The sequence below is a fragment of the Falco biarmicus genome, chromosome Z (assembly GCF_023638135.1).
Source record: "Falco biarmicus isolate bFalBia1 chromosome Z, bFalBia1.pri, whole genome shotgun sequence".
In the NCBI taxonomy this organism is placed as follows: domain Eukaryota; kingdom Metazoa; phylum Chordata; class Aves; order Falconiformes; family Falconidae; genus Falco; species Falco biarmicus.
Window position 1 is genome coordinate 61,312,681 of NC_079311.1, and position 144,179 is coordinate 61,456,859.

General features: G+C 40.6%; 1 protein-coding gene and 2 long non-coding RNA genes across 6 annotated transcripts; 1 reads left to right on the forward strand and 2 right to left on the reverse strand.

Annotated features, from left to right (window-relative positions):
• Window positions 1–29,162: 29,162 nt before the first annotated feature.
• On the reverse strand, window positions 29,163–53,935 carry LOC130142369 (uncharacterized). The gene is made up of 6 exons (XR_008819373.1): window positions 52,142–53,935; window positions 47,394–47,487; window positions 46,419–46,620; window positions 35,528–36,035; window positions 31,504–32,041; window positions 29,163–29,537 (listed from the first exon to the last, which is right to left on the reverse strand). It is a non-coding gene; the product is annotated as an uncharacterized LOC130142369 (long non-coding RNA).
• On the forward strand, window positions 47,494–57,729 carry LOC130142370 (uncharacterized). The gene is made up of 2 exons (XR_008819374.1): window positions 47,494–47,878; window positions 55,396–57,729. It is a non-coding gene; the product is annotated as an uncharacterized LOC130142370 (long non-coding RNA).
• PIK3R1 (phosphoinositide-3-kinase regulatory subunit 1) lies at window positions 56,958–118,174 on the reverse strand. 4 transcript variants are annotated; one of them, XM_056324126.1, is made up of 16 exons: window positions 118,023–118,174; window positions 112,703–113,462; window positions 84,600–84,692; window positions 82,812–82,886; window positions 79,805–79,936; window positions 78,727–78,919; window positions 78,447–78,526; window positions 68,082–68,184; window positions 67,303–67,401; window positions 66,999–67,179; window positions 66,398–66,523; window positions 65,191–65,333; window positions 64,737–64,913; window positions 64,558–64,626; window positions 62,035–62,205; window positions 56,958–61,577 (listed from the first exon to the last, which is right to left on the reverse strand). In XM_056324126.1, the coding sequence occupies exons 2-16, from the start codon at window positions 113,034–113,036 to the stop codon at window positions 61,388–61,390; spliced, it is 2,166 nt and encodes a 721-aa protein (XP_056180101.1). In that variant the 5' UTR covers window positions 113,037–113,462; window positions 118,023–118,174; the 3' UTR covers window positions 56,958–61,387. The 4 variants fall into 4 exon arrangements, with proteins under 4 accessions (XP_056180101.1, XP_056180104.1, XP_056180103.1 ...); XM_056324129.1 differs by lacking the exons at window positions 78,447–78,526; window positions 78,727–78,919; window positions 79,805–79,936; ... (2 more) ...; window positions 112,703–113,462; window positions 118,023–118,174 and adding an exon at window positions 72,093–72,216; XM_056324128.1 differs by lacking the exons at window positions 78,447–78,526; window positions 78,727–78,919; window positions 79,805–79,936; ... (2 more) ...; window positions 112,703–113,462; window positions 118,023–118,174 and adding an exon at window positions 71,723–72,072.
• Window positions 118,175–144,179: the final 26,005 nt, after the last annotated feature.

The following is a 144,179-nucleotide window of genomic DNA, read 5'->3' on the forward strand; positions in this document are numbered from 1 at the left end:
ACTGAAGTCCTGGCTGCCTTCATATCCTCAATGCCAAGGAATTCCATAAGAGTGAAGTGCAAAATTTAAAAAGAACAAGAAGGAGCAAATCAGACAGAAATCTGCAGCCCTTAACTGTTCCTAAGGTTATCTTTTGTAAAAATTAATAAATAAAACAGAGACAACCCCCTTCCAACCCACAACATGACACTCGGTTCTCTGGGCAGAGCAGGGGCAGACAGCCAAAGTGCAGCTTGTGCACTTTTCTGAAAGCACTTTGGAAAATAAATCCCTGTTTTGAGCTGAAGGAGCAAAATTGGACTCTTATTCTCAAAAGTAAAGTCCCTAGCATCAGCTGCAAGAGGTCTCCCCCAGATTCAAATGAAACAAGGTTTTTGCAAGTAAAAATTCTGAAGTCTCAAATAAATATAGGATTTCAGGAAAGAATTCAGTAACAAATAGTTCATAGGAATGTAAAGCTATAAATGGACCAACAGTTTTCTGATACCACACTTATTTAATTACAAAATGCAGAAGTGCAATAAAAGGCACAATTTGAATGTTAGCCCACATGGCACAATGTGCTTAAGATGACACCATGTTTGTAAACAGAACATTAGGTAGATCAGCACAGTACAAAGCAATTCAATTAGGGACAGCATGACCTTTAACTGCTTATGTTCAAAAGCAGCAGAAGGAACCTCACCTATAATGACCATTTAGCTATGTGTACTTTGTTGCTGTTTTCTAGCATTATCTAAATGAACATATTTTTTCTATATTGAAGATAAATTTGGAGGTCTGTAGCCTTTCAGCAGGGAAATTTCCCTTCCTCAGCTCAATGTTCTGAGTATTGTCAATGAGGTCATACATATGTTCTCAGTAATATAATGGTAGCTTCAGTTTAACCATCAAGATATTGATTTCACCCTTGGGAAACTACCAAGCTGGGCATCATTAAAATAGTATTTGCCACTTTGCAGTGATTGTACTAGAGAACAGCATTCCTGCCTTACTGTCCTTCCCATGGTGAAAGTTGTGTGTTAAGCGGTGCCTGCTGCAGGTCACAACAGCGTTGCATGCACTACCTCACCTTAGTATATTTGCAGTCAAAATTACAGCCTAGACCATGTTGTGGTTTCTTCCAGAAACAAAGGAAAAAGTAATTAAAAAAACCTACTGACTTTAAGAAAAACAGCTATCATTTATACATTATAACTAATGAGTACCATGTAATCAAGACCTTAGTTTTATCTCTTTTCTGTATGATAAAGTGCTATCACTTCTTCATATCGTGCTAGTAAATTGGGTCAATAATGACTCAGAAAATGCCACCTGCACTTCCTGCCAAGCACCTCAGTTATACTACCAGTCCTTTAACTGGAAATACAATTTTCCAGCTAGGCTTTCTTTTCAAAAAAAAGTTATTGTTCTTGCATTAGAATACCTTGTACTTGCTTTGTTTTAAAATGTAATGGTTGGCACATACAGTATGTGGTTCTGAATAATATCCTCCAGGTTAACAAATACAGCCAAGCGTGTAGTGCCAGAAAATGGTTTGTTGAGGGCAGGGGCCTGCTTTAGTTAACATGGGAGAAAGGCACCTCGCTGCGCAGCTCTAGTCTTCAGGTACAGCTGCTTGACTCTAGAGCAGCTCTCCATGCCGTGAGTGAGACAGCGAGAGGAATTTAGGTAGAGGATTTATTTACAGGAAAGTAAGGAGCAGGGATGGGAAGTGGTCCTGGGGAGGGTCTGTGGTAAGTGACACATTCAGTCAGGCTATGCTGACTACCTGGATTTCTGGGAATTTAAGCAAGTGCCTGGTTAATAATGCCTGGCTATTAGCCTAAATTAAGTAGTTAAGGAGTACACCCCAGCTGCACCCACAGATGTGGTGGGGGTCAATGAGTGCCCCTGGTCCCAGCACGAATGCAGCTGTGTCAGGGGGAAACCATGAACTCACTGGGTGGACTCACCAGAGAGCCTGAAAGGAAACATCTCTGTCCTCCTGGAAATCCCCAGCGGAACATGGTGCAGGGAAGGGGGGGGGGGGCGGGGGGGGGGGGGGAGGCAGGAGGGGAGCAGTGCTTCTGCTCTCTCCAGGACAAGGTGATCATATATGTACATTGTCTTGGGGTCATTGTTAAAAGGAATATTTCCATCCCACTCCACATGCAAGTATGTTCAAAGCAGGAATAACTAATTTTTTTTTTTTTTTTCTAGTTAAGGCACTTCTAGCTTGCGAGGGACTGGAAACTTGATTTTCAAGGTGGATGAAGGGTACTAAAGAAGGCACTTCACTAGGGGTTCCTCTGGACCTTGGTCCCTCCAGCCCTGCTGTGACTATTACCCATCCAGCATATTTATTTGCTCCTGAGCTTTGTCTTGTGAACCGGGTAATTCCTCCCAAGAGGAAGCCTAGAACTGGTGGATGGGGACTTCACTCCAGGACCTATTCCACAGAGCCAGCGAGGGTGTGGGCTGTGCAAGGGTTCACTGCTCAGTCCACCAGTCTCTCAACATTATCTACATAAGTCTTGAGCTCCCACATATACCGTGCATGCATGACATACTGCTGCTTTCCTGAGACACAAACACCATGCTCATGGGTTGTCAAGGCTCTGTCCCTAAATGTATCTGTCTTATTTTGAATTGGTGCACTAAGAACAACTAGCATGTTTCAGGGGCACAGAGGGGCAAGCTGGGGCTGAAGACATCAAAGGCATTCCAGATGCCCTCTAGACTCCATCAGCCACACAGTTCTGACCGGATGGCATGGCAGCTTGGCACAAAAAGATACAACCACTGTGCTGAGTTGTGGCAGCTTGCAATTCAGAAATCAAATCCAGCCTTTTCCAAGGCCAGAGATGCCACCAAAAGGTCTGGTGAAACTTCATATCAATGTGCAAGACAGGACTGAGACTTTGGTGAGGAGGTCTTCATTGACCCACCTCTGCTTTACCATGTTCAGCACCCCTCTGGTCTGGGACTGGGGCTCTGTCTTGAGCCCAGTAAACCAGGAACCCCAGCTGCCATCTCCGTGTCCTCAGGTCTTAATGCTAAGTAAGCGGAACCAGAGGAAGTGCCACGTCACCACTGGCTATTCATCCCTCATGAGCCTGAGGAGATGGTGCTCCAGGGGGAGACCAAAGCTCTGGGACCAGGAGAGAGCTGACACTAGGTGTGTCAGTCTCAGGGGTTATTCGTTGCTAGGGCAGTTACACGTGCACGGGTGGCAGGAGGCACTTGCCTCCTGTCCAAGAGGCAGATCCATGGATGGTCCTTGTGACAGAGCTTGTGACAGACACTTTGCACTCTCCTACTGTAGCCCACTGGTTGGAACATGGATGTGGAACTTATCAGCAGCTCCTCCCCAAAAATGGGCAATCCTGACTGTGCAACGTGGACCATGTGGGTGCACGGACTCTGCAGAGTGGCATTGCAAACACCTATTACTTGTGTGACCACAATGGATTTTTTCCAGTCCTTAAATCAATAGCTCCATTAGGTCTGACACCTTTTCTATGGAAGTGGCTATGATGAAGTGTGGTGATGTGGCTCCAAGGGGGCTCCCAGTTCCTAGCTAGGCACCTTAGAGGTGGCCTTCCATTTTTCTAGATTTTGCATCCTGGGGTGGCAAAATCACACGGTTAGTCCCAACAGTGACAGACAATGATGTCCATAACCCCAAACTTTCCCCATGCAAGGGAAGGACTGCCATAGGTTACAACTGAAAATAAGGTTGTTTAGCAAGTGGGGCTGTGTTGGGGAAAGCTGAAATTAAGTGTGGTGTGCAGATCTAGGAACCAGAGTTGCACCTATCTGGTGGTACCCCTCACCCAAGCCTGCCCCATCTCAGCTGGGCTCCCCCAGGCTGAGGCCATCCCAGTGAAGGGCTTCTGCCATCATGTGCGAAGAATTTGTGGGTGCAAGTGGGGCGGGAACAGTCTGAGGGTCAGATTTGCTAGGCAGTAACGATGAAGGTGTGTTGCCTTGTTTTGGCGTGCTCTGTTGTGGCCCTGTGCAGAATGCAGCACAGACAATGAGGAGCGAAGCTGAAGGAGCAGCTGGTGAATGAATATGAATGGCCCTGGGACTGGGACTATGACAAGGTTTGTTCTGACTTTTGCTGCAGTCAGTCTGCTCCAGGGGTGCTGATCATGAAAAGCATGAGCATGAGTCATCCCTCACCAGCTGATCGGAGGCCCCAGGCTCCCTTCATGGATCATAAAGGCTGCATAGACACAGCCTAAATGTCTTTGTAAGCATCAGAACTCAACTGTCAGGCATCACTATTACTCACAACTTGTCTTTTGACAGGGTCAGTTCTTCTGAATCTGATTTCCCAATAAAAGCTTCTATATCTGTGCATTTGTTTTGCTGGTGGGTAGACATCCAAATGATAGTGCTGTCCAGGGAGAAACTCATGACTAAGTCTTACTGGAATTCACAAAATTTAAATCCTCCTACCGCCACTTTGAAGCTCTTTGTCCCATGCCTACCCTGAGCCTACTGAATGAAAAGGACATAAGGAAAGGGTCACCATATCACCTACTTTCATCTGCTGCTGAGCACCGCCTCAGCAAAACCCAAGAGCAGGGTGTGCTCACAGCTGGAGTGCCCTGGGGTCCAGGCTGGAGCACCCATCACAGTCATCACCTGTAGCTGGCTAGGTCGGTTGCTACCCAGACAAATATCCTCATCCCGGGATACTTTGAAAGAAAGGGTTTGCCGTCAAGATCTTGGCTTGTCCCCTTGCAAGACAGGAATGACACTTTCTCGACAAGAGTTATTTGAAAGAAGAGTTTAGACTGCTAAGATCAGGACAGTGTTAATGAGTTAATAAATCATCAATTTCCCCTGAAAATCTTTAATCAAAAGCCTCTCCTTGCCAACTCTACTGTAGATCAACATCAGAACAATACTGTAAAATAACCCCTCCAAATTCATGTTTCTCCATTAAATATGGGTCTGACCGGTTCCCATTTTGTAACAGAAATACACACCAAGACTGCTCTAGATAGCATCTATTTGATTTATATCAGTCTGAACTGCTCTTTAAATCGGGGGAAAGGCCATGTTTTGTAGCATCGTTACAGGCAGGTAAAAGGGGAGGAGAGGCAGGGAGGAGAGGCAGGAGGTAGCTAAAAATGGCCTGCAGATTTACCATACTAAAAATACTGGAAGTGGCATTCTCATCTTCTGGATTCACTGGAGCAGAAGGGAAAGTCTCGGGGGCTAGCAGTTTGAGTGAAAAGGAATGAAGACTGTGGATTTTTTAACAAAGGGTTCCTTATTTCATCTGTTAATTAATAATTGATGTTACCTAGGTGTTAATAAAAGCAAACAAAAGACAAAACAGCTTTGTGAGGCTGATTTGAAATCCTGTCACTCCCACCTGTTCATACTGAGCTTTTTTTGCCTTACATAATCTCCCTTACCATTTCCTTCGCTCTTCACTCATCCTGGTCTCCCTAGTCTGCAGGGGTTTTTAGCCTGTATTTCCGATGAAAAAGAAATAGAAGATCCTAGGGGAAGGGACAGTCTTTTGCTATTCATTAGAGAAGACCCTTGCTCGGTTAGTGGGATGCAGATCTAGAAGCAGGATGTGTAGCCACTGCCAGTGGCAATGACATGAAGGGTAAGAAGAGCTGCCCTTGCCTCTGGGCTGGGGGTCTCTGTGTGGTGCTGTGCACCACTGCCATGTCTGTACTGCTGCAAGTGCCCACAGCAGATGCTATCACAAGGTCAGCCTCTCCTCACTGAGGTCTCTGTAAGTGCTGGCGTCACCTTGTCTTCGAGATGTTGTCTTTTGTTCTTACTTTACAGACACAGGTCTGAGCAGCTGTATCTGAGCCCTCACAGGGAGGGGTCTCACATGCGGGGGCTTCATAAAAACGTCCCTGCAATCTAAAGCAAAAGAAATGTTGCTATTCTCACTCCTACTCCTTCTCACTGTCAAAAGTCAGGCCTGTTGACAGGCAAAGGCAAGTGTAAATGACATAAACTTGTTAATTATTCGTTTGTTCACTTTTACTTTTGTTGGAAATACTTTTATAGTACTACATTTTTACTCTCAATAATGTTTGATGCCAAATCTGATATGGACCTATGGTATGACTTACGTAATTCATACTTCAACTTTATTCAGATAATGACATTAGTATTTCTCCTCTTCATTGCAACAGAATGTATTATACTTACATTTTCAAATGCTTAAATGGACTTCCACTTCTCCCTTGAAAACCTGTTTAAAGTGAGGTTAGAGCTTTTGCTAGGACATTAACTTTCAATCTAAACCTGCATCTAGGACAAACCACGTCCTTTTCAAGCTGAACATTAATTAGCTCCTCTCTTTCCAGGTACACTCAACCTGGAATCTTCTTGGTCTCCGGCAGTGAAAAAATGCCGAGTGAATAAAACTGTGTCTGAGATGGGTCTCATACCCAGCTCTTCAATGGTTAAGTAAAGGTAGCTCTTAAGTCATGCTGACTTCATCCCTTCAGGGTTTTTCCATCCCCTCAGACACGTGGTACACTCTGTCTTTCCTTTTTCTGATGCAATGCAGCCTTCATTATTGAAACACTCCAATGCCGATTTACTAATTAGCCTTTATTACCAGAATTGGTCTGACCTTATCTACCTTCAGTACTGTTCTTCCTGGCTCTGTTCCTCCAGAGCATTCTCATCTATTCCCATGTACAATGTACATTCAGGAGCTTGTCTGGGTTATGAGTCAGAAGATAAACCCGTCTCCCAGTCTGCAGCTGTAGTTGAAAGGCTCCTGAGGTTTAGCTGTAATCTCCAATATTCTTTACAGTAATTGTTATTTTCTTTACAGGGTAGATTGAGGTATCAATATCTAAAAGCAGTAGAGGTATCGTAATTTGCCTGGCATTTTTAATCCAGACTATTGACTACAGGAAAAATTACAGGCATAGAAGTGCATGTGCTGATTATCACAATGGTTTTTCCTCTGTTAAGCAGAGGGGAAGTGCCAAGAGTCTCCATCATAAGATGAACAGTCTCCAGAGGCTGGGTAAGATTTGTTCCATCAGGTACTTCTTGCTCTGACAAAGATGATGGAGGATGATGGGAAGCTGTTGTCCTACCTTCTCCTTCTTGAGCGGCTGTGCCAACAGTGCCATGGCATAAATAATCAAAATAACATGAGCTTAAACAAAACAGAAACCAACTTAGAAAACTTCTCAGTTGGAGTAGGCAGTTGCACACCGCAGTCTCCCACAAACGAGCCTATCTGCTCGTTTTTTTTGTCTCCTCTGTCCAGCCTTCGGTAGCGTGTAGGAAGCCTGCTCAAGCGGGCTGGTTCACAAGAAACCAGCAAGATTACACCAGATTACAATCAAATTTAGCTGAAAGGCTAAAGCTGAAAGGACTGTTGTCAGAAGCTACGGAGTTCAGCCCAACAATAAAATGGATGCTATCACAGAGTTGTGTGTGGAGTACATGAAAGATACTGGTACTTGGGGTTTCATACTGGCAAAAGAGCTGAAGTATTTCTGAAAGGCTCTGTTGAGTTGCTGATTCCATAGAACTTGTCTCATTCCTTGAGACTTCTGAACCTGCTGCCTTCAGTGGAGCAGCAGCACCCTACAACAAGCTCTTCAAGCCCTAAGCACCAGGAATTATATCTTGTTAAATAGCTGTTCATATCCTGCACCTTAGGAATGTCACACCACACATGCATGGCAGTGTGGCAGCCTTAACATTTTGCTACCCAGATGAAACGTAGGAGGAATTCCCTGTGTTACATGAATGTGACTACATCACTCTAACCATAACATGATTTGTACTGGTTTTTTTTATTATGTTTAACATATTTTTAAGCACCATGCATAGCACTTCTAGCAGAACACTGTGGATGGATAAATGTGTTGTGTAATATTGTTTCCCGCATTTGTAACATTGTACAGACAGCTGGTACATGGACTATACTGTAGGCAAAAAGGCAAAACTGTTACCTTGTGAAACACTGTTAAATTATTGACAGTGTAGAACTGCCCATTTATGACCAGGTTGGAGCATATTGTAGTTTTTGGAATAACACTTGCAATTTTCCCTGTAGATTTTGTCCTAAGAGAAGATGGTGCAGTCATTATTCATTCTCTTGATAAAGCTATAGCAATTTGGCACTTAGTCCCTCAGTTGAGGGAGAAGAAGGGGACTGTGGTCTTTATTCAGGCACAGCCATTTTTCAAGAAAATACAGCTGACAATGACAGAGGACTTCCCAATAGAGTACACAAATCAGGGACAGAAAAAGACAAAAAACCACCAAACTGCTCCCAACAGTGCAAGCAACCCTCCTCAAAGGAAGAAAATGGTTGTTGTGGTAACGGCCAATTTCCTGATCCCAAGCAGATGCTCTTGAAAAGGGATGAATTTACCAGTTCTTTTGGCAAAGCTATTTTCTTTTGACTGTGCTGGAACAACTAGAAGATTGCAAGAGGCTGGTTAAAAAAGAAAGTAAAATTAAGGGCTAGCTATAATATTAGTTAGCATGGTGGGAAAGGCCTTCACCTGCATCAGCAGCATCCAGCAGTGGCAGACTAGGAGGCTCCATCCAAAATCCTAGACATGCCCAAAAAGGGTACTCAGCTCCCCAGAGACATAAAACAATCTTTTCAGTGTGAGTACTGACAAAAGAGACTGATCAAATCACAATGCATGCAGAAGGACTGACTAAAGCAAGGAGCAGCTCATAAAAGCTAAAGCAGTTTGGGCTGGATTCATAATCAGGATGAAAAGCAATGGCATTTGAAGGAAAATAACCCAAGGAGCCACGTAACTCCAGCAAGACTAACAGTCTTTGGCAAGGCTAATGGCAATCTTCCTTTCGAAGACAGAGGAAAATTGGGATAGGCAAAGGGGCTGCTGCCAGAAAATGTGGTTGTATAAACAGGGAAAACATGCCCAAATACAGAGGAGACAAACTACAGAGAAAATACTTTGAATGTCATGATGAAAAAAGTGTACAAACAAGGGACTCAAAGGAGCAAAATCACAGAAACAAGCAGGCATCCAGAGTGAATACTTGCACATACACGCGCTCAGCACAGCACAAAACAGCAAAGGAAACCACCAACCACAAAACATAAAAATGAACAGAAGATATCTGTAAAGCTATCAGATGCTAGAGAAGGGCTGAAGCCATGAAAAACTAGAAGACAAAGGCCAAACAGACACTGGGACATGTCTCTGTATTTGTGTCACAAAGGAACCCTGAGCCTTTTGCAAGGAAATAAAGTGAAATTGCAGCAAAAGAAAGCAAATTAAAATCATGTGATGGCACACTCACAAAACCAGGAACACAGTGTAACTTCTTAAAAGCAGGGTACAGGAAAGGAGGAAGGCTGGATTTCAGGTAGAGAGCAAAGAGAACAAGGCCCCTGCTTTTATTAAAATATATGACCCTAACAACACTGAAGCCAGAAGAAATGTTCCTCCCATAGACAAACAGCAAACTGAAGGCATAGCAGGAGCAACTAAATCTTCTGTTCCATCAAGGCAGCCAGAGGGCTACTAAATTACCATTACATATTTTTTTTTGATGGACCAGGATGTCTTCTGGATTTGTTACATGTGCTAATAGATAAAACAGTTCGGCTATTATAGGAGCTGAGTCCCAGAAAATCAATTCCATTACAAGAGCAGAACAACTACCAATAGGAGCCACAAAGAGAATGGAAAAGGAGATCGTATTGTCACAGAAGCCAGGAGCTGGGTGAGTAACATACTTGCTTAAAACCAGGCAAGATATTTGCCAGAGACCCTTAGTACTTAAAGCACTAAAAAGAGCTCAACATCAAAGACCCGCATAAGGAGAAGTATAAAGTGACTTGACATCAGCAAAACATGTTAGCAAACAGTGCCAACAACAGATATTAATAAATGTCATCAGAGCTACTTCACCTTATTTGGGTTGTCATCAAGTTGATAGAAATAGCAAAGAATGACATTTGAGGTAAAAAATAAGGGCAAGACTTTCAGTGTTACCAGAAAGATGTACAAACAAGATTCTTAGGAAATTGCATCATAGTGGATGATGTTCTGGTGGCACAGATACGATGATAGCTTGGGGAAGGCTGCCGCAAATCATGCAGAAAGCCCCACTGTCTTCTGGAACTGTCTGGGGATGCAGGACTGCAGTTGGAAGTGCTGTCACATGCAGGAGTCCCCTGACCATGAAAGATCTGCCACCTGGCCTTAGGAAGGCAGGAGTAATAAAACACACATACACACTAAAGGGATTCAGTCAGTTTACAGACTATTAGCGTTAGTAAACCAGCTACACTTTCCCCTCCCGCCCCTGAACCTTTAGATGTAAGTAGACTTTCATGATTGCTGTGACACAAATGTACTATATGGCTATTGCAACACGGCATCGCTATCCCATAGCTCAGAGACTGCCTACTCATCCCAAGATATTGGGATGTATACAGAAAGATGTGACAGAGGCTGCAGAAATGGCAGTAGGTGGCTTCTGTTTTGAAGGCCACATTGAAACAGGGACTTGCAGGACCGGTACATGTGAAAAGTACATAAGAAATACATCCAGCATGTCCAAGGGACACCTTCAAAAAGAAAGCAATCTTGAATTACTAGGTAGCTTTTTAAAAAGCCTTTACTGTCAGCTTCTGGAAGCTTTCGTCACATGCTACTGGTATTGCATAGATGGCATTTAAATGCACACTTCAGGAGATTGAGATGTACCTGGCTGGCTTCTTTTCCAAAGTGACATTGTAACACGAAGCATGACAGTTCACCAAAAACATGACATCATCAACTTCAAAGAAATACAGGCAACTGAATGACACAGAACACACCAATCAAGGTAGTTAGGAGGCATTTTCAAGGCAGAGGTTAGAAATAGTTTGAGGATGAGCTATATCATACAACAAATTGCAAGTGTTCAGGCCAGTCTTTCTGTCGGGGGCATAAACAATCAGAGTGAAGCATGATCTGACTCCAGTGACTGGTGAAATGGGATGATTGGACCATGACAGCATCAGCAAAAGTTTTCGCCAGGACACATTTGAACTTTTCTGGAAGAAAATTTGGGAGAGCAGAGATGCCATAGACAGCTGACCATAAGACCTTGTGGTCACTTCTGATATGTGTGGGAAGATTCAAAGGCAATTAAAATAAAAGACTTTCCTAAGAGATCTGGCAGCATTGCAAGTGTAGAATATTTCACTGCAATCATCAAGTGTGCTTCCAATAAAAACTGCTGCTCAGACTCCTAGGACCAGAGACATGGACAATGTAGTCACAGCAACCGTAATGCAAGGAAGATGCAGCAGGCCTTCAGTCTCATGGTGTGGTTTCACAGGGGAATCCAGGTTACACAAAGCTTCATTGTAGTTACCTGTGTCTGGGAGGTCAGTTGTATCAGATCACCACTAGTGGAAGAGGGCTAGAAATGTTTTTTTCATGCCCAGCAGAGAGTTTTGTGATTACCATGATCTGCCACTTCTGCAGCAAAATTTACTGAATGCATTTGATGTTCATTGTGAAAACCATAGGAGAGAAACACGTGTAAAAGAGGGAATTTGTAATCCAAAGATAGGGCTCCTATTCTTGACTGTGGTGGATGCAGCGTTCAAGTTCTTTACCCAACAATGTGGAAGGATTTTTAGCTGTATGTATGTATGTAATGTATGCTGTATGTATGTAGCTAAAAAGCTCCATATTGCAGGAGAATATCTTTAACCAGAAACATAGTCTATGCTGAGATTACTTGGTTTTTCTCCTAAGTTTCTTTTCCTTAATTCTCCCTATTTCTGTGGGTTTTTGGCAGGGGGAAATGAGAGGAGGAAACAAGAATCTTTGTTAAGGATAGGCTGCAGAAAATCAATGGGAGCAGTGTCCATGGGTGAGTGGCAGGCCATATGATATTCCCTCAAGCACTCTTTCATCCTTGAATACTTCAGCTCAGGGGATATCTTGACTTAGATGTGCCTCTGCTTATTTGCTTTTTTTTCTGGATACTTGTACAGTGTCCCCTTGAGCCCCCGTTAACCTTCAGTAGTTACCGCTTTGTCATGCTCTTATTTTATGCTTGTACACTGAGCACAACCAGCTGCCTTAAGCTTTTGCTTGATTGCTCTGTGTGGGGAGTTATAAAACAGCCTCTTCAGTAAAGAAAATCCTTGAAGTGGCACAACGCTCATGGTCTGTAGCTACATAAATTTATAGAAAAGTCCTTCTTGAAGACAAGAAAAATAAAACACTCTAATTTTTCATTTTATCAGATCATTATACCAGCAGCATCACTTCCAATTTAGGTCCTATCCCCACTAAAGATACTTTTAAAACTTTATCTACAGAACAGAAGCATACATTCAACAGGATGTATAATTAAGTGACATTAATATCTTCCTTATGAACTTCTTCATCATTTTTCTCCTGGACGTGAGCTTCACACAGCATTTTTCTGAGAAGTTCTGAACACTAGCTGATGGGGAAGCATCTGCACCGACCACCACTCATCATCCATAAACATATAAAGCTCCTTCCTAAATCTGCCTATAGGAAGCTCTAATATCTCCTTCAGTTATATCCAGAGTGGGTCTGGGCTGAGCACGTCCAGCTGGCAGGGCATGCTCTTCTCCACGCTGCCCAACTTGCCACCACTTGTGCCTCTTCTCCCAGGAAAGGCTTGGGGACAAGGTTTTGACCAGAAGAGAGATAGGCCTGACATTAAGAGTTAAAAAGCCAGAACTGGCTGCCATTGCAGACAAGTGGTGTTGATCTCAGTTCATGACACAGAGATATTAATAACTAGACAGGGGCAGATTTTTTTTCCTCAACCTGTGGGAATTTTTAAGCTTTCAGTATTTTTCTGTATCTCACGTCAAGGCAGAAAACGGAAACACTGAAAGCCAAGCCAGATCCTTTCCTGCTCCTTCACTCTGGATCCTCTTCAAAGTGTCTTTCAATTTCAAATGTATTTTCCCTTTCTTCTATTTTTGTCTTTGGGAAGAAGTCATAGATCATCTCTGACCTGCTCTCCCTCTGCCACTGCCCTCCAGAAGGCACCCACTTGGCAGTAAGTGCCCACACTTCTGGCTGTGCCCTCTTACCACCTCTCTGTGAACAGCGGGGCCGAGCTGGTGTAGAGGTCCTCAGCACTCTCCTAGAACTGCTGCTATAGCACCTACCCAACATAACATAGTAAATGGTTAATATTTTTAATCTAAAAATTACTTAAGTGAGACGTTTCAAATGAGAAAAGTCTTTTCCAAACACTTCAAGGCATGAAGTTCTTCCACTGCATCTATTGCTATGGTCATTAAGTTTAGGTAAAGCTCTGTTTTAATGGCTGGCTGCCTCCCAGGTAAATTTCAGTGAAATACCAGGACCTACATTTATAAGAGAGAAACAGGAGCTGAGCTTTTGCACCCTACAGCACAACTGACTCTAGAGGGAACTGGCCTCATTTTCCAAAGCTCTAGTAGGACTCTAGTAGGTCCAAATGAGGCTCAGCACTTTTGAAAGTAAAACCTTGTTATTCAGGGACTCAAGCATAGATCCGGATCTAGCTTCAAACACAAATGTTTGTGTTCAGTGTTTCCCTAGGACAGAGTAAATCCTGTCACCTACAGACACCTACATGTACAGCCTTCACCAAGATGGCAATTGAAATAGCTAGGCTAGTATTGATTTTCATTGGATTGTGGCTATGTTGTGTAGGGATCTGTGCTGCTGTAAGCTGCTTTTCAGAGCACCTTTTGGATTTTTCTGGGTTCTGCTATGCCTGTCCTCTGTATTTATCTCTTTTCTTGACTTTCCTTGATTATTTTTCCAGTTGATTTGTTTAATTTTGAATCAACTTCATTTAATTTCATAATGCTCAGCATCTACTCAAGAAAAAGGGGCAAAACCGTTTCTTCTTGTTTTACTTCCATCACCAAAGCAGTGAGTATAGTGATGTCTGTTGTGGGCTTATACCTGATCTAGTAAAGCAAGATAATGTGTCCCACACAAAGAGGCAGAGCAATTTTATTCAAAAAATATGTGTCAAGCTTAACAGCTCCTGACATACCCTCTTTTTGCTCATAACTTTAATGCCAAATTGTATATACATCTGCAATGAATACAAATACCTGACATCAATAAGGGATCTCATACCAACCAGGTGCAGGTGTGCATAAGTTAGCTGTGGTCAAATGGCATTCCCTTAATGAGTTGCCTTCCTTCTTCTTGCCCTTACAGTCCTTTGCATTTGAAGCAGATTGTAAGGGACCCCTTTTCCACAGAGATAGCCAACATGTCTTTGTCTTGAGTGCTTTTGTGCACGGTTACAACTACCCTGACTTTGTATTGCTGTGACATCTACAAACCTTGGTCAAGGCTCACCATACTGCTGTTCCTGGTCCAGATAAGCATAGTAACTCCACAGTGCCATACCTTATATCTTTCCTCTCATTATGTTTCTTTTAATGACAGGACACAGCAGGCTGGGCCATTCAGTCCAGTTAAGATGCCTAGGCTGTCCCTTCTCTTGTCCCAGCAATGGCATCAGTAATAGTCAGTTAATGTTGTTATTTGCAGGAGCTGGTAGTCTTTGTTTGTGCAGTGGGAACTACAGCACCAAGCAGGGAGCAACCATAGAGTAAAGGCAGTTCCCCCTTTGGGAGACTGCAGCATAGCAGAGAGAGGAGGGTTTGGGCAGATGGGAGAGTACAGAAAAGCAATAGGAGGGCACTGGCTACATTAATAGAGTATTCATGCCCACAACAGCACACAGGCAGTCTAACAGTGTCAGGTTGCCCAGTGCCTGACTACACAAAAATCAAGCAGCAGGTAGAGCAGACCAGAAGTCTGCTTAAATCCCTCTTTACAGATGCAGAGATGGGAGCAGCTGAGCAGGACTGGTATCCAGGGATGTGCTGAGCTCCCTGAGGCCCCAGGCACCTTGTCATCATGAACCCTGCTCAAAAAATATACAGAGAAAATAACCACAGTCCTAAAAAGTCTTCTGGCCTCCTGAGTGTGCAGCTACCAGGCATGGCCACTGCCCTAGAAAATTTTGTCAGTGACATCAGAAATAGCAGTTCCAAAAGAGACCTGATTCATTGACATTTGTTCTGTGAAATTTCACACTGATGCAATTTCAGGTAAATGAACACAGATGGAATCAACCTACTTCCACTTCAGGTAAATAGCATTTATTTATTTCCAGTGCCCACAAAGCAGAATGACCCTGCTTTTTTGTTTAGCCCTGCAATGACAGGCCCCATCAGTTGATCCAGAAGCAAGCAGTGATTTTTACAAATCAACATGGATAAGTTTTCAAGCCAGCTCCATTTCTGCAAGAATTCTAGCAGACTGAAACTGCAACATGTAATAGGCAAAAGGGGTGACAGCAAAGTAAAAAAGACAGTAACTGGAGACTCAGTAAAAACCTGTTAGACACAAAAGAGCTTTGTGTAGTGTTTCTGGTGCCTTGGCTTGGTGCTGTGTCTTAGCAGACAGCAGGGGAAAGGGCTTAGCCATGCATCCCTGGCTCTGGCCCAGATCAGCCCTTGATGTGAAGAAATCCCTGGAAGAATCTGTAGAGGAACAATGGCACAGGCATGGCAGTGGGGGCCCCTTGCCAGACCTGATGCTGTGGCGGCTCCCAGCAGGGACACACAATACAAGTACCATAGATATACAACATGCTGTTTCACTAGAGCGACGGGATGGGGCCAAGACAGATTAACACTCCTTCAGCATCACTCCACACTCTTCCAGCTCCTCCACTGCCTTCAGGATGGATGGTATTAGAATTCAGTGTTAGGGTACTGTGCATCTCCTGGCAATGTTGGGCTGTTACCACTTCAAACACAAAAGGGAGCTCCAGTGTTAGCAAGCAAGGCTGCTGGGCTGACTGCAGCAGTGCACACTTTCATCTCTCAGCTCAGCCTTCAGCAGAGTTTTAATTTATTTGCTCAGAACTATTTATATACCATTTTTAAACCTCATACATACAAGGTTTCAGGAATTTAACATGTTTTAAACCACTTCCACCTCCCCTTTTCATTCTGGTGTTGAAAGAACAGATACCTCGTATGCATTATTGAACACTGAAGATCGAGACAGAATTGAAAAACAGACAAGCTAAAGCTAAACAAAATATACTGGGCTGTGTATCTGTTATGCTCTTGGTCAGCTCAGAAAGACCTAACCAAAATTGCCCCATAATACCCAACTTGTGCTATGTACCATTGACAAATCAGAACCTAAGGAAGATCTTTGGCAATGTTTTGTCAGCAGATAAGCTGGCTAAATGTTAACCTTTTTTTGCAATCCCTAATCAGAGGTTTCCATTCATACGACTGCTGTGTACTCTGAACCTTGAGTTAATGTGTCTATGTTTACAGGAAAGCTTTGGTCACATCGCTTTGGGGCTCTGCAGACATTAAAATGTGACCTCCTGCTGCCAGCTCAGGAGGCAACCTGCTGCTGCCTCTGCTTAGGTCACGTTAGTTAACAAGTTCATGTCAGGTCCCGTGTTTATCTTGTTAAACATGACTTGTGGTTTCCAAATGAAGCACACCATCCTGAAAGTAGACTTTTACAGACAGAGAAAGCACCATGATTTGGAAATTCACATTAGATGGACAAAAATATTTCCAAATCCCTGTACTGGAGTGAAGCAAACTTGAAAGAGATTGCTTGCCTGGGAAAGCAAACTCTGCCCATAGAACACCTGCAAGCCCACAAGAGTCTTTTTCCATGAAAAAAATCAAAGAGAAAACTAGAAATTTTGGGGTTTCTGAATATAATATATCAGTGTGGTCTATTTTTAAAATGTAAATGAGAGAGAAATATTAGCTCAGTGCTGTAATTCATCAGTACCAAGTATTAAAAAAAGGAATAGAAGATGCATAATAGCAGCAGAAATGTTAGATTTGCACAGTGCAGGTTGAAATTTCATTTTGGTAATTCAGGATTGTTTTGTGATTTCTCAGTAGTGCAGAGCTGATGCAGTTAAACTGGTTGCAGGCCAGATGCAGAGTGCTAGGGTAAAATGTTCTTGCAGAGCAGTTCGGTGGCTCCCTGGTCTGACATGAAGCCCGTTCAGCAGAGGGAGGTGAGGAAGACCGGAGGATCTGAAGAGGAAAAAGCAGCTCGTAATATTCTCTGTCTGTTCTGGCCTACCTGGATTGTGGGAGTGCTTTGTGGGCAGTGCTGGGCCAGTGTCCTGTGCACAACAGAGCCATGTTCCCTCTTTCCCTCAAAAATTCTGCAGCTCCAGGACTTGCTGAGCTGCAGCAATAACATGGGGCAAGTCTTACACTCAGTATCCTGGGTATTGGGGCTCTGACCCTCTGTGTTTAAGTGTGCTGCTGCAGACTTAGCCTGTCTCTTCTGTGTCCTGACAACCTAGTTTTGAAATGCTTTTCCTGAAGTTGTGCTTAGACATTTTATTTTCCAGACAAGAAATATAGTTAGGTCACAATTCAGTAAACCATCCCTTTCCCACACAACACTTCATCACAGACTTAACTGTAACTTTAGCACTGACCTGAAGGAGATGTGGGAACATACTCAGTTTGCTGTCCACGCTAAAATATTTTCCTGAGCAAGGACTGGCAAAAGGATCAATCCTGAGCTGAACTGGGGCCTTGCCAGATTTTATTTTTTAGAGCCCAGCTGGTTTTTCCTGGGTTTTAGCTTAAAAAAACCCAAACAACAGCATTGCAAGAATTTATTTTACAACATGAAAAAAGTTCTATTTTTTATACTCTGCCATAACTCAATAACAATTGAAGGGATAAAGCTTACTAAAATAATTTATTTCTAGTCAGAAAGCAGAGATGAACATTTTAAGCTCAAAAAGTGAATGTTTTTCTGACTCACAAAAGGTGAGAGCTCAGGGCGATAACTGAGACTGCCTTGTGGTCTTACTGCAGCCTTCATGCAAAAGTTCCTGGGTAAATTAGTTGTTCTTACATGCAATCTATGGCAGTAAACCTTTTGTAGAGGTCCTTACAGTACTGCAAATCAGTTCTGTGAATGTAAGATCATCAACACAGGGATTATATTTATTCTTCCAGTTGTACAGCTCCAGGCGTGCTCTGACATTAAACCACAAAGGGACAATAGCACAGTACAGGATCAAACAGCCCCACCTTAAAAATGCGACACCAGTGATTACATTAGCTTTGGATTTGGGCACAGATAAAGATACGTTTTCTGGTTGCCTTACAGCTGTGGCCAGGATGAGCTCTCCAACAGCTCTCAGTAACCACAGCTCTTGCCTGAGGATCTAAATTTTAGACTCATGCAATGAAAAGCAGTAATGCAGAAACCTCCCCTCTCTCTCCACATGCTTCATGTGTGCACCATGCCATTGAGGCACAGTGTTTGCTGCATGTTGGTAATAAGCTGATTCTGTGTGGACCTGTTTCAGGTATGAATCATGATGGAACAAACTCAGCCCTGTGGGGTGCAGGAGGGAGCAGAGCCTTGGAGCAGAGTCTGCTGCTGCCCTGCTCAGCTGCCTTTCTGGCCCTAACATGCCACCTCTGCTGAGATTTTTCCCAGATGTACTGTAGTCCTTCAGTGTCCCCCCTCCTGTCATGGCCCTACTAAAACTAGCTCTCTCCTGAGCATTCTTCCCATCTGGACCTCTAGGAAGCCTTCCTTCAGCCTGTATCATCTCACCAAGGTGGGCCGGCTTCTCTCTGGGGTCTTTCTGTGCTCATTTAAGAGAGTGGGAAAATAATTTCCTGTTAAGAAATGATATACAGCTTTACTTGTAAATCCCCTGTGAATCACTACCCTCATGAACAGATTTATTTTACCATGTTTGATGTCAGATACAATCTAAATTATATTTACATGTGTCCTAGGCTTCTGCTGTGCAAAGGATTTCCAACATACTGAAACAAAGCCTGATAACTGCTTAGGACTAAGCAGTATTATCTGATTTTTTTTTTTAGTGTCTCAGGAATAGTAATCATACATTACTTTGCAGTAAAGCCATTATATAGTGACCCATCTGTGGAAGATTTCCCATGAACCTAGTGGTGAAGGGACAACCTGGTTTAGCTGCCTATCACTTCCACATGAAGCAGAAAAGCATGACTACATTGCCCAAAACTGCCTTTCCAAGAAGGCTGGTGAAAAGGAGAAGCCTGTGGATGGAGGCTGGTTTGTCTGAAAAACATTTAGTATGTATAAGCTGCAACCTTATAAATATCTGTAACTGTTTAGATTTACCCCTGTGGTCACTGAGGGATAGCAGAAGCATATCGTGTCATGTGCAATTACAGACTTCATCCCTCTCCACGTGGGAGGAGGCAGAACAGCTTTCATTAAACATCTTTTTATCCCAGACTAAGAACTGTACACAACTGATCAATAAACTGGAAAAGAAAATATATCTTTTATTTGAATTAATGAAAACTCAAACTCAAGTATCAGCACAAAGGGTCAGACTGTTATGTTCTTAGGGGCAGAGAACAGCACTAAATGCAGTTTGGTGGAAGAAAATAGCAGATGCAAAGGAGCTAACGGGTTAGCCAGTGTCAGTAAAGTACCACAGACAAAGTCACAAGAAAAAGAAAGAGAGAAAGAAGGACAAGTGAAAGGGAGAAGTCTGATAAAGTACTGCCAAGGTTGTATGGAACTGGGTGGGTTTTCCTCTGCAGAGCTGTGTAAGAAACATTTCCTGATTTTCAGTGCCTTGGTACACTGATCCCCTTCTCTCAACAGATTTTCACAAAGATGTAACTTTTAAGATGAACCTGTCTGAAGCTACACGATATGTTGCTATATGCATTTGTTATATGCATGCATGTTATATACAGCTATAAAGTGTACACTACAGAGTATATAATACATGTTATCTGCTTTACAGTAGCCAGAATGAGCTCTAGAAAAACAGCAGTGTTGCTTTCAGACTTCCAATCAGCTGGCCAAGCCAATAAAAGGTAATGAATTTCTTCATGCCCTTGCAGCATGGGCAGGTTGACTTACCTCTGACTTGTGCCTCCTGCATGGTAACCATTGGTGATGATGTAAAGAGCCGCATTGTGAGCTGTTCTTTGAGTTGGCTGTACTTCCAGGTGATCACAAGATTTTGGTTGGTTTGTTTCAGGGAGTATTTTTTGTTTTGCAATTTCTTTCTTTTGACTTGTAGGTATGATTTATAGCTTGCTTTGTTTTTATGCAAGAGCAATTATTCATTTCCTTTCTGCATGAAAACTTTTCACCTTCTCTTTTGTGGCTGCTTTCCTCTTCAGGATTGCTGTTTCAGATTAAAGAGGTCCTAGCAATAACAGTTAAAACTGTCAGTTGCTGTCAGCAGTTAGAAGACACGGGACACTAGGGGTAGATGCAAGCTGCAGTGCTGATGGGGGAAAATTGCTGAATAAACCAGCCAAGATCCCCTACTTGCTGCTATGTGAGCCAGACACCCATACAGGGGCAGTGAGGACTGTCTGGTTTATCCCTCCCTGGATGTGTATCTTCCCATGGAGAAAGCCTTAGAGAGATTATTTGCAGGACTTGATATGCCTTCATCTGTTTGAGGAGGTGTTCTCTTAAACCAGAAGAAGATGTTAACACAGGCCCTCAGTACACAAAGTAAATGATACTAATCTCCTCTGTGCTTATTTTACACCAAACCGGCTGCCTTCATTTTGTATGTCGAGGACGACATGCTCCTTTCCTACACAGCTCAGTATGCACTGCCAGCAAGTGCCAGCATTGCCCCTGAAGGCGACCGATTCCTCGAGAAGTTTTTTGAAACCGAGTCCCACAAGCTTCCTTCTTTGCCACAAAGTATAAAGTCTGGTTTATCTTCATGACCACGCACAACTGCCTCTAACACAATTAACCTCCTAGCAGGCAGCCCCAGCTTTTAACTGTGTAGCCGTATCTGAAGTGTGAGCCACACTTACAGCTCTGCTGCTGAAAGGTGGGGTTTGAAGGTCAGCGTGTCACCCTGGATTACAGCGTACACAACCCAATACATACTCCTTCCCAAGACAAAGTCCTCAAGCGAAAACAGCCAGCAAGAGACCTAAAAAGATAGATCTGGGACATGCAGTTGAAGCTGAGTTTGTCTCTAATAGGTCCAGAAGCATGCCCTGTGCTTGTAAGCCTAAGGAAAGCATTTATGGACACCAAAGTTTAGGGTGATAGACTTGAGGACTTGGTAAACGTGGCTGGTTAATGGTTAAGTTAATCACAGCCGTGCAGAATTAATCTTCACATTCATGCACTGCAGCTCACTGTTCTGCTGTTTGCACTGCACTTTGCAAAACTTGCATCCACAGTGTTTCTCCATATTAGCAGGAATTTTCCTGTTTCCACGGATGAGGAAATTGCATCACAGAGAGGTCAAATGATTTTCCCTCAGTCATACACAGTTGGAAACAGACCACAGGAACACCTAATCCATCTTCCTGGCTCGAATCTTCAGATGGCTGAAGAAAACGAGTGAAAAACTTTTTCAATAGTAGGTGGTAATTGCTCCACCACAGGGAAGATTGTAAGGCCATTGTGCATGGTGTTTCCAATGACTAAGGACACCATTTAAAGAGGTTAATAAAATGTGAAATCTTTATGGAATGATTTTTCCAGTCTCTGTTCTTGTTGGTGCTGGCATTAGCACTGTGATTCTCTGTGCCTTTCTGGTAACCATGCTATTTTTCTCCCTCTTCTTACTCTAAGGACTTCTCCCACAGGGTTTGTAGATAGATTTTGCTATTTTAGATAAATGAATTTGTGAGGGGTCTTAGAGAATAAATGCAGTGATTAAATCTTATTCCCTATATATGTGCTTCCAGAATCTGCTGTAAGTCAGCATGGTAGTGTGCTAACTCCTGACAAAGACCAAGATTTGACTAATGAAGTTCTTTGATAAACTTTGAGGGAGACTGCAACAGAATATGGTATCATCTTTCTTTCCTTAAGTGCTCAATTTGTTTCAGATTTGAAATAGAGAAGGTGGGGGGAATAAAGAAAAAAATCCCAAACCCATGACCTAAATAAGGAAATAATGAGAAATGGGTAGAGCAAAGAAAGTTTTTAATAATGCAGGGATCCAGTTCTTCAAGTAGAAAGAAATTTAATTGATTTAATAATATTTAAACTAAGAAATCTTCTGTAGGAAACATTTCAGATAATTAATTAATTTTTTTCAAAAAACAAACATGACCAGAGATGTGTGTGATGGAAAGCTGGAAGTATTCAAACACAGGACAGTAAGGGATGCATAGTAGGCTCCTGGTTATTTTCTGGGCCAGTGCTTCCTATCGTGTCCTGGATCCAGCTTCTTTCTAATTCTGTTGCCAGCTGTGCTAGGAGTGAGCATGCTGGGTCAAGGGGGCTATGGAGGTGACAGAAGCAGTCCAGCCTTCAGGGAAGTATCAGCATATGGAATGGCACCAGGGAGCCAGATCACTTTCTGGAGGAAAGCATCACCTCCCAGACAGAGAGGACACAAGGAATGCTGCAGGGACATGTTGGTGTTTTCCTTGGATGAGCTGGCCAGAACTGTGCTAAATGTTTATCTGTGAGGTGATAGATACCTAATTTTCACAGTGAAGAAAGATCGCTTTAGGTCTTGTAAACTGACCTCCTGCCTTTTATTTGATCTTTGGGTTTTCTCTTTTTTCCCCACTCTTAGTTTTCCTCCCCTTCTCTATTATTTCTGAGAGACAGAGAGAGCAGTGCCATTTCAGGTTCCGAAACTCCAGTCTTCGAAACTCATAGCAGCTCCCCTGGACTCCTAAGGGAACAATATTAGGGCAGTTATCTTGTACTCAGTGGAAGCAGATTATGGAGCCAGGTTACAGTCTGGGAAGCTGCAAGCACCTTTCTGGCTTGATGCATACAGCTATGCCTGATTGCTCCCCAAATGCTGTGGAAATCTCCCTGCACACTTAGCTATTCAGATCAGAAGCGGGCAAGGAATGAGAGAATGACAAAAGGATCACTGTTCCTCCTCCTTCCACCACAAAGAGGGGATGTTCATTTCCAGGATGTGTATGTGGTCCAGAGGGTAGACTCACCCTGCAGAAGAGGCCATAGCAAAAGTCATCAAGGCTAATTTGGCTGTGAGAGGTTGCAGTCTGAGAATTCACTGGCATGTGAAGCAACAGTAATGGCCCTTCCATTTCTGGGATGTGCTTTTTTCTTTATGTTTTGTTTTCATTTCTCATTGAGTGTGCTAAGAAGGAAAACATTTGAACATGGCTCAGTTGTAAATAATACCTTTTATTCATACATACACACATGAGCCTTGGTGGTTTCTGCAGTGTAAGAAAAAGAAACTTGGTCAAGGCCCCAAGCTAGTGAAGGCAGTGCAATACCATAGCTTTGTACCATTGGGACAATTGGTGGAAAATGATCAGAAGAAAGTATAATTTTCCTGGAGGAAGGGTTTTCTTTCCTCTTACAACTTCCTGTAGGTTCTTCTAGTCTTGAGACTATAAGGGAAAAGATTTTAAGGAAGCATAAAAGAAATAACTCATTTGTCAAATATAATGCATTTTTTTTGGTAACCACTGTATTCAGGAGCCTTCTTTGCTTGCTGAAATTTTCTTCTGTGTTCAGCTGTTTTGGGGGATGAAGTCTTCTGCATTTCCCTGAACTTTGTGCTTCACCACCCTGTGGCACATCCACTGCATGGTTAGACAGTTAAGAACAGTTGGCACAAGTGGAATAAAAGCCTCTTGTGTCCTGCCATAGGATTGTTTGTGTTTGTCTGCTTCCAGATGTGGGGTATTAAGTGCATTTTGGGGTTGCCATTTGAAGCTAAGCACTCAGCACTTGCAACTTTTCAGCTGAATCTGGTGTTTATCTAAATGCTCAGTCTTTCGCTCAGGCAAAACAGCCTGGAGTACCCAGACAGTCAGCTGAATTGTAGCCTGTTCTGATGCTGCAGGAGCAAACTCCTTTGATGTAGAGGCATGTCATGAGGTTGTTTGCTTATACAGTGTTTGTTACTCAGGTATTTTTTATTATTTCCATTTGGTCTTTGCTCAGAGTTCACCTCCTTCCTGTTGTTTTGGTGTTAATCAAAAGAAATCTCTTTCAGAAGTTTCTTCTTGAATACCTTGAATGATTTCTGAACGGAGTATCAGATCCCATGAGCAAGCACTGATGTTTTTCAATAGACTATAGGTAGATGCTAATGTGTAAGTGTTAATCAAACATGTTGCAATACCATGAGTTAATCACAGGGGCTTGCCTGGTGGTCAAAAGATTTAAAAGAAAAATACTTCTGTGATTATTTCATAATCCCATTAATCAGAATTGCTTTGCAGCCAAGCACAATTTATAGGATCAGTCAAGTCCAAAAATGTTCCCAGGAGATGCCAAGCCCTGGTTTAGAAGAACCAGTGAGCCATCTTCTTCATGGTAGTGTTGACAAACTCTGTCATTAATGGGGCTTGTAGGTATTCTTTATTAGCTATGGCTGGAATGGGTTTGACTTACATGTGGTGACTGATTTCTTGCAGCACTTCTCTGATGCCTAACTCTGTTAATATGCTGAAATCTGGACGAAGGGGAAACATACCCTCTTGTGTGGTTGCTCCCACATGGAAAGGGCTTCTGCAGTGCCAGGGATGCCTGACACATATGTCTGCCAGTCCCTGACACTGCTTTCTGGAGAGACTGGGGAGCTCTGGAGGGCTGACAAGTGGATGTAGAGGTCAGGACAGTCTGGAGCGTGGGAAGGAATTTAGCTGCAGCAAAGGCAGAACTGATACATATCCTTGCCTTTGACACATCCGTGATGGAGGATTTGGGTGATGTCCGAATGTGATAAACTCTCTCATGCTTTCTGCTTCATTTTCCTTTTTCAAGTTTAAACCTGATTTTTTTCTGCAGGAGTATTTTTGGGACAGCTTGAATTCCAGTGATAGCAGTCCTTGCTGGTATTTAGCTATAACTTGTTATCAGCTTTTAGGTGCTCCAAGGAGGGGGCAACATTTGCACAAGGTGCACTTCAGCTGTGAAGCAATGAAGGGGTTTGTAGTAAGCTGAAGGTGGAAGAAGAAGTTAACACACAGAAAAGAAGGGTTACTCTGTTGTTACAAAGAGAGTAGTCTCTATCATAGAATGAATTTACATCCCTTGGTTCATTCTCCATTTAGTTTAAAACGTCCTAAATGTCTTTGTGCTTCTCTTCTTATTGAAAAATATATAAAGAAGAACAGCAAATGATTAAAAGAAGCCTGGTACACTAAATAAACAACACAAAAACAAACAATGACAAAAAAAGGAAAATTTAGCACACTGGATTTTTTTCTGTGATAAACCAAATTAATTCTTTAGTGTGATGCATTAATGTGTAAGGTTCTTAGCTTATCTGTTGTTGGGAGATTTTATTCTTCCTGCCCCAACATTAAGAATACCAGTCCTTCCTGAGCACCCAGAGGAAGAGTTACCTAGGGCGCTTTACTTGTCCTATTCTTAGACTGAAAAGAGTCACGCATAGACCCTGAGAGTTCAATGAAAATTTAACTGGTGGCAGGGCCACACACATTGCAAATAAGATTTGGATCTTACTTAGGCTTGATAGTATCCAAACAGAAAAGCTGAACAAGCACACTGATTGCAGTTAATGGGTTTGTGTTTCTTCTCATAAACCCAGGCTTTAATACACCTTTCACTAAAAAGTGGCTTTCAAAGTAATGTCACTCATCCTCCTGTTCCTGTGCTTTTGTAGCAGTCTCTAGTCAGCTGCAGTAATGCAATAATTCATAGCTCATCTCTCTTGGGCCTGATCAAGCCTTTAGCATATACACTAAAGCTTCTAAAACACAATTCCTCTTGTACTTGGTCCACATGTAGGTAGCCCTTTCCCATATCATCAGAAAGATTAGCTCAGTCCTCCTTGGGAGGATTTGCCTTTGGGCTGTTCATCCTGTGTCTTGTCTCCCTGCCACAGCACTTTGCTTCCTGCAGTGCAGGTGAGTTAAAGGTCATGTAGCTCAGTGACCCAGCGTAACCAGTGCCAAGTACCTCCCCAGTAATCAATATCTGTCAATAAGGTGATGCACCTGTTGCCCTGTGAACAATAAAAGACTTGTTCATTCAGTATCACATATTTTAGACAGAAGACTTATTTAAAATTAATTAAAATGTAATAATTCTGTCACAAATTTCCATTCAGAAAGAGTGGTGTCCTAGGAGACTCGTGGACCCTAGCCAGAGCACATAACGAAGAAGAAAACCAAGACAACATCTTTGATAGGAAAGAGGATGACAAATCACAGAATTCAGTGGAAAGGTGGAGTAGTCTGAATGTTATCAGCAATTCAAAGGTGAAATATCCATAACTCTGAGTTGGAGATTAGAGAACTGCCCCGTTATTACAATGCATCACTACTTTTAAGAAGAGGAACGGTTTGATGAGGAGCTTCCAAGAAAAAATAAATTTACAAGCAAAATATCTCTCTGAAGGACTACAGGTGGCTTGGGCACATGGGTGAGGGTTTAGCATACACTGGGAAGAGGGAAAGATGACTGTTTTACACGAGGTTTAGCAGAGCCTGTGCTGTCGGAGCAGTGTTGAGGAGAGGAATGCAGTAAAACATGTAAAAGAGCCAATAACGACTTCTGTAGGCATGAGGTTTAGAAAACCAACATGAAATAAATATTTAGGTAGGAGAGGCAGTTTCTGGAAGGAAATCCCAGGTTCAGGAGGAGCATAAAAAGCACTGGAGAAAGACATGGCAAAGGCACATCTCCCTCAGCACTGGTACAGCAAGCAGTGAGCAAGTGTAGAGGAGCTCTGCCATGAACCCTGGATAAAGACCATTTTTGGCTCTGTCACCAGCCTGTGTGTGTGACAACAGCCAAATCATTTTACCTTTCCTGTAGTTTTTTTGTTCTTCCCACTATAGAAATGTCTCCTGCTCTGGTTCTAGCACAGGAGGGCCTTAGGTTTTCTGTGGCTTTCAGACACCATGGCAACAAAATATTACCTAACTGTAACAGAAATAATGGAAAGGAGGCTAGATCCATGTACAGGCCTGGAAAAGGAAGGTAATGACACAGAGGGAAAACACAAAATGTCGATAACCTTTACTGGGAAGGAGATGTTCTCATTGGCTTTGAAATCTTTGAGCCTCCTTCTCTTTATCCATCCCTTTTCCTCTTGTCATTCATCTTGTATTGTGCCTTCATTTTTATAGCTATCAGCTGATGTCCAGCAGCTAAAATCTACATGTCATTCCCAACCATAGCTTACACATTGCTACAAACTGCTTATCTAGCCCTGTTTCCATGGAAATGGAAGCTAGCAGCATGACAATAAAATAGGAGAAAATCAAGAGAGCAGTCTAATACCTTTATCTTACTTCTAGTTAGTAGTAGCAACAAGGCAAATCCTTTCTATCTACAGCCATTTCCAGTGATCAAAGTGGTCCAGTGAACTTCAGGATATCAAAGTGCTTTCCAAACTTAACTGTAGTTAGCTGCAAAACATCCCTGAGGTAAACAGTGCTCCCATTTCATAACGGGCAAATAAGCTGCTTAGCCTTGAAGCTCCCTTGTGTTGTGAGTGAGTGGTTTAGGTCACTTAAGGAATCACCATCAAAGGTATTAGCAAAATAATTTTAATATGAACTTATGGAAGTGTGACAACAAAGTTCAGTGACAAGGTTCACTCTAATACTTAGTACATGGATGAAAGATACAAAGGAAAATCAAGTTAGAATTGTGCTAGAAGGATTTATGCAGAGAATAAAGATGCAAAAGGGTAAGGGAGGGCCTCCCATTATGTCGTGAGGTTCAGAGCAGACCCCCTTGCTTTCTAAACACGTGATAGAGCTTAGGTGAGACTAGGTCTGGTCTTAGTCTCAGACTTGGGCAATGGTTTATATCTAACATAGATCACAAGCTTTCAGTAGCATTTAATAATTTTCTAATCTAACATTTACAAAGTAAGTAAATAGGATTGAGTCTTGGAATTTCTCAGCAGGTGAGGGTTGAGCCTCGAGGAGTAAAAGATTTTGGCCCAGGCCCTGTCATCAGCTTTCAGTGATGGTCTTCCAAACTTCACAAACTGAAGAGTTTGCAAGCTCTGAGAGGTGTCCTGCTCAGGAGATGCTGGTCACAGCCCGCTGTGGTCCAGGAGAGTTCAAAGGGTCTCACTTATGACCACTGTTTATAGGGTTATGAGATTATTTGCTTTAGTAATCTGTACATTTCTAACCTGGCCACAATCCAGGTCGGAATTCTCAAAACTCCAGTAGCAATGGTACTGTTCCACTTGCCTGCCTATGACCCAGGCAAGGAATGTTCCAAGGCTGTCAGGGGATGACTGATTCTCTTGTTCATCACCCTGGCCAGGCAACCGGAGTTCCTGGTACAGTCAGTGCTGTTCCCACTGTAGCCATACAAGAGTTCCTGGGGTGGTCAAGGGACACTCAACCACCCAACTCATTGCAAAGAGGCCAAGGCCTAATGGGAATTCCTGAGATCACAGAGCGGCCCAGAGGAGGGGGGAAATGCACCACCACACCTTGCCAGGTACATAGAGTCCTTGTTTGAGACTGTGCCTTTTTGGCACTGCATAGTAGTGTCACATAGCATGTGACATGGCACGACCATGCTAATGTGTTCAGGAACAGACCCCACGGCAGACCATCACATTACTTTCCCCCAAGAACAGTCTTCTTCCTAGGTGTAGAAGGAAATAAAACAGCCTTTCCTGGTTTTCTGGGACTACAGATTCTAATAAAATACATAAAAAATAAGAAAAAGTGAGTGTCTCCCTTTCATTTCCACTTCCATTCTCAGAGAAAAATGAAATCTGTGAAGAGCAAAGCCTTTCAAGCACCTTTAAAACAATTGCCTATACCGTATGTCTGACGTCAGTCCCATTTCCATGGAAACAGAGCAGGAAAAAAAGTGCAGTAGAATGGGGCAGAGGACAGTTATGCAAATGTATGTAATAGTTCTCACTAACAGACTCCAGTTTCAGGTTAGGTGCATTTTAAGCAGGGAAACATAAAATCTGGTAGATATCTGAAGGTGGATATCTCCCCAGTACAAATCTTCACCAGCTAGTCAGATCTCTTCTTTCTTAGCATTCATATCACAATAAACTTTATTGCATTGTTGTCTCTTCAGCTTGGTTGTTGGTGGCACCAAACTTTATCTTGTAGTCCTATGGAAAAAATGTATTAGAACAGTGCAAAGAGTACAAATGAACACCACAGTCTTAAAACAAATCTCAGACACATGGAAAATAAGTCTGTGTATTTGTCTATCCATCCACCTTTGCATTATGTGTGCATTTCTGCACTTCCACTAGGCCATGCACATAGCACTGACTTCACATGCCAGCTGCCATGTGGTTCTCTTTGCTTTCTGGGGTGATACAAGCATTGTAATGAATGATAGTTTTTACTCTGGACAGTACTACAGCTTAATGGGAACACAACAATTTTCCTGTGGGTATTTGTTTTACTTGCCTTCAATGAAAACTTGTATGTGCATGAAGTCTGTGTGAGGCAGCAGGCTTGGGATGCAGGTTCCTGGAGCAGAAGGCTTCCAAACTCCTCCTTTCTTTGATAGACAAATAAGATAAAGTGGCAACAATGGGTTTATACACACTTGTTTATTTTGTGTCACTGACAGAAACGATGACAGAAAATTCCAGCACAATCTGTAATACACAGCTGGAATACTTTAAATGAATCAAACTGACATTTGGAAACAAGGAAGGAAAAGGTTTCCAGAGCTTTTGGTTGTCATTAGGGCATGGAGGTGGTCTTGCATGTGCATAAGGAGACACTTCTGCGTGGATTGACTGTTGCAGAAGTCTGTATGGGCTCAGAAGTTTGCCTATGGACATAATTTTTGGATTAAATCTGTCAGGAAGCTTCCAATGACACCCTCCTAAATGAGGTACACCCTCCAGGAAAGCATTCGGTCTTGTAGAGAAGGAAGAGGGAGATGATGACCGTCAGGGCTTTACACAGTTAAACAGAGCTTGCTCTCAGGGAAGACTTTTTGAGCTAGAAGCCTGTGTGGCTTTAAACAAAAATTTTATAAGATGCTGTAATTCTTCATTACAGCTGCTTCAGAGCTCCTTCAGACTCACCTCTGCTCTCACTATGGACCACTCAGTCAGAAAACAGGAAAAAATATCCTGAAGCCAGTAGCAGCTAGCTACTGAATGCTCTTCTTAAATTCCTGAAGGAGCTCAGGAAAGGACACTGAGGGATTTCAATGTGCAAAGGGGGGTCGCTGAGGTCAAGAGAGGGGCAGAGACTCTCAGGGAAAGAATAACTGTTTAAAGGAGTCCTGCTGGCAGGAGGAGGAGGAGGAGGGAGCAGGTCACCGAGTATATAGTAAGTCTTGCAACATAGTCATTAGGAAAATGCAAATAAAGAGTAAATGAGGGGGAATTGTGGTCTGCTTAGGGATATTCTGGGAGCAGACAAATAGGCTGACTTAATTGGATAAGTTATTAACCATGAATTATTCTTTCCACTTGGATGATTAGGAAGCCTGCTTATTCTTATAGCACGTCTTGTGTTTCCTTACAGATCTCACAGGTAAATGCAGAACTGATTACTTAGGTAAGGCATTTTGATAAAGGAACAAGGAAAACTAGTCAACTTCCCTGCAGAGGCTTCCTGCCCAAAGGCACTTGACACAGATCACATCACACAAAGAAATAGTTCAGGTGTGACTCTGAAACAACCACATGACTTGCACTGAACCTTTATTAGAAACCTTTTTAATTGTTTAAATGTACAGTTAAGAAGTCTGTACCTCATTCTGGCCTGAATAGAGCCAGTTCAATTCTCCTTGAACTTTGCTCAGAAAAGTCCGAGTTTAGACCAAGTAAAGCAGATATACTTTTATCGGGAAAGCTGTTTTGGAAAGGTTGATCTGAACTCTAGAGAGCTGTTAAGTGATGGTGTCCTTCCACACCAGCAAAGGAAAGCAGGAACTGCCTTACTGGATAATTTGTTTATCTTCAGATATTGCATGGAAAGAGAACTGCTGTCCTGTGAGAACCCTACCTTTCTGGTGCTAGGAAACAGTCAAGGCAAGCTTGGTCAGAAAAAAAGGCACAACAGTAAAATTCAGTTCCTCTTTGAACAGTTTGAGAAAGCTTTGCTTTTTGCCCCATCTAACTTTCCAGTAAAGTATGGTCACAGCAAATGTGACAGACTTTTTGCCCGTAAGCCGGGGCACTCAGAGCAGTTTGCTGGTTCTGAGAGAGAAAACGAGGATAAAGCTCTGCTTTCGGTCTGATTACCATGGTCACCTGCTCCGGGCCTGCTAGACCTGCCTGTAACTCTGTGAGCACACAACTCACCCAGAAACACCTCTTAAGATCAGACAGTGCTTGAGGCAATCCACATGGCCTTACAGCCTGCACAGCTCATGCTAGTCCTCCCTCCATTATCACAGCTCTGCTCCAGATGTGATTTGTTTGTTCCTGCAGCCTACATAGAATGGCTCATTCACTATGTAGGTCCCATCACCAACAGTGATAAATTTTGTATTTGCTTACCAGAATATTTTGGGTCTGGTACCAAAGATTCTTGACATATGAGAGATGAGGGTGGGTGATTGATGATAGCTCCTCTGCTTCCCAGCCTCTCCAGCACTTGCTCTATGCCTGTCTTCCTGTTAAACACTTGTTTCATACACCAGGGATTCTTTTCAGGTCAATTGTCCCCCAGCTTCCTTAGGAGGAAGGTGCAGGTGTCCAGGCACTGCAGGGAGGAAGGCTGATGTCCACGCTCAGGAGCTCGCTTCCCACTTAGTCTTGCACAGATGCAATGCTTACCTTCAGATCTGGACTCTGCACTGTTTTAGGGGAATGTGAACTTCTTTGACATGCATGGCTCAGAGCCTGTCCTGCAGGGAAGAGTTGTCCTGCAGGGAAGAGTTGTCCTGCAGTAGGTCCGGTGGGTGCCCAGAGTAAGGTTGCTTCTGGCTCTCTAGGTCACCCTGAATTGTCGTGCCTTACACATGGCTTTGGGAGCCAGGGGCAGGCCTTTTGCTTAGAAGATTCTCAGACCCAAGCTCTGGCTTTCTTCCATGACCTGAAATTTGTATAGGAAAATGGCAAAGAAGGAATACAGTGGAGTGAGGTAAGGTGTATCTGAAGGCATTTTTGGTTGACTCTTTTGCAAACTGTGTGGCTTGTTTTCTGGAAATCCTTTGGGTCTTTTGACAAAGGAGTTACCCACTTACAGAGACAGTCCTGCTCATCCCCGCATTTCAGAAGCAGTTTTTAGAGCTGTCTCTCTTGTCACTGACAGCAGCTCAGTTCTGACCCCTCCACACCACAATACCTCCAGATTTCTGTGGTGCAGTGTGAGGTGGTACTGCTAGGAGATGGCACCAGCAATGCTCCAGGTAAGCGCCACTCAGGAAATCACAGCTAGCAGACACCAGGAAGAATAAGGGTGTGGGGCCATCCATCTCCTTAAAGAGATATAACTGCAGCCTTCTTGCTTTGCGTTTCCTGTTTATGAAGTTAGGAATGTAACCTTGCAGATACATTTCAATTTTGCAAATATTACTTTCTGCTTCCAAACATTCTTCAAGAATCTTATCAGCAATGCTGAATGGTTTTTGCATTGTGCTAAATTGCCAAAACAGCTATTTAGTTGGGCTGTGACTCAAAAGATCTGGCATCTGTTCAGTGCTCTGCTACTAAGTTCATCTGTGGCCATAAGCAGATCCCTTCTTCTGGCTGTAACACAGAGGGGTGAATTATCAGCAAAGTGGGGGCATTTAATTATCTGATGTTTAGCTTGTTCAGGTGAAGGAATTGTCATGGCCACATAACATGTCTAGAAGGAAGGCAGTGAGTGAAGTCTGCCCTGTTTCAGTGTAGCACTGGAGAGCAGAGAAAAGGAAGAAGAAAGTTCCAGCCAGTCCTACAGCTACCTGGAGCCTCTGGATATGTTTTAGCATTTACCAGATCAGGAAGTTTTATCAGGCTAATATTTGAGTTTATACAAAAAAACCTATGCATGCGTGTATGTATTTATATATGTAGTTGTACAGTTATATAGTTGTAATTATAAATGTAGGTTAAAGTTGCATAGATAAAGTTATATAGTTTTTATATATAACTCTACACATACATAACCAGATTATCACACACATTTACAGTAAATATGGGGTTTTTCTGGTTTAAAGAAAGAGTGAAGACCACTCCCAGTGTAACAAGGGTCTCTCCTGAAAAAACACCAAACACAGAATCAGCTCAGGTCTATCTCTCTGCCCTTCTAAACATGGTAGAAATCAATCTATTCAAAAGATAGGGGCGAGACAGCAGATCAACAACATAGTCTTCATTGCCTTAAAAATCTAGGCCAGAAATCAAGCTAAGCATTTTCAAAGATTTCTGTAGTCCTCATACTCTACCACTTGAACAAGCAGAAATAATTTTTTTCAAGTGTCCTTACAGAAAAACTGTTTTATCTATTTGTTTATTTTTTTAAACTTTAATTTTACTGGATTGTTTGCTGTGTTTCTCAGACTTGCATCCCATTTTCTGCCCTTATCCTTTTCCTTGTTGAAAACAAGTTGTAAAATTGTAAAAGAGCCAGGCAGAACTCTGCATAGCCTCAGACTTAGGCTAGTGATACCTTGGATCAGCTCCTTCCTTAGCAGCTTTACTTTGGCCTACAACTAATTTTAAAATTAGGGTTGTCCATCTGGCTGATCAGTGACTGTACCCATCCGGTAAGCTGATTATGTCCAGCTCCCAAATGACTTCAAGTGTTTCCTTTTGTGTCGATGCATGCCTGTGCCCTGAGTCCCTCAACTGTCATTGACTCTATGCATGTGTCCTCAGTCCCTCAACCATTGTTGTATCCAACTGACCAGCCCACAGCATGGCCCCAAAACTGACATCTCAGTTTTGGAAAAACTGGCTGACACAGGACTCACCTTTAAAAGAACAACTCCTCAGTTGTTTTTCAGCCAACAGACAAAAAGGCTCTTGTTCCTTTCCTCCCATCACTGCAAAAGTCCACCAAAAAGTACTACAGAATTTGGGCACATGGAGAAACATCAAGAGAGATTTGGAAACCATGAAGAAAGTGAGAAAATGGCAAAAACACCAACTGTTTATATTATCCACCGTTTAGTTTTGACTCAGAGTGTTTATTCCTTCTCATTAACTTAATTACAGAAGAATTTTGCATTATTATCTACATGGCATATGAAGCTTGCCTGTTCTGAAGAAGAATGTGGACACATTGGTGCTTATCACTCAGGAAGCTTCTCCAAAGTCTTGCTCAGACTCCCTATGAAAGGAATCAGAGCTGTTCCCTAAGCTGTCGAACCCCAGACTGCTAGCAAATCCTGACCAAACATTTTCAGCAGTGGTCACAGGGCTGACAATATATTTAGGGAACATTCTCACTAAATAGAGTTCCAGGACTGTTACTTCTCCACACTACAGAAGATTTTATGGGCAGGACTCCCAAATGTGGCCAAAGATCCAGGACTGACTTCTGCAGACAGACTGATTATGATCTCCAGGTACTCCTGAGCATTATCCTACCAGGGGCTCCAGTCTGACTCTAGTGATATTAGAGAAAATTGAAGGAATTCAGCACTGTGTATATGTAGGATTAGGCCCAAATAAAGTCTTCATTGTCTTTGGGTGGATCAGTTAATTTTGACTGCTTTCAGTCAGGAAAGCTGGGAAACATGTTGCTTTGGAAGAATTTTATAATTTCAAATAGCCTCTCAAAAGTTTACATATACATCAGATTTTTTTTTTTTTCTCAGAATCCATCAGTTTTGTGTAACATTTTTTGGGTGATCAGAGGTTGAGAGTACTTACAGCCATTTTTGACAGGTTCCCATTTCTTGTGACACCTGAGCTGCTGGAACCAGTGCAAAAGGTTCTTTTAAGTCCCACCCAGACCTGAGTTCCCTTCCTTTCCTCTCTCCACTCCACCTCTGTGCCCCCCATTATCAAATACAGTTTAATCTTGCAGGGCTTCTTGCTCAGCAGCCACATTTCCAGAAATAAGAGATAGCCTTTGCAGCCTCCTGACATGACCATTTACTAAACCCCATGTGCTGGCACTGCTGATATTCTAGGAGGTTGCTTACATGATGTGCAGGCACTGGCTTTTGGTCACATCTATACCCTGTTGTAGCAGCCTTTGTGCTCCTTGCCCTGCCTGTTTCTTTCCTTTCCTACTCCTTCACTAGCCTGTCTCAACTCCAGTGAACACTGTCTGTCTAATGGCATAAAACATAACAGTTACAACTATTCACATAAAAGCACAATCTACTGTGGAACAGTATGACCATTGGAAAGCCCATGTGTCATATTTCTTTAGTTCTTTCTACTTTTTAAATTACTTTTGTAAACTTAGAGGGACCAAGATGGCTTTTTTAATCTGGTTTTGCATCTTGTTGATCATAGATGCCTGTGTTCAACAATAACATAATAAGTTATAGCAATGTGGCAATGGTTTTGGACATAGTAGGAAACAACTAGTTAAGCTGTGCCAGCCTGAAATAAGCTTCATATTTTTTGTTAAACTTACCAGTAGTCTCTTATCCAAGTCATTAATTGATCTGAACCATCAGAATAAATGAATTATCAGATCTTGTGCACCTCTCAGTGTTTCAGTAGATGTCCTGTCAACTGCAGAAAATAATTTTTTTCCTGAAGGTATTCAGTTGTATAAATAACATATTAACTCATCAGCATGCAGGCAGGGATAAGGCAAAACATCCATGCAACGCTATTTTTGAAAGTATGTCTTTCTCCCATTCTTCTTGGATGTACCATTAGTCCTGGATCTGACAACTTTTTTTTTTTTTTTTTTATCCAGTCAAAAAAGGAAGAGCAAACAATATTTTTGCATCTCTTCCATGCTCTGAATTACTTTGCTGTAACCCTGGTTCTCCTTTGTACAAGAAACCAGCTGCTCTGATTCTGCTTGTGAACACACATGAAGTTAGGAAAAAATCCAATGATCTTGAGATTCAGTTAAGGCCTCTCCCATTACGTTCTGGAGCTGGAGCCTCTTACTTCTTTAGCTAGGAGTGCTATGGGTGAAAAAATGCAAAATGAAAAACATTTTTTTAATTCTGCGTGTTATTGGGTGGATTTAGGTCCACAATGTTTCATGAAATCAAGAATATGAGATCATATTATATTGATAGAGATTGAGGAAGGGGAGGTAGGCATGGTTTAACTTGGTGAAACACCTTGAAAGGTCATAGTCGGTAGGTGGAATGACACTCAATGGACTCAGCATGCTGTTGAATGTTATTTTTTGCAGTGCAGCCTTAGCTTAAATACACTCTCCCTGCTGCTGTAATCGGTATTGGTTGGCCACGGATTCTTCAAAGGAAATGAAACACTGTTCTCTCCTGAATTTCACGTTTATTAAAAGATTTCATCTTCTCCTGTGCAATGTTTGCATCACAACACAAATCATCAGCTTGCTTTGACCCTGACACCATTTTATAGGCTTAATAATAATAAATCTATGTCCTGAAATAGTTTCTGCAGATTACAGCAATCAATCAAAATTCAGGGAGCCTTAAACCATTAATGTCATCGGCAATGATCCAGCACCCTGGGAATCCATCTAAATCAGCCATTATTACTGAAAATGCTCCTTAAGAGCCTTAAGATAAAGGTAGTATTTGGGAGCATAAATTGCAGTTCTATTTTTATCAGCCATTGAGGGATGATTTTCATAGCAATTTTTTGTATCTGTTTTGAATAAGACAAAGCCAGAAAAATTCTTTCTTTTGCCTCATGCAGCTGTTTTGGTTATTGTAATAGAAAAATAGAAGCCAATACATAGCATTTAGCTTTACTAGAGTGAAACTGAAGTATTTGTTATGTAAAGGAGTTGAGTTTTTGAAGGAAAAGGAAAGAGCTGCCATCACAAGCCCTTACTGCACTTTATGTTGAAATATTTCTAGTTCAAGGCAATGCTCCTGAGAGAAGCTATGCCCACTTTATTGGACTACAGATACCTACAGGTTTGGTAATTTCATACTTTAGAGTTTTGTGATGTGGAGAACAATGCAAGAGTTCAGGACAAAGCAATTTCTTTGCTGATAGATCTACAACTCTTTGTCTTGGGATTTTCTGTAGCCATCCATTAGCAGAGTACCTGAATGCCTATCAGGTAAAATCAATGGCAACAGTGAAATCTTGCAGAACTCAGTTTTTTCTTTTGTGGGTAGAAGTGTTTACTTTCTTGTTTGTGTGTAGATTTTTTAAATTAGTTTTCTTTTTCCTGTTTTAATTGCATTTGTATGTGCTTTTTTAATTTTATTTTTGCTTAGCTGGTTGGGTTGAAGGATGCTGGTGAGACAGAAGGGCCACGTGCTTTGGGGTAGGGCCTTTTGAAAGTGTCTAAACTATGTCCTACTTATTATTGTGCCTAATGTGCTCTGACAGCTTGTTCTCACCCAGCTGTGAGCATACAACACATCTCAAACACATCAATACAGGCTCTGTGATCAGCACTGTCCTGAGCACATCCGTCATGTTACAGAGATCAGAGCTCTGTCACTAGTGGGAATGGATTCAAGATGCCTTTGAAGGCTGGATCTGGCCTCTACATGTCTGCTAGAAGCTGGCTGATCCCCCAACAGCCTATACCTAATAGATAGTTCTGAAGGAGTTCAGCAGTCTCCATCTTAAAAATCGGTATCTTCAGCAGAGATCCAGCCACATAGCTACAAAATATGATCACAAACTTGAAGTTGGAGGAAAAATGTTTACGTTATGTTGCTACAGATAGGAATGTAAATCAGCTAATCATACTGTCCCTACCACAAGGCATCTCTGAAAAAGGAACAATCTTTTTTTCCAGTGGCCTAATTTATCCACTGGTGTAGCTACTGTTCTGTTGTTCATGCCTTGATTTTTCCCCAAAATAAAGCAAACATGAACTGCATGGATGATTTTGAATCTTAATACCTAAAAACCAAAAGAACACAGACAAACCCCTGCCTCAGAAAGCATGTTGTGTGAGACTCGCTTAAAAACATCTTAAATTTTCATCTAATTGAAAAGAAATACATCTACAGACAGCTTTTCAGCCTCCCATTTCACACTGAAAGGTGGAATATGTAAGAGAATAATTTTTTGGTTCCCTACTTTTGAGAAGCACTCTAGCCTCACTTGGTGGCTCCCTGTTTTTGCAAGTGCTGTAATTCTCTGATAAGAGATTAGCTGCTGTTCTGCACTTGAAATATGACATTGGCATTGTTGTCTGATAATGGTTCAAATCAAGCTTCAGGTGTCTAGGGAAAAAGATTTCCCCATCTGACTCATTCCCAATGAGAAATCTCTAAACTTTGTCTGCATCACCACAGAGTTCTATACAATTCTGGTCCCACCAGAAGCCTGCCAATTTCCCTTACTTGAAGCTGAATTACAGCCTGCGGAGTTTATGCAGTAGAGAGAGGCAGATGTAACAGGGAAACAAACAGGTATTGTTCTTTCTCATCTGTTCTGTGAGTTTATAGTAGCATAATTATGAAAATCATAACCTAAGGAGGACTCAGCTAAATCACCTGCTCTTGTTCTCCCCTTAACCTTGTATTTCCTAAAATTATACACTTGACCTTTTACATCTTTCAAATTTGATAGCAGTGTCTTTCAGAAACAGACAGGCAATTGTGACCTCAACAATGTCAAATAATTCTATCTACTATTAGGTTCCAGTCCTTCTCATTTAACTGATTTGCATTCGGGGCTGCAGCTCTCTCTGAGCTAGGTAGTTGTTAATGGGGCCTGCTGCTGTGGTTGGTGATGCAATGAGCTATAAATGCAACCTTTTATTTTAGATTTTTACTATGCAAGTAAAACCAGTTACTGTAAAAGCTGTTTGGGAAAATGGGTGACAAAGCCCATCAATTGAATAATGTGGCCCGTTCTAATGTCTGAAATTTGCTACAGGAATTACAGTTGAAGACCGAGGGTCAGAACCAAAAAAGCCCTGAGGCCCGGCTTTGGAGGTGGAAAACTAGTACTTTAATGGAGTAGAAGAACAAGCAATGAGGTTTTTATTAGGTTATTTTCCTGACAAAAGTTTCCTAGTACTGAACAAAGAACAAGAGAGGAAAAGCACACGAGAAGGAGCCATTTAATTTCTTGGGGTTCATGGAATTTCCATGTCATGATTTTGAGGCTGGTCTAGGTTCCGTCTTATGGCTGCTGCTCACATGGTAGGCAGGACAAATGCAGATTTTGCTGGGTTCTTTCTCTTTTGCCCCTCTGTGTGTCACACTTCTCAGGCTGCATGGGATTGCTTCAAGCTTTGCTCCACAGCTTTAACAAATGGTAGAGAGATCAGTAGGTACAGAGGTTTATGGTGTAGGAATGAGCCATAACAGATCCCCAGACAACACTGAAACCCATGGGCCTGGGCAGTAACAGAGCTCGGGGATGTTCTGGCTAATGACTTAATCCTCAACTGATGACAAACCCAGCTTCTTTCTGTTCTTTCTGTGTTGCGTTTTATCTTCAGCAGAACAAGCAAAGGTTAATGAAATACCTATATTCTCCACACAGGTTTGGAAAGATTGAAATCCCTGGAAGGTCTTGGGAAGAACATTTGGACACTGAACAGCTAATTCTTGACACAGTATCCCTGCTCTCAAAGGAGTGTTATCTGAGAGAAGTGCTAATTTGCGCTGCGTTGTATTTCTATGCAATCTAAACAGGAAGACAGTATTTCAGAACAGGGAAGTCTGGTGTCTGTGGACTCCCTGTACTTATGAGCATTTAGTCTTTTGTTTAACTGTTGACCTTCCAGCTCTGACTGTCTGGTTCTAGAAATGTAAGGGTTTTGATCTGTGAACTTTAATCTTTCACCTAAACTGCAAATTGAGACATTGTTTATCAGCACAGCAAGGGAGGAAAGACCAGCAGGATCACCTGCATGCACAATATGTTATATGGCATAGACAGTCCTTCTGTCCCGCCATCCCAGAGATGTCTAATTCTCTCTTGGTTCTTCCGAGGACCAGCCCAGGCTCTGTCACACTGCACTCCAGTGAAATTACATAAAGAAGATTTGTTGTATCAGTGACAGTGCAGTGCATAAATTAGATCATAACCTTACAAAACTACATCTGGTTTTACAAATACTTACATATATTCAATAAAAAATTCATTGCATTTGGTTAACCATATGCATAAAATGTCTCTAAGAGCTGAGCCTTAATTATTTAATGTGTTTCATCCTGTTCTACATTCTCTTAGATTTATATCATAAAGGAGAAATCAGTGAAAAGCTTGCAATAGTGTGACCTTCCTGGAGATTAATGAAGACGAATTAGTATAGAAAGACCTGATTTAAAATTATGTATGCCTTGCTAAATAAATCAAACATGATCTTTCTGAGTGTGGATTAGTATAATCTTAGCACATTTTGGTTTCCTAATTTCCAAGTTCCACACCCCAGAAGATTTAAAATCATTCTGCTGGTTCAAGCAGCTCATGGGGGGCCCCAGTACTGCTGTCCCAGCACCACTGAGAAATTATGTCAAAAGGCACCCCTTCCTCCAAGCGCAGCACAGCACTCTGCCTAGTGAAGGTTAAGAAGCTCGTCAGGAGCAGCAAGTACCCCCTGTAGGAGCTGGTAGAGATGTGAGGTCTTGAGGGACTCGAAATAAAAAGAGTACAGATCAGAAATGTTACTGGGGGACCCAGACATTATTCCTGCCTACAGGAACTAGGCTTTTCAGATCTGCTACAGCTGCAAGATAAAGCAATCCAGCCCACAAATTGCTAGGCTATGTTGAAGGGAAAAATTGGAAAGTGGGCAAAAAGATAAGTATAGTAATACAAAAATGTACACAGAAAAACTTCTGGAGGCTTTTCTGCTCCTAATCTGAAAACCCAAAAATCTCTTCCCCAGTGAGCTGGTTCTTCCAATACCTGGCTCAATAACTCTTAGTGTTTCCTCACTGGATGAGGACCAGAGAGAAAAAGCAGTATGTGAAGGCAAGCTGTGACTTGGGAGAGAGCAGTACTTACACTGTTGGTTTTATTGAGAGTATAACTTAATGCTCACTGCTTATTGCTTATGAGACTATTTCTGAAGCTAAAGATGGAGGGAAGGATTATTATTTTAATTATCATTCTGCTGAACATCTGAGAGAGGCCTTTAAAAATCTCCAAACTGTTCATGAGGAAGTGTTGGTTCTCCCTGGACTTTCAGATTAAGCAGGCTGTCTGGTGTCTTATGCTCTACAGACCTGAGGGCAGGGGAAATTAGGTACAATAATGAACAGTAGGATTACAGTTCTTTTCCAGAAAAAATAAGTAAGATCTTGCATTAAAAATTTTTAAAATATCTCAGTCTTTTGTTTCTGTGCAGATGTGTGCTGTCATTCTCAAGGGATCAGGGTGGAGTCTGGATGGGAGAAGAGAAAGCTGAAAGTACACACCAGTGTTGCCTGCAAAGGTGTAATGGTCCACAGTCAGTGGGCAGTTAGACTTGTACTTAATCTTAGACTTGTACTTACTTACTTGTACTTAGTCCTTGGACTTCATAGTTCGCAGTTAGACTTGATGTTGTGATGAGGATCAGTGTACCCAAGGCCTAATGAGGCCTACAGAACAGATTGGCCATAACAGAGTAGCAACTTTCATCATCTCTTTTTTTTATCCACATTATTCTTGATATAATGGGAAGCAACCTCAAGGGGTTACAGCTCTGAAATGTCTCATAAAATTTCTTATTTACAGAATTTGAAATGTGAAGATTTTCCTTCTTCAAGAGGAAATGTCAAGTGGAAGCATTGCCTGTATTGTGGGTAAGGAATTCTGAGTGCCGTGAGGAAGCAGAGAGCTGACAACTATACAGGGGAGGGGTTCTGAAAACTGGCTGTGTTTTTGAGTCACTAACTGTACAGCAAACCTGTGCTTGGCCTGACATTATGCACAGCTATTAGCAGAGATATAACAGAGAAATACATCCCATTCAGTGTTTCTTCTTTTAGGGCTTAACAGCTGTTGTGTAACTCGCAGCGGTGATGAATGTCTTTGAATCCCAAGCAGTCAAAAGGATCAGTAGGTGCTCAGCACCTTTCTGCTGTGAGGACTGAGCAAAAGGCTCATTGCAAATCAGGTCCCAGAGCAGTGCAGGTAGGGAAGTGTGTAGCTCTGTCAGTGGGCAAGGGTTAAAAGGTCTGTAACCCCTGATCTGCATCAGCCCAGTCAGGCTCAGAGGCAGTCCTGGGATAATGTTGCAGTTTGGCTTTGTGTAACATCTGGACATGGCTGGACAAGGAGTGTCTGATGGAGTCCCATTCATCCATGGTGGTCCTATGCATGTCAGCTGCAAAACAGCAGTTTTCTGTGCTTTCCGGCACTGCAGCACTGCCAAGTGTGTTGTGCTTCACTGGCTGTGCAAGGATATGGTTCCATTCAAGACTAGAAACCCCCCTGGGAAGAGCAAACTGCAAATAGCTTTTGCACCACACCTATACCACTGCTATGACAATATTCATGACCATTCAGGATTTTCCCTGATTATTTTGCTGGGCAGAAAAAACAAACTGCAGCATAAACTTATCCTTTTATTTTGAAGTCTGTTCCTGCTTCCTCAGAGATCCTGTCTCAGTAGGCTAAAAAGCATCATTTTTCACTCAGGTTATCTCAAGCAATGCAACTCATGCAGATCAAAAACTTCATTAGGCTGCAGGCTAATATGCTCAAAAACTAGTTAGCTGCCTGTATTTGGCCCAGGGGGCAGTCTAGGCTACAATGCATTGAGTAATACCCTTTCAAACGTTGCTTTGCTCTTTATGTAATATAAATAAAGGTGGGAACCCATATGAATATAACTGGATTCCAAAGAGATACATCCATCACTGATATGTATGCAGATAGATACACTTACAGCTTCACTATCTAACTTCTCTAGCAGGTTTTCAGTGGCATTCACAATGGTGAAATGAAAGCCTACACAAAAGCTACTGCATATTGGCGTTACTAAAATCTTTGCAAGTTGCAGCTATGCACTGTATTGGGCTTTTCAATCATCTTAAGTTAAGCTGGCTGCACCTTTTCTGCTCCTAAAGAAGGATCAAAGACCCATGATGAAAGATACTTTTCCTGTATCCCTGACTTGTGGTGAATGAGACTTATCTGACTGAATAGTCAAGCTAAATCAGCATGATAATTCTGTTTTACTTGAGTAAGTTTGTAGAGGAAATGCATTCTCCCATTGTTTCTAATGCACATGGAAACTTGATACAAGTAAATTCAATCAGGGGTTTGCTTCCTGGCTGCTGATTTCAAACCCAGACTAAGAATCAAGCCTCAGCTTTTCCAAGGACTTAGAATCAGTTAAAGAAAAAGATGAAAGCATTGTGGATCACTACTGAGTCATACCCAGGGTATCTAAACACACAGGTGAACTGCCCATCCCAAGCATACAGCATAGTACAGATTTTCTGCCTCCCAAAACCTTCTGGCAGATGACAATGTTTGCTGTCGCAGTGGTTCACTTTCTGTTTGAGGTAAACAGCAACCATAATACATTAATAAAACTAAGAATATATTTCCTACTCCACACTGGAAAAATATCCCATGTGTACAGGGCAGTTTTTAAACCATGCCCCACCAAACACCCTCTCCCATGAGAGCGATTCTTCTGCATCAGCCCTTTGGGGTCAGTTATCTCTGCCCTGCACTGTACACTTGTGCTTGGATGACTTTCTCCGCCACTCAGCCTCCGCTAGCAAATCTTCTTGACTGCTTTCTTTGAAAATCTAACCAAAAAGTACCCAGAGCACTCTCCCAGTACTTCCTATTACTCATAGCTTTAAAATATCTAAGCAGTTTATTTTAAGCCACTCCTTCATCTAATTCCATGTCTCTAATCAAATTATCCCGCTGTTAGCTGTTCTCTCAGTAATCCTCAAGAAATTGTTTCTCAGCTAAGCTGATTTGTAACAAGTCTCCTCCACAAGCTCAATTCTGGGGCCAGAGCTCTTGGTTCCTCCACCCTGACCCTGAGCTTTTAAAGTCTGGAACATTTCCTGTCGGGGTTGTTATGCCTGGACGTAGATGACATGAGGTGATGCCACACTGCTGAAGAGCTCCACAAGCAAAGCCTGTTTCATGTAACTTCAAAGTCCATTTGCAATGGTCCTCAGCTTCATTCTGTGCTCCAGAAATCACTGGAAAAATATCAGCTGAGCTGGGGCAACACACAAGTGGGGATGCAGGTTTTTTTCCACATCAGTGGCAGGCAACAGTTTGCTTCTTTCACAAAATTAAATGAAATATAAATAATATTACTGTTGTTTGGAGGGAGAAAACCCAAGGGGAAGGGAGGCCTGTCTTCTCCTCATTAGAATGGCTAATTGCTAATGAGCTTCTGTCTCTGAGTCAGTTTAAGAACAAAAAAGCGTCTTTTTCACAATGTAGTGGAGCACTCTCACTATGATGCTAATAGGTACTTGGAAGAAGACTTTTTTAAGTGAGATTTCTTGTTAGTGCCAATACAGTATATAAGTAACATCTATTAGGGTATATAAATAATTAAATGGGGTGGGATCTTAAACCTTGTTCTCCTATATCCCCCAGGGAGAAATCTAGCAACTGGACCATCACGTCCCTCCTAACTGTCTATCCTTCACAGGCTCTGGGCCTGTGAATGCTTAATTATTTCTATAGGGAAGAATAAGTCCCCAAAAGAGATTGATATTGATGCAGTTTGGTTGTGATATTGGTTTGCTGAACTTAGTGTGTGGTTGTATCACACTGCTCTTCCAGAAGTGCATTGTCCTTGGTCATTTCTCCCAGACACTGAAAGCGGAAGCTTGGCAATTACAGAGCCTGTGGAAATTGCTTCTGTTAACTTTCAGAGTTTTTTTTTTTTTTGTGTGTGTGTCTAGTTTTTCACTTTTCATTTTGTATGGATTGAGTGTTCTGCCATGCCTTTCCTTGCCACTTCAAAAAAGCTTGTGGCAGAAAGCTAAGAGATAAGGCTTTGCTGAAATGGAGAAAAAGAAGAAATGTGACCAATTGCAATGACAAGCTTGCGCTGCGTAATTTAATACCTACTCAAATGAATTCCTGCTTGCCTAATACACTGTATTAATCAGTGTAGTAGTCAGATGGCCACAAGAAAAGACAGAACAAAAGGAGAAAGAAAGAATCTGAGGCGGGAAGAACACATCCATATTCCCAGGGAGGGATGAATAGACTTTTGGTACACTTATGTTTTAGGTGAATTGTGTCCACTTCTTCCCAGGGCTATCTGGATCAAAAGCAAGCTGATGAGAGTCATCAGTGGGGTTCCCATGAACAGCTTGGTCTGATAGACAAAAACCTTTTGCATAGCCTCCTGCCAATTAACTCCTATTCTCACACAAGGCCAAAAATGAAGTAAAATAGCTGTGAGACTACTGAATGAAACTGAGGAATCAAAGAACAGGACAAAGTTTATCAGACCCATGTTACCTAGTCTCTCCTATGACAGAGCTTCATCTAGTGCTTGGAGTGAGTGAATTCCAGATGTTTCTTCATGTACCAATGAATAGGAGAAACCAGAATGTTTGCCTTGAAAATTATTCAGAATTACATAGTTTTGTACCAGCATGACCCTTCATCTAAAAAGCTGGAGGGAAAAATTGGTTTGTCATTGTCTTAATCTAAAGGAGGTTTTTTTCCTTTGTTTTGGTTTGGGTTTTGTATTCGCAATGTTTGGAAATAGGAGAGTCCATTTTACTAGTACTTGTTCAAGTAATGAAGAGCAACGAGGTACGGAAATGGCAGGAAGGAATACAAATTTAGAAATGCATCACAAGGAAGTACAATGACTGACATGATAATTCAGGGATGACAAGGCTGAATCTGGCACAATCCTAAAGCTTTAGGTTTCCCTCCTTCCACTCCAAGATAAGCCTTCCCCTTATGGCTAAACAATGGGTAATAATGAAATAAAAAAGCTGATTTTATGGGTTGTTTTTTTTTTTGGGGAGAGTTTTCCAGAATGTAAAGGAGGAAACCCCATTTGAGTGACTGGAAATCAAAAGGACTAAACGGTTAGGAAAATATTTCTAACAAAGCAAATGTTATTTTCATGCAGTATGAGTTCTGAATACATGGGCAGGCAATTACCCAATCTATTATAGGCCACTGCATATTGGATGGCAGCTACTGAACTCTTGGCTTCAACATGTTTGTATAGAGCAGTACCTTAATTCTTCTTCCCCTTTCTGTTAATGGGAAGAACAGCAGCTGGGAGGAACATTTGCTGTGGGCAGAGTGTGGACTGCATTAAGGATCAAACATTTAAGCAGAACATTTCAACAGGGATGCAGAACCCATTTAGATTTCAGCTGTGAACATGTTCAATCTTGTTTAAAATTGAGCCTCTTCGACTGCCTCTGCAAAAGCTGAGAAATACTAGAAATTAATCTTGTATTTACCTTTGAAGCAAAAGGTCACAAGAACACAGTAAGAATATCCCCTTATTTGTTTATATTGATAAATACTTAATGTAATTTTAGTATGTGTAGCTATGGTACTGTACACCCCAGAGTCTGAAAGTGGGTCTCACATCTTCTTGTGGAATTGGAATTCTGAATGGATTTTTTTTCCCAAAAATTGTATTAGATCAGTCATGAAATCCTGGAGATTTTAAAAAAAAAAAGAGAAAAGCAATATTCATGAGACACTGGTTTGAAACAAAATTCTGGAAAAAAGCCAAAGCAGAACACCACCCCATATTTCTGAATGTAGACATTTAAATAACTATGTGGAGCTGAACATTGCAGCTGAAGTTATAATGAGCCTAACCCCCAAATCCTTAACAAATTTGGAAACCAGGCCTGAATTATTTCAGCAACTTTTTTTCAGATACTGGATTAGTGCTCCTATAACATCTTGCTTGGTTTATCCTTGCTTCAGTTCTATCTTTCAGTTTATCATTGCAGTCTGAGGGTTTTACTGCCTAGCAGTTGTAGCAACAGTTTTTTGTTCAGCAGTACTGATGGATTTGACTGTCAGGAATTTGTCTGTTCACTCTTTGGTATTCTCAGGTCAAAGAATTATACAGTTCACCTATGTATTATTTATATTCATGTATTTTAAATCAACCACCTGCTAAGTTCATCTGTTGCCCTTGGACCTTATGTTCTGAGAATCACTAACTGAATTTTCTGTTTGTCTTCTCTGTCTTTCAGAAGTGGTTGTGCCTATCACACCATCTCATCAGCCTCTTTCACCAAACTAAAGCACCCTAGTCTAGCATATGTCCTCTCTCATTGAATCTACTCCACACCTTCAACCATCATTGTTGTCCTGCCTGGTACTTTTGCTAGTTTTTTTCATTTGCTTTTCTGGATGAAGGACTGTATGTAGTCTAGGATTTCCAATATCTTTGAAACAGCTGAGTTGCTTACCAATTTATGAACTTATCTTCTTTGGGTCAGGGACTTTCTCACAGATTCAGGTTTGATATGGCAATAGACTGAGATGTGAATTTCCACAGCCAGCCTGAGAAGAAATGGTAGGTATGGGACTTCTGACTGATTGTTCTTATGGTGCAAGCTGGTACTGCGGTAGTCAAAATTACTGACTTGTCCTGTATGCCTGTCTACACACACACACACACACACACACACACACACACACACACAAACACCAAGCAGCTTTATACATGGCACTTTTAGGAGAGGAAATGTACACCTCCCTTTGCCCTTACCACTAACGAAAACCCACTTCCTCCCCTGCCCCTCCCAGCTATCTCCACAATAAAACAGAGACAGAAAAAGTTGAACCTTCCCGATTCAGATGACTGCCACAAGAATATCTTTTCACCAGCTCCTGTGAATTTACTCTCATATCAACTGTTTGTCCCATTCTGAAAGTGACTGCTGATGACCAGGTAAGCCAAGCATTTGATCAGACTGCCAATTTGCCCTCCCTTCTACCAGCTTATTTTTTAGGCAGGGAGGTGAACATGCAGAAGAACACTAAAAAAAGAAATCCCCCGTGTGGGAACAATATTTAAACAAAGTTTGTAGTTCAGATTCAATAAACAAAGAGCTCAAGAAACTCAGGCACCTGTAAGAATAGTCAAACTCTCTCATTGGGAAATACAAGTTCTATTTTCCACTGCAAATAGCATTCAGGTACAGTGGGTACATGCAGTGAGGCACGCAGTGGGAACAGGTTTCTACAACACAAGTACAAAATCACCCCACTGAAACTTGTGGCAGAAAAATTAAATAACACTTATAATTTAAATTATCTCACTTATGAATGCAGTATCATCAGGGCTAGATAAATTATTGAAAAAGATGTCAAATAAATTGCCTATTGGATATGATAGCCATTTTGCTGGTTGAACAGCATTTGAACAGGTGTTCCTCCAATACAGTCCAAAACGGATTATTTGAGTGAAGTTTTAATATGACTCTTCTTCTACTAAACTTTCTTTAATGAATACCCGGGTGTGATTCTATCACCCACTCAGCATTTTTGCACTTTGATACTGCTCCCATGCAAATGATAGGAGAAAGCTTTCTACTTTACTAGAACATGCATGTCTTCAAGACCAGGAGGCCTGACCAGTGACTGCTGTTCAGTCACATTTAAAAATGCTGGTAAAGAAAGCAGAAACCATTTAAAAATATTTTAGCTTAGCAAGTAGGCAGGGCTAATCACTTTAATTTAACAATAAAGACAGTAACCTGAATGGCAGCCAAATCTATCTATAGGGAATGAAGATAATTCTGGGGAGATTCTTGTGCTGGGATTAGATGGAGTCAGTGAACCTAAAGAGATTTTTGGCACACACAGCCCCATCATGCATATTTGTCGTTTTCTAGTTCACATGAATTTGTGCTGGGATTGGAGTAGTCTGGAGGGAAGGGGCTTGAAACAAAGACCCAAGGGTCTTTTCTTGCTTGAAGTTTCCAATCAGTTAACAGTTAGTTACACTGTGATATATTTTTAGAGTCATAAAAGCTTCTGACACATTCATTGGCTTTTTTGTTACTGCTGTGTTCAAATAGTCATGTTTCTGATCCAAAAGACTAGGCACTATTGAGCTTTTCAGTAAAAAGGAGCCAAACCAAAACTGAGGATCTAAAATACCTTTGATTTCTGAGTGGATAAAGTACAGCTATGAAAACACCAGGCCAGCCTGGTTTGTGTGTCATAGTCAGATCTGGCTGGGTTTGGTTTCCTGTTCTGTTTTTAAGTTGTATCTGTTCAAACCAGAAGGTTTGTGATTACATGAGATCGTTTCTTATGGTGGAAAAAGCTCCCAGACTTCGGTCCTTTAGAATCCAAAGCCAGACTCACATTGCAGACCTTGAAATTAGGACTTGAAATGTGACTATTGATCTAAAAGTAGTTCTGATCTAGGTGTCACTTTTTGATCTGTAATACTCAGTAAAGAACCAAGAAATCAAACTACTTACAGAAAACCACACCATCTTTATAACTATATGATTACCTGTCTCAGCCTAAGACTGCTTAATTTTCAAGAAGCTTTAGGCTTCATGCTGTACACATGGAGTAACCACTGAAGCTGGGATGTGAATTCAGTCTTCTCTTGTCTCTGATGAGTGTCCTAATGACTAGGCACTATACAAATTTTTCTTTATCCTAATGAATATTTTTATTTATATGGGGTGAAACAAGCAGTAGTTTAAAGCTAACTCTTTAGTCTTGTGCAAAAAGCATTCACTTAGGATGCCTTATCTCTGACTTCAGCCACTGCTTACCAAAGACTCTCCTAGACCTCTCGTATGCTAAATGTCTATTAACATGTTCACTGTTGGCTAACAGGCTGTATTAGATGGAAAATGGACTCCTGATTTTAATTTTGAACACTGAAAAAGTTCAGCTGAATCCATAACCCTTGTGAGGGGTTCATATCAAACAAGTAAGGTTTTTTTTAATAAGAATTGTCCTTGCAGAACTAGCCTTGATCAACTCCAATATATGCATGCTGAGTCTTACATTCCTAGTCTACTTCAAGGCCCACAACTAGATTAATTTCTAGAAAGGATGGAGAATGACAATATCTTGCTGCTGAGTGGGCCTCACTCTGACACAGGAATGTAGCCTTGGATTATTAAATGCATCAGCACTAACAAATACATCAACCACTTTAAACTGATAAAGATGTTGGGCTCTAAAATTTTGGCCTTAATGATCTGCAGAGCAAAATTAAAAAGATAAGTAAATCTGAGGTTTTAGAAGACTACATGAATAGAACAGATAGACATTAACAATCTTGTCATATTTCTCCATCCTTGATCCTTCTCCTTGCATTCAAGTAGATCTCCCAGGATATTGATCCACTGAAAATGGTTAGCTTAGAAAAATACAGGAAGAAAAGCTTTTTTCCAGGTCCACAGTCCCTCTTTCTCAGTGAGAGCCAGTTCTTAGAGCTCCAGAACCAGGTTTGCTTCTGAAGGTACAGAGGTAAAGGTGTAGAGAGACTTCAGATGTGCAGTATCTGATGGGACTGATACCCATAGGTACCCATTACTTTCTCATGGGGACCATACAGTCAGCTATTTCAGTGTCAGAACTGTACAGAGTATAGCTGACTTTAAATAAAATATCAGAAGAAACCAGCTGCCTAACTTGTGCTGATGCTTTTTGTGATCTAAAAAGCTATGAAGATGACAGCTCAAAGAAGACGTTGATACATGTTGAATTGGGCACGGACTTGCAACAGCCAAGGCCTCCATATGTATTACCAGGTATGGGAGTACTTTCTTTGAGGTTCTGCGAGGCATGTTCCTCAGATGCATCCTGATTTTGTATCAGCTAGCCATCACTTCCCTTGCATCTCCACCGCCAAAGAAAAAAAACAGGTGCATGGGTAGGAGCAGCTTTGGCTTGCTTCAGCTGTTGTTTGGCCCTCTCAGTGGCTGGAATACTAAGATTTGAAGACAGTCAAAAAAACCCCAGTCTTTGTTTTTTGACTGAAGATGAATCCATCAAACTTGATACAGAAATCATAGATACAGCCAAAAAGGATTGGGATGCAGTGATGGAGCTGTGGTAGACTCACTTTCCATGCTCCAGTGTCTTGTCACCTCGAGCAGTCTGTTTCACTCTGTGCAGCGTGGTTACTTCTTTACTGAGATATTGACATGGACTTTTTCAGGATTCTCAAGAGGCTTTTCACCAATTTTATATATTTTCAAGGCATAAATAAATTTTAAAAATGGGGGGAGTGTGGCATTTTGAAATGAAGACTACTAATTGGCACAGCCTTACTAAGAAGCTGAATACATTCTCAGTCAGCTTGTCTGCAGACCTGAGGCCACGTGGCTGGTTGTGTTCAGCTAAGAAATGCCAGGTGAGCCCAAGTGTGCCCGCAGGTATTGTAGTCAGTGTCTGCAGCATAGACATGCCGAGGAAGCATGTGCATTCACATTGCTACAGAGGTTCCAAAAATAAAGGAGGGAAAACTGTTCATTTAATTGACACAGCTAACCACCTTCCCCAGTAAAAACAGCTTTCTTGAACCATCTTAACAGAGGATGTGACACCAAAAGCAAGATTCTTGTGAAAGAAATTCTTACCAAGACTTTACTAGCAATCCCTTTCCCTTCCCCTCTGCTCCCATACTCTAAATATGGGTGTTTTGAGCCAGCATTAGCCAGGACCTGTCACACACAGCTGGCCAGAAGAGTGCACACACCCCCAAGTGACTTGCACTAATGGAAGACAAACTTGGTTCCAGTCTCTGGCTGCACGTTCCTGGAAGCCCATGTGGCCCAGCCAGATAAGAGCATTTTCTCCAGTGGAGAACCATGTATGAGACCTTGCTCATCTGTGCCTGACAAGATTACAGTGGGAAACGGACAGACCATGACAAGATTTCAGTTTTAGTAATGCTGTTATTGGTAACAAGAATCAAGACATTTTGAAACTTCAACATCATTTAATTGTGTGTATTTGTACACCAGTTGGCCATTTGGTATTTTTTTAATCAGTTTGACTTCTCATCCTCTTTGAAACACTCACAGCCCTGCAGAACAGTGATTATGCAAATTCATTAACCTGTTAGGTCTGCCTGTCTTCAACTAGGAGCATTGTTCTTCTGTCTGGAACCCTACAGTGCCTGACATAAAGAGGTGCAATGCTGTGAACCCATTCTAAGGATCTTACTCACATATCCTGAGGACTCCTGGTGCTCATGGGTTGCTTGACAGTCCATGGCTTTCTTGTTTACATTGCCTGTTATCAGTAGAGCAACAGCTGTTTGCATAACAGCTTTCTCTCATCTCAAGTCTCCTGAAGCTTCTCCCCAAAATGTTGTTCTTGCCTTTGACTTGTCACTGCATCTGCTGTAGCCACTGAGGCTATGCAAGGCCAGATCTTCCATTTCACTGGACAGGGAAAATCCCCATGCAGTCTGCAAGCCCTTCTGAGTAAAGCATTCTCCACTGAAAGGTTTGGTTTAACTGGGCTAGTTATGCATATACTCCTGTACCAAAAAATATCGTAGGGCCTGCCACCTTCTTGAATTTTCCGTGTAGTAGATGCATAGGGAATTTCACAAAGCTCTCTTGTTCTGTGGTAGAGCTCAGTGTGACCGGGAGGTAATTTGACTGAAGTCTTTTCTATCTTAGTTTTACTGTCGCAGTATCTGACCCTGTGTTCTTGGCCAGGGATCAGCTGAAAGGAAAGAAAGTCAAGGTCCCTAAGTTTCCTCTGGGTAAGAAAGGAAATACAGGTGTGACTAACAAACTGATCTCACTTGGACAAAACAGCAGCATCTTCTTCATCCATGTCTTCTCAGCTGACCACATGGCTAGTGAGAGACCAAATTATTCCCCAAAAGACAGGTCTGTGACTTTCTCATAACAGGCCATTGAAAGGTACCAGTAAGCCAGGCCTGAGGCAGTGCAAGGTTTTGCCCTGGAGCAGACAAAGCAGCTGACAGTATCCTGGCATTGCTTATCCACATTGCTCTGCATGGAGTCCAGCATTACAGCTCCAAGGAAGATATGGCCCAGCATCTTTTTGAACTTGTTTGCCACCTTTACAATTATTATGAAAGACCGGAATTCTATAAACCAACTGAACTTCCAGCCCCAAATTAATTGCCCCTTATCATTATGACTAAGAGCAGAAGATATCACCACTGGTACTGGAAAGATTAAAAGGAAACTGCCCATCAGCAGGGAAGAGACAGTTCATCTAACTTTAGCCACCTTAAAGTTGCGTGTCTAGCAAAAACCATTTGCGCGGTCTCCCTCTCCAGTCAATGGAGTGACTCCAGAGTGTGATTCACCACATCCTAAGAATAGTGCCTGAGGTAGGTGAAGTGAATCACCGTGGGGAATTGCCTGGCTCTCTCTGTGAAGACAGTTTTGCCAGATGGCTTTGATGGAAAGCCCTTCTTTTGGGTGCTTAAAATTAGATGAGATGAATCCCACCTCAAAATATTCAAATGCACTGTCTTCCTGAAACACAGAAGAGCTGCTAATTGCATGAGCGTGCGAACAGCTGCTGTTAGTAAGTGGCAGCCTTTACGCAACAGAATTAATAATCCTGCATGGATGTCACAGGGAAGGTGGAAGGTGCCTGGAGCCCTAGCACAATGCGGTCAGCATCCTTGCCTAGAGGATGCAGTGAGAGGTGGGAGACTGTTCCCTTCATCTCTGCCCAGTGGCATGGCACAGCTGGCTCCAGCTCAGACAGCTGCTGGGTTTGCATTCCTCTCATATTTCCACTTCATACTTTTTCAGGTCTGTACACTCATTCAGCCTCACACACACATACAAGCTGCTAAGAGTTGCTATACTCACCCTTTAGGAAGGTAAAGCTTACACCTCATTCCCCTGAGTGCAGTGACAGGCCCGAGGGCACACGAAAGCCAGCATCGGTATGAAACACTGCTGTGGGTACTGGACAGGCAGGTGTGATGAACCACCTGGTCACACAAACCAGCCACACGATTCCCTGCAGGAAGGTCACCAAATGTTGACTCTTGGTGTGTCTGTTTCACCTAACACCCCATCAATAACTTTGCTGAAGCACTTCGGGTAGTTGCAACATAAAATATATATATATATATTTATAGGAAAGGAATAATCCAGCAACCTTCACAGAACATTTGTTTTACACCAAGCACAAGATTTGTGGAAAAGTGAAGTAACCCATGCAGGAAATAAACATTTATAGAGGGAGAAATGCTCTCAGATATTAATTCATTACCTTTCCTCTCAGGCTAGGGTCTTCTAACGAGTTAGGAATACCAGACACACGACAGTCAGACAGACATCATCTGAATTAAGTATATTCATATCCAATTTTGTCAATATCGTTTGTTCAAAGACCCGAGGATGGCACGTTTTAGACCTTTTTGCATGCTACCTGCTAAATTTTTATCCTACCAATATTTGCACATGTTTTAAATCAGTGGCCTAAACTCCTCCTTTTTAGTATGCAAAGGTAGTTTCTTCATAGAGGAAAGAATGGCACAACAAGATGTGTCCTTGCAATGCTGTTCTGGCAGGAAACATGGCCTGGCACAGGATAAAACCCCAGTTTTTCAAAGAGCTATCAGGACGTTTCTGGTTATCTGATTGCTTTTCAGACATTGAAGTGCTGTTTCCTGCAAAGATTAGCCAGAGTTTGAACAGAGGCTGATCAATTTCTATCTGTTGACCCAGAAGGTCCTGACAGAATTTCTATTTTTGGTAGTCCATGTATTTGAAGACATGGGTCCTCAAAGGGACTTTAAAAAAAAAAAAAAAGAGACACCAGAACCATGGCCTCGGCAGCACTCCCACAGTTTGTGCTTTTTGTTGTTTCAGAGGCAATAGAGAAGGCCTAGCACCTTCTGTACAGCCCACGTGTGGTGGGAAGCACGTCTGACCCCGGTGTCCCACGTGCCCACGTCTGACCCCAGTGTCCCACGTGCCATCCCGCAGTGAAAGCAGAACTGCTTATTTTTAGCCTTCTTACCAGCCTGGGACACTGGCAGGACCTCAGTCACTGTTTGGCATTTCTTCAGGTTTCACCCAGGGTCCCCATGGGGTGTCAGGCCCCTGAGGTAAATGTTAGATATCCTAAACACAGTTGTCTCAAACGGGTCCCTGTGCGAACAAGAGGGGCTCTTCCCCGTGGTGCAAGGGAGGGCTGCCTCCATGAGAGGCTGTGACGGGCAGCAAGAGGTGGCCCAGGGCCTCAGCAGCGCTGTGCCACAGGGCTCTCCTCACGCTGCCATTGTGCCCCTGGCTGCCCCCACCTGCAGCCGTGGGAGCGCGTGTGTCTGCCTGTGCAGAGCCGCCCACAGGCACTCACTGGGGCTCTGCCTGACCCCCTGCCTGGCCTGTTTGCTTGACAGGGACCTCTGTCTGCCAAAGCCACCCTTGTTCACCGGCCAGCTGATGAGCACTGGTGTATCATTTACAGGGGGCCCAGTGGCTGAAGGAAATTTCCTGTCGGGCAGTGGGAAAGCCGGGTGCTGGGTGTGGGGATGGGCGAGATGCTGGAGGCTGAGGGGAGGAGATGCCACCTGTCCCTTCAGTGAAGCCCCGAGAAGGCAAGTGAAACGTTTTAAAATCTCTTCCCTTTTTGGCTTTGCAGCTCAGACAAAGGGATTTGTATGAAGTTACTCGCACGTGACTTTGCACGAGTCCAGCAGCTTGGGGAGGAAAAACCCCCACGACAAGCATTCCCAAGGCCTTTAAAAATATCACACCCACTTGTAGCTGCACAGAGATAGATTTAAGCAGTTTTTCATATTCCCTATGAGAAATGACCATCAAGCCTTAGCAGGAAAGCAGAGAGGGAAAGTGGGGGTGTGTTTGTCTGCAGATAGCAAAAATAGAATGACATTTTGGCAAACTATTTTTCCAGTCTGCTATTCTATACAATGTATGACACAGGCAAGAAATCTGCTGGTGCATAGATTTCTGCAGATTATGATCAGCCAGTCTTAATTCCTCCCAATAGCTGATGATGGACAATGCGTGACTCATGATCTAGCTAACCCTATTTTCAGATGTGAGCTCCATGGTCGCAGAAGTACTTGTGTTGCTCAACATCGGCTCAGGGAGTGGGAACAAGATAAACTCAATGTCTCTTTCAAAGAATCAGCTTACTAACAGAAAAACTGCAACAGACACACTCATTGGAGATGTAGCCCCGTTTTCTATTAAGCTGGCTAAAAATATGACAACAGCGTTTACTCTAAGTTTCTTCTAAGAACCTCTAGGATCCAATGACAATGTTGTGATTATTAAGAATTATTTCAAGCCTGTGCTACCTGAGTACCTCAGTCAGGGGCAGTTATGTGACCACTGCAACCAAAATATGGGTAGATTCTGGAGTGGAAACCTGGGATAGAATGGGAATAGGAACCTCTTCCACTTCCAGAGTGGCTGGCCAACTTCCCCGGAGAACCTGTTCTGGGGCAAGATACGGATGGGCTCAGAGAAGTCAGATACCACATACCCACATACCAATAATGAGGGGAAGAAAACAATGCTCAGAATCGGTCTTGCCCAGTCCTCCCCTTACTTCCTCCTTCTTCTTCATTCTATTGGTTTTCACATTAGATGCAGCCATGAAGATGGTAAATGACTTCAAGCTGCAACAGCTGACAGGCTGTCTTAATGGAAATCAGTGACAAAACTCACACCACTTTCAGAAGAACCAGAACTTCATCTTTAGTGTAAAAGGTAGATCACAGATCATGTATACAGTACTGCTTTCACAAGAGTATGAGGTGAGCAGAACTGTCATTTTGCTACTGTTTGACACAAGGCTATTTTGGAGCTACTCAACTATTCCATTCAGTTCAATACATAGGATGGCTGTGAGTCAGCTGGAATCATTTGCTCCCCAGTACCCTCTAATATTATGCACATTTGTGTCTCATGTCAAAGTAGGCCACATATAGACAGGAAGTGTTGGCCAAGGATGATCGTAAATAGACATCTCAGTCCTTACTGAAGCCTCAACAACTGAAATGTGTTTTCAAAACAAACTTTATTCTGCTTGAAGACTTATTACAATTTTTAAAGCAACTTAAAAACAAGACACAGCTCCATCAACTCTATAGCTTTAACAAAATTTCAAGGAGGCATGTTTCCTCTGTTGTCTTGTAAAGGCAACTTACAACCCACTTTACCCTCTACCTCCTCAAAGACCATTTTAAAACAAAGTAATCTTAATGTTTTAAAGACATTTAACAGAACAGAGCTTTATTTCTAAAAACAAGAATAAAAAAAATAGCAGCATCTTGGGCAGCTAATGCAATCTCATTAGGACAAGTGCAATATATGTTAATAATCCCCACAGCCCAGTTGAGTCTTCAACTGCAGTAAATACAACATGATTCTACATAACATGTTGTATTTTGAAACCTTGTCCCATGGGAGGCATTTTGCTTTGAGCTGCCCATTTCTAAAGTGACCCTGAAAAAAAATATCATCAGGATTCACCTTCCCAACTTAATACCATGCATAGCAAAAGCACTGTGTGAAAATCGGCAGAAGTATTCCCCATTAGAAGCATCTGAATGTTTTCCCAAGCGTTATTATTTCATTGCCAATTACAAGACAAAGCCATTTCTTCACTACAGAACAGGTGACACCAAATAGAAAAAATTGAAGATTTGGTTTTACAGATTGCTTGACAAGATTTCTCAGATAACTGAACCATACAGACAAGGTGGTGGTTTTTTTGGTTTTTTTTTTTGTTTTTGTTTTTTTTTGGTTTTTTTGGTGTTTTTTTTTTGTTTTTTAAAGAAAATATTTAACAACACAGAAACTCAGTATTTGGAAACATGCTGCACCCACAAAGGTCTAATGTGTATGTGTGTGTGTCTTTAAACAAAGTTAATGATATATACTTAAATACTAAATTCAGCAAAATATTCATGTTTGGTGAATATGTACCTACACGGGGATCTATTCATACATGAACACAGCAAGTGTGCACGCATACGCACAGATACACATCTCCAAACCTCAAATTCAAATTTCTCCTTAAGGAAATCAGAAACTCCTGATTTTGCTTGTGGGTTTTGGTTCTCTGTGTTATGTCTCATACCTTTCAAAGGTGTTGTGAAAGTGCTGCTGCTCTGCAGCATAACTCAGGGATTTAAAACAAAACAAAAAAAATTCCCCAAACCAAAAAAGATAACAAACAACTATCAACCTTGAATTACATTAAATGGAAAAACTACATGTCAATAGAAATACAGAAAAGCACTGTGTTTCTTCAGTTATATCCACATGCTTTCTTTCTGCCTACATTAGTCTGTCTGAGACCAAATCAAAACTGGAGTGAACGATATGGTACATTGAGTACAAGTCTGCAGTGAATAGGGCCTTTGGCAGGACTTAGCTCTGTGCATTAAGGAGCGAGAGAAATGCAGAGGCCACACAATACATAAGTACCAAAGAAAACCCACTCATGCCAGTTTGAGGGCATAAGTGATCCTTGCAAATTGCACAGACCCTGTGTAGGTAGAACATCCCCTTAAAAAGCCCTAAGCAATCATTGTCACAACATAGTGCTTATTTCTCACTGTTGCTTGTGCAAGAAAAGCAAGTGCCAAATTTGTACACACACTATTCTTTTTCCCTGCTACACAGATGAAGAGAAGTTGTACACCACGACAGGAACAAATAATATCCCATACTCGGCTGGGCATGCTAAGGATATGGCCCACCAACATAGCAGAAGTTTTCTTAATATGAGTAAAACTAGATCCAAATGCCTTAACTATGATAAAATTTCTTGACAAATGCTACGTGAAACATCAATCCAGATTACATGTATTTTGCTTACAGAGAAAAAAATACAATTTTACTCTTAAACTATTTAACATTCAAAAATTAATATATGTCCAAAGAATATCTTGGATTGCTACAAATGTTAAATTGTTGTATACTGAACTAATTCATAATTTCAAGCCCAGTAGTGTAACTGGCATGCTAGAGTAACTGTTGGTGCTTTTCATAGTAAAAACCAGTTATTAGTAAACCAAATTTACATGGTCCTACAGGCCTGAAAAGAGTGTGGAATGAGGAAGGGAAAGGTTGAAGACTAAACTTCTATTCAGAAAAAATACTAAGAATAATTTTGTACGTGGTGACTATCCTGCAACATTAATGTTGGTTGAATCACGTTTCCTGATATAAATTCTAGTAAGAAAATACATCTACAGGAAAACAAAGACGACCCACCAAAAATAAAGAGCACAAAATCAAAATAAAATCAAAAGCCTTACAGTCTCAGAAATGAAGGAAGGTAAAAATTAAAAGATAATATAAAAACTACTGGAGATTAGGCTATTATTTCCAATAGCCTAATAAGCGCTGCATACCTGGAATTAAAGTACGTATATCTCTAAAACAAAGCTATTACAAGAAAACTCCATGGATTTTGCCCTTTTGATTGTGTGTGCAGCTCTCTTTAATAGTAATGGATCTTGCCTTTGTGTCTTGGGGGAAGAATAAATTTGTATGTGCACTTAGTGAAAACTTTTCCAAGATTTCTCTTAACTTCATTACTTTATTGATTTGCAATGTGTGAATTTCCTGAGCAGTCAGGACAATAAATAACCATTGCAAACCATTGACAGTGAATTATCCCACAATTCCTGTTGTTTGCTTTAGTGGGATTCATGTATTTGTTTCCCTTAACTAAACCGTAATTCTGTAAGTCTCTGGTGCCTGAAATTATAAAAGTGTTCACTTATGATACTGCCCCAGTCTACCAACTTCTGAAAATAAATCAAAGATGTTTAATATGATAGTCTAATCATTTTCAAAAAAGACATTTTCCAGTCTTAGCTCTATGCTATATCTAAACATTCTCAGTACAGGTGGGAGCTTTCTTTTTGCAATACTAATAGAAAAAAACCCAACCCCTAGGCAACAGGTCAGAGAAACTTCCTTCATATGAAATGAAAATACCTTTACATGCTGACAAAAGTTCTGCCACAGTAGGTCAAGAAGTGATTTATTTACTGTGAAGAGTGGATTCATTCTGGGATCGAAACTACCCACGCCAGTAGCCAAACTTCTCATTTTTCTGCAATCAGTATTAGAGGATAGACAATTTTTCATGTTCCAAATACAAGACAATCATGATAGAAGTTCAAAATGCTTCAAGAAGCAAACAGCGTGGTACCGTATTCTAAAGATATCTCTGAAACGATGTTGTTTGACTCAGTGATATTTTGTAATGTTCTTTTTTTTTTAATTATTATTGAATAAAGCAGCTTTGAAGCTTATCAGGCACTGCCCCAACAAAATATTTTGTCAAAAAAATTATGAACTTTTAAAACTTTGAGCTAGTAGCCCAATATTCTGTACATAGAAAATTGTAAAGTATTTCATAGTTTTAATTCTGAAGCCAACTCATGCTGGCCTCCTGTACATTTGAAAAAAAACCCCAAAAACCTACAACAAACAACCACCAACCAACCAACCAAATGAATAATAAAAAATAATCATCAGGAAAAATATTCTCAGCCAAAAGAAAGAAAGAAAAAAGAAGACAAGGAAACAGGAAAGAAAACCAAGCTTAACCTGTAGATATGCTTGAGAGAAGGCTACAGCCTAAAGAAAATTCAGTATTGCATAGCATGGTCTAAGCTTTCAGCAAACAGAAACGGGAAAAGAGAAGCAGTTTGGTATTGATAGTTTCCATCAGTGATAGTTAGTCATCCAGTACTATGTACATTATTATATACTGTATGCCACTGAAAGTCCTGTTTTCTTCAGTCTTAAATATATTCTTAAAATGGATTTTTAAATGTCTAAACAAAACGCTTCCTGGCACTTTGCTATTACAAACACTCTGAAAAACATACTGTAACTGTAGTCCTTTTAAAGTGTCCCTTAGAAATGAAAGTGCCATTCTGCTACATATCATTCACCAGAAACCAAAAGAATCCACAATGCTGTGTGTCTGGATCCACTGAGTGCAGCAACACCAAGTCCAAGCCAGGTCATGATGACAGAATTCCAATAACTGAATGACAAAGACCTCTTATACCTTGTGTGTGGAGAATCCAATGTTCTAGCTGGTAAAGCTTCAGAAGTGGTCGTAAACAAGCACCATGCTTAAAGGCCTCTATGTCCCTGCAGGGAGATCAGGTTCAGATTTCTCTCTCTTGTGTTTTAATTTTCTTAGTTACAAAAAAAAAAAAAAAAAAAAAAAAGCACTTCAGATTAGAAACATACGTTCACAGCTTAATACTGTGATCTCTCCCACTGCAGTTGTGAAGGAAAGCTCTAGTCCCATCTGAAGACAGATAGCTTTGATACTGCAGCTCAGATTCTTGAGTAAGGCTGAAAGGAGCCTTTTCTCTCCAGAGGCCTCAATGTTGTCAAATCTTCTCTTTAGAAAAAAAAACAAACAATGCAGAGTATTAAGATCTTCATCGCCTCTGCTGCGCGTATACTGGGTAGGCTAGTGTGACATTGAGAGAGTCATTGTGCTGCACAAGTGATGTGTGTTGATAATGTAGCACCAGTTCTTTGAGCGAGTTGTACAAGTTATATGGCTCTGCAAATCCATACCCAGTAGGTGTTTTGTTTATCACACAGTGCTTTACTTCTCCATCCACCCTAAAAAGGAAAAAAAAACCCATCAGTTTTTAGTTTGTCAGTACAGTAAAATTACTAGAAAATAAGGTATTGGCAATATATCTTAACATGCTAGTCACTACCTAGAATCCCTGTCTTCTGAGGTGGGATAATGGTAAAAGCCTAAGTTTAACCCAAATTCCCAGATGTTGTGTTAGCTTAGAGAGGCAGGAGACAGGCAGAACTTAGCAGACGCGCAGAAAGGAGTGCGTTCATACTTTGGTTTCCCTTCTTCTGTGTGAGGCTCATCTGTGGGAGTGGCACAGATCTGAGCTGTGTAGGAAATGGAGCAGCAATAAGGATGGCCTCAGGTCTTGTTGGTCTGCTTCTACGCACAAAGGTCCAATAGGATCTGTGTATATGCAAGTGTCTAGCTGCCCCTGGCTCGAGGTAGGTGCCTCAAATTTTGGTTACATCATTTGCAAATTAGGGTACGTACACAACAGAGCAGGCATAGCAGCCTTGTTTGCTGCTTTCTCGAACAAGGAATGTTCCATCTCGTTTTCCCCGCAGCAGATTTTCAGCTTGGCTTCTATTGATATTTCCCACATTCCATGTTCTCTCATCATGATGGGGCAAGTCCTCATCATCTTCTACCATAGAGTATTGGCTGTTGAAATAGGACAAAATGTCTTTGTGAAACACACAGCAGAACAAAATCCATGAATTAAGTAGTCCCCATTTCATATTAGTTAAAAAAATAATCAGTGGTTAGTAGGATACTTCCCTGGTAAAACTAGGGATGTAAACCATGTAATACTGCACTGTTCAAACCACTTAATAAAAATAAAATATAAGCTCTGGTTCTTGATTCTTTCAAAACCACTCCTGTAAATCTGAAGAAGAATATAAAAGGATGTTGTGTTATTCTTCAGAATCTGCTGTGATGCTTGAGTACTTACACTGTTGCTCACTGTTTTGGTAAATAGCAAGACCAACAAAATACCCTCTGATTCAGCTTCATTTCCAAAGATCAGAACACTTGGTCAGCAGTGAAAAACCATGCAACGTATCAGCTACAGCTGTTGCTTGGGAAAGCTATGAGCAGTTGTGCAGGTAGACTAATTATTTACAGGTGAGATGGCTTTGTGGAAAAGGTGGAATAGTTGAGCACTCTCACTCTCTCCCTCCTTATGACCAGATTATAAGAAGAGCATAAAATACAGGGCCATCTCCACCAAAACAGCTACCAACTCTAAAGCCAATTCAGAGTTATAGAGAACCCTCTGAGCTAAAGCCCACCATGAAAGATGTCTCTGGGTCAGCTACGTGGACACCACTTTGATGTTCTGCAGTTCCAGAGCCCCCCACTCCTCCAACAGCGTGAACTGGTGGGTCCTGCCTCTCCTGCTGAGATTGCAATCAGCCTCTGTTTAGCTAATGTATCTATTGTCTCTGTAATAGGTTTTTAATCACTTCTCCTTGGTCTAAGAACACATGACTTCTCACTCATCCACAGTTCTGTCTTTCTGAAGATTCTCAAAGTACTCTACAGAAATCAGCCATCTCAAAAAGAATTAAAATTTTCAGAAAAGAAGATGGGTTCTTTTGTTTCAGATGACGCTCTTTCTAGGTCCCTTATCCCACTGTACTCCTTTGTTCTACATGATACTCAAATACATTTAGCAGTGGCTCTATTTGCAACGAGCACCTAGAGAAAGTGATTCCTGTTTTTCCTGCTGCTCATTATAGTGATTTCTTTTCTGCATTACAACTTTAGGAAAAAAGTCATATTCTGAAAGTTTAATTTTTCAGCAGAAACACAAGCACTTTTGCCATACTTGCTGGCAAGGAGAGTAACAGAGTAAGGGAAAAGGAAGATTTTCTTTAAAGTTTCACTTACTATTTTGATGCCACACTACAACCACGGCCTGGTGTTGTTCTTTGTCTACTGTTTAAGTGATGGAAATACTACTGGAAACAGGTGCCTACACATTCTCCATCATATCATCTTTGAGCTGTGCTAAGACTGAGTAAACAACATGGCTTTAAAAAGTGTATGCCATTTTTATCCCCTGCTTCCATCAGTGCAGCCACAGCAGAGATGCACAATTTCCAGGATAACAGTAGGAGACTCAATAAACCAAGCCAAATGAAAACATATGTGGACACGGCTAGAATGTAAATCCACTAAACAGTTGTCACTCTGCTGCTTTCGCTGTATGTTCAGCCAGGCAGTGTAAAAGGCATGCACAAGAAACTACATACGCAGAAAATGTTGAAATGAGTATTACTCAGACAACTTTCTATTTGTTCATTCTTCACTCTTACTACTCTTTCGATAATATTGTGTGGCTTGCTTTTGTTTAAATTTGGTCGACATTCACAATACCAAGGTGCTTTGTGCTTTTTGCTTTTTCCCCAGGAATGAAGTGAAATGTATTCATTAGCCAAGCCCGCGTCAGAACCTATAGTAAACTGAATTGCTTGAAATGACAGAATACTATCCTGCCATTTCCCTCAGAAATTAAATAGACCACAAAACCAGAGAAGGACCACTCCAGCATATATGATTTTATCATCTCCAACAGCAGTGTGATATGCTGACATGGGTACCACTATACAAGATGGCACCATAGTACCAATGCTTGAAATTTAGAAAAAGCCTGCCCATGCCTAAGAGACCTTCTGAACAACTTATCCATCCATATGGCATCTCTGTAAGATACTAACACCTTATCATCTGCATTTTCAGGTAAGAATAAAGACACACATTACATTGCTGTGCTTTGCTATAGTAACTTGATTATGAACCTCCCAGAATAATGGAGAGTAGGGTGCGTAACAGAGTCCTTTGTAATACTTGCATTACATAGGCTGCCATGTGTTAACAGTGTGCGTTGTTACTGGAGACCTAGGCTTGAGATTTCCTCTGTGTGGTCGAGGAAGTAAATATGGTTTATCTCACTTTTGCCTAAGATGATCTGAAATACCAGAAATACTTAAATCTTTTAATACTCACTCTTCTGTATTTTCATTTCCAAGCCATTCATTTAGCTTCTTTTGCCGAACACCTTTTTGAGTCAGCCACCTGGACAATAATTACAAATAAAATTAATTTTTAGTCACAGAAGTTGGTTACCCATAAAAAAACCCCAACTTTTTAAAAAAATAATTTTGTTAATTCATAATGATACTCACATCAAGTACTGGTCTCTTGTCTTCCTCAGCTGTATGAGGTCTGGCTTAATGCTGTTCATACGTTTGTCTATCTCTCTATACTCAGCTGCTTGCTTCTTTAAATCCTCTTCTAATCTACGTCTGCTGTCCACAATTTCACTTATTCGAGACTTCAGTTTTTCATAGTTGTGCATGATCCTGAATGGAATAATGTGGTAGGTTATATTCTGATGATGTCTGATTCATAACTTCATAATCTGCTGTTTAGCGGTGTAGACACTTAAGAGAACGAAGTAATTTCTCTAGATATAGCTATACATTTTGCAAATTCACATCTACCCCATTTTGAGGCTTCTTTGCTTATAACTGAACAACTTTAAACTTGACATCTTGCTTTAGTTTTAGGCAGATCTACACTTGGCATTGTTTCTTTCTTCAAAATTATACAATTTGAAATGCAAATACAAATACTGACCTTTGTATTTCTTTTTCATTTCCTTCCCGTTTAAATTTTTCAATGTACTCCTTACTGTATCTTTCTTGTGTCTGGCACTGCTCTTCAAATATTTTTATTGTTTCATTAAATGCTTCAATAGCTGTTCTTTTCATTTGAATTTCCTGAAAATAAAATAATTGTTATTATAGTTGTTATCTGACAGCATGGATGACTTATTGGCATGCACCCAGGAACACTTCAGTATATTGCAGAAGAAGGTTTTAATATCCCCTTACCGGAACGCATTCTGTCTGCAGAGCCCTGTAACAGAGAGAACAGGCCTGTGCAAAAGGCTGCCATGATTAGGCTTTCCATGATTAGGTTTTCCAAGAACAGAAAACTGCTAGGCAAAGAGCTAGCTACAATCTTTGTTTTGTATAAGTAAGTTTTATTTGTGATGATTAGAGCCTTATGGCAATGCACTCTGCCCTTTGTACCAATTAATGACCTTAGAGACACATCTGGCTTTCTGAAATAAAAGTGTAAGATACTGGCCTGGACAGGTTTCAGGAGGTCATTTAGTCCATCCTCCTGCCCCTGCACAGCTAGTCGATAGCCAGGTCTTTTAAGGCATCAGTTCAAGTTGCCTGCACTTCCCCACCTTTCTTCCATTATTTTAGGTGTATTTCCTGCACATTTTAAGAAGCAGTCTTGATTCTGGGTCTGTAAAACTGCACTAATTCATTGGCACTTCAAGACCTTGCTAATAATTGGTTAAGTTGAAAGAAGGACAGAGGCAGTTTTTCATTCTTGCATTCTTCATTCTGTATCTACACATGTCACAGCTCTACCCTGCACAGATGAAACCAGACCCTTCAAACAAAAACTAGTAATAAAATACAATGCTCCCCTGCAAATGTGCCTTGAAAACCGTAACTCGGCTTGATGAGGTCAGTGTGCAGAAGTGCTGGTAAATCAAGATAGTTCTTTACTTGCTTTTTTATGTAAGTGTGAGGCTTGGGTACAGGGTGGGTTAGGTTACAGTTGGTAACTGTTCAAACATAAGTAAGTGATTCTACTGTACTGAGCAAACACATCAGATATGTTTCCTCTTTCGGGCAATGGCAGTGGTGGCAGAACGAAAGAAGGCAAAAGGTGGAAGAAGACGGCAGTATGAATTTACAATAATATTCTTTTAAATCCACAGAAGTCTTCCACTCTCCCTTTGGTTTCATATCTAGCTCACCTGAGATGTTCTTGTGTAGTCTTCATACAGTCTGTCATATTCTCGGCTTTTTTCTTGGAACTGGGTATTATATTCATGTAATTTCTTTCCCACTGCTTCAATGCTATCCTCTTTCACAACTTGATCCTGGAATGATGAACAGAAGGCAAATTATTCCATAAAGAAACAACTATATTGCACAGATTTTCAGGATAAAACTACTTAAAAATGCCTAGATAGTTACATGGTAAATGTGACACCTCTGTCATCAGTATGGAGATATACTATATTATATGTATAACATGCAAATGAGAAATTAATGTCAAAAAGCAATTTTGAATTGTACATGTTCAGCTTTATATTGAAAATTATATATTTCATCATTAATGAGAAGGATATTTATTAACCTAAGTTTATTTCTTAATAATGTATTGGCACTATTTAAAGTTTTTGTTATTTACATGCGAACTCTGAAGTTGGTTTTAAACAAAAATATCTGGGTTTATATGCATTTTATTTTTTTAAATATTAATGGAGCTGAGTTACTAAAGATAAATGACTCCCCAGTCTGCAGTAACTTCTCTGTATTTAAGTGAAACACGAAATAAGTAGACCAAATTACCTGCTGGTACTTAGATACCGGATACAGTAATTTTACATCCAGTTTAGGATTATACTGGGCTAGAGATTCATTCCGGTAGTGGTTTATTAGCTCTACCACAGAGTTGAAAGTTAATGGGTCAGAAAAGCCATATTTTCCATCTCGATGAAATATTTTGATCAATTTGTTATTTCCTCCTTTCCTGCAAATAAAGTTTGTGAAAAGTTAGGATACTTCAAGAACTGTTCCCTAAAGAACACCATATTTTAAATGCAGTATTGCATTTTACTGTCAAGTACTACAGACCTAGTGTAACTAATCTTACCTTAGTGTAAGTGTGTAGTCCCCATGCATTTTGGTTGAAGCATCTCGTACCAAAAAGGTACCATCAGCAGTGTCTCGGAGCTTCTCATTTACTTCTTCTCTAAAATGAAAGCAAAAGTAACCAATCATTTCAGCTACTTCTCACTCATTTATGCTCTCCCTGTGCTCTAAATTCTTCTGTTTTAAAACAAGTGCCTTTTAGAAGCCTTCTTGATCGCTATCTTAATAAATACAGTTATTTAATAGCTTATGTAAAATTGCTGGAGAACAACTGGGATATAAAAATGGTATATTCTATGTCCTCTCACTGCTGGACAAAATTATATTCATGCAAAGGTCTTTCTGCTTGTTCATACAAGTCTGCACAATTGGAGCAGCCAGTGCTGGTCTAATGTATCTATATATAGTACAGTTAAAAATGTTGCTAATATATGGCACTTGTTAGTCTGGCTTGTTAACTATTGTGCCTACAGCTGAGGTTCTGTATGAAAGACAAGAAGAAAATACTGATTTCTTGGTGTTGTCCTTTCATGCTACCATTTCATAGAGCTGTCTTGAAGTACCAGAACAATTATTTCACATTCTACATTCTAACTGACAGTAACTTTTTAGTCATGTTTGGAAAAAAAATCAACCATAATATGTTTCTGATGGAAGATGTCCTAAAAATGGCTCTTAGAACTGTAATTTCTCTATATTTAAGCATAATACATATACACAGAATAGCATAGCAAGAACATAAAGCCAAACACAAGAAATACATGTCTTGAGCTGATTTACCGTGAGATATCTCCCCAGTACCACTCAGCATCTTGTAATGACATGTTGTTATTCATGCTGTTGTTAGTTACAGTATTAGGTTTCGGTGGCTTAGGAGGCAGTGCTGCAGATGAAAGGGGAAAAAAAAGAAGTGATTATAACTCACTGAAAACCTGACTGTATATTCTCTGAAAATATACATTACTACCTGAATGAGGAAAAAAAAAAAGAAAAGCTACAAAATAGTTTCCCATCACTAGTCTTTAAAAGACATTAGAGGAATCAAGCTATTTTACTGAAAACAATACAGTTCAACAAGAAAGATGTACTGTTTCAGAGGAGTATGTTACTGTTGCAATAATGTATTTTAAGCAAAATATAATACCACACTCATCTTCTCTCCCTGTCATTTCTTCATTGAGAAATCACATTGGCATTGGAGAACAAAAAAATCTGAAGTTTGCTTTTATCCTCTTCCACTATCTTCAGGTGAATATAAATAATAAAACATGTAAAATGTCTTTTTTTCTCCCTCCTGCATAATGATCTTAGAGGAATGTTGCTGCTTCTTCACCTACAAGCTGAGTAATAAAAGATGCAAACCCACAGCAATACTGTATATTTGAAGAAGAATTTTTTGTAATCCTCAGCTTTCTGTGCGATGATTTGCCAAAAAACACTTTAAGAAACCCATCCAAGATCCAAATATACTTGTTTTAATCTTAGTATTCTGCAGAATAAATTGTGTTCCAAATGCCAGGACTGATTAAAAACCACATCCCCCTTTTCTCAATGTCAAAGCTGCATATGTATACCAGTGGGTGCCAGAGAAGATACTGCAGCACTACTGACTTAGTAGCTAGGGTGACTACAACAGAATCAGAATTAAAAATCAATTCAGCTCATTTAGTTCTCCAGTAAGTACATCATTCCTTACGGATGTCCCTGTCCTGTATATTACAACCAGCTACAAAAGAAAATGTTTTTAAAGTTGCAGTGAATATCAAGATAACAGAATATTTTTATATTATATGAAAAAATGATGCGATATCAGGTATTCAATTAATATTGCTAGACTTTAAAATCTGTTTTTCCTCAAACAACCCAAAATAATGATTTGCAATCACTGTTTCAGGAAATAGAAGTGTTACTACAGCATCTCCTTTTAGTCACAGTGTGGAACAGAGACAACAAAAATAATAATGAAAGAAATAATTTTTTTAAATGACATAATAGCAGAACTAGAACTATATCTGACAGAATAAAATCAAAACAGAAACAGGTCAATTCAGTAAAAATTCACTGGAGGAAGCAGACAGGTATTTCTACAGGTTAAGATTCTAGTTATTATAACCATGCACCAAACCACAATTTAATTCTAATTTATGAAAAAAAGGAAAAAGAAAAACTATTTGTATCAATGACAAAGTAAAGAAATCCCACATAATCACTAAGAATTTTTCAGCAGCTATTGTAAAGACCAAAATTAATTAAGTCTTCCATAATAAGACTGCAGTTTTACCTGGTGGGTCCATTTCTATGTAAAACATCAAGTCTGTGCCACAATTTATATCTGTCTTAGGATATTCTATATCCAGTTCTTCCATATTCCAAACAGTATTGTACATTTGTATGAGTTTCACTGAGTAAGCTCAGATACAAGAAAAGAGTCAGGCTCTCTTTGTAATGGTGTCTTGGAATTCATTTTAAAACCTATAAGGGGCTGCACTGTAACCTATTACATCATAATCCTCAGCCAATCATCTCAAAATAATGTCACCAGACCACTCCTGTTTTCTCATTTTGTTCTACATTAATCTTAAAACAATTCCAGTTTCGGAAAGAATCTACATTTAGCAGAACTGCAATATAAATCCAGTATTACAAACAAAAGGAGCAAGCGGACTCTCCTTGCCCGTGTTCCCAGCTTGCTTTCCTGACTTTGCAGCATGGTACAGTCCAATCCTGGCAGGATGACAAAAGGCTGATATGCTGCAGCACGTAGCTCTTACACACACGCGCACACAACACACTTTAGAAGTAGGTCGGTCACATCTCAGTTGCATTCTCCTGCTTGGATGCCTGAAGTTTACCATTCAAAAAGCTTTAAAAGGCTTCTGGACCTACTACATATTAAAGATGCAAAAGAGAAAACAGCATGACTCTGTGTGTGTGTGCGTGTGTCCATTACACACTCATTTTACACATACATATAAACAGAGACATGTATCTCCATATAATGAAATATGGATTACGTTTTTAAACTGTGCAGATTTCTGTTATTTTAATGGACACACAGGTCTGATATACTTGAAATTATTATATAAAATGTGCTTACTGCAGAGATGTCTTCCCCCCTTATTTTCTGATAAAATACAATTCAAACAGATCTAGATTAATTCATTTTGAAATCTAAAAAGCTAAAGATCTTATATTCAGCAGACTTGCCTTAAACCATGGAAGAAAGTCAAAAGTGAGCAAGATCTTGAAAAGTGATTTTGCTGAACATAAAAAGCCAGTCTGTCAGGATACAACAAGGTTTAGTCTGCCTTTTCACACTGTTTCTCTACTCTGTTCTCATTGAGATATTTATCAAGATAATTGTTTTTAAAAGCAGGAGTCCCTTGTTAGTATCTCCTTCCTCACTTGACTTTATGTCATCAGTATCCTCCTATCATTTAGAAATATTCCTTCTTAACTCTCCCCCACTGCTGACTGTAACTCTCTCGGACCTCTCGGAAGAAACACGCACAGAACAGACTATCAATTCCAGAGCAGAATGCTATGTAAAGCAATGTCACTGCTTTACACTTGCTATAATCTACAGGGGCAGAAAACCAGATACCAAAAATAACCACAACAAAGAGTAGCTGTAGCAGCTATCTGTGCCTGCATCATAAGAAATCCTGGTGTGGCTGAAATAAGCTCTACCTCAGAAATACTCATTAAAAAAATTAACACAATTTCTATCCTTCCCAAGTATTTCACACATATCTACCCCCACTGTGTGCCCCTGAGCAGCTTACCCCTTCTAGACAAGAATTAACATACAAGAACATGTCTGGAGTAGCAACAGTTACCAAGAAATGCATGCTAGTTTACTTTACACATTAGATAACCTTAAATTCATTCTGAAGTAAACTCTTGTCTCCCTGTTTAGGGAACCTCCAAAGATTCCTTCATTTCCAAAATGAAACAGGATATTTAAAATCACCCCAGACACAAGTCCAAACACTGAACTTGGCAGTTTAGACCACCTGCTACCCAAACAATTGAGTTGCCAAGGTAATTATTTAGATTAAGTTATAAAGATTTCCTACAAAGACTACACTGCTGCATTTAGGACTCATGTGGGATCAGTCAGATTTTTTATTCTGTTCAATAAAGGCTTTCAAGAAAAAGTACTTCTCCAGGGTTTCACTGGTGGCCAGATTCTGGACTGCCCATTCTTCTATAATCAGGTTAGCTCAGCTCAGACCAGCCTAGCTTGCAGGCAAAAAGTACAGGAGGCAGATAGGTGATCCCCCATTCCCTATATAACCTGAAGAGGCACTCAGGTAGTTGACTTTCATTCATGTATCTTAAGGCCTGATAGTCAGTTATAGTACAATACTTCAATGAAGTGATGAAGAGAACACACACAGAAATTAAAAATCACTTACTTTGTAAATTATGCATCACAAATGATCACCCTTGTAATACAGCCTGAAAATACAATCCAATAACCTGAAAAATTGTTTTCCTCTTATAGAAATCTTGCTTAAAAAAAAAACAACCCAAAACTTCTTTTACTAGGAAGCTTCTCTGAAGCAATGAAGAAAAAAGATCTGAAAAAGAGATTTCTCTGCTTTCCAACCAATGTTGCATAAAAATCTCTAAATGAGCTGTAACATGCAGTAAGAAAACCCAAGTCTTCTCTCTCTTAACTGCTTAAAGCTCTGTGCTGTGCAGAAGGTATCCACTTACTGGTTCATCATTAAAAAGTGAACCTGACTTTAGTACTGTGAAAAAAGAAAAAACCAAAATACCCACCACCCTTGGAGCTTGCATGTCTCTCTCAGATAAAGATCTCAGTTTCATGATTAACTTGGGCAGGTTCAAATATTTGCTGAGCCAGGGATTTCAGGTGGGGGAGGGGGAGCCAGATTCAAAGTAAAAGTTGTCATCAGCTAACAAGTGGCCAATGCAGGACTAACTTTCTCATTTTAGCTAAGTAAATGAGAAGGGCATTGTAAGAGGCCTTAAAATAGTCTCTGTCACTGACTGATTGCTGAATGCAGTAGTGAAGTTGAGAAAAGCACCACGAACAGGCAAATACAGGAAGTGGCTGACTAACTTACTGCAAAAAACCAAACAGAATCAAAACCTTCCTTGAGAAGAGCTGCATCTCTCAGAGCAGCTCTGTGCAAGCAAAATAAAAATAGCCTGCTTGCAAACACAGCATCACCTCCTACACACTCACGCTGTATCACAAATACAGGTGCAGCTTGAAGACCCTTAGCATGATGCTGTGAAGCATTTTATCTGTTTCCTATAAACTGAAAATAATAGAAAAAACACCAGTCCATATGCATGGTGTTTTCCAGTACATCAGGATAATTCATTTCTTGGGCAGGCAGGTGGGAGAAGGGACTGCACTGAGAGGAAACTAGTTCAAATTTATTTTCCTTGCCTTAGTGTTTGGTGGAGATCAGACTTGCTAAAGGAACTGAGCAGCAACTGAAGAGCCTGCTCCCCTTGGCCTGTAGTGGTTAACTTTATTGCCTGCTATACTTCTACAAGGAAAAAATTCAAAGTGGAAGGAGAAGTGGATCACAGGGTATAATTCAGAGAAAGAAGAGAAGGGGATTCATATTTTCCTCCCATGTGTTGGAAATTGTGAGAACTTCTAGTAGCTGCATTTCTTGAGATCTGCTTGCGCTCCTTATGGCGGTCAAATGGCACTGAAAAGTTCTCACCTCCAGAACACACCATCTCCCAAAATCCAACTATGCTACACAATACCATTGTACCTAATAATGAAATCCCAAACATCTGCACTACATTTTTTATGTTTTACAGTCGATTGATCAGCTTCACCTGTAACAATCCCCTGCTTTTCTAATGCCAGCCTTTGCCTGCTTGAACAATTGTCAGTTCTATATATAAAGCAGCACATTCATAAAGATACAACATACTTCAAATGCAGATGGCAACCTGTGTTTCTGAACTTACCCAACTTCATCTGACAGTAATTCATGTCTCCTATTTACTATTAAAAGTTACAGAAGGGGATGATAAGACTTCTTGGTTAATAGGGCCACAGTACAGAAGCATATTCTCAAACGAGAAAAGACCACCATTGAATTGGTTATCATTTTAGAAAGCATAGGTAACCACACAGAGATAAAAGATAAGGCTCTGTTCTGAGTCAATCTGTAAAAATTTTTTTGGGGGGGATTCCAGTGCCTTGGGCAAATTTGCATTTCTAATCATCCTGCAGAAAGGAATCAAGTCTCTTGTCAAAAGAAGATACTGGCAGGCACACAACTGCATTTTTACACAATTGCCCTATCTTGACTATTATTTAAATTTCAAAATCTTAAGTGGTGCCCATTGAATCTATAGATTTGTATTTGCAGAAAGTCAGCAGCCTACTATTTTTTGCAGTCATACTCACAGTGTTCTTCTATCGATAAAGTTTTTTTCCCCTGAAAAAAAAGATGTATGAAACAGGAAGAGAACTGATCAGGTTTGGCAGGCCTGCATGTGTGTGTTACACATACTTAAATACAAATACACACACGCTCTCATGTATCCACTTGTAAAACATTGTAATAATGGCGTACATGTTGTTTCCGGTTTACCAAATACTTTCCATTAGGTACTGAGAAACATAAAGCATAACTACAGTCGATACCTAAACCAAGAATACAGCATTCTTTTTAATTTTTACATTAAACATTAATTTTAAGCATGCGCGATTAACAAAGCCTTTTGCTCTCCGCTGGTCAGGTACAAAGCCCGGTCTTTATTAGCTTAGAAGGGGAGCCCTCTGCCGGGTGATGTGCAGATGCGCAACATCCCGCCTGCGCGGCACCAGCTCTCCGCGGGACGGACGGCCTTCTGCACGCTTCAAACCACACTCCGCACTGCTGACAGGCCAGCCAAGCCTGTGACATGATGCTGAAAAGTCCTGACAAGGGACAGTATTCCTGCATATTTGTTTGTGTCCCCAAGACACTAACGACAGGACTGTGGGCTGAGCCTGACCACCGCAGCAGATCAGTGGAGCTTTGTGTCTAATTCCAAGAGGAACACACAGCCTTCACATTCTCCTGCTCTGGATGTTATGCCACCATGCTTCCTAATATTTTGTGCAGCTAAAATCAAAGTGTCTGCATCTTGGTGATACTGCCAGGACTCTTACCCCATCCCAAGCACATGAGGAGTTAAGTGTAAGGCAGCCTCATTACCTCACTCACTCTTAGCTACGACCCTGTGAGTTCCTCTTCATGCTTAAAACTGCAGTATTTCACAGTTTGAGCCACTATTTACAAAGTTATTTGTAAGTCTGGGAAGCAGGAATAAACTGGGATAGACAGTCTAGACAAAGCAGCTCAACTTGCATAAGTGCACAGGCCATTAGAGGCTTCAATTCATCCATACAGGATGGCAATTCCTTCCTGCTGCTGCAGTAGCTCTTCCTCTGCTCCTCACCAGCCTGTCTGCCCGCAATGCCCCCAGCTCCCCACGTCCTCTCACTCTTCCACCACGACCCCCTTCCTCTCTCCCTCCCTGCCATAAGGAACACCTTAATCTCATGCATTCAAAGCCACTCCGTGCTGCTTGATACCCTTCAAACCTGAGAGGCCGCCGATTTCCCTGAGTTCCCCCTGAAAATCACCTCCCAGTCTCCCATTGCCCCAGCCTCCTCTGTACAACCTGCCTCCCCACCTACTACCTCCAAAATGACTGTGCTGTCCTGAGCACACACTGGGCCCCACTGATAGCTCTGGGACCTGCATCCAGCACAGGCCTCCACCAGACATAAAGCCAGAAGCCTTTACAATCCCTGAAAATTAACCGGGGGAAAAAAATAAAAATCCAATCTTCTATATCTAAAAACATAGCCTATTTTTCTTCTATGTCTGAAAGCACACATGCCTTCACACCTCTATATGATGAGTGAGATTCTATCAGACATAAGCAGCACTGTTAGCTATAATCTACAATTAAGATATTTTCTTCTAATACTAGTTTTGAATAGCATAGAGACATGCACTTTGTTTCTGACTGTGAGATCAGTATTACTCTTCAAATTAAAGCAGTTCACCAAGTTAGGGTGTTCAAGCGGGATGCTAAGTCACCTAGCTTGCGGGCTAACACTATCTTTTGGCTCTCCTACTCATGATAAACTTGAAGAATGAGACAGGAATCAGAAAATTTATCTAGTTACCAACCATTCAAAACACCAACCATTTCTCCAGTTTTACTTCTCCCGCAACATTACTTTGTCTCCCCCTAATACATGCATAGGCACAACAAATATTGTAACTTTAGTACTTTGACTTTTGTGGAGGGCTAAGCACTATTCTAATTCACAAACTAAAATGCATAGTTTGCTGCTGAACACTGTGACAGAGGAAAAAATAAATCAGTCCAGAGCTGTTCTGTGGTAAAAAAGATCAAGTAATGGCTCAGGAGTAACTCCTGTTTCTGCTTTACGGTGTCCAAAGCATCACTCTAGCTATAGGATGCCCAACTAAAGATGCCCAATTTAAGATACTAATTTTAATATATAGTAAGATAGAAGGTCCAATCGCATACTTTCTATTGCTGTAAGGCAAGAAAGATAATTAGTGGGTGAAGGGATAAGAAAAACCCCACAGCTGTGCAAAGACCTCCTCCCTATTCAGATCAGTTATCTCCAACACCACATTTAACGTATATATGCACTGTGTAAGATGCCACTAAAACTTCATGCACAGCTTGATTTAGAGACAGTATTTTCATCCAGGTTTGAAAATAACAGAAAGAAAAAAGAAAGGAAGAAAGTATCACTCCAGCCTGCGGAAAAGTGAAGAAATCTGGTAGCATTGCTTCCTTCTTACTGCTTAGTTGTCATCACACTATTTTCAACAAGTAAGATTCTTCCTGTTTAAAACCTCTTAACTTCTGCACTTTTAAAATTCTATTACAGACTGTATTCTCAAAACAATTATACGACAAAAAAATTGTATTTTCTAGGAAGCTTCCTTTTATTACAATGTCTCTAAACAATTTTTATGGAAACTCAAGCCCCTACATACAATAATCTCTAAGATGATAATTTAGAAAAATACATTTTATAAGAACTATAAGAACAGAGCACTTCAGATGATCAGGCCACTAAATGATTTTGGTATGGAAACCAGACTTGTGGCCTTGTCCTGTAAATGTACGTAACATTCTATTAATGTTCAACTTTTGGAAATTATTCAGGCTCATTACAGGCCTGAAAGCAGAGGCTAGCTAACCACAGACTACAAAGCTTGAAGATTTGTATCTGAGGGTTTTTTTCAGCATATTAATACCTGTGCAAATGTTCTACCAAAAAAAATTCCATTGCCCAGGATGGACTTTGGAATTCCCAGGGAAGGGGCTCTATTTTCCTAACAGATCCTATGAAAGATCCCAGGAGGACCCTCAACATAAGCTACTGCATTACAAATTATTAATTAATGCAGAAGCAATATTAAAGGCAAGTGGATGTTAGATTATAATTATTAATGTAGTGTTAAACCCTATAAATCTGATGGATACAGTCCCATTTCTTCAAGCACCCCAATGATACTTTAAAGATGTCTAGACTCCTTGTCCTCATTAAAGTTCTAACATTAACACCTTTCACTTGTATACTTTCCTCACATGAAGCAATTCAGGACGATATGCTAAGTGATCTCTTAAGTGCAGCTTAAGTAACTCTTACTGTTGACCCTAAATTTGTAACCTCCCAGTCAGTGCCTCTACCCATATACATTTACATACCCTAAAGCACTTGCAAACATAGCATTTAAAGAAAAGCTATGAGCAAACTCTTTAGAATATTAGAGGATTCAAAAATATATTTTGCTTTTTAAGGCTTGTAACAGATGGCAAAGAAAATAATTTTTAACAGTTAGCAGTTACTTGCTAATTCTTAGTAAAATAGGACAAACAGTCTTTAAAAGTTTGAACTCTTCTATTTCTTATGAAGCATTAGGAGGAAAATACATAGTGGTTCTCGAAATGCCTGGTTAAGTATCTTGACAAAATTGAACAAAACCAAACAGGAACTAGCTGAAAAAAGACGTACACTAGATGTTAGGGAAAGGTTCCTAACTAATAGAGATGGCAAGGCTGGAGAAGCCTCCCAGTCAAAGCATCAGGAACAAAAATCTTAGCCATTTTAAATTAATTTTCACTAGTTGATGTAGGGGATTTTACAAAACACCTACCTGAAATACAAGAAATAATGCATTTTTCTGCTGCTGTGTTCTAGATGTTGAAATCTTAAGCAACCCTACAAATCCTACCACTATGAACTTTACCTTGTACTTTGAATAGAGAGGCAGTAAAGCTACAGCCTGCCCAATGTTCTGCTCACCATCACCTCATCCTTTGGATATTCTGTGTTAATAAGCTGTACAAGGAATTACTTTAAGCTAACATCTAAAGTCCCCCTTTGTTAATTATTTCCTTTGCACATAGTTAGCAACTCTGCCTTGCTCCTACCGAATATTTAATTTTAAACCAGGGATTTTTGCATAAAGTAGAGGTGGGGTTTACTGTTTGTTGAGTAAATTAGATGCTAACTCACAGAATCAATAGAAGTGTAATCTAGCTTTCCTGAATGGGGTTTTAATATTTTCCATGTTGTTTATCGATACTGATAAGTAAATCTTTTGAGTCTCTGGATTAAAGAATACATATATGTAAATAAAGGGGGAAATCTTACTTTCTTCTGATAATCTCTATTGGGTGTAGTAGTTCTAAGAAAATTTGCCTGAGAGTAAAGTGAAAGTTAAATAAAATCTCCAGAATTTACTGCCCTACCCCGCACCCCCACCCCCACCCCCCACCCGCCCCGGGTATGAGAAGCATACTACTGGTTTACAGGTCTTAAAAATTCCGAAGTTCCTTTACACTCTTTACTGAAGAAGAAATAAAACTCCTAAGGCTGTACAAACTATAGGTACTAAACTGATTTTAATGAAAAAGACAATTCCTTAAAAAACAAAGACTGCATTTCTACTTAGTTCTGTAATTATGAAACATTGCATAAGTTTGATTAAAAAAAAAAAAAGCATTTACTGTCCTTAAGTTGAATTTTAGTATTTAAGAAAACAAAGTTCTATAACTTCTAAAATTAAAAATAGTTTTTACCTGGTACAGGCTGTCTCTCGTTCCATTCACTTGTGATTAAAACCTCTAGGATTTTTATGTGGTGTTCAGTATTATCAGAGCTGCAAAAGATGGATTAGGCAGTAAGAACTAGGAAAATTGCAAAAGTTTACATTAGAATTATTAAAAAAATCATTGGAAAAAATTACAACAATGCCCTCCACATTACAACTAAGATCAGGAAATTAATTCACTAAATTTACTTTTGTATATAACTAAGCTATATTTACAGTATCAAAAATAATAAAGAGGACCCAAATACCTTGCTATCTGGAACTTGAAAAGCAGAGGGCTGAAAATTTCAGCCAGAGACCTTGCATTTTTGCTGGAGGCTTGACAAACTCTGAGGAAATGTTTGAGCAAATACTGGAGTGTGAGCCAATACTGGGGAGGTATATTTGGAGATCTGATGAGTTTCTTCAGCAACTGAGCATATTCCTCTGAGCTCTGCACTTCTGCAAGCAAACAGATACAAGGCTCTTGATACCAGCACAGGAACATTCAACAAATAAAATAAAACTATATATGACTCCTTTAGAAGTATCAATTTTACAGAAAAAAAATTAATTCTGTCCTTCATTAGTGCCCTAAGACTTCCTCCTTCTTTTGAAAAAAGTGAAATGCTCAAGGAAGAGTAAAGAACAAGTATTTAAAAGTCAAATGGAAACAGATATGCATTTTGGTAAAAACCACAATGTGTTCAGAGTGTACTGGTAGAAGTCTGTCTTGTGTTTAGCATCACACATGATTGGGTAATTCTGAGATGCACTAGATAAGTCTCACAGGTGCTGTTCTAACTTTCAAGGTTACCAGTAACAATATCCTGTCCTAAGATACATAACAGAATACTTGGCCCATGTACTGAAAGCCTATAAGCTGTACTTGTTTGAAATGACCACTGTAGATGCCGAATCTTACATGCATGTATTTCGCACTTCATACCCTGCAGCTCCCAAGGTACTGCAGAACAGCATGACCTCCAATACATTTACTTTGTCAGCACTGATAAAAAGTTAAAAATTAGCCTTCTACATACAGATAGGTCCTTGATTTTTCACCCCAGTTTTTCTACAGTCATTCTACTTACTAAAATGAAGAGAACTGTGCTATCCTCCATATCTCCCATTATGTTTACCTAAATAGGTAGCTAAATAATGCATGTCTAGATCTTAATTGAAACAGTTTTCATCAAACATGGTGAAGGCATATATGTTTTCTGAGATGCTGCCAGGTTTTGCACAATCTTTACTATTTGGTGGGTGACAGCTGGAACATCAAATATTCAGAATTCTAATAAAAGATTTTTTTGTCTGACATTTGAAACAATGTGATAATCCTACCTTGAGTTACAGAAATCATATCACTGTAAATAGCTGCTGGAATGATGGGATTTGGCAGGTCCAGGAGATACCTTTTGAGAGCATCTGATAAAGTGTGCACATCAAATGTCTCTAAGTCCAATGAAGAGGGATCTAAAGGGAAAGAGCAACATACTTTTTAGACATTAGAAACTGGAAAAAATACACAAGTTCATGGTATTAGGTCTTTATGCCAAGCCAAACCTCCTAACTTTTATTTGGTTTACATGGAACAACATGCAAGAAAGAAGGTAAGACACCAAGAAAAATCTTTTACAGTGCTCAACACCATGCTCAGGCCTTTGGCATCTGATGAACCAAATGGCTTCCACTGCTGTGTGTGGCCTTCTGTCACATACAAGACAGGGCTGAACTCAGAATAACAGTAGAGACTTGCTGCATGTTGCCAATGTTATGGAACGCCAGAGTATTTTTAACAGGTCTCTGTTTTACCTGTAAATATTTTGTGTAAAAGTAAGTATTAAACAGGGGTTTGGGCAAATGCAGCTTCTTTACTGGCAGTTACTTCTATTATGACTGCAAGTTTGATTAACAACTTGGGGCTCCAAGTCTGTAAATATTTATGTAAGTCAAAACAAATATGCATGTGCAAAACTGGGTGCTTGCTGTTTTATGCAGCTGTTAGGATTTATCTTGCAAAATCTGATATCCTTCCAGGATAGATATGGCTTGGGCTAAGTTTTGGGAGCATCACACGAAGAACTACTTGATAGTGTTGGAGCAAGGAATATCAGCAGCAAAACTAGGAAAACAGAGAAATGCTTACCTAGTGGAAGCAGGATTAGGGTTCATCTTAAAACACGAAAACTCTGGCACAGTAACGTCCTGGATGTTTATAGTAAGATCCACATTTGGTACAAGGATTTAGAGGTATTACTGCTGACCAACTTCCTAGGCTAGTCAAGGCCACTGTAAAATAACTCCTGAACCCATCCAGCCAGTTTAAATCGAATTCAACAGGAAGATTAAAGGAATCAGGTAAGTGGTATGAAAAAAGGCAGCCAAGAGGGGGTAGTGAGAAACTCAGTGCTCCTCCACCTCCTTTCTGTTTTCCCCAAAAGAAAGTTTACAGTATGAGCTTAATTCCTACCAGGCACTAAAAAAATTTGCATGGGAAAAGAGACATTATGAATGGCTCAGATGACAAAAACTTGCAGTGTGGTTATGAATTCTACATGAGCAATTATGTGTCAGAGAATCCAATCCCAAATTCATGAGAAATAGTTTTCATTAGTTTTGTTGCTCACAGGATGTTTTCTATTTCATAACCCAAGTTAAATCCTCGTTCTTTCAGTGTTGACCCATACTCTGAAGTATATTCCAAATTATTATAATGGATACATGAGCAAGAATAAACTTGTGGTACTCTGCAACTGTTTGGGTGTAATGTCATAAACAGACCTGAACTCTTTCATCAGCCAAGCTGGCCAGATGGAAGTCAGCTTTGATTTTAGAGCTAGATAGCACTGAGCTGAAGCTAACACGCAGTTACCCAGTTCATATGGAATAACACATAAGCAGAACAGCACACTAATGCAGTTCAGCACACTAATACAGTTCATGATTTTGAGACCAAAGCAGAGTGCTAACTCAGAGAGTAGGCAGAGGAGGTGAGATCTGTCTGTATCCATGTATCTGGACACCCACTGTACCAGCTCTGTACTGGAAGATTGTGATCCTATCTTAAAGAGAACTCAGAAAGATACATTTTTACTAAAGGGTAAAGTCTTGTTTTCTCAAACCTAGTTACATTTTAAGTAAGAATACATGTAGACTACAAGTTCTTGATCTCAGGAGGCAGATGAACCTTTCATAAAAGTACACCTCAGTGCAGAGATTTAAAAAGGGATACATTCATATTGGTGCCACAGAAAATCTATATTTATCTGGACTGAAAAATATAATTACAATAGTAAAAATACAGCTTAGGCTGCTAGCACCACATGCATTTTTCCTCTCCCTGCTTGCACTCATATACTACTTCACTCCCACCACAATCACAAGAGGACAGGATGCTCTTTTGATTTGAAGGAACAGACAACTCATTGCATCATCTCCTATTCATTCTGTTAGTATTTGCAATTACTAAAAATGAAGAGAGCTAATTCACAGTTTTGAGTTTGCTTCCTTTGCCCCTTTGGCAACATGGCGTGTAACCAGTTTCATTTTCTAGCCATTTTCTAGCACATTTTTGTGCTCCCTCATGCAAGTGCAAGCTCACACCCACTTTGCACTGCAGCTTACAAAGGCCTGGGCAAGCACTCCTTCTACAATAGCTCCTGATCTCTCATACTGCAACTGGGTGTTGACATGCCAGTATATTCTGGCCTGAAATAGAAATCAAGAGTACCAAAAAGAGCAGGAAATTTATTTCAGGAAACTTGAACAGGTATGTGGTATTAGTGGTGTAGCTGCATTTTACTATCTGAAACCTGAGAACCCTGCCTACTGCAGCAACATTAATTCAATTCTCTCTTTCCCTTTCAGCATCATCTCTGTAGCAAGTAGGTAATGTGCAGCTATTGCCTCCCCACCTACAGGACTGAAAAAACGCACACAGATGTATGCAAACAAATGGCCATTTGTAGTGTATCTCTATCTTGCTTTTTAAAATTATTTTATTATTTTATATATATATATATATATATATATAAATTATTTTATTATAGAACACCTTGTTTTATTCTGTACAACTGGACTGACAGTCCTTGAACAAGCAAGTGACCAAGAAATTATCAAAATAATTATTCCTGGAAAAACCCATGCAGTGCAGCCATGAAAAAAAGGCAACCTCTAAAAGTAAAAAATACCTTTCATATTAAATGTAAAGTTAGAAAACTTTTTTACTTATGTTTGTCTTTTTAATACTGTATTATTCAGAACCAGCACATATATACAAGCTGAATAGGGAAGCACAGAAAAGAGAAGCAGTCTGACTACAAACTTTGTCGAAGAGAACTGTACTTGCCACTTTCAAGGATTTGTCTTAATTCTGATGAGCTGCTTGAGCCTTGTGTTCCATACAACGTCGAGCACTCCAGACCTTCAAAACAAAATCGAAGGGATACATCAATTTTCCAGTGACTGCTGCCATGACACAACATACTTGCTGTTTTCTTCAAGTAAGTACTTACAGTATAAATTTGCAACATTCTCCCACCACTATCCACCCACCAAACCATGGAATGTGATTGTTTTTTAAGGCTGTAAGAAATCTCTCTGTACATGCCAGCTGCTGTGTCTGCAGAAAGAGCTGGCCAAGGAAGATCAGAGATGCCAGCAATCCCACGTATTTTGTTCAGCTCTCCATGGGCTGGCTTCAGAAGGCCAGGACCAGGAAACAGATTCACATACCCCAGTGAAGAAAACAGTTTGCAACAGCAACATGGCAGCCAGATCTTCCTTTACACCCTATATGACAGTTAGAAAGACCAGGTCTTTCAGGTGAGTAATAAGTGAGTGGTCTGAGTCAGGTCACCCCACAGTAATGGGACAGGTACATGACAAAAGTTCTGACACATCCTAATTAGCTTTAAGGATTTAACTGAGACTTCTAAGTTAAAACTGTGCCTAACCTTTGGCACCCTATGCAGTCAACAGGGACAGAGTCCCTTCTACAGGACAGGTAGCCCTTAGACCACCTTTGACCATCCGCAAAGCCCGCAACCTCACAGTATACGTAAGATGAGTGTCACATCATTAGTGTGAGAGAAAATGTCTGTGTATGTCACATGTCTGATGATCCTCCTGAATAAAAGACACCAACAGAGTGTTTTCAAGTGAAAGATACTGTTTACAACTTCCCTATCTCAGTGAAAAGAGAAAAGACACAGGGAAAGAGACCATGCCCAGGGATGCAGAGCACTGACAATTTAGGAGGATCAGTGGTGTTTCCTGGAAGCAGTAGTTGCTTATGCAAACTATTGCTAAATACTGGCCATTCTCATTGATATAAGCAAGCTCCTACTCATTCAGGAAAGGCTTGAGCTCTCTTAGTGTCAGAGCTGTATGTGAGCACCTCTGTCCCCAAGGACAACAACCTGAGTACGATCAGAACACCACTTTTCCTCTCACTCCCTGGCTGTAAGGCCACTGAATGAGCAGGACCTGCTGAGCTGCTCCATACTTCACCAGGACTAGGAAAGTGACATCAGAGGAAGAGCCAGGAGGAAAGACATTGGGCAGAAGAGGCAAGACATAGCAGAGGAAAGGGGAAAGCCTCAAAAAGATGAAGAGATTTCAACATGGGAAAGCAGGAGAGCAAAAAATCATAAAAATAACACTGGCTGGCTCAGCATACAGCAGCAGTAAAGAAGTGGCTCCTGAAGCATAAAACCAGGTTTTTTTAACTTTTCCATATTTAATTATATTTTTTTCTTTTCCTTCCACACTTTGGGGCAAAACATTACGTTTGCCTGTGTATCCAATTCAGTATTATAATGACGTTTCCATAACCAACCTTCTATTGGTTAGAAAAAATAAAGCAACACCAAACCCTTCTACCTTACCTTTAATAATACTTGTGTTAGTTATTAAATGTCATTTGAGGTAAGCTTTGGTTTTGCTCCTACAGTCCAAGTTGCCTCTACTAAGCAGAAATGAATGCAACAAACCTTAAATGAGATTGTTTCATATCTGTTAAGTAATATGATGCATTAGCAGCTCTAAAAAGAGGAGATGCCAGGTCTGGATCTGATTCTGCAGTCTTGGCTCATGCAAGTAACAGAAAACCTTCATAGATTGTTCTTCAGCCTACCTTTCTTTTCAATGGCCTCCATTATCTTTATAAGAATTGGTGGAGCAACATCAGGAGGTGCGAACTGCTCTGTAAGATCTGGAAGCGAAAAAGCTGTAAAGAAAAAGAGGAAAAATAAACCAAGCTACAGATAAATGCAATTTCTGTTTATGAAAACTATGACACATAATGCAACCAGTTACTTTTTAAGTACAGAACAATCATCCCATTTGTCAGGCCTAAATGAGAGCACTCCACACGTAATCAGAAAACTGAATAAAAATGATAACTGCAGTTTTATAGTGTTTTCTTTTAGGGACCTCAGTCTGTCCTAGAATCATCCTCCATATTGCCTAGGAAAAGAAAACACAATAAAAGTTTGCAGTCCACGGATGGGCAGAAACACAATGTAAAGAAGAAAAGAAAAAATCTATTGGTCTGAAACATTTACATCCAGTGTGTGCCAGATGAGGGAGCTAAACACATCACCATCGGGGAGCTGCTGATCCCCTGAGTAAAACAGACTTACAGAGGGCTGAAATAGCGGTAGAAACAAGTATTTCACACTCATGCAAAAGTTCAGTAACTTCTGTTTGCTTTCAATTTTCAAGCATAATACCATTAACAGTACAGTCTTCTTGAATAAGAATTTTCTTTTCTACAATGACTGATTAAGAATAAATAGTAGTATAATCAGAAAGGGACATTTTGCAGATTCAAACAAACCTGTATACGAATTTTATACAAAGTCACTTTTCACGCAATCCTGTTGCTTCACAGAGAGAACATACTGTATAGAGGAATGTTCTGGCTCTGTGATGTGAGGGATTATCTATCTCTAAACACACAATTTTTGCCAAAAAATAATTCAAAAGTTTTAGAGCGGTCCTATTTAACGCTTGGAAGGCAAGAATGTTTACGTAAAGATATTATTAAACTACTGCAAGAAACATCTGGCACAGTTTGATAGATTATGATTGATAAACAAAGCTTAATGACTGAAGCAAAAGTTGCCAGTTGACTAAGTAATGGTGATCTCTGCCTGATTAAACTCATCAAACAGAGAGAAACTGTTAAACACACATGCACTTATGTACCTGCATGCATATGTATACATACATGCATGCACATGCACATACTGTATTTTTAGAAGACTGAAACTGAACAAATTATGAAGATTACTAAGTAGAAGAAGAAAAAGAAAAAAAAAAACCCACAAGATTAAAATATGAATAAAGTTTTTAATGAAAACTTTGAGATAGCCAAAAAGTAAAATACACCAGAACTGAGAAACAGAAAGCAGACAATTTTGGCTGAGAATTCATCCTATTTTGGAAGCAACAATTACATAATCTTCTAAAAATGCCAACAATTTAGAAGTGGCAACACAGCAAGGAAGGTACATAAGTCTGGAAATGCAGAACACTGAGGAGAGAAATGAAACACAATAAATAACAATTACTTATGAACTAGTAATGGAAGTGGAGCACACTAGGACATCGAGACATGTCCTTCGCAAAAAGAAGCAAATGATGCTACGATAATGATGGGATACTTTCTAATCCATTCATAACTGAGGACATTAGAAAATCACCTCTCAGTCGTAACAGTTTAACTTAAGAAGCTCAGAAAATGAGTGTTCAGAAGTTCCAAAAGAACTAAGCAGATCTCTGGTCTGCTGATGTTACTTTTTAATGACTTGTAGAAAATCAGAGCAATTCCTGGGGATCAAAGCCATTCTAATGCCTGATCCACACTTTGAAAGGACAAGTAAGGTGACTATATGCTAGTGACATTATCAATCCTGGGCAAAATAAAGGAAAACCTGGCAACTAGACTCGTATGATAAAGCAATAAATGATAGCACTGTAACTAAGGATTGTCTGCATAGCTTTTTAGAGGATAGGTTCTGTTAAAAACCACACCACTTCCTTCCTTGGGGCACATTAGTTAGCTGAAAAATGTAAATCAGATAGCTAACTTAGTATAACACTGTGATTAAAAGCTAAATTCAAAGAAAGCTGGTGTTACATGGCTATAGGTGACAGCAGATCTCTGAGTGTAGTTATTAATGCAGAACAAGCTACTCAGGGAAGGAATGGACTTTTTGTCTCTTTAAATCACTTTCAGGTTCCATCTGGAACACCTCTTCTAGCTTAACATCTGAGGCATGCTGAAATACAGAGCATTTGGTTTGTAATACTCAGATCAAATAGTTCCTTTCAACTCCAAACTATGTATCTCTTTTACCATGAGGGCAAATCTAATGAAAGAACAAATGAAAGATCTGATCAGAGTCAGATCAAAGGATATGCTATGAAAATAAGACTATGACACACTCATAGACTCACAGAATGCTAAGGGCATAAAATGCATCCCTTACATAGTAGCACAGGAAGAACAGATTTTAAGAACAGAGTTTACTTAGTTTTACTTATGAAAACTTTCTGCTCCCTTAGGTGGCCAGTTACATTAAGGACCTCTCTCCCTCTTGTGTAACAGCAATGGAATTGTATCATCTCTGAGCAAAGATGCTCATCTCATCATTCTAGCTGGACACAGCATGCAGTAACAATGAACAATTTAAACTGAAACTGAGGAAAGAAAGGAGAGGTGAAGGAGAAATAGACAGAGGATGGATGTCAAACCTGACAGACATTTGAAACATTTCAGGTGACAGATCAGCAGTTCAAGGACAGTCCATTCAAGCTACTGTGCAGCAGAGAGAACTATGCTTTCTTGGATTAACAAAACTGTGCCTTGAAATGATGGCGAGAGATATACTCCAAATACCTACAAACAAGGTGTATTTAGAAAAATAACTAAACTTCCCACTAGATTTAGATTTTCTGCATGAGAGATAAGTGTCCAAGCAAAGGAAAAAGGAGAACCCAATGTCAGGTGAAGATTTCAGTTCACGGGCAAAAGCCCTTGCAGGGTGAAGAAAGACACTGCAGAAACCAGTTTGTCTCTCTGGAACATAAGAAATGGCGTGGATGTAGACTTTTACCTAGAGTGCCTCTTCCTGCAACCTACCTGATGCTCCATGCTTCTCATTCACACTTTAAGCAGGATCTTAGTTTATAGTTTAGGTTAGTATCATATTCTGTCACTGGATCTCTTTGTTGTACTGTATTCCTGGATCGATAATATTCTTAGTGAAAATGAAAGGCTTTTGGAAGCTACGCATTTACCTTCATATTTATGCAAAATCTATAACATGTCTACTGGACATATGTATGTAAAGCAAATGTAACGCTGGTTAAAAGGAAAGATGTTCAACACTCCTCTGCTACCCTAAAATACGCAATTGGAAAAATATTAGAATTTTAGGAAATCAGATAATTTCTGATGTCTCTTTCTCCTTATATCCCATTCCTTTTCTCCAAGACCTGAAATTTCTATCTACTAAAGACACTGCTGAACTTTTAGATATGAAGACGATACATAAAACAGTTCTGTATTTGACTGAAAACTCAAGATACTCACCTCTTTTAATACTATGCACACACTGGTGTGTATAAGCTCTACAGTTAAAAGACACAAACATATATACACACAATGGCAGGTACAAAACCTGCAGTTACCTTCACAGCCATGAAGAAGAATACATCTAAGACACACACAGTTACAGTGCTCAGCAACATTAAAAAAAAACATTCACTTCATCAGCATGTAGGAGATGGTATTAACAAATTAAAATCACTTAGCCTCCCACCTGTTCTAGGATTTCCTGCTCATTGCACCACCTCCAATACAATTGATGAATAGCGTCATACTTTAAACTTTCCAACTTTTGCACAAAATAGAAAATTATGTTAATTTAGAGGCAAAAGGCCTCATGAAACACACATCTGTCAGGAAAAAGAAAAGACAATGGTACTTACAGAACTGAAGCTAGTTTATGATACTTATACAGAAGACAGCCGATTTGGGAACTGTGCTCTTCAGTTTCAAAATGCTGAGAGAAAATGGCAGAGTCTAAACTGAAGAGAACTACAACTAAAGTTGGAAAGAAAGAATTTGACTTCCTGAGCCAGAATACAAGTTAACTTTAAAGAAGTCCTGATTCTAAATTAGGTGATCCAGAAGAAAATTCAGCATGCATATTAAGATCTACAGAGGGAAGGAAAGGAAAACTTCCCAGACAGGTTAGTTTTAGTAAAAGAGAAATGAACAAAAGCTCACATGCAACCTGCATTTAGTACCTGATTTCAGAAGCATCTTCTGCTTTGAAGCATGCTCTAGCACAGCACGAAAGTTTGGAGAACCAAATACACTCTTAGGAATCTGAGCAACTTTGTAGATCCCTTTGCTACAATCCAGTACCAGCTTTTCACTTAAAGGAATCATTTTCCCCCCAAATTCCTCTTTATTTTTTATTTTTTAAGTTCCACCTTCTCCAAAATATTAAGGTTCTGAAGAGTTCTGAAAAGCTGCCATATAGTTTTCACGTCTTCTTTCTAGTCACAAGTCTGGTAGTGGATCTCTAGATAGTAAGGAAGCTTCTGATGACACATGATAAAGGCTGGATTTTCCACTAGCTCTATTTTTACCTTGCCACAGTGAGAACCAATGAGATGAACCACAAGCCGGCATTCGCTTTAATCTGCAAACTCTTCCCTATCCCTGATACAGACAGGCCTAAACAGCTCTAAGGCAATGGCAACGTGTGGGAGATGAGAGCATACCTTATGTTCAAGGGTTGCCAACACAGCCTCGAAGTGCAAGATGAAACCAGCACACAGCTGCACCTTTTGGAAGGGTTCTCAGTAAAAAGAGATACTTTAGAGTTAGTACCTGGCAACGACAAGTGGAAATTTAAAGCTGGAATTTGGCTTCAGACACTTCTGAGCCAAATCTTTCATTACTGCCTGAAGAAGAATGAAATGAGTATTAAAAAAAAATGAATACAACTTAAAATGAAGCAATACACACCATGGAAAGTTTAAATATCTGATTATTTTACAAGAACTAGATACTAACGTTTTTTGAATGTAGCTTTGAGTCAAGATTACTCCATGTATGTTCTGTTTTCAGAAAGGCATTCATATTGCATTTGATGACAAAACAGTACTACATAAAAGTCTTAATATTTGAGAGCTCAGGTCTTAAGATGATCATAACTGTCTTATGTGCATGCAGATATACTCTTTAGGCATGCAACTGCATCCACTAACACAGTGAACTATGCATTCATAGTTTTACACGTCTGAAAGTCATACAGTATGTCCAAATGTGAATGGTTTGACCAGCGCTGAAATTAACTGTAATAAACACAAGAACAGAAGAAGAAATTAAAGATAAGGGTCATTGTCAAGCAACTTGTGATAATGTCTCCAACAAGACCGGCCAGCAAACTATAAAGAAATGATGGCTGATTGAGCACCTAAAATACTTTTGCCAGTGGCACCACCAAGTGGGATAATGCATGACAAGTTGTGGACAACCAAGGTTTTTCCACAAAGTTCAACACCCATGCTTGCTATTGAAAATTCTGGGAAATGTGGGAGCTTGCTTTGTTAATTGAAATGCTGTTATTTTAGCAGTTATATAGTATACTATGTATGGGAAATGGAATTCAAAAAACCTTCCCCTATTACCACCCATCTTCCTTGAAACAGAAACTGAATTTCAGTAAGGATTCATAATGGCTGAATTTAATCACTTGTCAGTATACAATGTCAAATTCAAGTGAAGACACAATTGTGCAGTCTGGCATTCCTGTGCAGCCTTTTTTAAGGCAGTGGCATGAACTGAGGCAGCCCTGCGTACCCCTGTGTGCTGACCAATAGTGACGACCAGACCAGAGAGAGACATCAGCACTTCAGGAGGCTGCACGGAGAACACACCGAAAGCCATGCATATGGAAACATGAGTTCAGATCCTGTCGAACTGGAAAGCACCATGAGGTGCCTCTGCATGGGTGACAGCATGGCCCGATGCATCTCATGGCCCTGCAGTGGCAGCTGGTCCAGATGCAGAGTCTCAGCTGCTGCTGCCCCCTCAGCACCTGCTTTCATCCGCTGGGGAAGAAAGGCCACACGAGCCTCACAACCCGTCAGAGCGAAACAACTCTTACTGACACAAAACTCCTAACTTTCAGTGAGAGGGAATTTCATGGTCCATTATATGTTTCTTTATAGCCATAAGAAGTGGCAAGTTCCTGCAGAAACTTTCAGCAGAACAGTATGAAGATTAAAGAAATCCCAAACCTTATGGAGAAAGTTTCCACAGGTATCTGTGCTTGGGGTTCAAAGCCAGACCAAGAGAGAAGATAAGGAGTATGGTATTACAAATACATACCAGAGAAAAATTCACTCAGATTTGAGAACTGAAACCTTGCCCTGGCATTTGTAATTTCAGACAGCCTAACATCATTTACCAAAAGGACAGGCAAGCAGTGTTCAGAACTACCCAGCCGCTATTAGTGAAAGGTTTTTACTGCACAAGAATGAAAGACAAGAAGGCGAGAGCAAAGACAAAGAAGCTGATGTCCCTCTATGTCTCAGATAAATGAAGGACTGCAATAGATAGTAAATTCAGCTGCAACTATTGGAAAAGAAAATACCTCTCCTTAGACCCTACTGACCTGAGATCATTCAGTTTGGCTACAGTTAAATTCTTCTAGAAGCTGAAAGCATCACTGAAAATGGCAGGAGAAAGAGCTGTTCAGGGCTCAACGACCTTCTCCAGTACTGGTTTCATTAGGAAGATTTTTAAAAGACAACACTATTCATGGAAAAATATGAAAGAGATTTAAGCTTCAGTGAATTTGACACGTCATTACAAGTGGCTTAATAAGTCTGTCTACTATTACTTGTCTTTTATTTTTATGAGATGTCGTCAATCAGGCAGACTGTGGACTTGGAATACCACAGAAGCCTTGGCAGCCAAGGGAGACTAAATCCGGAAGAAATGCAGAGAGGTAAAGATTATCCCAGCACTAGAAAAAGGAATGGTCTGCCCCACCAACACTATCAGCCCCGGGGCTCACAAGAAGCCCATTTTTATGGAAGCAGAAAAATGTCTGCAAGTCAAGATTTATAGCGATATGAATGACCCCAGAGCTATGAGAAGGAATAGGAAAAGATGCCTGCTGGTGACCTTACATGACTGGAGTAGAACTGGGAAGCTGGATGGAAATACCACCAATTCTAAAATCCTTCAGTACCATGCAGCCAGCACAGCCTACTTCTTCCATCGATCAGCAGGTGTTGGATATGAACTAGAGGACAAAGTGACAACTTCATTTAGATTTGTCTGTTAATGTGCATTGAAGATTTTAGCCACAGAAGGAAATACAGATCTGTACCGAAAAAAATGTTTTGCTACATCAGCTGTCACTCCTCTTTTTCCTTTGTCTTCAATGGAGAAACACCTGAATAAAGCAGAACACCCTTCCTAGGGCATCTCAAAGAATACATTTACCCTTCACGGATAAACAGTACTCTGCTAATACACCTCTGCACTTCAAATAGCTTTTTAAAGCTTCCATATTTCTGCTGTGATCCCACATCAGTAACAGAGAGTGACAAGAACTTTTCCAAGGGACTTATTCCAAAGGATGACCATCGCAGAAGTTCTCACCAGCATGACCTTCTGAATGGTCAGTCTGAGTGTATTGCCCAAAATGCATCTCCGGAATCCTCTGCATGAGGTAGGTACTGACAACATCATCTATAAGCTTGAAAAAGGGCATTTCAAACTGACTTTTGTAGAAAAATGTACAAAACCTGTTGTAATATCTGTGGCACTTCACAGAATAAAGCCAGGCGGTCATTTTTCCAGGAGGCCAAATACATCTGTATTAAGATTGGGACATTTATAGTCAAGCTTATTAAATCTAAGAGGGTTGGAATACAACCTGAATGTCATTTCATTTTATCCTGGCTACACATAATGTGTCAAAAAGACATAGTTACCTGTATAAATCAATGCTGTAACTGAGACAAGTCAAATACTTTGCCTAGATACTTTCCAGGGTTATCAGCACATATATGCAAGCAATGATCTGACTGATAGAAATAATGTGCATGGTGATTATGCAGGAAGTTTGGGGGGCTTAGAGACCTAATTCCTCTCCTCATCCCCACTTAGAAAGTTGCACCAGCTGCACTCTGCACTCTCAGGGGTAAGGAGAATAAGGGGCAGCTATGGGAACAGTGGGGAAACAAGCTCAGGCAAATAGAGATTAGTGCAAGAAAATCACCTATAAACAACATATGGCAGAACTAGACAGAAGAAGGCTTTGATTTCATATAGAAAGTCATATTTTATAATATACCAATTCTCCTGAAAGAAATCTGGGGTCTCTACCCTTCCCTGACACAAAAATGAACACTTGTCACAGAGCTGCTGCCTTAATCAACAAACAATTCCTCTAAGACAAAAGAAAATGAAAGTGTGGAGAGGAAGAAAAAAAGAGAAGATGTTGTCTGGCTTGAGGGAAGTTTAGCTGCACAAATAAGCAGAAAAATAAAACCACCAGGCAACATAGTGTGGAGTCCTATATTCCTTTATAATAGTTTAGTACTTTTAATAGTAGCTGCTAATCATGTTTCACACTTATTAGTGTTTCGTAAAGCCCTATTTCTATCATCTGTTGAAAGGGAAGTGATACTGCCTGTACTGGGAAGGAATTCTGTACATAATATTCTATCAGATTAAACCTCAGTAACTTCATGAATTATGAGCTGTCAGGCACTTTTCTTATCTGCTACAGAATATACTTCTTAGAAATAGGAGCTATAAATAAGACAACAGATGTTCTTTGTTGGCTTCAACTGAAACACAGATAAATTTTAAAAAGCATCCTGTAGTTAAGATTGTTGTAAAGACAGTATTCTACTTCCCTCTATGTGTGAGCTTTTACATTACTCCTTTTCAAACCAGAACTGAACTTAGGATTTGAAATAGCTGCAACTATTTACAGTTGGTACTAGTATAATTCAAGAAAAAGCAGCCCTGTTCAGAGGAAAAATTGCAAGGCTTATGAAAAAAAAAACCAAAACTAACTCAGTGCAATATTCTGGCATGCAGTACACTGCGTTATAATGCTGTACTTAACACAAACTGTTTTGCAAAAGAACCCCCCCAAAACCCACAGAAGAGATGGGAAAACCACCTGCTTATTCAACTGTTTGCTCAAAGAGCTGTGAGATAAGCTGAAACAGTAAAATAAGAAATAAGCAAGAATGCAGTAAAAGATGCCTTTCTGCTTCTATGTAGAGGAAGGCACTCAACAAGCTGAGGAGCACAGAGAGGGCCCAAGACAGGCACTGCTGGAGCTGAACCCCAAGCAGGCTGGCACCAGGGCTTTGACACTGCCAGTCTCTGGGAGAGGTGCGTCCCACCTCCTTCCTACTGTCTGGAGCACAGGGCATTGCTAGAGGCTTCCCACGCTCTTCTCAGGGGTGGCAGACCGATGCATGATTCCCTCTTTACCTCATTCTCAGGTATCACCCCAAGCCCTGTGTCATGTAGGAAGTACAGTGGATGGTAGTGTTCTCACAGTCCCGAAGAGCATCACTTTAAATGGAAAAGCAGCTTAATGTCTCTAAACAAAATGAGCTAGCACAAAGAAAGTATTTTAATAAGCCAACACCTATTTTTCTGTCTTATTGATGTCTGCAGGGTCCCTGCCAGCAGTTTTCAGTCAGAGATATTAGCAGATGAGAGGTAAAATGTGGTGTGGATACCAAGTTACTGCATCTCCACAAGCAAGGAAATGATGACAGAGGTGACAGTAAGGGAGGGATAGGACAGGGTCAACCAAGAAGCTAGATGTATTGCCTTTTTTGTCAAGGGAGTCTTGTTATACTCCCTCCTCCTCCTTCAGAATTGCTGCTCCAGGGATAGAAAAGAGCTGAGCTATGTAAGAATTTGAGTGATTTCACCCAGTTCTCCTCAGAGATACTGACAATGGAAAACTTACCATTCCAGCTTCCGGCGTACATGATACCAAGAAGGAAAATACGTGTCACTGAATATTCAAATGTAATGTGGATAGTGTAGGTGTGAGAGGACAACAGCATGTTCCACTGGCAGCTGCATCATGTGACCTGCTTAGCAGTTTCCCAGTGCAACCTTCAGAGTTGATTGCCATTAAACATCCAGACTGCAGTAGTAGTACCTAGAAGCCCTTATCAGAATCAGAACAAACTTGTAAGAGTTCTCTACAAACAAAACATCCCTTACTGGTCTTATAATTAACTAAGCCATCTCTTGGAATTGATGCCAGCTGCCTTCCCTCAAACTCTACTTCATCATTCCGCAAGGGTATTAAAGCCATGATATTCTATTAAGTTCTGCACTACAGACTTTTTTTAAAAAAGGATCAGTGAAACTCTAGCAAAAGCATAATTTATTTTAAATATGTAAGTTAATAATACATTTACACAGTATTTTACTACAGCAATTCTACAAGGAATCAGCAGCAAAGCTCCTTGTGTCTGATGCCTGCTATAATACACAGACACATAAACAAAACTACATTAAAAGACCAAGAGCACAAGGTCAAGCACCCAAAACTTAGGACCACAAAGAAGTAAGGCTGCATGTGCAATTTCAGTTCTTGTTTTTCTCTTTCCACATAATGACATAGCATTGTTCCCATAAAACTATCCTGCTCATTTCAGCGCACAAAGCCTAGTGCTCTCAAGGGACAGAACCCAGTGAAAAGCTGAAGTATATATTACATGGAGCATTATCCAGACTGTACAAGGACACATCCAGTAGGCTCACATTCTCCTGTTTACCTTCCTCTTCAAACCTATATTTTCTATTATCTCAGCTCAACTTGGCTTCACATACAAGAATACTTTGCTCCTCAGCTTGTTCTCAAGTTGTTCATAGCAAGTGGGGAAGGAAGTATGTATTCTGCTGCTCCTGGAAACCTTTGTCACATGACAGAGAGGCAGCTGCCTATCTGTTAAGGGAAGGAATGCTCAGGTCTATCTCAAGAGGCACTTGAAAATTTTGGTTCTGGCCAGCCAGTGGAGAGTCAAGGTGAGATGATTTCAATGACCTCCATCAGGTAAAACTTCACATATAGAGCAACTTCCCATGCTGGACCCTTTTTACCTAAAAAGCAGTGACCTGTACTTTCTTCTGAATAGTTTGGCACTAACCTACAAGATTGATAACCTCACTTCCCTTTCCATATAACCATGGTGACGACTAGTAATAGTGCTCCAGCAGGATCTGCTTTTTGTAACTGAGACAGAGCTGCTGGATGGTTGTTCACTGTGAGATACTGGGGATGCTGGAACTCTCTTCCAGAATGACCTGTCACTCTTGTAGAGGATCCCTGTTCCTTAATGGTGTTTCATTTTTTTCTGGTACCACACAGTTGTTTCTTATGCAAGACCATCACTGGTTTGTGATAATAAGTATGCTTCAGAAGCATATATTAAAACATTCTTCTTTTATTCAATAATCATAATACATAAAAATTCAGGCCAGTATGTTGTTCTGCTCTGAAAGAATACTTTGGTTTGCTACCTTTTTGCTGTAGAGAAACTAATAGGGGAAAAAAAGCCAACAAATCCCCATTAAACTATCCAGAGGCAAGCAATCTAAGGGAAAAGAATAAGCTCTTCACTACTCCAAGAAAAAGATGTGTATTACTGTGCTTTGAGAAACCAAGTTGTTTAGATCTGGAAGATTTACATAAAAGTAATGGCAGAAGCTGCTGACAGATAAAAACCAAAACAGCTCCTTTATCTTTTGGGAATTATGGGAAACATTTGTAAGTACACAGAAAGTTAAAAATACTAAGTGTATAGCAGTCACCCAGAAAAAAAAATGCCAACAGTGGTAACAGCAATCCAGAATCAGGACTTTTTTATACTGGAGACTAATGTATTTCAAATCAGGACTTTTGCCTCCTCTTACCAAAAGGAAAAAAAAAAGAAGAAATACCTTTGGGCTAGGACTCTAGCTGTAGCAACAGAAATATAGCAATGCTGAAAAACAACATTATAAGAAAGTAAAACTGGGTTAATCCTTACAGCCCTTAAACCATGGGCTGATCCGACATAGATACAGAAACATTACTAGGAAATACCTGAACCAGATCTACAGAGAGTTTATCCCACCATTGTCTTTAATTTCAGATGAAGAAGAAAGCTCAAAATCTGTATCTAGTAAGATATTTTGACCGGTACCATACATCCATACATCTGTCAAGATTCCTCTGCATAGTAATGTCAGTGTCGATTTCTCATTCCAGTATGCTTCATACTGTTAAGGTGCTACACAAAAAGGATGCCACAGAATATGAAGTACATGTACTTAATGCATGAACCTCTCTTCCATAAATCACTGTTCACACTCTGCTGCTGAAGTAACTGTAACTTAGACTTCAGCAGTTAAAGGGATGAATGAATTTCATGGACCTTTACTAAAGCAGTCAGGGTCTCAAGTGGCTGGCTAACTGCACCTGGACGAAGGACCTTCAGTCGTGCACTGTCTAGCACAATGCACTGCAGAAATTCATGCTGTGCAAAACTGTTTATAAGAGGTGTAAAAAAAGAATTGAAAATAACAACAAAGTTGGTGCCAATGAAAAGCTAGCATGAAAAACTGTCGATGTTTTTACATCACTGTCTGCAAGCCAAAGATTAACTGAAGTCAGGGTAGGGAGGTATGGAACAGGATTTCAGTCTGCATTGGGAGTGTATTCATTTGCAAAGAAACTAAAAGGAAGAGGCAAAGTCTCTCTTTAAGAAAGCACAAGCATAATTCTAAGCACTTCAACTTGGGGAAATCCTTTTGCAATGTCCATGCAACCCTACAGTGAAAGAGTTTCTCGGAGGCTAAAACAAAGAAAGATGTGTCCCTCTTGAAAACAAGCGGTATGTTGAGAAGAAGTGAGACTGAGCAGAAGCTGAAATTCCTGCAAAAATTAGTTTGTAAGTGGCCTTGAAAAGCCTAAACTGCAGAGGGGCTGTGCAAACTAAATAAACATGCATCTGGTTAAGAACTGACAACATATTTCCTTGATTTTTAACTCAGGTGGATTAAATGAAAGCTGCTCTTAAAGGGAAGAAGCTGGAGGGGCAGAAACTATTTTTATGTCTTCTCAAAGACTCATGAGATGAGCAAGGAGCACTGTAACCTACTGCTTCCCTTCCTTGCCTCTGCCACCAGGCAGCTGCCCTACTCCAGCACAGGGGAACATGCTGTGGACATTCTCCGACTTTCCTGTAGAAAATTCACAGGGAACAGGATCAATGCTCAAGCTGACTGCCTGCCTCTGCACTTAGGGGAGTACTGAGTGTATAAAAGAGCATGCCAAGAAATACTAATCTGTTGAATATTTAAGTGCTGCAACTGTACAGAGCTTCTACAGGTCACGCACACAAAATCCCCAAGTCTTTCCACCAGCCTGCTCCTGCCAAGACAGTTAGACTTCTAACCAACCCACCCACATCTGCAAATATAATTGCACTATCTATCTATACATGTATCTCTATTTCCACATATACACAAACAGACCTTAAAGCTACAGTCACTCAGATGTTTCAGAATGTTGATTATAGGACACAATAACAGAGTAAATATATATATCCCTGACTTGCACAAGATGTGATCAAACATGTGAAAAGGTCTTCCAGCTGTGACTCACTACAAAATGGGTGGAGGTTTGTGAGGCTGAAAGGCTGCTGGCTGGAAGGCGTAAGGTTTCTTCCACACTGGCCAGCAAGGACTGGGAATTGGCTGCTGTTCTGTCAAAAGGCCAGGTATATCCTGGTTGTTTTCCTGCTATCCTTGGCGGGGAGGGTTGGGGGGTGGAGGGTGTAAAAAAAAAAAAAAAAAGGAAGTCTTATGTAAGTCTTATATGTCTGGTTTTTTTATTATGCCCCAGAGGAATCCCTTGGTCATCTTGCCAAGAGAAAGAACCAGAGTTACCTTTATTTGACCCTACCAGAAGGGAACACCTCTTTCTCATTTAATTTTACTTTTTAAAAGGAATTTATTTATTTATTTAAATAGGTGCCATGCCAAGAAACAAAAGGATGTCTCAGTTGACTCCCAGATGGAGAATCCATCCAAAAAAACAGTTCCCTGTTGAGGACAGAAGGAACAAGAAGACATTAATTTTAAACTAACCTGATTTCTGTCATTTTTTATGACTCCTAGTTTTCAAATGTTCACATGACCTGCCTGCTACATCAGAACAAGCACCTTTCTACTTACTTCTCCTAATTTACCCTTCCAAACTTGTGCATGAAGCTGGAAAAGATGTATCCTAATTAGCTCAGCCTGGCATCTTCACAGAAATTTCCTGAGGCTTTTACAAGATAAAGCTCTTCAAAATGCTATATGCAGCAGACAGCTGGCTAACTCGCCTAACCTCTGCTACATTACCACTAGGTACCTAGTTCTTACAGGAGTCAGAACTGCTAAACAGGAGCCTGTCACCTCCCAAAGGGTTCTAATATTTTATGGTAAATGTGCCACTAACAGCCTCTTTCAGAGGTATCAGTATGAGCAATCATATAAATCTAGGTCTTGTTTTAAGGGAAATGCTTTTTGTTTTGGTTTTGTTGTTTGGTTTGTTTTTAATAGTGTATTTCTTGAACTCTCAAGGGAGGCAGCACTTCTGCTTCTCTCTTCCTTCTGTTTCACTAATTCTGTCAGCTTTCCACCAGTCAGCTTCCCACATTTCAAACCTTGCTCTCAATCTAAGAAGTCTTAGGAGACAGAGCAGCTGTTTATTCCAATGGCATTCAACTAGGAATAAATAATGTAAAAGACCAAGTGAATATTCTAATCTGTGCTGCCTGCGGTTGCAAAGGAACCCAAACTGAGCAAGAAAGTGCAAGGCTACAGGTGTCTCCAGATACACATACTCAACTTGTTTGACTGCTGTTTCCAAAACCTTGCAGGATAGTTCAAACTACAATGTATAAAGACTGGGTTGTTTTTTGTTTTGTTGGGTTTTATTCCCCCCCAAAAAAAGAGCTACAAATTACATATCACCAAACTAACATGCAGAAACTTAGCATACACTGGGAGACTACATACTGTAGTCTTACGTCAAATGGAGACAAAGAACAAAGTTCTAGATCCTATTAGAGGGTCCACTTATGCTATGATCCGATCCACTTACGCCATGGTCTGACAGTGCTTTGTAAAGCTTCAAAGCAAGCTGTTTTGTTTTGGGGTTTTTTGTGCTGGGTTTTTGGTTTTTGTTTTCTTTTGAGTCAGAAAAATAAGCATGGATTAAATATTTCTGACAGACTGCAAACAGCTGACAAAATCATACTTAATATGACATAAAAGTCCATATTCTCTGGAATATTAAATTCATATTGAAATGAGAGAATGTCATGCTTTTACTTCTGCATGACTATCCACTTCAGCCCAACAGAACAAATTGGAATCAGATTTAAGTCTGCTTTCTCCTGCTCGCTTTATAGCTTCGCCATGCTTTCTGCACATTACATGTTCTCTCTCCTTCTCTCAGCATTCGGCCTCTTCCTCCTTCAGGCATTCTGTAATCCTGCCAGCCAAAAAGCTTTGCTTTTAATAAGCGGATCTGCCAACTTAAACACCAGTCTCCTAAGGCAATGGAATAATGAAACACACATGTATGTACTTGCACATAATCTGTCAAATGCCGCTCTAGCCCACTACAAACGATTTTTGCAATTCAGGGTTTTCACAGGAGCATGCATTCATACACCCTTGGTTTTCAAAGATCAAATGCCATGGTTCTTCATAGTCCTGTGTCTTGTTTGTACATACAAGCCCAATGACCCTGCAATTCCTCTATCAGTATCTAGAAGACACAAAATATGAAAAACCTAAAAACACAAAGGCTGTGCAGACAACTTCATATAGAGAAAGCATATCCTTCAATTTCTCTAACTTGGCATAGAAGTCTGGTGCAAGACAGCACAGAGTCCTCCACAGCAGAACACTCTTCCCATGTTTCTAGTGTGTCTAGAAAGTCAACGAATAATCATTCCAGGTGTCAAGAGTATTTCTCATACCTCCCCTATTAGTCATCTATCATGCACACCGAAGCTGCCTTGTTTTCCACTTTCTAAACTAGTATTTCTCAAAAGAGAAATTTAATGTATGATACTAGCAACAGAGTAATCCAGGAAAAAAATTTGTCATGCTAGGATGAAGCTGCACTGCCAAACCTCTTGATTACACAATGTTGCAGTTTACAGCATGGCACAATAAAGACGGTAGCAAAAGCATCTTTCAAGTAAGCAAGTTACTGATTGGTATTAGAAAACCAAAATGAAGATTCAAGAACTGAATTTACTATATAATGTCATCATTTGCAAAAATTCCTGCATTGTGAATCTCAACTATGACATGGTGAAAAAAAGCGAAACTACTAGAGACGCACTATAAAAACCTAAAGCAAAAGGTACTTAAAACACGTGTGTCCCTGAAATGTGGATTTCTATCGGAAGACATGCTTTACATGAAGTACTGAGAACTTAAACTTAGAATTATCAGAATCAGGAAACAAATGAGATGACATTAAATTATGTCACAAATGTAGAATACGTGCACTCACATTCTAATAATTCTTTTGCTTTTGATGCTTGTATTTGGATTCCAGCTGGTGAAGCTGGATGATGCAGGCAGAGGTATGCCAGGAAGATCTGTTCTGCAAGCAATCATCTTGGACACCCAGTAATCAGTAACTGAAGCCAGCTGTGGAGTGAGCAGATGGTACTTGCTCCTTGTGACAAATGAAGCCTTACACTGTCAAACCTAATGCAGTTCTGGTTCCTGGTTTTGGTTATCCCAATGAACATTTAAGTGTTAAGAGTATAGAGATCTCTAAGTTAACAGTTCCACCCCCCGATTCAGCTTTTTGAAACATGACCTCCCTACTACAAAGAGATCAACCTTTAAGTATCTTAAAACAGTAGTTACTCTTTTAATTGTCTTTTTTGGTCTACCTCATTCTTCACAGGAATCATGATACCACCTTTGCTCACAACAGTGTCCAGAAGATGACTTAATATTTGTGAATATGAAGCTCTATGAAGCTGTTATCAGCCACATCACTGGAAAGCGCAGAAGAGGCAATGAAGAAACCTGTTTCCAGAGACAAGCCTGAAGGCTGTGAAGAAAAGGTGGCTTAAGACCACAAACTGAACAACCAGAATGAAGCAGTTCTCATTCAGTGAAGGCCTTGACAAGGAGCAAAGCAAGGACAAGTGGGAAGAGGGGTCAGACGACTGTAATTAAAAACTATCAGATGGCATACACTACAAGAAGGTGTACTTACATGTACAAACAAAAGTTTTAGATACATAGCTTTGCAATCTTAACAATGTTAACCCTAGTAAAGTGTGCAATTTAATTCACTGTGTATTTGCACATGTATCAAGGTAATAAAAGTCTATATTTATCATAAAAGTAATAATTTGTACAGTAACAGACTATACAATTAAAACTGTCACCATATCATTTCCTCAATTATATGAAACACTCATTACCATCGCTTTAGTTACCCAAACAGGCAGCTGTAAGGAAAAAAAAACCAGCCTTGCCAAAGTATCTAGCAGCATGGAACAAATTTTTTCATATGCATTAGTGAAAAGGACTGAATAAAATGGAAGAAAATAATTTGGTGAAAATAATCTATATCCTGTCATCACCAAATACACAAATACTAGTAAATTTCCAATTCCTACTATATAATGGACTATACAAACAGCTAAAACGTTAAGTCATCTACATTAAGTATGTACTAAATGGAGGAGTGTGGACTAATTAGAAACATGCTTTAATCTGTCTATAAGTTATAAGCTCAATATAGGAAGTACCCAGTGAAATTCCATGCCCTGCATTAGCTCTGGTCCTCAGAAGAGATGATTGTGTTTCCCTTCCATGTCTTTGAAAACCGTGAAAGGACAGTCACTGTTCTTTACATCAGTGTTTATCGTGTAGTATTTCATGCATATTCATATTATATGCAGTCTGGTATACTGGAATCTCTTCAGAACATGGCTAGTATTTGTGCTCCAAACCCTCAAGGCAATGGCAGTTGTGAGAAGTGAGAGTAAGAGCTATGGTATTTGTCCCAATGCTGCTAAAGCTTGACTATAGGTCTGATCCTGTTCCTTCTGAAGTCAGAATGGGGTTTGCCACCAATTTAAGGGAAAGTTGAATAGAAGCCTGCTGCTTCTTGTGTGGACAAGTCCTTTAAGTATACAAAAAAACCCCAACCATACACAATATTTTCAAGAACATCAGCACTTCAAAATAATCTCATTTTTAGTTTGCATCCAAAGGATCTTGAATAAGGCATTTTAATATTCTCTTTAAAGCAGCTCACATTAACAAGCATGGACATATTCCATCTAAACTAACAGACAATGTACCACAGTATTTGATTGACTAGCTATTTAGATCAATCAAACAGACAAGGAAAACAACAACAACAAAAAACCCCTAACCATTCTCATCTTATTGGTGTGATCTTACTGTGTTATAATAAAACTCTAGATATTTGTCTTAGAGGAAACATCTGGAGAAAAAGCTTAACAGTTGGTAACTGTCTTCCCCTTTTTTGCTAAACTGTACATGCAACGCAAAGTCCTGCATCTTAAATCACTAGGGAAGGCACCCGCATCCACTATCGTTTTCAGTGCAAGTTTCAATATCAAAGATATAAGAGACTTTTAACTACCACTACAAAAGTAGTCCAAAGCAATGATCAGTATTACACACCACAGATGAACACCAAATGTTCCTCTAGCAGTTGGAATGCTCCCAAAAGCCAGAAGGCAGCTCAAAAGAAGTGAGACTTCATGCTAGTTCATGCTGTAGTAAACATTGTTAAACCACTGATTTAATATCACCCCCCAAAAGTGTCCTGATAACAGTGGGATTGTGAAAATCTCTCATTTCATGTAGGGGGCTGCAGCTTACACAGACTACAAAAAGAGTTTTGGAGTTGTCAGCACTAAGTTTGACCTAAGAGGAAGTTAGAAAAACATGAAAGTGGTGGGGAATGCACGCTAATCTTTCAACCAATGGTAATAAATTATTAATGCAGCAGAGCAAAGACAATACAAACGCTCATTCCTCTGTGCCCATGAGGACCCCTCACTGAGTGAACAGGGGTCCTTTATTTCCAGATATCTGAGATGAAGTTTTTGCTTCTTACTGTTTTGAATATGTGTTCTATAACCCTTTCTCTACTGACCAGGCCAGATTGCAAGGACCACTAAAACAAACCTTTATCCTCAGAACTGGCTTGCACTGGAACAAAAGGCCTCCCTCCCTAAACCTTTGTCTCCATAAGAAAATTGCTTATGTAGGCTAATGACTAGCTACGCTATTCTGGCCTCAGAATAATGGAGTAATTTGGACTGCAAGAACATATCCTAAATTATGCTGAAACATCAGTACAGATTTGACTCCAAAGTACACAAAATAACTTGCTTCAAAATGTCAAGGGATGACATTTTTTGCCCTTTCTCTTAAGGGAATGGATATATTGCAAACAATGCAATAAATACCAAATGAAGAGTGAAAGACTGGTCAGCCACCCCATTTCAGAGGAGCTCTCAAAAGGTGTCGACCCCTCACAGAAGACCCATGAAGAAATGGGAAGACCATGGGAGCAGATCACACCTTGCTGCATCCCATACTGCCCTGGAGCCTCACAGTCTTTTGCAGACTCTGGCGAGGCAGATGCCCCTCAAGCGTGCATCAGTCAACTAGAAGGAAAGAAATAAATGACGGAGGGCTTTGCTATGGCCTCTGTTGCTCCTCACCTGTGCTAAAAAGCTGTGGTCTTGGCAAGGAGACAATTCAAGTTTAAGTTCATAAACACAACAGACATTTTCATGCCTCCATCTAAGCACTGCACATGAAAAACTGAGAATTAGCAACAGAGGGCTGGCATGTGTGGTCACAGGCTTGAACATCATGTGGAAGTAGGAAAAGGACTGCAAATCTTTGCCCTTAACTGTTCATTTCTGGAATGTCACTGGATAGGAAGATAACAAAACCAGACACAGCTGTGTAGCCTTATCAACCACTGCACGTAATTAGTTGTTTCTTTCATTAATTCCCTAATTTAAGTGCTTTGGTCTACCTCCAGCAAAAAACAGCTTAGGAAGAGGGCTTGGAAATTAAAAGGTAACCTCACAAACTAAAAGCCCTTCCTTTGAGACACACTACTGGAGAAGCTACAACATGCTTTGAAACATGAATCTGCAGCGTCTGATACCATTTAAAAGTTTCTTCACCAAAAATAATTCTCCATGCTTATCTGCTACCTACCAATCTTGTCCATGAGAAATGAGGAAATCTAGGAAGAAATCTGTGACAGCACTTAGTTTTCTCTTCTAACCCCAACAAATAGATTCCACTGTCATATCTGTAAACAAGACATACAACACTGGCGCAGCCATGCCTCCTGGGAGGTGCATTCCCTCCTCGGACTACAGATCTCAAGTTGCACTCCTCTCCCCTCCTTCCCAGCTGGTGAGCAGGAGGCTACAGCACACTAGTGCTCAGACGTGCCACATCCAACAAATCGACTCCCACAGTGGAGAAAGAGCAAGGAAGAGACCCCTTGAATTACACCAGTCTGATGCGTTTTAAGTGGAACAGTTTGGCTTCTGGCCAGTATCTTTACATTTTCAAGTATACATGTTTTTTTAGAAGGAAGCACCAAAACTTTACAGGAAAGCAGAGTTCATCTGGTTTCCCAACATGCAAAAACTCAATTTAAAAAAAAAAAAAAAAAAAAAAAGATCAAAGAAACCACAGAGAAAAAATTAGCCTCATCTATGCTTTGCCTATTTAATGAAAAATACTATAGCTACTTGAGAGCTTCTGGAAGCTGAGTGGACCAGAAGTAACTGCTCTTCCTGTACAAGGTCTGCCTTCTGCTGGAGCACCTTCCCATCCTGGATACCATGGAGTGATCTGTCAGCATGGATAGAAATGGAAACTGGCATGTTCAGACCTGCCAAGGGCAGATCTCACTTCTTGCCCTCAACACCTACAATCTCTAGTAAAGAACCTATCTCAGACATTAACCTCTGTGAAATAACTCTTAATGCAGCAAATGATGCCAAGCATATACAAAGAGATCCAGCGGATTATGCAAGTAAATTGTCTGATAGCTAAATGAACTGTTAAAGACCTTTTTCATCATTCATGTCACAGTTTACACAGTAGTTTTGAAGTACAAGATTGTGTTAAAAGATATTTTTAAAGTGTAGAAATCATATATGATTACACCTTTCCCTAGCTCAGGGCAGTAGCATGTTTTTGAAACTCTGTCCTGAGGCTTTTGACTATAGATCCTTATTACCTGAAAAGCTGTCAGCTTAAACATTGTTTTTTAAAAGTTGTCTTATATGCAAACTGGCTTATGAAGTGGATCAATATGTGAAAACAAGGAAAATGGGTGCTGTTCTGATGGACTGCTGCATACAGCATTCATAAAAGAGTGAACAAAAAGCAGTCAAGTTAGTACAAAGTTACACCTGTTAACACTTTACCAGACGACTTCAGGCAATGTCCAAGGATACAAGCACTTCTATAACAAAGTGCAAAAAATGTAACACGTAACAGAAAAAAAAATCTCTTCTATTCATGAAACCACAAAATAGGACTGTATTTTAGACATACATAACCACAGTTAATTTTTTTTTAACAAAAAAAAATTCTCTTAAAATTCTCCTAAGTACCTAGATTTACACCAAAGTATTCTCAGGATTTAATTCCTTCTCTAGTTAAAAGTATTTCTTTAAAATCCTGTAATTCCCTTCATCATTCTTAGCTATGAATATAAAGTAGTTCTTTGTATTCTAGCCTTCAGATTGATTTCATGGAAGTTTATCATGGAAAGCAGCTTTGGAGCAAGACGCAGATGTGAAACAGTGCACAGCCAGCTGCAGTTACACCACCTGTGTTCTTTCACACAAGAAAATCTGGATGCGTACATGGCATCACACAACTATTTATGTGGGCACAGTCATTTGCTTGGGGTGCAGCATGATCCATTCTTGGCAAATACTTAGCATCATGTGTTGCTGAAACTCACAAATTGATGTTATATGCAAGCTTAAAGTAAGAACTGTTTGCTACCCTGTGGGGTTTTTTTCAGATGTTCCTGGATTACCGGTACAGGAACAGATCAAGATGATTCCAAGGGAGAGGAGTAGGCTACTTCATCTTTGCCTTTTTTAAACATGCCCCAGGAGCATTCATGTCAGCAGGAGGTATTAACAGACTGAACCAGTATTACAGAAGGCTAAAGAAAAGTAAACCAAGTCACTCAACATAATGTCACTGTTGTAACTATAAAAAGGCATATAAAAATTGGTGCAATACAAAACAGAAAAATATTTCTACAGCATCAAAATAGGAATGTCTTATTCAGTTTCTTAAAGCAAAATATGTAATAAAAAGCAACACTTTTCTAGCTTAATTGACACAGCTGAGGGAAAAAGATGCATTTCAGCCACAGAAGCTTTTTCAGGTCTAAGATTATCTTTGAGGCTCAAAAGGGAGTTCTGTGTGCCCCAAGTAATATATTTTTTCCAAAAAATAACAATTTTTCAATTAAAATATTACTTTCAAAAGGTCTGTCTCACTTTTATTCTTATCCTGCAACGATTATAACACAACGTGGAAGACCGTGGTTTTAACCGCCTTCCTCCCTCTTCGTTTCCTTCCTCCTCTACCAGCAGGTGGGGCCACACATCAACCATGAACTTGCTCAGGTCCACCGTTAACGTGCAGTTTGTACTAGTACTTGCAAGCATGTCCCTGTGCTTTCTGTGGTGCTTACATAGACTTTTTTAGTTGCTATCATCCCGATTTTATCACTGTGGAAAAGTGCTCTGCCTCACTTTATCGCAGCCTGCAAAAATCTCTGCTTTCTTTAGCAGGTGGCATGAACTTTGTTTTCAGATGCATGCGCGCATTGTGGCAGCTAGAAATTTGCCTTGTACACCAAGAAAAGTGAGCTCTAGCAGCTGGCGAAGCTCTATGGCAGGAGTCTGCCAACTCGTCGGTGCAAGTCAAAAGCAACCAAATTGAAGTTTGTGACTGCAGGGCAGTTCTGACAAAGGCTTACACGCAAACTAGGTTTTTTTGAATGAATCCAGGGGCTCTGGCTTGAATGGCAAATACATTTACCAAATGAGATAGTGACTCATCACTTCACCCCATAATTTCCTTTTTCCATTTGCCTCAATCAGGAGGGATGATGACTGGTTTATTCCCAGCAGAGGCTCCAGGCTCACTTCATTCCACTCACTCTTATGTCCCCTAATTTACAAATGTAAACAATTTTCAGAAACGCAAGTGCTCTACTGGCTTTATAGCAAAATTAAAGAAAAAAAATCCTACAGCATATTCAGTTCAAGCATGCACACACGGTTTTATGCTCTCCGTCAGTTTGGATCTTTGTCAGACATTGCACAATCTGGTCTCTGAAAGGAAAGTTTCCAAACGTTCCGTGCCATTATCTTTGTCTAATTTGCTGATCTGTATCTGTTCTAGGGAAAAAGTGTAAAGAAAGGAGGTCTCTTTTGGGGGGGGGTTTGCATTATTTTTTTTTTAAATCTATGTTCTGGTTTCATCACAAGAAGGAAGAGCTTTGGATTATTTTTAGGCTCCAAACCAGCTGAAACTGTATGAAGTGTCAACATCACAACCCTTTGAAGTTACACAGGAAGTTGCAGGAAGCTCCAAAACATGAAAACAGCCAAATTATTCATACAAAGACCTAGTCTGCCCTTCTGCAATCTGACCTTAATTTCAAAGTGGGAATTTGGCATTCCAAGTTAAAGCTGAAAGTGTTTCTGTCAATCAATCAAAGCTTTATGCTTCAAAGTCTGCTTCAGTTCAGCCTTCACAAACCAGGTAGGAAAATAATACTGTATGAACCCACTCTAAAGATATGCAGCTGTATCAAATGAGCTGAATCAAAGTTCACAAAACTCGGTTGGACTCAGTACAGCTTATGCACTTTTCATTTGCAAAGGGTTGGGCGAGATGGAGCTAAGTAAGGGGAACCAGCCTTACGTAGCTCCAATTTAAAAACCAAAAACATTTTAAGCCAAAAAAAAAAAATCATATAAAATCTTTACTACTTCACATAAACTTCAGGTGTCTAGTGGAGGGCATAAAGATAACCCCTACAGTGGGTCTGCATTGTTGCAAGTGCCTTGATTCCTCCAGCAGCAGCCAGCCACCTTGCCCGGTAGGAGATTTAAACCTGGGAAAAAGGCATGTTGTACCCGTGAGAGCTCTGCAACAGGAAGATGAACTAAACCTTCCTTGCCATAGCTCTGATGCAGCAGGCCTGAAACTAAAAGCTGCTAAAGACTTCCTGGGGCTCTTGTATCCCCTTAGTTTTCATCTCTCTTCAGAGGCAGTAACACCTGCCTCCCTCCCCAAATTCAGACTAAATCTACCTATAACATACGTAAGGTGAAGACAGGCAAAACGCAACAACCCTAAAATTTCAGTCAAGGAGCCTCAGTTCTAGTCTTGACCAGTGGTTCTAGAAACGTAAATGGATCATTGATAAAATACACATCTGGGGAAATATTTGACCTACGTGTGGTAATGGATAAATTAATGCTTTAATAGAATTTGATACCACCAGCAGTTATTTGTTTTCAGATTGGCTTTTAATATTTAAAGAGTTCCCTATTTAAAAGTAAGACTGTGATTGCATAAGACACCGGCCCGATGAACAACTCTGCCCATGTTACTAGCCTCACTGACTGCAAAGTCTGTTCAGATGTCTGTGATTATTTGTGTATGAGTACTGAAGAGTGTGAATACTGGCAGCATTACCTAAACATTGCAATTTTGACCTAATACAAAACAATCTGGACATCAGTGAGCAAGTGATCAAGCTTAACAAGGCCAGGGGAAAAAAAATCATAACAAATAATTAAGTATTAAAGAGTATTGAAATCATTAGAAAGTATTTTCTTAAAAAAAATGTAAATCTATGTATGTGGTTTCACAGACTGGTTGGGGTTAGAAGGGACCTCTGGAAAACATCTAGTCCAGTCCCCTGCTAAAGTAGGTTCACCTACAGCAGGTTACACAGAGGTAAAATTTAAATAATTCATATGATTATAGGTATTCTTTAAAATCTCCAGTTAAGTTTCCAATATTCTTATTCAACACATACACAACAGAGGTACATACAGAACTGACTCTTCACAGAATGAAAAAAGTATACGGATTACAAATAACTGAGGTATATTTAAGAAGTGTGCTTCCAGTTCCCCATTGATTTGTCATTTTGATCCACAGGAGTTTCAAATGATGAAGTATTGAAAATGTAAGTGTGACTGTGTTTGGTCAAGCAAGTTTCATAGTACCCATTAATTTATTTCAAATACACTCTAGGGGTGTAGTGTCACCCTCGAAAGAATCTTCTGGCCCACTGGCCATCACATTGGCTGATGGACAGTAAGTGTGCTATCCCCTGCACCAAATCCCATATACAAAATAATAAAGCCACCTGAAAGTCAAACAAACATTGTTATATTATTCTTTATCTGAACTGTATTTCCACCTGCACCTCTGGTTTCACCATAGGTATCATTATTGTATCATTCTGCTCACTTAATTTCACCTTCCTTTTGTTTTTTTAATAATACTCTTTCAATACATTTCCCAAATGTGTTTCTATGATTTAAAGCGCCCTCTGCCTTAGTTCTTTACAGTTATAAGATCTGTAAAGAGATCACTTATTATTACTTTTCACAATTTTGTTTAAGTTAACACACATTGTTTTAGAAGTAATTAAACCTAACTCTTGAGCTATTCGGAGTTCAAAATTCAGTGTTTCCCCTCCCTAATTATGTTGAAGGTCTAATCCCTGATCCTAGGGCATTACTGAAGTTGCCTAGCCTTTCACATGATGCTTACAATCTTCAATTCAAAAAGGAGTTTTGGGAACTTAGGGTTTTGGGGTTTTTTTTATCAGAAAAATATAAGGCTGGATTGCAACCTGATTCTTAAACATTTTGGAGCGTGACAGGATCACTTGTGAAGACTTTGAGATTAAGATTCCCAGTTAAATTAGCACATCTTGTTTCAAATCCCACACTCTCAAGGTATTAAAAATAAATGCATTGTATGTAAATAGTACTCTGTCCAGAGGCAATAAACTTCAGTTTAAGAGACCTCTAGTCGCTAATGCTCAGGGCACCGTCTCATTCCAAGGAAGTAGGAAAGCCTTTATTTAATCAGAGCACCCAGATCTGCAGCAGAATTTCCCAGAGTAACTCCCTGCAGCTGAAACTCCCTTAAACATCTGTTAGAAACACAGCACCTGGGCAGGCTCGGAAACGGCAACATTAACACAGGGGCCTCCCAGCACAGCCTTGTGGCCAGCTCACATCGTGATGCTGTGAACAGGAGCATCAAGTAAGCATGAGTTCAGAGACCAAGCAACTTAATAAAGCACCACTTGACGTTTAAAGCAACAAATACCTGAAAGCCTGGGATGCCAGTTACTTTACCACAGCACACACATGTAAAGAATGACATTTTCTTTCTATCCTCCGCCTCCTAAAATGACCGGTCAGCACTGAGGTGTCTATCCAAAGAGTCATGTTTATTCTGCTGCTACATACTATCCAGACAACCATCTCTGCAGGTGGGTTAAGAAAAAAAGTCACTGTTACCTCATCAGCACATTAATATCCAATACAAGGAATGATCGAAGAAGTAATGGTGTTTTCTTCCAAAAGCAAATACCCCAATTTCAGAATTAATCTAATAAGAAGCCATGAGACTTTAATGAATAGAGACTGAGAGTCTGAGGACTTGAGGAACAGGGACAGTATGAACTACAATGCCACTATACTCCCATCTGCCCCCCACCTTCATTCTAGCAATGACGTTCACCTAGGCATTATACACTTGCAAGCAATTCTTGAGTGTTTAAGGACGTTACTACTTAAACCAGTTCAGATTTACTCTTTATTAAGTCCCCACCAACCTAGAAATGCTTCTGCCAGGTCTCCACATACAATTTCTGTATTTCTGTTATCTTTGTTGCTTATCAACATGGTGGCATGGAAGCTGATAAACTGATACCACAACTTTGCAAGTGATGGTACAAAGATTTCTGTGGAGGCAGAGGGTGATGAGACTATTCACAACTATGTGAGAACCAGGATCACATACTACATACAACCTGTACTTCCTACAGATACAAACATTGAGAATTTAAGAAGTTTTACGTCCTGAAGCAATATAAGTACCAACATAAAATCTACCCTAAGATGGACTTGGCTTGCTGTACATTAACTCCAACTACCTTAATGTCAGTAGGTAAAGGAGACAAATAACTTGGAAGAAAGTTGGGGTTTTTTTACCCTAAAGTTCCTCCAATTAAAAAAGAGAAGGCTCTTCTACTAACAGAAGAGTTCTGATCAGATTCTGAGTTCTGCCTAACATACTGCTGCAAATGTAGGTTTAGAAAGCAATTTATGTTTAAACAAAGGAAATATCTTCCTCTGTTTATACAAATGCTATTTTTTCTACTGCATGCCTACCCCCAAAAAACATTAATCTGAATTCCTCTTTATCATCATCCCACTGTTCATTTTTAAGTACCTGCTCTTACCTGTGACATTAAAGCTAAGCCCCCATGACAAAGTACAAGGTTTTTTCTGTTAACAAGAGATTTCTGATGGGAACATACTGTTTATTTGGAATTCGTACTGTCAGATTCACCAAGGAGTTTCTCAATATTGAGTCTCATAAATGACAGAGGGAAAAATTTCTGCCAGCTTCTTAGAAACCTAAAATAAATGCTATCCTGCTTATTCACTGTGTCTTTACAGTTGGGAATTAGAAGCATACTTTCCAACCTGTGAGATGTACCTCACAGCTAGTTATTGGTCTCTGTGGTGCCTGAGTCAAAGGACACAAAATTATAAAGCATGTGAGGTAACTATTATGAAGTAGAAACAATTCTTGACTGAAATGAGCCATGCACTAAAAAAGCTAACCAGCAGGTGTTATACACATAAATGTACAGTCAGACAAGTCTATGAAACAAAAATAGCTGAAAAACATGGAACACACACACAACTTCTGAGAATACTACTGACCTTGTTGCTCACTCTCTGCTTCAACTTTTGCAGGACTTGGTGCTACAGGAAGGGGCCGAGGAGGACGAGGCTTCGGAGTTGGGGGAGATATTTTTTTTCTTCCAATGTACTCTACGTAAGTTCCTGGAAAATCCCCCCTTTCTCCTGTGGTTTCATTAAAGCCATTTAACCAACCAATTTCCTCAGGCTTTGCTTCTTCTCCTTCATTGAATCCAAGTGCTAGTAAGGTACCCTTATTCACAGTTAATATATCTCCTAAGTGCAAGTCAATGTCCTCCTCTCGCTCTTTTTTGTAGTCATATAAAGCTCTGTATTGATATCCTTCGGCACTCATCTTGGCAAACAATTTAACATTCAAAAGTGTTATTAAACAGTATCAAAATGTGATTGTCCAGTTATATTTTTATATACAGAGAGATTCAAGATGCATTAAATGGGATAGTAAAAATGTCAATAGCAACATCTAGAGTAATAAAATCCACCAGAGAATCAAAAAGCACCAGGATCTGTCATTTCACTGCTGATGTTTTTACTAATGTATTTATTCTGAGACAGTGACTGTCGCAGAAGTGTGTTCCACTTCTATGTCTAGCAATATTCTTCCAATTAGTTCCTTTTCTGGGCTTGCTGGCTCTTCTGGATGTCCATGCTCAACTTCAGCTGACTCTTGTAGCTGGTCACACCTTCTTCAGATGCACTTGCCACAGACTGCCCACGAACCTCAAATATCCTGCCACTGAACTCTACACACGTGCTTTTCCTGGAAAAAGAAGAAAAAAAAAAAAAAAAAAAAGAGAGAAAACTGGTGAAATCATTCTCTTGATAATCATGCACTTGGGAATCCATTTATGACGGATTTTCTGCAACCCTGGCAGAGCCCTAAATAACAATAAAGTGACTTCACAAAAACATCTGCCACCTAATGTTTGCATTTTTATAATGGATGTATGTCTAAATACTTGAAACAAATTTGCACCCCTGCAGTATAAGGCATGCTTCTTTCTCTGTGGCTTATGGCTACTGAAGTCTCAGAGTAAGAGGGCTAGGCCCTGGAGAGATACCTGTATTGCAATATCTAGTCTGATGGCAAGACTTCACATGTTATGTCCCTGAAGACACACACAGCCACAACCCTTCCCTATAAGAGGCCTGGCCCGGACAGAGGAGGGGCTCACTGTAATTAGTGCTGATGCTCCCCACCGGGGTATCCAATCTCCTGCTGTTTGTTCAGAGGGTGAGGCTGGGCAACAAACTCCAGCCCAAGGCCTATATTCCAAAAACATATTGGAGGGAGGGGTCTTTTCAAAAATCTGCAGAACCAAAAGATCCTAAGTGCTTTTACTTGATGAGTACCGTATTTCTTTTTTCTTAAAAAGAGAAGCTTCCCGACTCCCCCATCTTACAGATGTTTTTTAATGTGTTTGTGGTATTAACACTAGAAAAACAATCAGCAACTGAAACAGGCACACCCAGACCACCTAAGCACACTAGCGGGACGAAAGCATCAAGCTTTATGTTTAAATTATGCTAAAGGCAAGAGAATACAGGCCTGAACATTCAACTCAAGGTTGCCCAACCATGAAGTAAAAAGGAAAGATATGACTAAAATAAAATTATTTTAGAAAACAGTAGCTTAAAGACATACAGAAAAGTGAAAGTTTTCTAAACATTATTTCAACTGTTACTCATTTTTATCTACTTAAAAAGACAAGCCCAATCATAATTTGAAATGCTACACTGGGAACCAGAAAGTGCTAACTTTGTGTAGTTTAGAATAGAATAAAAGACCCAAGGGGACTATGTCATATCAGTAGGTGAAATATTGTCTGTGTAATATACAGAAAGCTGATTTTTTTGAGAAACACTTCCTTTTACATTGTAGAAACACCAGTAGACACGGCTGGAACAGGGAACCTCTGACAGCTCTTTTCCACACCATTTTCTCTGATGTCTAGTCATCAAGTTGCTGGAACATACTAACGGACAAACTAAAAAGTGTTAATAAGAATGTATATAGGCTTCATTTGCCAATGAATGACCCCAATCCCTAATTTGTATGCAGCTCCTCTTCAGTCCATCAGGTCTAGTTATAATTCCCTGCGGCTTGTTGCGCAACATCTCTTGTAACAGAACAAAGAAGAAAAATCTTGTAAATTCTGAAAGAACTTGCTTATCATCCCTTGCAACCAGTTTTTGCTGTAGGAAAGAATTATCTGAGTCTGAATTAGACTTCTCATTTCAAAAAGCCTACACACAAGTATTTATTTTAATAATTTGCAAATCTATCCACGTGGATTAGGCATCCAGCTCCTACCAAAATTTTAATGAGAAATTTCTGCAGCCACTTCTGAAAAACCAAACTATGCTGCATAGCTCACACTACCAAATATCAGATGTTGCAATTAGCATGAAGAGTTTCACTGATATTTCATTGTGCCTCGTCTACCAGAAAGCGTAGAGACAAAAATTAGAGGGAAATAAAAGGAAACAAAAAACTAAAGCACAAGTATCAATTAAACTGCACAGAAGCCTTTTCAAAAGTATGGGTTCCTCCCATTTCATATAGCAAGGGAACAAAATGCACTAACACACCTTAGATCTAAGTGTTGGAGCTAACCTAAATGTTTCCAGTCAAAACCAACTACGCACAGCAAAACCTGCTAGAAAATTACCACTTTGACTGCGTTAAGTATTCCGAAATATTTTCTTTTTAAGAAAGGTTCAACAAGTACTCTGCTACAACTTACTTCACTCCTACTGCCTACGGGCATTTTGGCAGTCAACGAAGTCGGTCTTCTAAACACGGCATGATTTAACTAACTTTACCTACTCCTCTGATCTTTTATTATCAAATGTGTCACAGCAACTTTACGGCCAGATATTTAAAATGAGTGTCTCTTATGCTTGGTCTGACAATACGGAACTGGAAATGTCGTAATAACATAAAATCTGCTTATGACAGTTTTAAAGTCTATTTTAAAAACTCAAAACCTGAATCAGATAGGACAAAAGGTCTGATTTACTGTGTGTTAGAATAACGCAATGCAGTTACGGTAGCAAAGTTTCTCTAAATCCAGTTACCACTGGTTCATACTCACTCCTCAGCACTGCTCTCAGTACAGGGCCCCCAGCATCCTATCCTCTAACTGATCCTGAAGTTAACCAGGAGACACTCCCATGGGTGAGCCATGCTGAATTTCTTGGATTTATGCCTTTTTCTATTCTCACTATCTGTCAGAGACTCAGACTCCAAGAACCTTGCAGAGAGCCCTAGCACAGGGACAGACACCAATTCTCCACACCAGCCTGGTAACACTGCAGCGCATCCAAAGAGCCCTGTTTGACAGTTCTTTACTTACTGTTTTGTTAAGATCCCATATAGGCAAATTCCCTTTACTCCAAGTGAAGTTACATGGGCTCTGCACTCACGACATTTTGACTCAAATTGACTTAAGCTGAGCAGTCTTAAAATAAATAGCTCTGAGACCATCTTAAGCAGAGAGGAAAAAACAAACCAAACATTTAAGGCAAGAAACATTGTTACATTTGAGATGATGTATTACTGGATTTCCATTTGGCCGGTGGAATGGAAAAGGAGGAAGGAGTATTGCAGGGAATCAAACGCTCATTTGTTTTTTATTTACTGTCTAAGAGCTTGATCCCAGTGAAAGATTCCTGAGTTCAGGCAGAACTCTCGCCTCTCAGCAGAATGGTTTATGGTAGGCACTTTAACAGTTTTAACATTTAAAATTCAACAACAGATTCTTGTAAACTTAGGTGGAAAAGGAAGGGGACACAAAAGCTTTCCCTCCGCTCCCCTCTTCTCCCTCTGTCAAAAATGATGTTTGGCTCCCACTCCACTGGTACCCAAGCATTTCCTCCCACGCTAGCTAGCATTCCTTTGGCAACAGAGAATGAAAACTTCAACTCCACAACTCCCAACTACCAGCCCAGCCACAGGCGTGCATGTGTGCTGTTTATACGGCAGCCCTATACAAGACAGCAAAGATTTTCTTCAGCTTTATATTAACACATTTAATAACCATTTCTCCTTGTACAGCCACCTCTCTAATATTCAAAAAAATCCCTACGGAAACAGTGCCTAACATGAATTTTTAGGGAAACAGTGCCTAACATGAATTTTCCTGCTACTGCAATTATAAACTTCATCAATAGAAGAGTGGATGGATGTACTTAGTGAGGCACTGAAATAACGAGAACTGAAGTATAAGTGGAGAATTTGCTTGGAGACTGACTCTTCTCCCCACTAGGTGTCTACACACCTGTAACACCAACCGCAGTCATCTCTGAAGTAAGATGCTGCTGCTCTTCAAAGGGAGATGACCAAGGTAAGTTACACGTGAGAACACTATTTTCTGCAAGAAAGGGAGCTCCATGATATATCGTGAAGAAGGAGATGCATACTTATTATACCTTTATACCACTTCCAGTCTTTGGAAGAGTGATTTCGAGCCTGTGGAGAACAGGCTGAACAAATCCAAACACATACACATGGAAGAAGTACATTAACTTCACTGCGGACACTGTAAAACGCATCCCATTCTGAAACGTCTCAAAGACTTCATACGGGCTGCAAAGCTATGGAAGAAAGTAGGGGGGCGTCATGACAGTTTTAGAAAAGAAGCTTAAACCATAATTAAAAAAAACAAGGAAGACGGTACAGACTGAGCCCCACTCCTGTTAAGAGGCCCGCCAGTTACGCCCTCTGGGAGCCCTGCACCGACACGCACCCGGTCTGCGGCCCCCGCCGCTGGGCAGCCGCTCTCCAGGGGCCGCAGTCGGGCCGCGTCCGGGGGGCGCTACCCCGCGGCGCCGGGCAGGGGTGCGCGCAGACGGCGCTCCCCGCACCGCGGCCGCCAGCCGGCCGGGGCAGCAGCACGGGTCCCCGCGCCGCACGGCAGGATCGGGGCTCCCAGGCAGCCCCGCGGTGGCCGGGCCTCGCCCCCGGCACGGCGCGCCGCCCGCCCTGCCCGACCAGGAAGCGCCGAGCCGGGCCGCCCCCGGCCGCGGGGGGCGAAGAGAAGCACGGCCGGCCGCGGGGCTCGGCCTCGGCAGCAGCGGGCGGCCCGCCCGGGCCTGCCGCGCCGGAGGGCTCGGCGGTGCGGCAGCCGGCCCGGACTGGGGGGGAAGTTGCACGCGGCGGCGGCACTCCCGCTGGACCTGTCACCCCGCCGGGGCGGCCGGTGCCCGGGTCCCGGGCGGCCGCCCGGTCCCGCGCCGCCCGGCCCCACTCCCCTGCCTCGGCGGCCGCTCGCGAAACATCGCCAGATGAGGCGGCCGCGGCAGCAACTCTCTTTACCTTCACTCAGCCGCAGCGGCGGCGGCACCGCCACCGTCCGCCGCCGGGGAGCCGCCGCCGCGTCGCCCTGCGCTCCTGCGCCGCGCGTCCGTCCCGCCGCGCGCTCAGCCCGCGCTTCTCCCGGCCGCGCTCGCCGCCCCGATGTCTCAGCAGCGCCGTGCCCGCCGTCGGCCCCGCCCCCGCCCCGCCCCCGGCGCTCCCGCCAATCCGCGCCTCTGCCGCCGCCGCCCCGCCCCGCGCCGCCCCGCCCGCTGGCTGGCGGCGGCCGAGGGGCGGTGCCTTACCGCCGCCCGCCGCAGGCAGGCCCGCGGGGCTGACAGCCGGCGGCGGTGTTGCGTTGCCCGCGGTACTCGCCCGCGGCCGACGGGGACCGGCGCGGCCGCCCCCAGGCGCGGTGCCGGCGAGGCCCGGGCGCCCTCGCGGCAGGCCGGGCCCGGCCAGGCCAGGCCGGCAGCGGCGGTGAGCGGAGCACGTGCTGCTCCTAGTCCCTCTTCGGGGATTTTTCTCCCCTTTTCTCCTGCCCTCCCGCCCGAATTACGCTGGCGGTGTGAGCTGCACGGCGGCTCTGCTCCCCAGCAGGTCCGGAGCCGTGCCGGGCTGCCGTGCCTCGTCGGGCTGGTGGTGGCCCGCCCGGGGCGACACGCCGGGGAACCGCGGTCCACCCGCCCCTGGGCCCTGCCCACCGCCGTGCCATGCCAGAGCCCCTCGGCCCCGAAGTAGCCAGAGCTGCCCTGCAGCGGGCACCGTGGAACGGGTGGAGGTGGGAGCTGTATGCGGCAGCAGAGATAATCACTTGATGCCCTTAATGACCCTCACAGGGTGCCCGAGTTTGCTGGGCTCCGTGCGGGGCAGAAAAAAATGTCATATGCCCTGCCTCACGGAGTGCAGAGCCTCTGGTGCATCTGGCAACGCGGGGGTGTGACACACCACCGCCAGGTTGCAGCGGGAGAGCTGTGCTGCTGAGGTACTGCTGTGTTTGAACAGGTCTCTGTTTATCTTCAGATACTAAATATGCGTACATATGTTACCGTGACTCAGTCCTTGTAGGTGTCACTGTGAAAGAGGAGAAAGTGGTTTAAACAGAGATATAACAAATCCAGGCTGTCAAGGAATGGATGCAAGGGCAGCTATGCAAGAAGTGAGCTAAGGGTTCATTGAGGCCTGTGCTGTGAATACAGGCGCTAGGGGTTGACCTGATTAAAAGCTGCCAAATGAGAGACAGGTAGAACATCAAAAATGTTTGCCGCAGACAGAATGCGAGGAAATGCCCTGTGCAAGACTGTAGGACCCATAAAGTAAGACAGCCTGAAGCCTTATGATTGAAAGACTATATGTTGCTGGGGATGGGGACAGTGGTGGTGGTGGTGGTGTGTGTGTGGGGAAATCCGCCTTGCTTTAATTTGGCAGTTGGGCATTCTGAAACTGAGAATTACCATATGGTCTGATCGTGGACAACAGACAGGAGAAGTGGAATGATTTTAGTACAAATAGGTGTAATTAGTTTTTGCCATGTTCGGTAGATCAGTGTGCATGGTTTTGGAACCATTTTTTTTTCCTGAAAAATGTTCTAAGCTAAGAAACCTGGTTCTCCTGAGTATGGGGGAAAAGTGGAAATCTCTCATCAGCCATAATGTCTTTAAAATGTGATCTTCCATGGCCTCTTATGCTTTGGAGGGGATTTTACTTTTTTCCTCATTGAGTTCCTAACTTTGCAAGCTTCCAAGAGACACTGGAAGGATGTTTCCTGACACCATTCACCCATTAGTCATTTCTGCATTGATTCATTAGGACTCAGTCCACTTCAGAACTGCAGATGAGAGAAGATGACAGCTCCTAAGGCTGCTAGGGTGACAGCATTGATCTGACACCATATGGGGGCTGGAAGGCTGCAGCTGTGGACTCACTGGATTCAGTCCCTGGAAAATGGTAAAAATGCCTTCATTAGCCTAACTAGCAATCTAAACACACAGAATGACCTTTAAGCTAAACACTTATTTTGAAACAGAGACTGGTGTTTGTACCTAAGCAAAAGCATTGCTGTAATTTAAATACTAAATAGTAAAATTGTTGAGGGGAGTAACAGCTTTTGTCTCATACAGTTTTTTGTGGGATTGAAAATACAGGCAGAAGCAGAGTTAAGAAAGAATGTTACATTTCTTCTGTCCAGACTGCTGTCTGTGGCGTTTGCTGTTGCTGAGGGCAAAAACAGCATGGATTTTGAAGGGGATTAGACAGACTGGCTGGTTGGAATGCCAGTCCTGGGCACCGGCCTGACAATGGGTATTTAGAGGAACTAAAAACCTCTCCAGTAATGGTTCCCAATTGGTGAGACTAGACTTCTCCCACAGGTGAAATGCAGGGCTACAGTCAATGGCTGGTGTTTGTCCCTGAGAGGAAAGTCTCCAGGGTAGGGGGACCTGGAGACCAGGTCTCCTGGACCAGGACAGGTCCAGGACCTCCTTCTTGCCTTTCCTGTCTAGTAGCTGAGCATCTCAGTCTCTGCTTTCTTTACCAGTTTTTGTCCCTGAACTTGACTTTTGAGTTCACTTTGAGCACTTCACTTGCTGCTTTCTCTGTCAATCAAGGAGGAAAGGGACACAAAAGAGGGAAAGTAGTCAACAGCAGCAGGTTGCTTTGTTGCACCCCTTGCCGGATTTATTGTCATACCTATTGTGACTTCTGTCTCAAGGTCACTTGTCACAATGGCTCCCTCACATCCCTTTCCCCGCAGACCCCAGCATTATCCCAGTCTCTCCAGGAATAATTTGCTATGTCTAAACTCGGTAGGGGAAGGCTATGCAATAAGGTTGCTCTAGGAACATTACAAGGCACTACTCTAGTGTAAAGCTTGTCCTAATAAGGGCAAGGATGTGCAAGTTGAAAACCTGGGTTTTTTCTTCAATCAGCTACTTTTCAGAAGGTCTTAAGTACTACATAAAGTTTTGCATATAAAGCTTATGGTGGGCATAATGCACGTAGATGTGTTGATTAGGTCTGTATTTGTTGAGAAGGAATTCTTGACCAATTGAAAGGTGAAGTCATTGAGGCAACATGTAAACAGGAGGGTTTGTCAAGGCAAAGGTTGGTGAAGAGAAGAAAAGACAGAAGGGTGAAATATGGGTAGAGGGCAAGATTATCAAGGTACAAGTCATACACATTTGTTCTTGCTAAGGAAGACAACTGTAGTCTCCATCTGTCAGGAGTCCTCGAGCATTTCTGCCAGAGGCTGCTCAGGGGAAGACAATAAAAAAAGTAAGCAGGTCTCTTGTTCAGTACTAGTATGAATTGAGCCTTTGCATCTTACCTCTGGGTAAACTTTATTTCATAAAGGTTATGCAGCACTGGAGAGAATCTACTCTGGAGGTTCCCTTTCCTCTGGCACAAAGAGTTCAGCTTGATCTTAGAAAGGAAATTTTAAAGTATGAAAACTGAGAGGAAAAAAACACACTCATCAGAGGATCTGTGGGGAAAGCAGAGTTCCCAGAGTATCAGATCTCATCCGCTGTGACTGGCAAACTCAATTTCTCTTCTTTACTGGCACATTTTAAGCAGGGATATTTCCTTCTGTTTCTTCTAAGATACCAAGGCAAATCCATTTGTAAAGTAAAGATACCTAGATTAGCAGATTTTTTAAGTGCTGAATGTGATCCCCTGGGACAGCGTGAGCAAAGGTTGAAGATTCCATGCAAGGGAGTTCTATTGGAATATACTTTAGGTGTGATGAATGCTAATGGCACATGTCATTTCTAAGTTCAGAAGAGAGTCCTGTGATTTCTGACATAATAATTGTACCATCCTGCAGCAGTGGTTTTTTCAGCCAGCTGATTTGAAGGTTGAAGCTGAAAAAGAATCAACACTTACATTCTTTCTTACTCCCAAAGACGAAAATGAATTCATACAGTGTAACTATGCAGTTCTACTAGCACATATTGCTGATTGACTCACGTAAAATTCCCGAAGGAGTGACCTTAGTCAAGTCAGGAAAGCAACAGGAAAAACTGTCCATAGTTATTGTAGACATGAATTAAATACAAAATAAATAAAATGGATCACAAGAAGGACAAGCATCAAAGACCGTGAATGGTGATGTTTTCCTGTCATAGCCAGGACAAAGAAAATATTGCTGTTCAAACGTGGGTTTAAGTGTGTTTCAGAAGACAAAACAGCGGCATAAAAGGCAAGTTTCTTCACTTCGTAAAAACATTTTAACATAAAAAGGAAAAGAATGGGCATAAAATAAGATGGGGAAAAAGGAAACAAAGCTTGCTATCATATTAAAAATCAGAGAAGTAAGCCTGGCAGCCTTCATGTTAAAACTGGAAGGAAGCTGATGAGCAGTGTGCCAGTTGTGCTGGGCATCACAGCATGGTTTGATTTGAATTTATTTCAGTTCTGTGGGAAGGATAGGATGGCTTCTATCTGGCTAAAATCCTGACATCAGCAGTAAATGTCAGTGTTTCAGCTAATGAGACAAATCTGCCTTTGTAGACATTTCCAGTGTATGATTCATTTCATGCTATGGTGGACATCTAAGGCTTTTTTCCATTCTTCAAGATACAGAGCCAACTGAGGAGGTGCTGGAATCTCCATCAGTGGAGGTTTTTAGGAAAGCTAGTCAAACAGCTGCATGGCAGAGATAACTGGTTGTCCTGCCTCGGCCAGAGACATGGTATAGATGACCACTGGAGGTGTTTTTATGGTTCTTTAAGTGCACATATATATGAATTATCAGAAGAAGACAGAAACCCTGAGAAATCATACTCTTGCTTAATTAAATATTCCCACCAGAAGCAAAGTGGCCCAAAAATTGCTCCCCTGCACCTACCTGATATCTGAAAACTAAATGACTGTAGTTGTAAAAGCAGAAGGCCTTCCCTGTGCAATATGATCTGTTAGCAAGGAGTTTCTCCAGTTTGCTTTGGAGCACATACCTAAAACACAAAACTAATGAGAAACAAGATTTCTGTGTACAAATCATGGCCAGAAAGTACGCTGTGTTCATGAAAAGTCTTCAAAATATTTCGCTTAATAAACTCAAACTATTTTTAGTCATCCAAAAGTTGACTTTTTATGCATTTTTCACTAGTCTCATAATTTTGACTACGAAAATTTACATTTTGTCAAGAAACCTTTTGAAATCTGTAAGAATTTTTTTTATCTACAGACTATTAAGACAAATATAGACAATGTTTTTCCATGTCTGAAGCACAGCATAATTGATAAAATAGTGTTATAAATATCATATCTGCACATGCAACATCTGTGTTTATCTTTCAACTATATAAAATTACATAAACATAGATTCTGCTTTTTATGAAATCTATGAGTAATTCCTCCTCTGCTCTTTCAATGCTCATACGCTAAGTGATGGAAAAGTCTGGGTTTGACAGCCGTGCAAGACTCATGTCTTCTGTGTAGACAAGTGGTGCAGTGTGAACAGAGATCTTGGAAGTTTTCACGTGCACTGTCATTTCTATATTGATGTCTATCAGCACCTTTAAACAAGACCACCAGGAGTAATAAGACCACCATGAGTAATAATGTGTCTAAACTTCGAGGGCCATCTGTAGATGTTTTTTGTACTGAGACTGTTTTCCTGAAGATGCCATTTGTAGGTTTTGGTATTGACATCTGATCACAGGGAAATTTGCGTCCGGCAATAGTGAGCTTGGTCTGAGAAGCAGATGCAGTTTAATTTACATTGATACCATTTAGCCATTTCCTATCCATTTGTATAGAGTAAGAGTTGTCTAGTTTCTTCCAATAACATTGGGGTGGAAGATGTCACATCTTAGTACCAATTGTTTGAGATATTCTGGACCCTTAATTCAATTATTCATAGGAGTCACTCATCACAGTTAAGTCTCAATATGGGTACTTGATAGATGGCACCTTCCTTTCTCTTGCAAAGTGCATAAGATGCAAGACCAAGCCTTGGAAATCTTGCCAATTTAGATGTGTTTTTGTACAGCCTGCGAAATCCACTGCAATATGGGCGTGAATAATCCAGATTCTGCCAGGCAGGAACATGTGCTGTTGCTCCTACATAAAATACATCTTGAGTGACATCTCTAACAATTACGTTACTAGGAAGCAAATACAAAAGTAGGGCTCATCCTGTGAAGCTAGTAGGAGTTCAGGGCCAGAGGAAAAGCGTATTCAGTTTCCTTTTGCTGCCTGTGCTAGGAAAGTAGTTCTTTTTTATTACATCAATAAATGAAATAATCTTTGCTGTTTAATCTGATGGGCCAGAGCTATAATTTTTTTAGACTTTGAGATAGATTTGCAGCATGCTTAACCAGCTGTATCATAGTAGTCTGTTGATAACTAATGGCACAGCAACAAGGCTTCCACGTGTTTGTTGCACATATTATTACATGATAGGACAGCTGTCATTCTAGCAAGCTCAAAATGATAATATAGGTAGTGTGAGCTGCACCTTAGAATGTCAGGCTTCCCTAGATCCCAGTCAGCTGAGACGGCTGAGAACATTTGCCTCTCACTTTTTCAAGGGGAAATGCATGACAGCAAATTGCCTTTATTATTCCTGTCTACTACTCTTCCTTAGTAGGAGCAGCAAGTGGAACCAACAGTGCCAGTTCCACCTTGCAGCTATGGAGCAGGGTGATGCATCATGGATCTCCTCAATGCACATGTATAACAACACATATGCACATGTAATTAAACATTAACTGTGCCTGTCATCTGACTAGGGTGGTTTGTGGCAACAATGTAGTTGCTGCACTACAAGACGGTAGGTCTTATTGTAAAAATGTTACAAAACTATTAAATGAATGTCAGCGTAAAACAAGCAATTATGTGAGCAATTAGTGTTTGGAACTCTTTTTTTGTTTACCTGGTCTAACTTTGAAGCTAGCCTTCCTTGGAGCAAATTGGAAAGGCTGATCAAATAAGCTTTGACAAATGCATGTAAGCTAGTATTTCTCTACAAACTGAAAAGTTGTTTAGAAATTACTTTCTTTGCAAAACTAAAAAATAGGGAAAAGAAGAATGTTATTTTGGGGAAGAAACTGAGGCAGAAACTTGAAAAGCTCGTATCAAGAATATTGCATCAGGAATTTGCTAAACTGAAAAACCCAGCCAAAGAAGACCTCTGTTACTAGCAGAACAAGAAAATGCTATCCTTGTGTTCAGTTGTCATCTTCATACTATCAGTGAGCCTCAGAATAACAGAATAATTTAATGTTTTTACACGCAGCAAAAGCGGTGAAACCTCCTCCCATTCTGACTATCTGTTAAACCACAAAGAAAAGGCGGGGAGGGGGAGAAAACCACAGTTTTAAAGTAAGGGTTTGGGTTCTAAGGAAAACAATGGAAATTCAAAGGTAAGGATGGTGGTGTCTTCCTGTTACCCATAAATTTGTACATTGTTGTTGCATGTTTCATATGAGAACAAGCATTTCATTTCTGTATGATGTTGGAAATTAAATGCATTTTGGAAAATTAATGCCTCCCAATGACCTTTACAAGAGAGGAGAATGGACCTAGAACAGAGCCATGTAGCCTCCAGCAGTATTTGTAAGTGGTGTAGGGGGTTGTTTGGGTTGGTTTTGTGCAGGCATAGGTTTGGATGGCAAACAATAATCAGTAGCTGGTACAAAGATACCCCTCAGACAATGATGAAAGTAAGCTATGTTGGCTGGAGTGGGGTTTGGTCTCTCACTGCCCTTGTTGGAGCGTGCCAGCTACCTGAAGCAGAAACTACATTATGGAACACAATTTATTAATGCAACTTGCTGCTGGAAAGAGATCCCTTGATGTGATGCAACTGTGTTTATAGTAGGGTCACCAGCCTATTAAGGGACAGGACTGCCCTCTGGCCTGCTTCCTGAAGCATCACTTTTTAATTAAAGGAACTGAGGGAACTCATAGTTCATCAGCTGTATCATATCATAAGTCAGATCTCAGAGGGATCTTGTGACAGCCTTGAAGATGTAAGAAATACCTGAACTCACTACAGAAATGGACTGAGACAGTAGCCAGCATAAAAAGTCTTGAATGTGACAGGGAAAAAAAATTGTTTGACTTTCGTGAGTCCTTCTAGAGAGAAGGTCTTAAAAGAAGCAGAAGATGCTGATGGCTTGAGTATAGGGGGGAAAATGCAAAATGTATAGACTGTGGGAACAGAGTGATATGGTGAGGTGCACTGTAAGAAATAACATGCTTAAATGTAGGACAGAACTGCTGCTACAGCAAAACATTTTCTTGGAAGGTGATGAGAGGAAGTGCTATTAAAGCAGTGCAACATGTTCTGAAACTGTGGCTGTTCTTGTATGTGACTGAACTCAAAACTGCCACGGGGCTGAAATGTGGGAAGCAAATCCCCTGTCTCGGATTGCCCTGCAGCACCTGAGGACTACAATCTGTCTTTTCTGGAAGGCCAGGAGGCAGAAAATGGTGGTCCAGGGGGGGCTGTTACCCCTGCAAGGTTGGCTTCTCTCAATGCTTGTACAGTACTCAGCACAGAGGCCTTTAGATATTTAGTTAATAAACATGATTTAGATATTCACAACTAAAGTGTCACCCAGGGGAAACTCCGAGCTGGGTGAGCCTATGATGTGCCTTGCCTGAGTTATGTGGCTTAGTGTAGACTTGGACTTGAACAACTTAGACTTGGAGTTGCTTGAAGTAATATCAAGATGGAAGAAACCAGAGAGCAGAAATGTGGCTAATATAAGACACACGGGAAGTGAGTTATAGGGTGTGGTAGATTCACCTGTGAAAAAAGTTGTAAGCGGTTGTCCTTAGAGAGTGTTTCTGCTTTCAGTAGAGAGGCAGAGGGAGGTCTGGGTGAACAGTGTGTGTTGTGTTGCACATGCTGCCCATGGTGCTACACTCAGAAGAGCTGGGGGGACACAGGGCCTGTTGAATTCACAGCCCAGTATCTCAGTTGAAAATCACTGAAAGTTTCCCCTATGTCTTTTTTTTTTTTTTTGTGGTTGCTAACGGTCTACAAAATAACACAGGGAATGCTTAGAATAGCATTTCAGCAATGGAGTAGTGAACTGAAAAAAAACCAAATTCTTTTTCAAAAGAAAAGCCAAAGGCTTTATAGTCTACAGATAGTCTTCACTGTGGGCTGAGAGTCCTACCTTATTTCTAGCTGGAAAGTATCATGTGTTCTGGATTTTTAGTAAAGCATTACAATTCTCTGTAAGAACTGTAATCATATAATATGAGCCTGAATTTCTTCCACTACTTTTAGTGGGAACATGACCAGGCTGGATGGATGCCTGATCTATGTATCTGGGTCCCATACAGTAATGGGTAAAATGGGAGTTAAGTAATTCCAGTAAGCCTGGTGAGCTTGTTTTCTGCACAGTGCTATATTTCATATCATGTCAGCACTGCATGGAATCTTAGTGAGCCTTGGCAATAAAAAGCTGAAGGGAGACAATTTTTGGAGGTACTCTGTAATAGATTTCACTTCCCCTGAAGCCTCAGTATTTCTTGAAGAATCCTCCCTCCCTCCATGATATTCAGCGTGTTGCCCTGGCTGTCTTAAAGGAGAACTTTCTGTTACCATGTTCAGGTAAAAAGACAGATCCCCTCAGTGGATAGATGCATCAGTGGGATCCAAGCCCCAGCTGTGCTTATCTTTGGAGCAGGCACTGCAAAAAGAGGCCCACTCTGGAGAGCTGTGTGGTGAGAGGTAGGTACAGGGCTTAGGTCAGCCAGTGCCTCCCTCTGTTCTCAGTACTATTGCAGTGCTGTGTCTGTCGGAGGCTTTGTTCTCCCTGAAAACTGCTGTTGGGGTGGACTTTGGCATGTGACCTTGATTCAATGGTGCAACATGATAGAGCAGGGAAGTGTGGTGGCCTCAAAGATGTTTGTTGCTAGGGGTGGAGAGTCAGGCTTAGGATCAAGCTGAAGACTTCTGGAATCAAGAGCCTGATTCTTAGTGCTGTCCCTGGAGTTCAACTCCAGCTAGTGGCAGTAACTCCTCTTCTGTAATTCACCAAGCAACACACAGATCCACTGGAGGAGAGCAAATGCAAAGATGAGAGACCTGCATAGTCAGGTCTGTGGCAGGTGAGCTCACACTTTGCGTATTAACTTTATCACTTGGTCTATAGGAGCAGAATAAGTGTGCGACTTTGTTCTTCCCATATAAGCCCATGGAACATAGGCCTAGGTTTTTAGGTCATCATCTTTGCCCATTAAACAGTCCTGGCTTCTCACCAGCTTTTGGCCATACCATAATGAGCAGACAGACAGAGTTCTGTCCAAGTCACCTGGCCATAGCCTGTGTGCTGGAGCCTTCTCATCTGCAGAAGAACTGGACAAGGTTCTGGTGGGGCACTGTGATGGATCACCAACTTAGTCCAATGGGAGCTTGATTCATGAGTAGGAAAGAGAAATTAACATTCTTTGGGATTGGTTTAATGTTTGAATATAATTTTTAATTCATAGAACTGAAGCTTTAAGAGGCAGGTACAGCCTTCTGTCATGCCAGAAAATTGTTGACATATTTTATCTACATATGGTCACTACCTTGCATGATACCCCAGATGGAGGTTTCACTGAACATTCCACTGAAAGTTCCTAACAATTTCAGGACACCCTACCTGTGTGAAAAGATATTTTACTCCTTAGAAAACCATTGTCTTATCTACTGTGACAAAGGAACCAACTCACATAGTCCCATGTCCTTGTGTTGAGCCCTGTTGAAGCCTGCTTGTCAATCCTCACCTGAGGTGAACCAGCATGTATTTATTTATGCCACCGGGTTATTTATGTATGTATCTGGGTTGTTGCTAGTAAAAGGGTGTAATGCAGACAGATCTGTTTAAAGGATCCACTTTGTGGAATGTTATTAAGTTAAAGTGTTAAATATTCTTGTTGCAATTATTCATCTTGTTAATAGATAAGATTTCATTGGATTTTACCATTAGGTTACCACACAGGTTTCTTAAATAGTCACAAGTGCCTGTAACCACATTCCTGTATCTACCAATAAAAGTAGTCTCCACTATAGAGGAGGAAAAAATACAGTCTTAGTTATAAGTGATACATAACACAGGAATAGTATTCTAAATACTCTGATCCTTTTTTACACTACTGTGTAGTAAAATGAAGTCTTCAGCAAATCTTTTCTGTATTAGAAGCTATTCCTATGAAGAATTATTCCCCAAATCTCCTTACTAAGTGCTAATATTGTTCCTGGTAGAATCCACTTTATATCCTTGAGTGCTAACATTTACAGTACATTTTCTCATTCATTTTTAAACCATGCTCAAATTAGAAATTTGCTAAAATAGTTGCTTTTGTAAGTGGAGTATAAGAATAGTTAATAATTTATATTTTTCTGATTCCAGAGTGCAACAGTGTGAAAATGAATGACTAATTTGTTCTTGATATGGGAAGGAATTTTAATCTTTTATGAGAACATCTTGGTTGTGGGTATGCTTATCTCTGAGAAAGAGAGCTGGAATTCTTCAGTGGGCAATGTATGAATATTATCTGAGGCAGTGTTGAAAGTAAAAATAATTGAGCAAGGAACTAGCAACAATTTCCTCTACTGTGTCTAAGATTTTTATCAGCTGCTTTCCAAGCAAATTGTTAGCCTGTGTGGAACCAAGTATTATTTCAGAACCGTAACAATTCATTTTTTAATTGAGTATTTATCTGCTTCTGTTACAAGATTCAAAAGACTATTGTTACAAACAAGCTAAGAGAGAAGTTTGGCTCATTTGTAATAACTAGTCCTAAAATGGGGATTTGACAATCAGCGTGTTACTGCTACTTCAGTTAGGACTCCAGAGAAGCTGGTTGTCTTGTTGCATTCTGGAACCATTTCCCTTTGTTCTGCAGTTAGGTTCATGCTTCCATTTAAAGATCAGCAGCATGACTGTAAGTGCAGACTTCGTGACTGCAGGGGCAAATCAATGCTCTTTCCTCATCACTAGCACTCCCTGGTACAGTGCCCTAAGGATATTTTTATGTAGCCTCCCTTTTCATGGGTGTGGTTGGTAGGCAGAAAAGAATAATGAAGCCCTGGTCACCTCCAGCAGTCCAAGCTCTTTGTTCAGCAGGTGTGCAGTCCAGAACCACTTTCTCACATGTGTATTTCCAAGAAATAGGTAAAGCCTATTGACATTGAATCCAATAACTCACTCAGTAAAACACAGCATACAGAGGCTAATTAATTTAAAGTACTGCTCATCATAGACTTTTGGTACTGCTTTGGTGATATATAGTGGTCAGTAAAGAAATGCAGGGAACAGCAAAGAAATCTTCCGAGCAAAAACCAAGGAAGATGGCATGACCTAGCCCTCACACACATGCACACACACGCTCACTACCTGCATCACTTTCACACTCAGCAGTTTTCATGATCAGATTCTCTACCTGTATAAGCCACTCTTTTGTCCAGGCAAGGATGTGAAATGACTAAATGTGCTGCTAAGCCCATGGGCAGTATCAACTGTCTAAGCGAAGTGGTCATTAGTGTCTTAGGTAGAAATAGTGACTTGAGAACTGTTTCTCAGCCCCTTTCTTTGGTGTGTGCTTTAGCTGCTGCCTCCCTGTTCTTCTGTTTCACCTTACGGGTTACCACATCCTCAAGACACTCATTTTACCTTACAATTCCTGCCCCAAGGAGAGGATGCCTTTCTTCATGCTTACATAGCACCTAAGATTACAAAACTTCAGTCCACACAAATCTGCTGAATGATATGTAAATAAAGACTGCTACCTTAGCTAGCCACTGGACTAATTCCAGGAGCTGAGGCAGATTTCCACCCTTTTCATATTTTGCATTCCTGATATAGTGACAAAATCCAGACTTCACAGGTCCCCAGATGTAGTGGTTTAAGAAAAGTAATTTCTGGTCCTTCTCACTGCGGTCATCTTTTTTTGTCCAGGTGGGGCAAGGGTGGGAATGGAGATAAGTGTGTTGAGAGTGAGGAAAACAAAAGCAAAGGAAAGGAAAGGAAAGGAAAGGAAAAATAGATTTAACATCCTTATGTGACTCTAAGCTGCCTTGGAAGAAACTTGTCCAGGGGCTTTAGGCTATTGCTTTCCTTAGTTTTGGCCTTCTCGTTTTATCTGAGCTGGCATGATCTCAGCAGCTTTGTCTGCCTTCTGTGTTTTGTTTTTGGGAAACTATATGACTGGAAATTAAAACAATTTCAGAAAGAAATCTATCAAATGTTAATGTTTGCAGTGGCATAGGGTTTTATTCTTTCCTGTCGTGTTTTCTGGAGGAAAGTCTGTTCTTCCTTTCTTCTTGCAGTTTAATGTAACTTTTTCCATAATTGCTTGGTTTAGATTTAGTGCTTCTCTTAACCGATTTCATAGCATTTCACATCTCTTAACAGAAATGTAGAAAACCATTCTGTACCTTTTACCAGTTTTACTAACAGTACACTTTCAATTATGTTAGATTGTGGTGAAAATAGGGTTGGAAAGGACCCATTATACTTCTAGTTCGTCCTCTTCATTCCAAAATCATTCCGTATAGCTTGTTCTCAAGTGCCTTGAGCAACAGCATTTCAAGTTTTTCTTCCACTCTTCCATTTGGTATACCATTTCATGTTCCTGTAGACATCAGTACTAAAAACTTTTCTTGATATGTCACCCTAATTTAGCTCCACTTCAGACAAGTCATATTGCTTTGTGCCTACAATAGGCAACTTTCCCTTTTTGTTTTCAGGAGACTTACTCCAATAACTTTCTGGAGTGAAGAGACCAGTGCCAAATAACATGTGTGAAGATCTGCCAATTCAAGAAATCTAGAGTCCTAAGCAATCCTGAATTCAGATACCAGAAAGTTGTGAGAGTGACAACTTCAGCTGTGCTGGAATTATTAGGTGTTTGTGAGCTTTTACCAGATGGATAGAAGTGGTGTATGCCAACTCTTCTATAGGACAATTATTCATCTATTTTCTTGTAACAATTTATCTTCTAAATTTCTGACTCTTCTCTGTGCTTCCTTGTACTGAATCAGAGATGGAGGATGGCACTGAGATACGGAGAGAAAAGTAGGGTACAAAAAAGTCCAGTTCTTTCAACAAATAGTCTATCTTGTTGCCTTCATTCCTCCTTGTGTACACCATACTGATACTGTGCTGCTTCAAGCTACTGAGAAGAATTGCCTTAGGAACTGGGGAGAGGAATTATTCAGCTTCATTTTCTTGAATTTCCCCACAATAGTTTGGTGAATAATTGGATAAAAAAGTCCTAAACTGTCCAGTTGTTTGTTTGTTTCCTTCTTTTTGTACGCACCAGAAAAATAGCATCAGAGCATGTACAGTATACAAGCTTTTTGTGCTTGTATACTAACATACACATACAAGTACATATACAAACATTGCTGCTGCCCTGTTGATTTTACACTGCAGAGTGGATGCTATTGTTGGCTACAGACTCAAATGTCATCTGCATTTGGCTTCTTCCAGCTTATGATTTCATCTTTGCAAATGCTGATTTTCATTTTCAGAAGTCTGTTTGTATGCACTGTAAACTGAAATGTTCAGTCTAAAATAGTTTCAGACATTAAACACTAATCAAAACATTTTATGGTTGAATTATGCCTGCTTCCACTGTTTTAAAAATTCTCCTAGTAAAATCACATCATAACATTTTAGGCTAGATGCCTAACGCTTGCTTGTTCGTGCACTACCTTCACCCAGAGAAGCCACCATATTCAGGCAAGCAGGACTTAAGACTCTAAAAGGCACACATTATTTCTGGAACAAATCAAACAAAATAATGCCATTAGTATTACCATGTCCACAAAGGACTTGACGTTGGGCAATTTGTTAAAGTTGCTGCCTTTAATTTAGTAGCTACCTTTAAAGATCATGCAATTTCTTTACATTCCAGGATAAATGCCATTACATGACATTGCAGAATGAGGGTCGGTGATCTTTTGAATGTCTCAGTGGGCAAAATAGGTGATAGAAACAGTTCTGTCCACTTAGAGATTCTTTCAAGTCCTGCTATAAGGACGGGAAAGACACCCATTGACTTCATTGGGAACAGGATGAGTCTCTAAACATCAATAAAATCAAAGAAGTCTCACAGTGAAGTGGCCTATCTGGCACACATTAAAAAAAACCCGATTGTAAATTTTGAAAATGAGTCTTCTTGCAACGTAGGCCAATTGGTCAGCTGCAAATTTGGCACAGATGTGAAGCATGTGTCCTGGGCAGTCCACAAGAACACGATGTTCTTTTTCACTTCTGAGAGCTTTAGAGGCTGAAAAGAAGGACTCAACCCAGTGCTGAAGAGTAAATGCTGAAATAATGGAGCTAAATACAGAAATCAACAAATACTTTATAAAGGTAACACTTCTTTTGGAAGAAAAGAAATTAACGAACCCCCGCCCCCCCAGCTGAAATATTTTTAAGCCAAGTGTACTGTTTCATTGTGTGTCCCGGAAAAAAGAACAAAATTCAAAGAATTCTCTGGCAGAAGCTGATGGAATTTGACCTTTATATCAATGCTCTGTAGAAATCAAGCAGAATTCCTGAAAAAAACCCAACAAAACTAAGCATGTAATTTTCATCCTTTAACCATCTGTGAGGGGAGGGAAACTCATCCAAAGAGAGGAGAAGCTGCAGAGCCCTAGGCATCCAAACTGCTGTGCAGAAATGTTGCTGCTCTGTCTCTAAGTAGAAGTACGATTTTGCTGCACAGACTCGTACTTGGTCCTTTTAAAGCTTTGTGCAGCAGGCACAAACTTCAGAAAGAACATGTAGACTTTTAACTGCATATAGACACAAGAGCAAAAATGGCAGTTAAATATTGTGGTTGGTGTAATGTGCAAATAGAGCACAGCACATGCACACTTGGGCTTGAAAGCAGCCACTGCAAAACTGGTTTTGATCGCCCTGATTTCCCACAAAGGAAGTTTCTCATGCTTAGAAAGCAGGAGTAATGTCATTAATGGCAATGGAGCTTCACCACAATAAAAGAAATGTGAGGTTCAGTATCTGTACCATGCTGTTAAACCATAATCTCAAGGGACCTCAAGTCTAGCTCTTGCACCTTAGCATTCTGTAATTACATAACAAAAGATACTTTGGAATTCCTTATTTCATGTCTTTGGGGGTCGACTGCACTGTTAAAACAACATATCACAGTATATGTGATTAGTAACTAAATATCCCCATGACCTAGATAGCTGCTTCTCTCCTGTAATTGCACCTTTCCAGGGAAAGTGAGTTTCTGAAGAGTATCATTGCAGTTGTTAAGGACACCTGAGAATGAGATTTTCAAGCAAATATATTAAAAAATTACTGTTTAAAAAACAAGTCTATACAATCTTATGTTAGTGTTTTATTCTGGGGGCTTTAGAACCCCGAAGTTTCATCTGCCTTTTGTTTTGGTTTTTACTTCCAGCAGTTGCCTGTGATCTGGAGTTGTCATCATCCTCCTCTGCTTCCCTGCTGGCTCAGAGCGCCTTTGTGACTGTGTTCCACAGAGACCTAGTGTGGCAAGTGCAGAAAAATACATTAAAACTTTTTTTTAAGGGTCATTTTAGAACTCCTATTTTCACTAAATCAGGCTCTTTTCCCAGTGATAGAAATGGATGCTAGTAGCTTAAATTAACTCATGGGTGCTATGGTGTATTTTCACCTCTGTTTCTATGGAAGTGGATGTCAGCCTTGGAGAGGGGAGAACGATTTTAAACATATACTTCATGAAAGCTGTCACCTACCTCATGTCCTTTTTCACTAAAACCTGACTTAGAAAGGTTTCTGGTAGCAAAAACAATGCTCTGCTCACTGGTTTCAGCTGCTAGCTGAGGACCAGGCTAAATGAATTTTTCAGTCATACACAAAAGAAAATCCCAATTCCAGTGGATTCTAGATCCTGATTTGTCATTGTCTTGCATCCTGTGCAATAACTCACTGTATCAGAAAGCATGTATAAAATGCCATGAAAGTAGGATGGGAGAATAAAGCATCACTGAAGTGGGAAAATTGCTTTGTTCCTGCATTCAGTGTTCTTGTAAAGAACAAGGCAAGATGTGCAGGAAAGGGGAGAGAAAAGGCAAAATTTAAGTATCTCCTCCTAAAGGCAGCACAGTGATTGTCAGGCACCTTGGCTCTCCAGCGTGGTTTTGCAAGTAAAGTCTAATACAACATGTCTTTCTAAAAGATCTTGGCTTCCAGCAACATTTCCTTAGGAAGAGTGATTTATTTTTTTAATTTTTTTTTCCTGATTCATGGATAAAATTGTTTCGTTCAGCAGATCACAGTATTTATGTAGCTGAGATCAAAATTTGTCCTAAATATAGAGGTAAAGTGTAAAAGACTTTTTTTTTTACCCCTAGCAGAAGATTGAAAGAATATGAAACTGATTACACTTTGCTAAAAAAAATCACGTCCATGTCTCTGATCTGTGTATATGTGTGCATGATCTTTGTTTCATATAAAACACTGAGGAAGGATATCATGGAATGAGTATTTACACAGATTAATATGACAAATAGCAATCACTCTTCCACCTGTCTGATTAACTTCTTTGGCACAGTGTGCGGAGGCAGAGAACACCTGTCCTGGCATGTGTGCCATTTCAGCAGATTTTGGAAAATTGCCACACTTGTGTTTTCATGACTCTGATGGGTTCTCCCATTGGACATCACCTGTGTTTAGATTATGTGAGTCAGATGTAATCTAACATGCAGCATGAGTCTTTGATATCTGTAACTGGGCACACTGCAGAGTCTCAGCAGTGCAGCCCCTGATAGATTTAGCATACTGAGCATTTTCCATAGTGCATGACCCATGGATTCCATATGTGCTTCTCATCATCCAAGGTCCAGCCCTTCATGCCTCCCTCATTGCATACTTTGTCTACCCACTCCATTGATCCAGTGGCAACGTACTTCATTGAAAACAGAGCACTGATCAGTTTGTACCTGGTTTGAGGAGCTGACTTTACTTTGATTTTAATGCAAAGAAATCTTTTTGACAATTTGTCACAGTAATTTTCTCTGAAAAAGACCTTTGTCCTAGGACAGTTCCCACCTGGAACAATGGTGCACTGGAACGAACTGAAGAAAAAATACTTTCCTGGCTGCATTTTTTTAATGCTTTTGGAAGTGGCGTAAGAAAAAGAACCTTGATTTTTTTCCCCAAAAATGCTGTGGTGTTATCTGAGGTAATGTTTCTTTTCACAAGCTACAGTCCCTCAGGAGTTCACACTTCCCTCACTGAGTTGCTATGATGTGTCAGAAGAATCCCTGATCATAGTACCACAGAGAAAACTGAAGTCCCAGGGCACGAACACGCTTAGCATCTATCGGATCAATCAAATTTGGAAATGGTGACAAAAGGATGGATTCAGCTGAAAACCAACAGCATATTTAACATGATGGTGAAAAATTGTATTAGTTGAAAAAGCAGTTTTCTGTTGAAATGAAGTGTGGACAAAAAAAGCCTCTCGACCAGTCATATCTGAAAGGCTAACACTCAGCTGATGGCAGAGTATTTGGTTGCAACTTTTGTACAGATGGCTGTGTAACATTCACAGAAGGAATAGTTCTAGGAGCCAGTTTTTCAAATGTCATCGTCTACATATGTCAGTGCAAATGGGTCCCTGCATATCACTTGTGCATGCAAATGATAGACCTTGCATTTGCACATGAAGCACAGATCAGCTTTTGGCATTATGCTACAGATGGACAGATAAGGTGTGAATTACATTTCTTTAAAGAAAGGCAAACTACAAACCCCTTTAGAAAGGTGGTCTCTGGGTTTGTCAACTCCTAGCAACATAGAGCTGCTGAGGTAAACAATTATTCCTACAATTTTTATGAAGAGAATTTTTTTCATCCTCTTGGTATGCTCTTGTTACCCCATTTTCCAAAGATCTGATAGCGTTTGGTGAGGCTTTGCACTGCAGAAATGAAGACAGCTTTTTAAATTAATACTGGCATGGGCTGTCAGTAATCACCCACTTACTTCTGCACAAAAATTGGCAGAAGGAAAATACACTGCGTCCATATTAGGAGATTGGATTATTTAAAAACATTTATCCTTGTCTTTAATCTGTCATTATGTCATTAATGATGGATCCTTGGCTGGGAAGTGACCTGATTTGTACTTCTGATTATAGTTACCGTGTGATGTAAGTTGTGGTGGTGTTGTTTTTTGGGGGTCTTTTTTTCGGTTGTTGTTTCCCTGCCCCCCCCCCCCCCCCCCCCCCCCATCTCTTTTATTCGTGAGAATAGATTTCTTACCAGAATAGCTAGGACTAAGAAACTTTGGACCAGGGTCTCAGCAAATCTGAACTCATTCCATTGGCTTCTATACTGATTACTCAGTCATAAACTGAAAATAAACAGCTTCATTGAGTCTCACAGTAATTTGGAATAGTGTTAAACTGCTAATAGGCTGCTATATATAGATGTGCAACTACAAATCTGTTAGCTGGACATGCATCAGATATCACATTGAAAGTTTTATCACTGCTTCACTGAGCAGTAGAGAAGTACTAATGTTTCACTCTTACTGGGACTAGCAGAAGTTCTTCAAATAGTATCACTTTAAATGCGTAACATGCAATAAATTCCCTTTTGCTTGACTGATTTTACTTAGTATTTATATTTCAATGGAAAATGTCACAAACCTTTTCTCTGTCTTAACACAACTGTTTCCATGATGAGAAAAAGGAGGCAGAACATAAAGTTTTAAGTTTTTATATTTATTGTTAGCCTGGCTTCAATATTCTTGGTATTTTTTTTTAAGGTACTGAGTTACTTGTGCCTTATTAGTTAATTTTCTGGCTATTTGATGCCAATAATGTTAACACAAGTGTAATAAACTTCATGGAAAGTATCATATTTCAAAAAACCAGACAGCTTAGTAAGTTCTCTGCCAGTCTGGTCATATGACAAGGGGGGACTTATCATGGCACACTTTGTCTTCTAAGTAAAGGTAAACCTTATAGTAAAAGGTAAGCTATCCAGCTGTTATAGTCTTGCATTTGGCTAGTGAGCCATGCACATATTTGTTGGTCTTCAGATGTATAAACAATTAAGAACATACAGAATCACCAATGAAGAAAAATTGAGTGCAACTTTTGTTTGGATTCTGTGGGAGAACAACTCAGATAAGTATTAGCTTTCTGATTAAAGGCAACACAATTGTTTTTACTGGTTTTAGATCTTTGCATGTGCATGGCTAAATTAGAAAAGATAATGCCAGAGAGACAAGTTTCAGAAGGCTTGGTGCAGTATTTTATATATATATATATGTGTGTGTGTGTATATATTGATGAAATTGTAGGGCTTAAACAATGTAGGGTGTGGAAGACACTGAAGGAAACATATTTCTGAGCCCAGGGAGAGTGACCAGAAGACCCAAAATAGTAGACAGTAAGTAAAGTTTTCCTAGAGGTAGTAACATGCCAGCCAATGCAGTGTGCTGCTATCAAGCTGGATATAGCAATATCTAACACATCTGTTTGTCTTCTGAAAGAAAGGGATGAAATAAATAAAGTGAACATTTCCTTCCTGTCCTTCTCCCCACAAATAGATTCAGAAAAAAGGGCCTTGGGACTTTCTTCTTCCTCTTTGAACTTAAATCTTCAAGGCTTGTTTTTTCTGTCTTTCAATTTCTGTAGCCATCTGTATAACGAATATCACATAATCTTTGCTCAGAAAAGTGCAAAGAAGTGGGGAAACTAGGCCTCATCTTTAGTAATGAATAATTTTGAGTAGGAAAGAAATGGCCCAAAGAAGCACTGCAGGATAATTAGTGTTAGGACATAAGCTTCATATTTCACTACATAGTCATCTCCAAAGAGTGGAATTTGTAGTGGTGTGCAGCCTGTAATTCAGTTCTTAGACAGTGTCTGGGAAGAGTCTTTCTTTTTGCCATTGTCCCTAAAGTCTTATCCCACCATGCATTTTACTGAACATGGAAGACAAACATCTGACATGAACAATGAAAACATGTTTCTCCTGCTTCAGAGCAAAGTATCGGACCAGATACTCTCTTGAGATCCCTTTCCTATCTCATTTTCATTGATTGTATTGTTGCAGGCAACTTCCCAGTGATCATACAGTTTTCTTTGAATAGCAGAAAAGCAAAATGACAATTAATTAAAATCAAAGTCCTGTCTAAATGTAAGTCAGAATTTCACTACTCAGAAAGTAAACTGCAGTTGGAAAGAAAATGGTTCCTGTCTCCTTGGATCAGTATCACTCTATTACCAACAAATTCATTCCTAGATGTAGACATGCAGTTTCTTTTTTCTCTAGTGCAAATCCTAGTTCAGGTCTCTTTTGCTCTCCCTTGCCAGTGATAGGTCATTGCAGAATTGATATTTGATATATTTGCAGCTAAGTACGTTGAAGACCAGTTTGCACTGTAACGTGGAACTGTGCAGCAGGTCTGAATTCTGTGCTGAGAGTATAATTTCCAAGATAAAAGACTCATTTTGGTTTATTTAGTCTACCCTTCACTTATGGAATATAGGCATCCTCTTGCAAAGTATCTACAAAAGATGGAACTATATCCAAGAACTGACAGCTATTCAGAAGGGACAATAAACAAACATGAATTCATCTTGAAGTCACCAAATGCCAGGAGAAGTTATTTTAAGTCCTGCCAAATGTACTGGATGCTTAATACATGTGGTAGACACAAACCAGACAGCATTCAGCAGGCATACATGTTACTAGAGAGCAAAGGCTACTCCTCCTCTTTCCAGTGCTGTTGCTCCATATGGTGGCTATAAGAACACTGAAGCCTCAGTGACATTTCAATGTGCATTGCCTTTCCACATGCTGCAGAGTGCCAGGTTTCTTATAGACAGCTCTTGAAATGGCAGGTAGCCTAGATCAGTAATTACTGTCCACATTTCTTGAATTTAAGTTCTTTGACTCACAGGTGGCTATTAATGGCTTCAGGACAGTTTCAGAGTGAAACATTTGTAGTGAAGTATGGAAGAATGACATTCCAAGGTAAATGTGACGTAGCTCCTGAAGAAGGTATGGGTCTATAGATTGTTCATTCAAACAACAGTTACAACATCCTTGTCACCACCTTTCAAATATGAAAAAGAAAATTATAAAGTAGCCTGAAAATTTGAGCTGAGCAAAATGAGCAGCTGTTACTTTTTCATCGGTGAGTAAGGAATTCTACTGTTCTACTCCTTGAAGTGTATACTAAGAAGTAAATGCAGGTATGGAAATTTTACAGTTGGCTGAGAGAGAAATTCAGGCATAGAAATGTGATAGAGCAGACTTTAGAGAATTCTTTCTTTTCTTCTGTCTTTCCAATATGTCTGGAGGTACAAGACAGACATCATGTTTTGTCTTTGAATTGTTATGTGAATTTCAGCACAGAGTTGAGAGAGGCCAACAACCAGAATGTTTAAGTTTTTACTGGGATCAGTCTCACTCCATAGTAAGAGTGACTGCAAATGCCACTTCCTAAATTCTTAGCATATATTTTTGCTACCTGACTTCTGTGACTTGTATCTCTCATATTCAGACCCTAGTTTTAAGAATTGCTTAGGCCTTCACCTTTCTGTCTACATGTTTTGCTGCATTATGCCTCTAATTGCAAAGTGAACAGCTTTGTCCTGTACCTGGCACTGTTTTCTCTTTCAGGGGGTATCACTCCTCATTCAGTGGCAGCCTCTATATTCAGTCCCAAAACAGCAGTCTTCTTCATGTTTTTCTGTACTCCTGGAGCTCTTTCGAACTTGTTCCTGGGAGTGGAATGCAGACTAATAAAATTCCAGAGTATGTGAGGTTTATAAATAAAACAAAATACTCTAAAATGCTTAGAAGGGTATTTAAGAACACTAACTGTAGGCATGCATGGACACATTACCCCTTACCATCTTTTTGACTTTAAACAGTTGATCCACCCACTAGTATACATGAATAAGCCAGTAATGTAAAACTTTCTTTGTTCACAGCATGCATTGCTCTGCAGTTTAGCAAACAGCATTTGGAATCCCAAATGCTCTTGGAGCCACATGGGTGAGAAAATTCCTACAGTAGACTTCAACATTTCCCAAAGAGTCTGACAACTTTCTGGTGGGAAAAGAGTCAAATGTTACTTTCACTGCCCTATGTCCAGTTTTAAAAGTATATTAGTAAAAAAGAACTGAAAGAAATTCACATATCCAATCCCAGTCAAGCATCTTCACTTAAATCTATGGGAATCTTCCAACTGTGCAACAGGAACTGTCATTTAGGAACTGTTGTATTCCTCATTTGCTAATTGCTGTCTCACAGCTACTTAAAAGCCAGTTTATGGCTTTGAAAATGGAAAAAAATAAGAGGTCAAACTGCAGATATAATAATCACTAAGTGAATAAGCAGATTTTTTAAATGCACTGTAGGTTGGACAAAGAGAAAGCCTCTCTTTTTCTGGTAGAGGATAACTCTTCTAAGTCAGCTGTTTTAAGTCAGAAATGTCAAATGACCAGTCTACTCAATTTAGTTTGCTTTTTTAAAACATGATTATAGATTCTACTATAGCAGGACTCTGTGATCCTTGCATTACAGGACATAGGTAGGGCAGAATGAAGCCTTGGATATGAGAGGGTGGTGAGCTGTACGCATGCCCCACTGTGCAGGTTGTGTGCCGGGCAGGTCCCAAGCTGTACATGATGTAAATCCCGTGCCTATTCAATTAGTCTTTGTGCACAGAGGGGTGGGTTTTCATTAGAACCAGATGTTTGCTGTAATCGGAATTGTTCAATGCACCTTATCACACCTTCGAAGAGTAGGGCCTTCCTTAAATTTCTTCAGCAGTGGATGGACACTGAATCTCAGCTCCCACTTCAGGGCATTGTACAACTCAGGCTACTGCAGAGCATATTTCTGCCTGTGATTTGCTACTGTTTCTTGAGTAGATACTTCTCTGTTTAGATTTTTTTCCTCTGGCGTTTATCCCATTACCAGGAGTTTCCATTTTCAGCCTGTAGCAGAAGGCTGCCACAAAATATGTTCAGCTTTCAGGACACGTAGAATGTGTGAATCCATCGAGCTTGTTAGGTGGAAGAATGGGGCTTTGATAGGTTTAAATAGATGCTATAAATACTACTTATAAAAAAAGGCTGCTCCTGTTTAAAAAGTTTGTTTGAAACATGTCTGTGCTTTACAGGCACTGAAAAAATATTAATGTAGAATTAGAATTTCAAAGCAAAGTGGATTATTGCCTATTCCTTTCTGCAAAAGGACAACTGTAAGTTTATGGAGTTTTATCCACTAAAGAAATATATGACAAGTCAAGATGTACTAACCAACTAACTAGAAGATGTCTTTTTACATACTGACTCTCTAATTGAGTTTGGAAATATTCCCAATAAAAATATGACGGCCAGAGGCCAGAAGAATGGCTCATCAAGAGGGGTAGGAATCAGCCAGTAGAATGAAATAAGAAAAAACATTTTAAACCCTAAATAGTTGCTTTTATTACCGTGTTAATTTCAGTGTTATCACAATGTTTCATTATAATTTTGATTTTTTTTTGCCTGAACAGAAAACAGGCTACTTAATACAAAATCCGGTTGTTATGATAGAAAACTGCAGAAATGCAAACCCCAAATTAAGTATTTTTCTTTCATTGAATCGGCATGTTTTGACAGAACATAAATCAGTGAGGAAGTTTCACATCTTCTGTAATAGCTACTGTACTAGTAACCATTTTCGTCATATGTACCCTAAAAGCCAGAAGGCACAAATGTGGCCTCCTGGTTAACATGTCTCCTTTTTTTCTGGATCAGACTACTTGGATGTGTTTGCATCAATGAATAGTAAGCTCCGAAAGCAGAACTTCTTTAAGTTCATTTTAGAAATTGGTTTCTAGCTTAGCTGGAGTAACTTTTGGAAGTTAATCTATTTAGGCTTTTAAAAGGTCTTCCACTGAGCTATAACTCATGTCACTAGTGCAATAGCAAACTGATGCAGAAAGTGAGAAGTTCCCTCAATAATACCAAGCACTGGGCTTTCCCAACTGCAATGACTTTTGTAGCAGTGTAGTTGCCCTGTGTAGCATCAACTATCAGAAGCAATTGCTTCCAGAATGGTTAAGCAGTTCTACAACAATTATCTCTTAATACTTCTGGATGCTTCCAGTGCCTGAAACCCTGTTTGTAAAGGCAAGACAACTCCCATTATCTGCAAGGTATGATACATTTGTCTTCCCTTTGCAAATTAATCAGAGTGGTGGAGACAAATTGTATAATCTCCATTATTTGGAGAAAAGAATTGTCAGTAAGAACCTGGCTTGTTCAATTGTAGGTAGAGCTCATAAGTGAAACTGCAGAAATTGGAGCTGGGTAGTGGAGATTCGGAGTCCAGTCCCCACCCACTGAAGTAATTTGCAAGTATACCATTCTGGTTGCAGAGAGTACAGCTAGACACCATCTAGCACACTTTGTATTATATTTAACTTTCCCAGCTGACTGAGTAACAATGAATGGCTTGAGTCTCTGGCTGCCAGTTCTGAGGTAATGTCCAAAATTAGCTTGATCTTCCTGCCTGTCCATAGATAATCAAAGAACAGCTACATCAGTTTTGGTCGCCATGATCAATTCCTCAGTGATTGAATCTACAGGACCTACAGGGCTGATTGGATGAGTCTGGCTATACATCTTGAGAGAAATCCCGGACTATGGATACTTACATAAATTCCCATGACCTCTGTCAGTATGACGTACTTACAGCTCTGGGTATCTGGTCCCGAGTCACCTGAACTTGGGAGTTGCAGCAAGCTCTGCATATGTAGCTAAGGCACAGATCCTACACCAAGACAGTTATTTAAGCTTTCATCTTTAGTACAGCTGACTTCAGTATTTGCACATCTTTCCCCTGATGGAAATCAAAAGAGACACTTTTTCTAAGCTGCATGGAGATAACTGAATCCAGCTAGCAGCATGACTTATGAATTACTTTGTTGACACAGGGCAAATCCACATCAACTTCTTTTTCCCTGGGCAGAGACAATGCTAGTTAAGCATCAAAATACCTCTGAGATCCAGGTATGAGGTCCTTAGCTAGTTTCCTTTTAAATACCACCTTTGCCCCAGTGCAGACATTAGACTTTCTATGTGCTTGGGTGTTTTTGTGCTGTAAGTGGCTTGAGCTGAAGTGAGTATTTTTTTTTTTGAATACTCAAAGGCAAAGTACTTTGAAACACTTTTAGATCT

Bases quoted from the DNA above. Each gene is read 5' to 3' on its own strand.
- PIK3R1 (XM_056324126.1), bottom strand. From the start codon at position 113,036: ATGAGTGCCGAAGGATATCAATACAGAGCTTTATATGACTACAAAAAA. The intron at 67,180-67,302 runs GTAAGATTAGTT...CTTTATTTGCAG, and splicing joins GACTACACACTTACACTAAG to GAAAGGAGGAAATAACAAAT. The intron at 62,206-64,557 runs GTGAGTATTAAA...CTATTTCAACAG, and splicing joins GGAAATGAAAATACAGAAGA to CCAATACTCTATGGTAGAAG.